Raw genomic sequence first — 138005 nt, 5'->3', positions numbered from 1 at the left:
TGTGTCTAGAGAGGGGCAGAGGTGAGGGAGCGGGAGCATGCACGTCCTCAAGCAGTTAGTAGAACGTTTGCAAACCCACCTGCTGTCTGTGAGCCTCTGTATGTTGCCTCAGTTTATCTCGGTGCTGAAAGCTGGTTGGTCGGTCAGACTTGCTGAACAGCTTGAGTGAATGATGAGTTCTGTACAGAACCTGCCAGGTGTGCAAGAAGTGCCATTTCAGCACTTCCCATGGTCATGGTGCTCACAAGGTCCCTGCAGTGCAGAAAGCAGAGGCAGCACTGCCAACATGGGTTTGGTGATGTCAGTGTGGCAGAGGTTAAAGCTGCCCGGTTGAAGCAGGTTGTGCACCGAGAATGCTGCAGTTCGTGTTTCTGCATCAAAGGATACTAACGAGTGTGTGTTTTGCAAAGGCACAGCTCGGCTGCACCCAACTATCTCAAGCATGTTGGGTTCCAGCCGTATCCCGAATTGGCTGGCGTTGCCAGAGGTGTTGTGATCACACCATTCCCTGAGCCCAGCTGCAGTAACGGGCCTGTGGCAGCTCTCCCCATGGTAATGGTGCCACTCTGATAAGATTGAAGAACTGTTTAAAAATTTGCTGTGCCCTAAATGTGGGCAAGATGAAATATTAGCTATAGGTAAACTGCATCAACACATGACTGAAAAGAAAACCAGTATTGTCTCTTAATCCATGCCTCTTCGGAACTTCCTCAGGTGGTGGTACTGGAGTGGGAGAAGTCATTTGTGTGCTACAGTTGTGCAGCACTGTAGCTGCAAGGGCCCCATGCTGGGGTAGAGCCGGAGTCTTTAAAGATGCTGTTTGGATAAATCTAAGAAAGCTGCCAGAGGAATGCTTGTTTCAATGAAACAAATGATGTTTCTTTCTCCTCCTTGTAGATGGATTGAATCTTCTGTGTTGAATGCCTCTGGATTTCCTATTGGATTTCACATCTGGAGAAATACTTGTGATTTAAGCCACTGTGGCAGACTGAATTGTGGATCCTGGGTTCCCAAGACTTTAGCTCTTGAGGAGAAGCCACTGCTCGATCACGTTAACCTGACATCTCAGCCACGATGGTGCTGTCACAAAGGCAACGAGATGAACTGTAAGGAATCAGTTTTTAAGTTCGTGTTGCATTTTCACTAAGCTTAAATTATTAGCATTTGTTTCCAAATAGATTTTAGAGTGGTTCTGTTCATATGCCCTTTAAGTACTGTGTGTTGTGGTTTGGATCTCTCTACTCTTTATTTTTGATAGAACTGCTGGTATTTGAAACTAGAATTGGGAAATGATGAAAATATAATTTCAAGATTACTGATGGCATAAAAAATGGATTCTTCAATTTGCAGTAAGCACATTGCAATATAAGCTGCAATCCATGAATTCTACATTTATCTTGAGTAAAGTCTGGCAATTTTTTGCTCTTTTACTTTGGAACGTAGACAAGGATCTGATCAGAATGCGCTATGTTGTGATGACAATCTTTCTTTGATTCCTTAAATTGTATTTAAAATGTTGCTTTGTAGAAATCGAGCGATAGCAGATTACCTCCGTTCCAATGGCTATGAGGAGGCATATTCGGTTTTTAAAAAGGAAGCTGAATTAGATGTGGTGAGTTCAAACAAGATTCTTCGTCTATATTTTAATGTACAAGTCTGTCAGTTTTATGGCACTTGAATCTGTTCTGAACCTGTGTGTCTACTACCTGCCTGTTAGCTCAGACAGTTTCAGAACTGGAGGTGATGAACTCACACAGCTTATTGCCTTGCCAGAAAAGGGAAAAGTAATTGTTGGGCGAGTTGACCATTTCTGAGCAAATGGTTTTATAACCAGATTTGAAATGGTCTGAGACTGTGCAGCTTTGGAGACTGACTTCAGTGGGAATCTTTAAGAAACAGGAAGACAAAACTGGATTACTTTCGTCCTCTGCTTTATCATACAGAGCCAATGTTGGAAGATTCTTTTGAGATTTGAGGTGGGTCAGGAGTTAAGTCATTGCCTTAGTCTGTTGTTGGGTCTCTTGGGTAACCAAGTAGTACGAGGGCAGGCTGAAACAGTTCACAGGAGTTCATCATCCAGTAAGGCCAGGTTGGATGGGGCTTGGAGCAGTTAGTGGAAGGTGTCCCCCACCATGGCAGGGGTGTAGAACAAAATGAGATTCTAGGTCCCTTCCAGCCCAAACCAGTCTGTGATTCTGTGATTGTGTGACCAGCTCTGGTAAGCAGCTCTGTTTGCTTAGACTGTACAGATGCCAATGACTCAGACCAGTCATTTCTTTCAACTTCATTCTGTTGATTTGCCTTTGTCACAGATGATTTGGTATAATTTTTAACTTTGCCACCTATTAGCATAGGAGGTGTGCATTTTATATGGCTACAGCTGGATTAAGTAATAAACTTCTGTGTGCTGGATAAATCCTCTGGATAAATCCTTGCCTTTTCATTACTACATATCTTGCATTGTTCTTTTTCCAAAATGCTTGGTTAAAATTTGACTTAATTTCTCCAATTTGCTACTAGTATTGAATAAATAAGTAGAAATGACAAATTGAAACACTATACTTATAATTGAAAATTCTAGTATCATTGCCCTATCTGCCTTATCTATCAACCTAATTTAGTCTCCTCTTCCCAAAGCTTAGGAAAGCAATCTAAATAGGTTAGATGGTCCTGAGGGAAAGAGAAAATGCAGTTGCTAAAAGTTTCATAAGAAAATCTGAATTGGAGTGGGCTATACTAAAATGGAAAAAGAAAGGTAAAGGCTGAAATTATTTGAGTAAATTGGAAGGATTGATGTGTATCTTTACAAAGAGATTTAATTTTTGTATGGATTATTCATGCAGATAACTCCAGCTTTTACAAGTGCCCTATAGTAGTAGATTACCATCTGTCTCTGACCAAGGTAGCCAGTCCTCAGAGCTTTTATCTTCCATGGAGTAAGCCATGGCATGGCTATTTTCTGATGTCTGTGTTATCTGCATCTAATTTAGGATTATTGTAGCATGAGACTGTAATCTTGTAATAGAAAGAAAATGCAGCATTTAGTTATACTTCTGTGTCTCTGATGTTTGTTCTTCTGTGTGCTTTTCTTCCTCTTTCTTTAAATGCTTCTCCTCAGAATGAAGAGTTAGATAAGAAGTATGCTGGACTTCTGGAAAAAAAATGGACATCTGTTATAAGATTACAAAAGAAGGTAAGTAGAGATCTGCTGGATGTACACATATAAAAAGCACAGAAAGCATTCAGCACTGAACGTGCATGTGCAGTCCTGAAGCTGGAGAGGCAGGAGGTGCCTTGAGGCAGTTGGTGAGTGGGGAGATGGAATTGCTGTGTGCAGAGGGTCAGGCTGGGTTAGAACGGAGGGAAAATCAGTGCTGCCCGTTGTCTTTGGCCATGGCCCTAGAGGGAAGGAGCCATTAGCTCCAGTGCATTCCAGTGGGGGATTGTGCTGCAAGTGGAGAGTACAAAACTCTTCTTAGTCATGCTTCAGTGGCTCAAGAGTGTATCAGTGGCTCAAGAGTGTATTAAAAGCAAAAAAACCCCTAAAATCAGTGTGTTAACAATGAAGTCCTATCCCTTGTGCAGGTTAATACAACGAGGATTTATTAGCCCTCCAGTGTTTCTGTTGTTGGTTAATGTGTGTGCTAGCTCCAGCAGGACACGGAATTCCTGCAGCAGTAGCATTCCCTTTTGTTAGCACGACCTTCTTTGGTAGTTTGGCACAATAGTAATTCAGATGTATTTGTACAGTGTGTGAGTGAAGGGAATTTTGTAGAACTTTTTTTTTCCTGTGAAAATATTTGGGAATTTGAAAATAATAAATGATTAATGATTAAATTATTAAGAATTAACTATAAATTATTAAAGAATAAACTATAAATGATTAATTTAGGTTTGATTTTTAAAACCAGTGCTACTGAATATTGGTAATCAGTTTTGGTCCATGCCTGTGAATTTAGGAGTCAGTTTTTACTTGGATTACTAATGCAAGAAGGTGAATTAGATCTTGTATAAAACTGGAGATGAAAGATCTCTTTAAAATTCATACACTTAGGTAATGGAATTAGAATCGAAGCTGAATGAAGCTAAGGAAGAATTTACATCAGGTGGACCTCTTGGTCAGAAACGAGACCCTAAGGAGTGGATTCCTCGTCCTCCAGAGAAGTATGCATTGAGTGGGCACAGGAGTCCTGTCACTCGAGTCATTTTCCATCCAGTTTTCAGTGTTATGGTCTCTGCTTCAGAGGATGCCACAATAAAGGTATGTGTGTGCTCCAGACAGTTGGCTGTGGAATAGGTGACATCAGTGCTTCAGGCTGGACATGTTGAACTGGTGGAAGGTTTGTTCTTCCTGGTTCTGCTCCAGCCTCTTGAGGGACAGATCTTTCCAATGTGATGCCGTGTGTAATCTACAGATTTTAGTTTTATGCTGGTCCATTTAATGTCTCGGAGTATTTTATTATCCTTTGGGTTGAGTTAAAAATAATGAAGCTGTGGATTTAGAGACATTTAACCTGTTTCTGCAGCAGACAGACAGGGTCAGCTGGAACAGTGACAGCTCCTAGTGTTCTGGATGTTATGGATGGCCCCAGTCAGTTTTGTTTTCCCTCTCTTAGGGGTACTCTGGATGAACTTCCTTATTCTTGAAGTCTAGCTGTGTAGCTCCATTTGACTATTGCCATCCCAATGATTGCAATCTATTGGGATAGTGGATTCTTTGTTGGGTGTTTTTTGATGCTTTGTTTTTTGTTTAGAATAGAATTTTAAATTAATTGTCCAATTTTGTGCTTGAGAGAGACACAATAAAATCTGTAGGAGCCAGTTTAGTTTTAAAAGCTTTGTGGTTAGATGATAGGAGACTGACTTAATTAGGATGTGAGAATGGGACTTCAAGCTGTCCTGCAGTTATTAACAGCAAACGTTTGTTTAACTTGAGCAGTTCTGTAATCTGTGAATGTCTGAATGTGTATCAAACTCTTCAGAGGGGTTTGGATTATCAGCCTTAACCCAAAGCATTCTGAGTATTCTCTGTGGTATGCAGAATATTTGCTGGTTGGTTCTGAAGCAAGCAGGTAAATTCTGGAGCCACAGTAAAGCTTGGGAAAGGTGAGTGCGATATTAAAGATGATCCTTTCCCTGTTATTGAAAGTGGGCTGTATTGCTGAAGTTAGGCAGCTGGCACAGAAATGGATGGAGGAAAATGGTCTGTACGAAGTGGATTTGTTCTGTCAAGTATTTTCTGAATTGATCTTCCTTCTTTAAGGGTATTGGGTGTCAAGACTTCCAGATACAACGAAACTTGTTCTCCTGCTGGGTTTATAATGCTTAAAGTTAGCTGAAAAGCAGTTTTCAAAATGCATGAATTCAGTTAATTTATAAGTAACAAAATCACATAAAAAGAAGTTTATTTTTCTCTGCTGTTAAGATTTTTAGGGCTGTCTGTCTCTTGCTCGATTAATTATTGAACAGGGTGCCAGACTGGCCTGCAGAGTGCAAATGTGAGGCTGGAGAATACAAAGAGTAATGGGCTGCTGCTAACAGTTTGTCTGTTCACTTGTCAGGTGTGGGATTATGAGACAGGAGACTTTGAGCGAACCCTGAAGGGGCACACAGACTCTGTGCAAGATATTTCCTTTGACCACACTGGCAAACTCTTGGCCTCCTGTTCTGCTGATATGACCATTAAGCTATGGGATTTCCAGGGCTTTGAGTGCATCAGAACTATGCATGGTAAGGTATAAAGGGATTGATTTAGCAGTCTGTAAAGTGAAGAGATTTTTTTTTTTTTTTAATCCAGGAAAACTGCTGATGTGGAAAGGGGTTATAGACCAGAGTATTTTCCAAAAGAAAAAGGGGGGACATAATTTGATGCTTTGAGTGCTCTGTAAATAGGGGATACATGTAGTGTTTATGGAATGAAATAGCATCTCAAATCTACTGTGCATGATGGTGTGGGAAGCATCCCTTAATGATACTGAAATAAAATGACAGTTAAAGGGATTTTAGCTTTAAATATTAAATGCTTGCAAGACAGTGAAACTGCCTTCAAATCAGTGAAGGATTCCTTCCTTCAGCCCTCTGTGTTCCTGATGCAGGGCTGCAGGAAGGGAGCAATCAGTGCCAGAGGAGCTGTGGCTGCTCCATGTGGGGTTTGGCTGCGTGTGCTTGATCACATGAAGGGGAACGTTCCCTTTGCACTGGGTTTGAAAGCCATAGGAAAAATGAGAAAGTGCAACAACCACAGCTATAAGATTCTAGTATTGACAGCAAATATTTTTTATAGTCTTTATGTAAAAGCTTTTTTTCTTGCTTTTAGTATCATCTTGCAGAAGCGGCGAGTAGGACTAGAGAATGTTTGAGACTTCAAAAAAATAAACTCCTACCCACAGATATGCATCAGTAAACAGAAAGCACCTTTAAGGATGCTCAGTGTCTGGACCATTGGGTTCTAAAAATATGGATGATTATTTCATAAAACCTCAAGTTCACATGTAAAGATTATTCCATAAAACATGCACTGCTGCTGTTGCTACTTGACCAAGATAAAAAAACTAGCAAGTCCTGTGTGCTCTGTGAAAACTCTGCCAGTGCCACTTAATAAAGGTTTTATTTTGTTTTTAGGTCATGATCATAACGTTTCTTCGGTAGCCATCATGCCCAACGGAGATCATATAGTTTCTGCCTCAAGGGATAAAACTATCAAAATGTGGGAAGTCCAGACAGGGTAAGTGCACTTGTGAGCAAACAGCACCAGAACAAAAGCGAGCAGAAACCACTGTGTGTAGAAATGGGACACAGGAATCTGAATGTCAGCAGGCACTATCTGAATTGAGAAATGATGTTGTGCCCTTTAGAGTAATTCACTGAAGAATTCTGCCTCAGTCATTAGGCAGAGGGGTTTAGATGTTAATACTGATTGATTAAAACTAACTGTTTTTGTCTTCCTGGAAGCTATGAGGGTAGATCTCTAGCTCATGACCAATTAGGAAAATAAATTCACTGGTTAACCATGAGTTTAAAGGGAGTATCTGCTACCTTTCTTGACACAGATTAAGGTGTCTCCTGATTTTTTTTTTTTGTCTTCTTGCTTGTTTAATTTGTCAGTTGTCTCTCTGATACCTAAGTGCCCTGTAAATCTCTACTTGTTCTTAAAATACCTATTTAATTCAAGTAGTCATGTCAGTTTCGTTTTCCCCCAAGTTTCCTGCTTTCTGCCTTAACAAGTTTTTGCTAGCTCTTAGCTATCACTGCTTTCTCAGGTCAGCGTCCTTTCCACAAACTGTTTATGGCATGGTCCCTCACCTGCCAGGATGAACATGTGTGCTCTAAAATATTTTATCTTAACCACTAAGAGTAGGTTAAGTGTCCTCAAATTTCCAAGCACGTGCAGTGGGTTATTGCAAAGGTGGTTGAGTCACGCTGTGGTTTTTTGTACAGTTACTGCGTGAAGACTTTCACGGGGCACAGAGAATGGGTGCGCATGGTGCGGCCCAACCAGGACGGCACCTTGATTGCCAGCTGTTCCAACGACCAGACGGTGCGCGTGTGGGTGGTAGCGACAAAGGAATGCAAAGCCGAGCTCCGAGAGCATGAGCATGTGGTAGAGTGCATTTCCTGGGCTCCCGAGAGCTCCTACTCCACCATATCAGAAGCGACAGGATCAGAGGTAACGTTACGTTCCTGGGCTGTTACACAAGCATGCATGGGGAGATCTTTGTCCGTGCTCTGTGTAGCACTGACAGCGACTGAGCTTGGGGCTCAAAGGGCCTGGCAGGTACAGCAGGTGTATGAGTACTTTTGTCTGAGTGTCTTGCTATGCAGTTAAGTCCCATCTTGGCTTCGCAGGATCCAGCTTTTGCGTTTATCAGTAGGACCTACCTTTGCTCTAGTGAAACAAGAACTGCGGAGAGATGCTGTTTAGGGACAGGTGAGAGTGGGACCACTGTCTTGTAGCAAAGAAATGTGTAAAGCAGCTTCTCTGGCACAATGTGAACATTATAAGGATGCTTAGCAATTGGAAGGTAGAGGGGAGAAGGAGCCAGTCAGGAATGCAGAATGAAGCTGTCTTGGATGCAGTGTTCACTGCGCTGGAGTCAAGCACCAACTGCTGCTGTGTTTTACTGTACAGCTACTGATGGGAGAAAGCATTCCTTAACTAAAATAAATCCAGATTGTGTGATCACAGGTACCTCTTCTAGTAAGCCTCAAGAAAGGCTTGCTAAAGGCCAGAATAAATTTCATTCTAAGGATGTTAAAGTGTAGAAGAAAGGAACTATAAATTAACTCCAGTTTCTAGTCAAACCCCCCACCCGGCATTGCTGTTTTGCTCTCTGCCTCCAAAGGACATGGACACCCCAGGGGAAAAGTAGCCACACTGAACATAGGGACTTGTCTAGTGATGGCTTTTACAGATTATTTCAGTCAAATTTTACTTGAATCATTAAAAGATCCTTCTAATCTTTCAATTATAAGTAATTAAAACGAAAATTCCGTGTGTCCCTTCCTGTGGCCGGGCGGGCTCTGCGGTGGTGCCTCCCCTGCCCCCTGCCGGTGGGATCGGGCACAGCCCGCACGGGAGCGCCTGGGGCAGGTGGGAGCTTGGCCAGCGGTCATGCCGTGCATGGGCACACGCAGAAATCACTTCAGAGTAGGAGGTTTTCAGAAATTCCTAACCCTGCTTCATTGCATTTTTTGAAGAATGTGAGCACAAAGGTATGTGTGAGCTGCATCCTCGTTAATCCTGAGATGTGGCACTTGAGCTGTCTACTGCTAGCAGAGGATGTCTTGCAGCAGGCAAGTGTTTATTCAGAGCGTTACTTGGCTTGTGGAATCAGCAGGACAAACAACCATTTCTTGTAACAGATTGTTTAATTCTCTTAGCATTAGTACCGATGCCTGTGACCCAGCTTTGTCAGTGTGGATTTACTCACTGTAAGCTATCGTATGATCTGATTTTGGTACTCGGCAATATCACTGGGAAGGGATCGGCTTTGTTTCTCCTCTACCCGCCTCAATCTTATGTATACCATAACTTTCTGTAGACTAAGAAGAGTGGCAAGCCTGGGCCTTTTCTGCTGTCTGGATCCAGAGACAAGACCATTAAGATGTGGGACATTAGCACTGGCATGTGCCTTATGACACTTGTAAGTCCATTGGTGTTTTTCTGGCAGTCATAGCTGCATATGTACAACCAGTTTTAATGGAATGCATTATCTTGCATGTCATGTTTTCAAGAGAAACCAGAGTCGTCATAATACAAATGCTAGAAATACAGTTTTAATTGCTTCTGTAGTTCAGATCTTGTTGTTGCTAAGAATTACTGAGAATCTCTACAACCATAGTGTGAATGCAGTACTGTGGTGTAGGTTCTGTAATGAGTAGCTTGGTTGGTTTACAGAAATGCTTGTAATGATCTGAATTTTGTCTTCTGTGAAATGTCATGTTGTTCCCTCGTGTGGGACTTCCCGTGGGCCATAGCCTGCTGTTCACAGCTCAGATTCTGGCTGGACTGGGTGGTGGTGCTGGGGGTGGAGAGCAGAATTGGTGCAGATCACATGAGGACTGCTGTTTGTTTGCCTTCAAGGACAGGAACTTGCATTGTTGGGAGAACTGATAGAGGTGTAATAATAGAAACTGGAGATAAGCTGTGAGTTCTGACGGGTTTCAGGAGCTCAAGGCTGTCCTTGCGGAGCCAGGCAGGGGTCCCTCAGTGTGCCATAGTGTGAGGTGTGGGATGCTCAGCTCACAGCCTGCACCTGCTCACTGATCTCTCCTTGTGCACAAGGTGGGCCATGATAACTGGGTACGTGGCGTCCTGTTCCATTCTGGGGGAAAGTTTATTTTGAGCTGTGCTGATGACAAGACTCTCCGTGTCTGGGACTTCAAGAACAAGCGATGCATGAAAACCCTCAACGCGCACGAACACTTTGTTACCTCTTTGGGTACGTATTGCTCCCTGTGCCAGAGCTGCTGCTTCCTCACCGGCTGCAGCTGAGCATCAGGCTGGCATTCAGGCTCTAGTGGCACCTTATGCTCTCTGTGTACAAGAAATGAACTAGAAGTTAACTCCAGTTTCTAGTCAAACCCCCCCACTCATGTGAGTTGTAGAGTTGGAGTGTGCTGGATTTTTCCACTTCTGCTGCCAGTGTTGCACATGGTTAAGGACATTAACTGACAGGGAGTTCTGGAACTTGTCACCAGAGGATGCAGGCATCTGGGAAGTGCTCTAGCGTCAGTGCTTGCCTAGCAAAAGGAAAACAAGAAGGGTGTGCACAACAGTCAGAAAAGAGTTACTTTGAATTCCTGGTAACACCAACCAGGAATGTCCAGATCTTGGGAGATGTTAGTTCCCCCCTGCTCTGGCAAGGCCAGAACAAACCAACCACTCCTTGTTCAGCAAGGCTGGGCTTTGCTCTGGAGTCTCCTCCATTGTTTTTGTTCTCTGTGTTCCTCTGGCAGTCTATTGCTCCTTCAGCAAAGCTGTGTGAGTTTGGAGCAAGGAGCCTGGAGTTGGCTTCTGGAGTTCCCTGACCAAACTGGCAGGGCTAATTAAAAGCAGGCTTTAGCTTCCCCCTGAAATGGCTGAGGAGAAACAGTGAGAGTTGAAGAACATCAGACCCGGAGCAGGGCCTGGTTAACCCCAGAATGGGCTACCTCAGTTACAGCTGGCTTTGCTGACCCCTCTTCCTACAGTGAGACTGATTCCTCTTGGTGGAACTTCCCCATCCTGTCTCTGAGCCAGCCCCAAATTGATTTGTATATGCCAAATATTTGGGGATCTCCTGAAGAACAGTACACGGTACATTTTTAAATACAGATTCACAGACTGTACTATCTATAGCAAAAAGTCGAGTTCCCTCATTCTTGGACACCTCTTATTAAATACATGAAGTTCTGTCTCCTGGTGGCATTGAAGGGTTTTATCTGTGTGAGATGTTTTGTAAGTCTTCCTGATTTCTTTTCCATAAAAGTTCCTTTATAGCTGAATTGAAGGTAGATTTTCATGCTCTACAATATTACAGCATGAGAGAATTTGGCTACAAAAGTACAGCCAGGAGCTTTGGAATTTAGCCTTTGAGCTGGTAGAATTGTTTTGAAAAAGCAGTGCCATTCAGTGAGAGTAGGAAATGCTGAAGTTCTGGGTTCATTGGTAACGTGAGCTTTTGTCTCCTGGCAGATTTCCACAAGACAGCCCCGTACGTGGTGACTGGGAGTGTAGATCAAACAGTAAAAGTGTGGGAGTGCCGCTGATGGAGTTCACAGTGACCCCTTTTCCTCTGGATGCACTCAGATACCATGGTTACCCATTGAGCTCTGTTTAAATAAATATTGTCCTTTCATGTAAATTATTCTGGATGTAGATTGAGCTTATTAAATGTTACACACAAAGTATTCATGCATGGTGAATCCAAATTGTATACTGTAAATTTACATACGTTGTCTAGAAGTACCATAGGTTTAAGAACATGGGCTGGCATTGGTCACATCAGACCTGAGAAGGCAGAAGTGGGATGATTGGAATAGGGCACTTAACTGAATAGTTGACAGTGTCGTTATGTCGGATAATTATACCTGTTTTTCTTTCTGCTGTCTGTTGGTGCCTGAATTGGTGACCTCATTTGGGAAAAGTTTTGTAGGGCTCTTTCAGAAATGTGTATCTATGTAACATCACTTAAGTGTGCTTAATAAATCTTCTCTAAGAATACTAGATAATAAGGCTGCAATTCAGAATCTTCTGAACCTTATATGTAATTAATGGAAATTAATTAAACTCTGGAATATTTGTCATGAAACATTTGCCAAATCAACAGAAAACACTTGTTTTGGCCTCCTATCACGCAAGGGTTGGTATATTTATAGAACTGACTGTAAACCTGAAATAAGACAACAAATCTTAGTCGCAGCTGATGTGATAAATGTATTTATTTTTTATTTGGTCATTCAATGGTTAAGCTGTGCTGTTAAACTAAGTTTAAATGGTTTTTTTGTTTGGTTTTTTTTATGCTAGACAAACTTCCAGGAGGAGTTGTCCGTCCCACTAGAGTTTAGTGATCCAGTTTCCAGTAGAGCTTCCTCTCCCAAATGACTGCCATGGTCCAACTTGCTGTTAGCTTTCCATGTTTGTTAGAGATGTGCAATTCCTATTACACAGCAGGATCAAAGGACACTTCCCTCATTCACTGGCAGGAAATTGGGGTATATAAAAGTTTCTTGGTTTCCTTAGTGCCTCCTTGGAAACCCTTTGACAATGAGGTGATCCTCACCTTGGCAATGTGGCTCCAATAAAAATGTCCTGGGGCTTGCAAGTGGAGAAGAACCTTGGGCTGCAGCATTGAAATGCTTTAAAGGAAGCACTAAGTATCTTGAGAATCAGCTGACAATGGCAGGTCAGATCCACACAGGCTTCTAAAAGAAAAATGCCATGAACAAAAACCCACACCCATCTGTGGGAATTATGCTAAACATTAAAACCAAACCCAAATCCTATCAGCAAAACCAGCCCAGCTCAGTTATTAGTATTTATGTTGTTTGGTGTACACAATTTTTAATTTGCATTTCCCTAAAGTTACATATTTTGATCTGAAATGAATGAAAATATTATAAATTAATATTTTAATCAGCATTTTTGTGACAGATTCCATTTCAGATAACCAAGAATTACAGTACTTATCAAACTAACCAGGTCTTTTTAAAAATCACCTTTAAAATTGACAATACAATGAAGTACCAGGCCGATGTTTTAACAGGTGAATTTATGCTTTATTTTACTCCTTTGGTTTAATCCATGGCTTTTAAAATGTCCCTTTTAAAGCTGAGAGTCCCTGACCAGCATAGGGTGGGCTGGAGGGTGAACACACTGCACTGGTGAGGGGGAAACTTCCACAGACACCCCAGAAGAACCTGTTTTTGTGTGGGAAGAGCTGGATTGGGGTGTGGGATCCTCTGGGAAGCGGTGGAGAAAGTGGGGTTCTGATGTGGGGGCTTTCAGAGCCAGTTTAAGATCCAGGCTAATCTCTTAAATCCAGTGGTTTCTGTCATTCTCGGTGTGTGTTGCTGCAGTTAAGCATGCACGAATAAAGTCTGTTTTGTTCGTTAGCTGCTTGGACTGGAAAAATTTGCTGCTTTTTGTCCTATTGGAGAATTCCAGATACACAAGTAGTGCATCTTAAATCCCTCCATGCATCTGCAACTGTAAAGTAATAACATCTGTTTAATTCCTGGTAGGACCTAGAAACTTTATTTAAGTCTAAAGTAAACCACCCTCATGTACATAACTGAAACCTGAATGAGAAATTAAAGGTACCTGTGATGTGGAAGTTGTCTACTGCATTTTTTCCCTGTAGCAAAGAACAGGACACCCGGCCCCAGTGCTGGCAGCAGCATCGCTGCTGTGTGAGACTCCACACTGCTGCTGTGCAGAGTGAGCCTTCTGGGGCAGCAGGGAATGATCTCAGGGATGGTCCCGACCGGACCAAAGCGGAAGCCCTGGTTGGAAGGGAGCCACACCACAGGTGTGGGAGTGAGGGGGACACTCTGGGACGTGCTGGGGAACTGTCCCCACTGTTTCTGTCAGCTCCTGCTGTGCCTTTGCTGTGATCAGAACTGCAACAATGAGGTTACTGGGTCAATAATGAACTAAACATATTGGAGGGGTCGAGAGGTTCACTGCTGCTTTGGCACTTCTGACTGAAACTGGCAGCACTTGCCAGGACCCGCCTCTGGCCTGTTAGCAGAGCCACTGCAGATCCCTGGGCTTAGCCTAGCCTGGGCCATGCCACACGGGCCAGAAAGTGCAACGTTTGTTGTGGTTTAGATAGAAGCTGGAAGTTGATGTTTTATACCATCTTGCACTTTAGAAGGTGAAGCAAACCCGTCCTGCTTTTGTGTGTGGTGTGACCAATGTGTGCCCGGGGCACTGAGGAAAGGAAAACAACCCCTGGTTGGTAGTGAGTGAGGACTGTGGGCATGTGGTCCCTGCCTCTCCTCTGCCTCTTCCTGTCCATGTGAACTGCCTGAGAAATCACTCTTAGACAGCTCCTGACTCCCCTGAGAGCTGTTTAAAAGGAAAAATACTTTGTTTTTGTAGACAGTGGTGGCTTGGTAATCCTTTAATGATTTGAATATTGCAAATGCTGAGTTGAGTGAAGGAAAAGCACCCTTGGAGTGAGCTGTTGTGTCCAGCTGTATATAACGTCCGTGTATTAAATCAATACTGAGAGTCCTGTAGCAAGAGCACATGCATAGAGGGGTGGGATGGACGGGGGGGAGCGGGGGGGGGGTCGCGTTGGATTTGCAAGTCACAACTGGCATTAACTGGCCTTTTTATCTTTCCACTGTGTCATGTAAGTAGCTGCTTTCCTGTCCTGCCTGTCCCTCAGGCTTCCCCGAGTTCATTCTGAAGAGAAGTTAGCAAAATCCTCATGCTTTAGAGTCGATCCTGACATCGACGTGAAGGCAAATGTCAGATGTTTGTTTGAGCGCTGTTAGAGGTTGCAATTGGAGAGAACAGTTCCCAGGCTGTAGGAGTTAACTGAAGCTATTGACACAATTAAAGCAAAATCGGTAAAGGAATGTATATAATACTGCTCTGTGTTTTACAGTAAGATTTGTTGCTCTCAGACTGTGTAAAACAAAATTTATTCATGTTTTCTGCATATTAAAAAAATCTTATTGTACCAATTGGTAAACTATTAAATGCATATAAAACTAGATGTGGTTTTGTTTCCTTGGATGCAAGAATTAAAACTATTTTGAAAAAAGCTATTGGTGTTTCACCCTCAGATTTTGCTCCCACCTGCTTTGCCCTTGCTCTGATTTTAATTTAACTTGTGCTCACCTGAGGCTGCAGGAAGTGGTTTTGAGGTGGTTCATGGCAGCTGGAGTAGTGAGAGGTTTTGTTGGTTGATCCGGTGCAATGAGGTGGTGCAGGAAATGCTCTGGTGGGCTAAGCTGGGCTCACGTGTGGGCAGGAGAGCCTTGTCCCTGTGCGTGGCACAAGCCTCCCCTGGTTGGGTTTGGTTGGATTTTTCCCTTGCGTTGACCTTCTCTTTACCGCAGCCCTGACAGGAGCTGCCTTTCACTGCTCCTCGCTCGGTGTTAAGAGCTGTTGAGGGTGGGGGTTGAGTGTGGCCATGAGTCCTCGGAGTAATTGCTCTTGGCTTTGAGGCAGCACAGGGGAAAGCTGAGGCACTGGGTGGTTCTGGCAACATCTGTTCTGGTATTAGGGTCTTGCGTGCTTTGGTTTGACTTTCCCCTGTGATTTGGCCCTAATTGCCTTGAGTACTGTTTAGAGATGGGTCGGTGGCCAGAACTGGAATGGGCACATCTTCGTAATGGAAGAGCATGGATGTGCCCTTGAGCTTGACGTGGGGAGAGAATGAAGGGGCACTCCTGCCAGCGGAGGTCTGTGGAAGCAGCTGGTAGGGTGGTACTTGGCAGCGGGAACAGACCTGGGATGGACATTTGGAGGAGACCCACTTGCATTTGGGAAAAAAACCTGAATCTGGGCTCTGCCAGGGCTATCCCAGCTGGGGTGATGGGGTGGCACAGAGGCAGTTTTTGGGGTGAGGGTTGAAAGGAAAGCCTCGTATGTCCACAAGCAGTGAGCTGCTCACCGGGAGTGCAAAGCAGGTTCAGGTGTGAGTTGCCAAGAACAGTACGGGCAATTGAATTTAATTTCCCCGTTAGCTCAGTGAGTTGTTGCTCATGCAGTAAGTGCTGCTCTGACAGCAGCTCTTTAGGTGTGAGCCTGGTTTGGACCAGCTGTTTCCAGTCCCAATACAGCACTGATGGGCACTGAAACATTTCTCAGTGGATGGGTTGAGTATGAGGTGACACATGCAGGGGTTTGGGTTGCAGGCTCTTTCACCTGGGTACACCATCCCCAAAGCTGTGCCCCTGCTCCCACCTCACCCCTGGGATGAGAGGGCAAAATGACTCCTCTCCCTGAGCACAAATGGATCCTGACAGCAGAGCTTGTGAGTTCTGGCCCTTCTGGGCTGGGGTTGTGACTCTGGTACTGGTTTATAGATTTTAAAGTGTCCAGGTCACCTGGTTCTGTTCTCTCCCCTTGCTTCTGCTCAAAGGAACAGGAGTGGTGGTTCCAGTGCTGCTACCAACACTTTGCACCAAACAGTAAAGAAACCAAAAAAGTACCTGCAAGAGTTTAAAAAGCTTTTAATGGACTGTAAGACACTAGTAAAAGAAAAATCTTGTAGGAAAGATGCACTGTAGTCATTTATTGATTGCTTTCCAGGAAATTCAGAATTTTTCAAATAGGAGCAAGTTCCTTCGCAGTGAAGACTCTGCTTTGTTGCCTCCAACACCTCAGAGGCTGCTCCCTCCTTCCCCCCTGCCCAGCCCCGAGTTACAAATACCTGTAAGGTCAGACAGGAAACCGAGGGTACAGAGCACAGGAACAGCACTTGGCTCCAAGGGTCAGTAAAAGCAGCAGCGCGGGTTAGCACGGGGCACGATCCATGACAGACAACGCGAGGGAGGGAGAGGCTGGGCGCCGGCAGCACGGGGCTGCAGCCAGCCCACTGTTCTTCTACAGCTTGATCTGCTTGGAAAACAGGACATTCAACTCTGTCGGCATCCCAGGGCCTGCAGCAGCCACATCTCACCTGCTTGAGGACAGTGACAACCCTACAGGATGTGCACGGGAGGGGAGGGGACAGGAGGATTTCTTTAGTGGCACTTGCCCTTCAGTACCGTCCATTGCCAGCAATGGCAGCTCCCAGCACCAGTCCCAAAACCAGTGTGCAAAAACGCCAGAGAAGAAGGTATTTGGCAGAGGTTTCGGTGCTGAGGGAACTTCGGTTTTTATTTAAATCCCCTCCCCAGAACCTGGTACTTTCTGGTTGTGATTCCGTCAGGTTCAGGGCCCTCAGCTCTGTGTCACAGCTGCTGTTGCAAATGACATCAGGTCTCTTATTTCTGAATCTTCCTCCCCCCCTCCCCCCCCAATAGGGCTGTGATTCCCTCCTCACTCCCCTTAGCTCAGCCCTCATTTGCTGCATTCCCACCTCTCTGAGGCACTGGGGTTTCCACTGCAATAGAAGTTTGTGCGCTTTTTTAAAGATCAAGCCCTCACTCTTTGGATACAGTATCCCAAGTTACTCAGCTGCAGGCAGAGCAGAGGTGGAACGGTGAATATCATATATATATCTATATATATATCTATATATATATCTATATATATCTATATCTTTACCTTGAAAATTAGAATGTGAATGTTACAAAACCCCACTGAATTGCCAAACTGCCAACCAAACATAGAAAAAAATGGTTAAAGGAATCCCATGGCTATATCCTGATGTAGAAAATGCTGTACATCCCCCCCTTCCACACGTCACAGGCTTCAGTCATCTGAGCGACACAAATATGGCTGTTCTTAGCACAGTCTTGAATAGCGACTAGGGGGAAATCAATCTTTTGGCTTGGAATCCACGTTTTACAAGAACGCGGAGCAGTGATGGGGCTGGTTCTGTACTGGTTTAGCAAAGCAGTGTCCTTAGTCAACATAAAAATGACCTGAGAAATGTTACATTCCTCCAGACAGTTCATTTGGAATTCATATGTACAAAGTAGAAATAACTGTTGCGCACACACACGACACAGACACACACACGGCAGGAGGGCCCCGCGCGCCAGGACGGGTCTGTGCTGCCTCCGGCCACTTCCCCTCGCATGGCAGACACAAGCTCAGGCAGACAGATTACATTGCTCAGATTAGTTCTTTGCATTGTGTATTAATTGTACCAGTGCAATAACATTGTCAAAAAGGAGGAGCTGCTCCAAGGGCGGCCAAGGCCCTGGGCCAGATTCAGAAAAGGGTGGTTTAAACTTTTTTTTTTTTTTTTTTAAAGCGAGGTACACGTTAAGCAGAGCTCTGTGTTAAGGGGATGGCAGCAGAAGGCATGCTCGGCTCAGCCTCTTTCTCCTCCACAGCTTTGTCCTCTGCTTCCACCTGTTCCCCACTTTTCATGCTTTCCTGGAGCTGCTGGCGTCGCTGCACCTCGGCTTTAAGGTTCTCCAAGTCTTTTTGGCTGAAGGGGAAAGCAGGGAGGGGAGCAGACATTAGACTGGCTGTGGGATTGGTGAAGCACCAGGACAAGGTTGTGTTCAACAGAGGGAACACTCCTTGCACCTCCCTCCCCCACAGCTCAGCCACACCCAGTTTGCTGGTTCGGTTTGAAAAAAGAGGCACCAGGATCTGCTCCCTCAGTGGGCTGGGGCAGAGCAGGGGTTCATCTCGATGATGTCCAGGCAGCCTCCAGCTGCTGCTGCTGCATTTTACCACCAGTGATTATTTACAGCCTTAGAACAACACAGTCTTGGCTCAGGTCATCTATTTCCACCATTATCCCAATCAAATTTTCAACTAGAAGTTTAAAAGACAATTCACAATAATTAAAAAAAATAAGAATCTTAAGAGTCCTGCTGTTTATAGTGGCTTGATGATGCTAACCAGGGCCTGAACTGGGATCTTGGCTAAAACAAACAAATGCTGGGGAGCTGGTTTCTGCTCTCTTGCAAACTAAGACAATACAGACTTGATTTCTAAAGGCATAACCAGAAGAATCACTGTACCTTAGTGGAATGAAGAGAATTCCATTGATAATGTTCAGCTGTTCCAGGACACTGGCCATACTGGGAGCTGTGAACTACATTGCAAGGGAAAAAAAGTTTTAGGAGTCAGAACCTAGAGAGGACTCAAGTGCTAAGCACGTCCATTTACCAACAGCTGAGAAAATTGAATAATTTACATTATCTACCTCCGTATATCCATAAGCTGGAAAGCATAATCTGGAGCTCCCCACCAGTCCCTAAGGGAGCCTCCTGCTGAATCCTGCAGGACTTCAGTTAAATACATCACAGTGCCAGTTCCAAAATGTGTTTTCTACCCTCCTTCAAGTATTGTAACAAGAGTAAATCCTTTAGGGCTGTTTTTATGGGTTTACTAGATTCAAGGTCCTTGTGCTCCCTTCATTGCCATGAACCCCTCAGGTCTGTTGCCAGTTCTGCACAGGGAGAAGGACACCCATGCACAGAGCACTGTCCCACTCTGTCCTCCCTGCAGCTGGAACCCTCTTTCCCAGTCTGCTGGGGTACAGCCTGGCAGGGAGAGCGCCCATTGCTCAGGCCGGGTGCTGTGCCAGGTGTGGAGGCAGGCAGGAGCAGCTGGGTTTGGCCCAGGAGGGCCAGTCATTCCTGCTCCATGTAAGGTAAGACAGCCCCTCTGCGCTCCCCACCCAGCCTCCCCAACTACAACATCCCTGGAAGGAGAACAAAGCACCTGGTAAAAGATGACAGCATTTCTGAGGATGAGGAAACTAAAGTTGTTCTGGGTTGAGCAACCTGCCCCCTGGCAGTGAGTCAGCAGCAGGGCAGGGTTGTGTGGAGGTGTGCCAGGCTCTCACCCCAGGAGCTGTCCCTGCACCCCACTGCTTCCCCAGGCACCCTGCAACGCTGTGCTCCATCCACACCGATGACACCACACTGTGTCTGAGCCACTGCCCTGGCAGGGGCTTCTGCCCAGGAAGGGTCTGACCTGGCATAACCGCTACCCTCTCCTGACAGTCCATGTCCCTCAGGAACAGCTGACACAACCTGCTGCTGGCACAGCACGCTCCCCGCTGCTCCGGGTTACCTTCAGCGGCATGATGTTGGCATTGGAGCCATTCTTGTAGATCTCGTTCATTGTGCGCTGCAGAGCGACCGCTTGCTGCGTCAGGTATTTCAAGTACTCGGAGCTCTCTTTGGTCTTTTCGTGGTGCTCACCGAGCTGATAGGAAATGGGAAAGAAAAAGGTTCACCACCACGAGTGAGAACAGGACCCAACCCAGGGCACACACCTGGGTGCTGCCAGCTCAGCATCCCCAGAGGAACTCGGTAGAATGGATTTTACCTGCCTTGGCATTCAAAAACCAATAAAAGAGCTCCTCTGGGAGCCTTATTATCAACATTTCACATTTTCATCAAGTGGGAGTGCATTTGCTGGGTGAGCAGCATTCCCTGCACTGGGCTCTTCCTCCAGGAGCAGCATTCCAGCATTCCCTGCAGTGGGCCATGCCTTCAGCCAGCTCAGCGGCACTGAGTCACTGCGTGCAGCCGCAGACATGCTCAGACAGCCCCGGGCTGGGGCAGGAGTTTCGCTGAGCAACAGCTGGGCTGCGAGCTCACTACCAAACCAGTTTGGAGCTGGTATTTAAAGACTAGTGGTGCAAAACATGGGGAGACCAGTTTTTTCCAAGCCCCACCAGAACATGGGGCCATGCCACGACAGAAGTGCTTGTCCAGCCATGGGTAGAGTATGGACACATTTGCAGGAAGCTGAACAAAGATTCCTGGCATGGTGGGCAGTTACTGCACAGAGCAGCAGTTTTGCCCTGGCCCTACAAGGACTCCCTGGCATCCCCTCAGAGCTGTTTATAGGAAAGGCCTCCCCAAGGCCCAGGCTGGGCACTGGGTTGCAGTGGAACTGCTCAGTTCTGGCCCCGCAGTGACAGCACACAAGTGCACAGCGTGGCCACTCATCACCTGGTTCTTGTAGATGGTGTAGCCTTCCTTCTCATGCTGCAGAGCCGACCGGAATTCTGCTTTGCTCTCGTACACTCGGGCAACCAAGTGGTGGCTGAGGGAAGGAAAAGGGCTGAGTCACTTCTCTGAAGAAGAAACATTTCTGTGCTGCAGCGAGTGTGACTGTGGCATCAGTGTTTGGGCTGAAAGTCTTAACATGACTGTGAAAGGAGACTGAATGCAGCACTCTGGGAGTTACTTCTTCCCAGCCCAGCTGAGAATTCAAATACTACACTTATTTGGGTTGGATTTTTGTTGGAATGCTGAGAAGTGACCAACAGAGGTAAAGACTGAACTGGGCATCTTTCCTCCTTCATCCAGGAAAGCTGAAGGCCACAGCAGTGAACCAAAGGGAGAGGCACATCCATGGGAATACCTCAGGGCTGGATTTATTAACTGGAGAGGAAGGCTGCAGCCCTAAGCCCTCAGGCAGAGCCAGGTGTGCGTCCCCTGGGCTCTCGCCAGCTGGGAGAACTGACTTGGCTTGGACTGTTGGTCTTGGCCCTTCTGGAATGAAAAAGAAATCGCTGGGTTTGGCAGAGTTTCTCTGTGGGAGGGGCTGGGTCTCTCCAAACATCGCAGTGCATTGGGGTGCTACTGAGCAACAGCAGAAGACTCTCTGCAGCCTGCACATTCATCAGCCACTGGAAAACAAGGCAGGCCCTTGCAGGTGTTTAATCAGGTTATTTGCACCCCGATGGAGAACAGATGGCTGCGATGTGGCAGCAAGAACTGGGAGTGGGCCATGCCTGGCTGACAGAGCCAGTTCTGCACTGAAGGACAGAGGGCTTCCAGCACTGCAGCAGTGGGCACTGGGAGCAGATCCTACTACAGGTGTCGCCAGTCCCAGCTCGCTTGGGAACACGCAGAAGCCACTTTAGGGTTTTTATTCAAATACAGGACTTTACAGCAAAGGAGAAAAGCGCATTAAATGATTCTCAAAGATCCCTCCCCGAGGGCTGGAACCATTAAACATGAATATTTAACATATTGTCCCTGGCTCCCAGTGTAATTCCCTTACAGGCTCTCCAACCTCTACTCCCCACATACATTTTTCTATTGAGAGTCCACAGGGACCAGGGTCATCTTGACAGACTTTCTGAGCAAGCAGCATCACAGTAGATCCCACAATTAACCTTAAGAACAAGGGATCGCCATCTTTTGAAATAACAAACTTGGATACTGCACCATGACCTTGGCTCTGGGACAAGATGAAATCTCCAGTTCACAAGACCAGAGCCTCTCATGTGAGTGCTCGATGACTGTGCTCGCTCTGACAGCAGTGACCCAGCCCAGCACCCCACCCTGCCTCACCTGAGTGCAACCTTCAAAGACTTGGAGCCATGGTACTTGGAACTGATGGCCAGCGCGTTCTCCAGGAACCGGAGGGACAGGTCATACTCCATGACCCCGTGGAGCACCAGGCCAATGTTGTTCTGTACAGAGAAGCCAAGCAGGCGTTGAGAAAGACACACTGACACTACAGTTCCTGCTCTGTGGACAGCGGGACCCCACAGGTGTGTCACTGCCGGGAGCGCTGCAGCCCTGGCGATGTCCCTGCAGCCCTGACCCATCACAGGGACCACCCCCGTGGGGGCTCGGCCCAAACACGCCAGGCACGAGGGAGGTAACGAACTCTCCAGTTCATGCAGTGCAGCAAGAACATAACAAATGAAGGAGTTTTCCTAAGGATTACGGGTGCTCAAACCCCACCTGCAGTACTCTAGCGCAGAGCTCAGCACGGAGGCTGACCCTCCCAGCTAAAAGGGTCAAACTCCTTTTTTCCTTCATCTGATGGCACCAACCAGTAACAACCCAGGGAGGAAAAGCACTGCCTGAGTGTTTGTTTTCAACAGCCATCATGTGGGCATCTAAAAGGCCAAGAGGTTTCTTAGAGATTAGGAATTTGAAGACTCTTGAACAGGTTACTTACATCTAAGAGTGCCATTTCTGGGTGATCCTCCCCAAATACCAACAGCATGAGGTAGCGTGCACGGTACAGCAGGTTCAGTGCTGTCGAGAGTTGGCTGTTTGCAAAGCAGTACAGAGCCAGGTGCATCTAGGACAAGAGAAAGGACTCAGCATTAATGTAAAGAAAACTAATCTCTCCGCTCCTTTCCTCAGCTGCACATGAATAAAGTCTTCCTTAATGGTTAAAGAAGGACTTCAGCCACTTTGAAAAGCCCAAGTCTGCTGGCTAATGAACAGCCCCACTGAGGTGTCCCAGAGGACACAGCAGTGAAGAAGCTGAGTGTTTTATTTCAGTTTCTCTTAAGACCCCTCACGGAATATTTCTAACCTGACTTGCATGTATATGTCATACTCTGGCTGTGTTTTGGGGAGGGGATTCTTTCCTCTTTTTGTTTTTGACATAAGCCCAGTTCCAAAGCCAAGAGAATTAATATATCTAAATAAAGATGCAGCCGACAAACACTAGAAACCTAGGCTAAGCAGGACAAATAGAGAGCATGCAGGACATTTACAGTGCACACACTCAGCTTTTCACTTTGCAGGATCATAAGAGATGATGGAGGATTCTGGAAAGAAAGCTGCAGAAGAGAGGAAAATGCAGCTGTTTTCCAGCTGCAGGCATGAACTAAGGCTCACAGACTGCAGCCAGACCCCTGAGGTGCTGCTGCTCCCCCAGCTCCCCATACTCACATATTCTTGGATGGTGTTGGGGTGTTCGATGCCCAGGACCCTCTCGCTCATTAGCACCGCTTTCTGCTGATTGCTTAAGGCCTGGAGAGAACAGAACCCAGAGCAAGTCACATCATGCTGTGAGCTTCAGCAAGCATGGGGAAGGAATCAGAGCACTGAGGAGACCCCCTCGGAGCCCCTGCTTACCTCTGAGTAATCTCCCATGATATAGTTGAGCCGAGCTAGCAGCCTCAGGCAGGCACAGATTTCTACATGCATAGCACCATACACATTGTTGAACAGGTTTAAGGCTTCATTGATGAGCTCGCAGCCCTCCTTCAAGAAACCTGAAAAGACAGTATATCCATATATATGTACAAAATACCCCCTAACACCGCTGGAGACAGGAAGCGAGACCAGCAGTGGGATGCACAGACACAGGTCACTGCCCTGGGGGAAGGACATCACTGCCCTGACCCATCCTTGCTCACTGCTGGTGGCTTTATGGCAGGAGTGTTCCAGATGGTCTTGGAGACCAGGATTCTCTACCAAACTGTGGGGGGAGAAGGGGTGTCACGGTACCCATGCCCCACCCTGCTCTTCCCATTATCAGTGATCACCCTGAGAGGCAGAGGCATGTGGGGTCTGTACCTTGCTGAACTTTTGCTTGCCCGCTCTGGAAGAAGTGGAAAGCATCAGAAGCTTTGGGGTTTACATGCTTCACTACAGGAAAGATGTTAAGAATATCCTCTTCTGTGAAAGTGGGCTTGTGCCTGTTGTCAAAGTTGTACTCCTTCAGCAGGATCTGGAGGGACCAAAAAGAGTGGAGGGCAGTTACCACTTCCATAGGCACTTGGCAAGAAAAGGGGCAAAATTCTAAACGTGGATTCACAGTCAAAACATCTCCTGTACCATGACCTGGGGCAGAACTCTGCAAGGTGGTCAGATGTAGGTGTGCACCACCACATGTACATGGCAAAATGGCACCGCAGTGCCAACACTGAACCCCTGACAGGAGAGCTCATCCTGTTGTTGTCCCACAGCCCACAGAGGAGCGAGAAGGCAGTGCAATTGTACTGAGGCTAGCTGCTCTTCCAAGGGACATGCCAGAAACTTTACCCTAAGAGGAAGCTGGATTAGAAATCCCTTTCTCAGAGCTGGGACCTGTATTCCAACATGAACACCACGAAGACCTTTTGGGGCTCACATTGTGCCTGCAAAACACATTGCACTTACTCTTCATGCTCCTCAGCACAGAACATGATGGCAAGGGAAGGAGGATGTGGATCTTACCTGGACTCCAGTTTTGAGGGAGATTTCACGGAGCAGGGTGATTTTCTGTAGATTATACACTTCAGCTGCTTGGTCAGCATTCTCACTGCAGAAAGCACACAGAAGCTTCAGCTCTCAGGGGAGTTTCTGCTCAAGGACATCGCTCCATTGTGGGTACCTGAGGCACAGGTCCCTGTACAGCCAGGTGCTAACTCAAACCAAAGACTAACACTGCAGAGTTTGCCCATGGTCTGTGAAAGCCTACAGAGCACAGCAGTGCTTTTACAGAAATCCTACATGTGTTCTCAAAGCCCACTGCAGCGTTTGGGCTGAACGCCTTCAGCTCTTGGTCAGGAGCGAGCAGTTCCTGACGTGAAGGGGTGATCACTGTCCAGCTACCAAAAGTTGGTTTATCCAACTAGCCATGGCTTTTCTCTTGGGCCACTTCATTGGTACCTCCAGTTGAGCACTCACAATGTGCCCCTTCTTTATTCCCCATCTCTGCTCATGTGCAGAAGCAGCGGTCCTTTTTTTTGGAACAGAACCTCCCTTCAGCCTAAATCATTGTTGATATAGACTATACTACTTTTGACTACGCTACTTCTGCTTCTCACCTTCTGGTCCCCTCTGTACCCTTAGGAAAGGTTTCCCTTCCTCCTCTGCTTCTCCTGGCTGCCTTTGCATCATAGGTTTCTCCCGATTCAAAATTTCACTTCCTACTCTTTGCCCAATTTCTTTCCATTAAAAATCTGTGTAAGTCCCTCAAGGGTACAAATTTTTTTCAAACAGGAAACAAATCAAAAAGGGGGGTCCTGTTAAAGAACAAGAGCTACAGAAATTTGGTGAGTCCAGGCAGAAGTTGGGGTCACCTGCTCCACTTACCATTCAAGACTGAAATCAAAATAGTTCTTTGCTTCTGAACAAATATTCTTCCATAGCTCCTGAGGGGTCATGCTGGCCCATGCAGTGTTATCAGCATTTCCAAGGTTCCTGTTTTTCCTTTTCTTATTCTTCTTCTTGGAGACCAGCTCATCAGCTGGAAGATGGGCAATGGGATTTGGGAAGGAGCTCAGAAAACAATTGAGGAAGTGGCTGATGGCGGCGGATAAACCTGACAGCTCCACACCCTACAGAGAGACAGCAGAGTGAGTCGGGAGAGACACCCACATCACACAGCACTGCTCCGACCCCGAGCCCCACACACATCCAGTCCTGCAGAAACAGGGAGATCTTCCACGAGGGGGACAGGAAGGCAGTGTTTCCAAATGGCACTAGCACAGATGGAGTTATGTCGATGTAGGATTAGGTGTATGCCTACACACAGACATGTGGAGTTACATTTCGGGCTGCTACCTGGGACAGAGAAAGCAGAGAGTGCAAAGATGATTTTGGCACTGGAACCAAGCCAGGTGTATTGCTGTGCTGTGTGTGAACAGGTACAAGGATATGTAGTGTTGAGCCAATTAAAAAGGCTTCTTAGAAGGGCAAAAGCAACACTGTTTAAGAGGAAAAGGTATTACAAGGAAAACAAGCTGGGATTTCACTTTTAAAAGCCTCCAACATAATGAGTGAGGATCTGGGGAGGAAAAGCATGAATGATTGCTCTCCGGGAAAGCTTTCTTCAAGTGGGAACTTGTTCTCCCTTACATACAGGCCTGTACCTATTTCAGTGCTAATGAGCTTGTACTTCTTGTTGCCACGCAACCCCCAGGAACTGCCTAATGGGAGGAGAACCCCGAACAGCTCTGTTTGTGGAAAAAAGTCATTAGGGAGGACACATGAGGCAAGAGGTCAGAGTGCAGGTCATACCTGAAGGTACGTCTTGAAGATGTGTTTGGCTGATCGAGTGATCAATTCGCTGATTCCAATTTTCTACCCAAAGGAATAAAGAACAGACTGAGTCCATTGGCAAGAAAATGGAAAAATACACTGGGCTTTTGAAATGGTCTTTTATCAAGATCTGCAGGACACACACTATTCTCCCTGCAGCACAGAACTGCAAAAGCGTTTGACAGCTCTCCTGGAGCCAGTGAGGAGCCCCTGGCACCTCTGTGCCTGGTGACCAAAAGCCACCAGTGCGGCTCAGCGCAGCTCCAACAGTGCTCCAGGGGCTGCTGCAGCTCAGCCCTTGTCTGCTGCTGGGCAGCCACACTCACACCACCTCAGAGTTTGATCCAAAGCCCAGCTGCATCTTAGAGACTTAAAAAATGCATGGCTGAAAATCCAACTGTGTTACTCACTGTTGCATTTGGAAATCCCTGAAGCAGTTCTCTACCTCAAAAGATACTCACAGTCCCTAACATTATGAAAGCCATTATGGATTTGAAAAAAAAACCTCCCCAGCCACCACTTACAGGCCCTTCTCCCTCCTCCCCTATTTTTGAAGCTATTTTTACACAGAGAGAACAACTGGCCAAGTGGGAATCTCCTCGGGACAAATGATGCCAGAGCAGTTTGAACTGTCTGATGTTAAGCCTGATACTTACAAAGATGTGATCCAGCTGTGCACGGCCAGAGGTCTTGGTGATGAAGTTGATCACTTTGCCCAGGTAACGCATGTTGATGCCCCTCTGGTGCATGGCCTCAGCCAAGGTCGCCCCATCCATTGGGAGCACCGTGTGATCCAGGCAGTCCTTGACCTGCAGGATATGTACAGACTTTGCTTACTGAGGACAAACACGAAGGAAATAACTTCCATTTAAAAACAAAATTTAAAAAACCACACCAGGAGGCAGCACAGGGGTTCCTTGATGCCACTGCAGACACCTCGTTACCGGGGGCTGAGGGTCGCCCTGAAGGCAGGCACTGACCCCAAACAAGACTCTTCTGGTGGGCAACACCTGCTCTACCACCAGGGACCATCATGGTACACAGGCAGGGGGACACCTGCAGTAGCCAGCCCAGGCTGGGCCAGGTCCTTGCCACTGGGGACAGTTTCGCTCTGTCTCAGCAGGGAAGGAGCAGCACTACATTCTCTTGAGGCAGAGGCAAAACAACTCCTACTTGTGCAAGTAGCAGGCTGACCCTTCTTTAGAGGCCTCACAGTCACTAACTAAACACATTTCCAATTAAAAGAGTACGTGGAGCTGTGCACACATAGCTGATAAGGAGAAATGGCACATGCACTTTGTGTTGCAGTGCTGATAAACAGTTTAATTCACGTCATGGAGTAACACCAGCTCCTCTCTGATATGCACAGGACTACCTCCTACAGCAGCTGCTCTTCAACCTGCTCTCACACAGGCCTGTGCAGTGTTTTGGGTTTATATACTGCAGTATCAACTATGTAATCAACAATCACCAAGCCCTTTTCTGACTCACTCCCCTCCTTTTTTATTTAAAGACTGAATAGCTGGTTCTGAAGGTTGTGCTGACTACAGAACTAGTGGATTTAGAGTGCAGAAGAAACTTTCCAACAAGGAAAACCCTTTCCTACACAAGACCAACAACTCCTGGACCTCTTGGAGTAGAGCTCATGAGTTCTCCCCCGCCAGTTCCAGTGCTTGGTCTGACAGCTGCATTAGCCATGAATTCAGCAAGTGTCCCAGGAAGGGACTGGGATTTCTGATCTGGCCAGGTGCATGGGTAACATCCAAAATGCTTAAGACTTACAGAGGGAGTTTCTAATGACTGCTATTAGTAAAAACAATTTCCCAGTTCACTTCAAATTATTAGTCATCGATTGAGTCATAGCCAGGGTCAGCTAAAACAATAAGCTGTGAAGGATGCCCAGGGCTAGGGAGGATGGCTTGTGTGGTTCTCTATTGTCCCAAACTCTTAGCAATAGCTTTAATTACCAGTGCCAAATTTTTTTTGTTGGATTTAGGTGAGAAAATTGTGCCCCGATGTAAGATGGGAAATGGAAAACCCCTTGTGCCCTTGCCCACGATGCTCGTGCTGTTCCCTGTGCTCCCCCACCGGTGCCAGAGCCTGCAGCTGCTCAGGCCAAGCTGGTGTCCCAGAGGTCACCAGTGCCACTGCTTGCACCACCAAGCTCTGAGGGCAACATCACTGCTGGCTCTCGGCTCCTCACCAAGCCTGGGATCTGGCACGACAGCAGGAACGCAGCAGCATCCTTCAGCAGCTGCTTCTGATCCTGCACCTCCTCTTTGCTCGACTCAGGGAAGCGAACTCCTGGGAGAGGAACAGAGAAAAAACGTCAACCGCAGCAACTCACAGAAACAAGTCCTCTACACAAAGTACATAGTAAGAGCAGGTAAGAAGTTAATAGTAATTGTCTGCCTGGAATTACAGATGCTTCAAAAACTTACCTCAAACTATACATGTTTTGATGGGAAGAGCATTGGCTGCTGTGTTCAGGCAGTGGCTGGGCTGTTCAAACTCAATGGTTTGGCCATTCCCCTGCAACATGCCTGCACACTGCCCCAGTATTCACCCCCAGAAACACTCTGGGAGCTTCTTCTCAATTTCCCAATAAAAATACTGCTCCGAGCCATGGAAACTCACGTGTGATGCCTGTGTCTGATGTGTGCATGTGAAAGGGCACCGTGACTGCTCACTGAAATGTTACTAAAACAAACCCAGCCCTTCACTGAGGGCCCAACATCAGTCATTCAACTACAGCTGTTATTTTTTGTGTAAACTACTACGTGAGGATCAAATTTGATTTTTTTCCTCCCTCTGCTTCTTTTCATGTGGTCTCACAGCTGGGATGCCGGAGAATCACAGGAAGATTCTTGGCAGCAACCTGCAGCCCTCCCTCGAGCGCGGTGGGAGACGCTCCCTGCCCACTCTTGGCAGCCCCAGCACTAAAATCCATTACTGCTTCCCTCTTCTGTATCTCTGTGCTTCACAGAGCCCTGCACCATGCCCAGCAAAAGAAAACCCAGCAACAGTCTTGGCTACAGAACACAGTTTTTCTCTGCAGCTGGCTGGACACAGCTCTGGGTACACGTACCTGGTGAGAAAATATCTGGGTTAAACCGAATATCAAATGATGTGTCACTAATGGAGCCTACAGCCTTGCAAGCATTTCGAATCACTTCTCTGCTTTTGGGATCCACTGGAGCAGGAAGAAAAACAGAATACAAATGAATGTGGAGTTCAGGAAATGACAGATCTAGCTATTAAATTAAGATAAAGTTTTGTTACTAAAAAGAGCAATGATAGCACATTCTGAAGAAATTACATTATAAAAACAATCAACTGTAAAGGAGAATGGCTGCAAAGTCTGAATAAGAGCATGCAAGATGACCCAAAAAGCCCCATGGACGTCCCCAACTCCAGGCACTCAGAAATCCAAGCCTGGGGTTCCCAAAGGTGCCTGTGCACTGCTCGCCTCCTGCCCAGCCCCACTCCCCTGCACTCCACGGGCCAGCCTGGCCAGGCTCTTGCTCCCAGGGAAGAGCTGAGGGGCTGGTGGCCTTGCTGGGCTCAGACACACCCACCCAGCCAGCCCCCGGGGGAGTCATTCATCAGGGTGTGAGCAGCTCTAACAAAGAGGCCAAGCAACACTCACAGGCAGCCAGTGCTTGCCCTGTTTAACCACCATCCATCACCCCAACCACCCCCAGCCTGGCGCTGCTCCCACCAGTGACAGCCCACCAGGCCTGCGCTGGGCTGGTGCTGAGGATGAAATACCTGTTCCCTCGTCAGACGCGATGGTCTCAGCGAGCTCCTTCACCTGATCAAGCCCAGTCACGCTATCGTCTATTTTGCCATCCTCTGACTCAGGCCTCTTGCTGTCTGCGGCACCATTCTCCGGAGAGGCACCATTTTCCAGTGCAATGGAGCTCTCCTGCTTGTTGGCTTTCTGCTGCATCAGCTGCAGCGCAGCCAGCTTCATGAATAAGAGATACCTGCAGCAGAGGGAAAGGGCAATTCAGCACAGCAGAATCCCAGAGGATCACCTCTGCTCTGCAGGGAAAAATCTCACCAAGTTAGCATTACAGACCCTACAGTTTCCCTGTGGAAAGGAAGGGTATACACCCTCTTCCCACGAGCTTTCCAAAAATCCAAGGAGTGCACATTATGGAAGGAAGCAAAACAGTGGGTTTTCATTACCCATCTCCCTGCAGCAATTGCTTCCCACAGGCAGCATCTGCAGCCAGCTCAGAAAGACTCGGTGCCAGATGCACGGGACCAGTCACACACAGCTCAGCAGCAGCTTGGCCAGGAGAGCTCAGCAGAGAGAGGCCCAGGCTCTGCCAGGCTCAGAGCAGCGCCCTGCAGCCACGGTCCTGCTGCTGGGCTGGGAGCTGTCCCAGAGCCCGAGGGCAGGGGCAGAGCTGAGGCGGCGCTGGCTGCAGCACGGGCTGCTCGGCAGGCAGGGCTCCTCCCTCAGCAGCAGGAGGGCTCATCCTCCCGGCAGGCAAAGCACAGGCTCTGGCCACCTGTGACAGCAGGGCAGCCCCGGCGGGAGCACCACACGACTGCAACGTGTCCCAGTCCTCCAGCTCCCACTGCCTCGACAGCACCAAGTGACCCAAACATCCCACCACAAATATGCCTACAGCAGTTCCCACAGGATTTTTTTCAGCCTCTAGAAACAAAGGCAACTTTCAGGACATCGGGAAAGCCTTAAAAAGAAGCATAAATTCTTCCCATTCCCTAGCCATCAAGTGGACAGGTTACCTGCAGGGAAAGAAGAACTTCTAAATGTTTGGACAGGAATCAACAAAACAGATCTGGAGACCAAAACACAAACCATCTCTTTCCCTGGCTCCCTGTCTGAATCCCTACTGTTCTCACCTCTTGTTAATTAAGTTCCTATAACTGCATTTACACAGCCAAGAAATGGGGCAATTAGCTGCTCACTTCTGGGAGCTCTGCTGGGCTGTTCCCAGGACAGTGCAGCAAGGTCCTGACTGGAACCATCACCAGCTGCGGGTGGAGGAAGGGGGGAGCTCTGCTCACCTGTGTTCTACAAAGGCATCAACAAGCTCTTGCCGGAGACAGCAAAGCTTGTGTCTGTGCTGCTTGGGGAACCCCATTTTCTTACATTCCTCTGGCATCTCCTCCCCTTCAACAGGCAGGAAGTTTAGATCTGGAGGGAAAGTGCGTAGCAGGTCCAGGATGTAGTGACGCCCATCATTGCCAATAATGCCTTTGCACTCCACCGAGGAGCACAGCTCCACCTCCTCATTCTTGTCGTTGAGAACTTTGTGCTTCTGGATCTTCAGCGGCCTGCTGGTCTTCTCCAGCAGCTCCAGGTACTTGGGGTGTGATACAACTGTCTTGCCAAAGTCTATTGACCCATAGATGACACTCTGTTCCTGCTCCCGCTCCAAGATGCCAGGAATAATAGACTGAGCCGTCACCCTGTAACCTCTGTAATCCACCACGACAGTCCCCAGCGTGTACAGCCCTTCCACATCCACAGCATTGTAGGTCCGCACACCATTGAGGTCATTGGTAGGAGCTACATAAGCAGCAACGTCTCCACCAAAGTCCTTGTAGTGGTCACGGACGTCAAAGCCCAGGCTGAAGAAAATGTTGTTCCAGATGAACATCTGCATCTTGGTCTCCTCGCTGGGATTGATGGCCATGACGTTGCCATCGATGACGGCCATAGCACCTCGTGTTGCTGCTGCAGTGAAGTCGCTGTGAACCTGGAGACACGTGGAGACAAAGCTGGGTCAGGATGGGCCCCCACGCTCCCAGCACCCTGCTCTCAAAGCTCCCTGCAAATTTTTCCTTTGCTCCTCTCCTCCTAATAGCCTTCCAGCATGCAGGAAGGTCCACTGACTTTTACTTCTGTGAGCCTGGCTAGTGGCTTGGATACAAGCCCCAGGAGCTGGAACACAGGCAGCAGAGAAGGGGCTGTGTGAGGAGCTCCCTGCATATCCCAAAGTTACCTTGAAAATGGCTCGTTCTCTCAGCAGCCTCTCAGGCAGGTTCTTGCGTGGCAGCTCCCGTGTCGTCTGCAGCTCCTCGTTCCAGTCTCTGGTCTGAAAGAGGGAGAGAAAGCCTTGTGGGATGCAACGCATTGTGTGGGAAGGGGCTGGCGAGGCAGAAATCCTGCTTCACTAGGCATTTTGGGAGAGAAGGGAGAGGAAGGGGCAAGAATTCAGGCTGCTGTGGAGCTCAGAGGAAGTGACTTAGCAGCAGGAACTAACACACCTCGAGAGTGGACTTTATTCAACAGCAGTTTGGGACAGATCTTGCATCAGCCCAGCCAGTGCAGGGCAGTGTCACTGAAGGGGCAGCACGGTGCAGGTGTCATTAGCCAGTGCTGTGGTCACACTGCAGGCATGTCCTGCCTACAGCCGGCCATTCTTGCCCTGGACCACTTTGTGCTACAAAGCTGCAGCTGAAGCATTTGGAACATTCTGCTCGGAGACACAAGAGCCATTCCAGGCTTGACTGGCACGAGGGAGCAGTCTGCCTCCTGCGCAGTGGCACTCTTCAGAGAAAGGACACGGAATTTATAAACATCCGAGCAGAAGCTGCTCCTCTCAGTTGTTTCTGTGCTCGTGGAGCTGCAGCCTGAGCAGCACAGGCCCTGTAGTCAAGGGCCCTGTGAAGAACAAGGACTCCTGCAAGTTTTCCCTTGATGAGCAAAAGCCTCCCACAAATACCAGAGATTACTTGTTGGAAGTTAGCTTGTTCTTGGCACAGCTGGCAGCAAGACCCTTGCCAGTGTTGTCAGGCAAAGCAAGACCAATACCTGTCCAGGTATGTGCTCCTCATAGCCCAGTCTAGAAGTGTAAGCATCCTCTGCCCGGACGCAGTCCATGGCGTGCTCTGCTTGCGGAGCCGTCCAGCTGTACACTTGGAAAGGAGTGGCTATCCTCTCAAAAGGGTGTCTCTGAACCCTAGTTTGGGAGAAACAACAATTACACACTTTCCAAAGGAAGAATCCTTTCTATTCCAAGAGAATTTTCCCTGTGCTTTCACACAGGTCCTCACAGGCCCTACAGTGGAAACCCAAGCACTGCCAAAGGGTCTCTCGTGTAATCTGCTCTCAGCAGGGGCTGGGGGCTCATCTGCAGTTACTTCTGGTCAAAGAAGCAATATAGTACAGTAATTTTTAAATGGCCAGATAGTCACAGTGGTGGCTGGAGGCCACTGCTAATTTCAGCCCTTGTCTAACGTCACTTTCATCTCCTTAATGAAGCAGGAGCAGAGCTCCCGAAAGCCACACAATGTACCTGTCAATCCACACCCTGCTGAGCCGAGGCAGTTCATTAAGTGACTCTGAAGAATGACAGGCTTTTGCACAGGACCCACTGTCCTGCAGCAGAACAAATGGTTCCTGCAGCAAGGACGGGAGAATCAAACAATGCCTTATTGTTGTGTTATTATTATAGGAGCTAGAGGAAATTACAGAATATTAACATGCACAGACATGTTTAGAATAACCAACCTCTCTCCACAGGAAGCCTACACAAAGCCCTCATGTGTTACTTTCACTGATATTTATGCTTCAGTCTCTTTTGCGGATTGGGGAGAAGTATGGACTGCTCAGGTTACCAGTGCAGCTGCAGCTCGTGGCCATGCTCCACGACAACTCTGCTGCCCAGGGAGCTGGGCAGTGCACCCACAGCATCCCTTTGCACAAACGTTGTAGCCCAGCTCCAGGCTCGCTCTCCCACTGTGCAAATTGTCCCACGTGTTCAGTCTGCAGCACAGACAGAACACCTGCATTCCAGGTAAGCCCCAGAACTGAGACTCCCATGGCAGCAGAATGCTGTCATATCCCCCCTTTGCTTCAGGCAGAACTGAAACAGTAAATCTACATGCTGTAAGCAAGAGTCACTGGGGAGCTACAGCCAAGAGGAATCATGCAGTGGATACTGGTTGGGACTCTGGGATTCCACTGGCCCCTGTCACTGCTGTGCTGAACAGAACAGACAGGCACAGCAGCTCTGACAGCTCCGTGCTGCTCAAGGAACTGGAGAGGAAGAAGCACCGCTACCGTTTCTTCTGCAGGGCAGAGAAGTTTTTTTTGAAGGTAGGGCTGATCTGGTTAAGTAGTTCCACCAAGGAATGACTGAGAAAACTGGGATTTGCAGGTTTGGGATTGAAGTTGTATGCAGTAGACCTGCAAGAGAAAAAAAAGAAAGTCACAAGCCATTGTGATACCTGAGACTTCCCACACCCTAGGAACATGACTGAGAGCTCTTCATACTGCACGGTATCAAAGGCTGCACCACGTGCCTTTGCCTGCAAAATGGGAGACCATGGGGCAAAGAGGCAGATGGGCAGCAAGGACACTATCCAGGCTCCCCGCATGGAACAGCCAGTAACCCTGTACCTGGCCCTGATGATTTTCTAATTTAGACCTTCTTCAGCATCCCCAGGATCAAGAGAGGCTTCTATTTTTATAGCTGGGAAGGACTCATTTCACAGAACTTCCCAAACACACCAAAGGTGCTTTTGCTTAACAGAGAACCCCCTCAGCACAGCCGCTCCAACAGGCACAGCCACAACAGCCTCTCTCAGTTACCATTAAAAAAAAAAAAAGAAATTATTTCTAGTCAAATCTGCACCCAGCTCAGGGAGTTCTGACAGGCTGTGCATTTGCTTTAGGGCAAAATGAGATAGTTGCAATAGTCAGGAAGGAATTTCCTCCCAACTCAAAATGCTCTAAGTAGCTGATGACATTATGGGATGTTTAAACTTTCCCTAAAGCATCAGGCATTTAGCCACTGCGGAGAAGTGGCACCAGGCATAACTGAACAGCCCAATCCAGTATAGCAGCTCCCACAACCCATGTGAGCAGCAAATTAAAATAGGCTGTTTCTGCCAAAGACAAAAAAAAAAAAGCTGCAACTGTTTGTTAGTGAGTTGTTTTCCAGTTGGCTGCTGCAGGGCAGGACAGGAAGAATCTCAGTTACTCACTGATTCAAGTAAAATCCCCGAGTGGAGGCAGTGATACTGACGTGCCGATCCTCCACCGTGATGACGTACAAATACATGAGGTCCCCGTGCATCTTCCGGTTACCGGGGGGAGGGTTCCAGCCACTCATTGTCAATACCTTTAGGCACTGCAAAGGCTACAGTAGAACACAACAGAAGCAACTCCCGTCAGCAGGAATTAATTTCTTTAAGTCATTCAACGTACACGCCAGATCCCTTTTACCTGCTGCCCTTGCTTGATTCCAGAAACAGAGCTTACAAACGCACCTGGTCTCCAGAGCACAGCTTCCTGAGCCCTCTGCAGTCCACTAGTTTGCCTTTCACACCGCAAGACATGGGTGAAAACAGACACCCTGGGCCTTTGGGCTGCACAGGGTATGGATTTCTTGCTGTACTTGTTTTCAAATGGCAGCTAAGGGCAATCTGTAGTGATCTGCAGATCCTGCCTCCAGGACTTTGCAGTGGAACGCTGCTTTCCCTTCTCTGCCACCCATCCCAGCAAGTCTGGCCCTTCCACACTCTGCAGATGTCCAGACTCCATGTCCAGTGTTTTGCACACCAGCCTCCTGGACTTTATTCTTTTGGCTATCCCAGCACTCGTTAAGCACCAAGCAGAGCAAATCCCAAAGTCCACTTCAACTCAGGTTTCAATCCCTGACCACCAGTTTGCTGTGAGGAATGTGCCAACAGCTGTTTCAATGACACAGGAGAACTCTACCTTCCAGTCTCTGTTCTGGGGCTGAAGGGCACACAGGGGCCTCTCTTTGCTACCTGGCAGGATATGTTCAGGAGGGGTGCAGTCAATTTGTTCCATTTCGGTACCTTTCTTCTTCCGTTTTCCACTGTCTAGAACAGACAGAGACATAAAGTCAGTTCTGAAAAGTGCAGCATTCCCTCCTCCAGTCAGCACTCAAGGAGGGATGCAGAAGTGCTCCAAGTGTTCTCTGCACTCCCAAATGACACGGGACAGCTGATACTGTGTGTTTAACTAAGCAAGGAGTGAGGGAATGAAACCCCTGACCACACCAGAGAAGTCTTTTTGACCCATACCTCCCAGGTCTCCTTCAGTGAAGACACTCAGGAAGGACAATGAGTTACAGTCCACACCATTGAAAGCATCTGATGGGTCGAGACTCTTCAGAAGGTCCCGAATGTGGCGCACGTGTATCCTGGCTTCTCGCACTGTGTATGGCTCTGATGAGCAAAAGGTGAGGAAAGAAACTGGAATTACACAGTTGCTCACCCCTTTGGTACACAGGTCTCAAAACAGAACCACAGGAAAGGGCTGACAGGTGGCCAAAATCACTCCCTAAGAAAACCCTCACTCATTCCCTCCCAAGTCTGAAGGAACTTGCCTTCCACCACTTTCAGCAGCGAGCCCTCCTGCAGCCCTTCAATTGTCTTCAGCTCAGCAAAGTTATCCAGGACGTTGCCATCCAGCTGCAGGGAGAAGCAGGTCCGATGGCAGGTATCCTCCCGGTCCATCAAAACTTGATGGATTTCTTGCACCATCTCTTGAGGAGAAACCTTAAGAAGGTAAGAACCCAGACAATTATCCTTTACCCTCCCCCATGTTCTTGCCAAACTTTGCCCCTCAGCTGCTGTATCAAGAGCCTCTCAGACCTCTCCAGGCTTGGAAAGGCAGACTCTACCTCCCTTTCCAGGAAGATCACTTCTGCTCCTGCTGGGAGGGCACTGTCACCTCTAGCAGGGTCAGCCCCCTGAGTTCCACCCCGCAGGGCTTGGCACCCAGAGATGTAACAGCCAGGCACTGCACCGAGCACGTGGCATGGGACAGAGGTGACAGAGGGCAGCGAAGGAATAGAAGGTGGCGGGGGAAACAGAGGGTTCTTCCTTAATCCATTGACACCACATTTGTGGTGAGGCCTTGAATGAGGCACATGGAAAACAGCCCATTTCCTCCTCCCTGTGTGGCGTGTCTGTGCCAGTGCCACACAGCCCAGCTGAGGCCGGAGCCGCCCTGGCTGGAACACTGGGGCTGCTCCCCCACCTCCCTGCTCTGCTCCAGCACTGCTGACACTGCTCCAAAACCTGGAGGACTCGGGGTAGTTTACATAAGCTGCTGTAAACAACACGGCCTGCTATTATTAGCCTATTAAAACTAACAGCCGGGGGGATTTTAAGGAGACAAAAAGCCAGTCTGAGACACAGCTACTTCCACAGGGGATGGGATTTTGCTGCACTCTCTCCTGGTCTTGGGGAGATCAGAACTTCCCACTGGGTTTAGATTCCAGATGCCTCTCTCCAAAATTAGAGATACTTCATTCAAATAGTTTTTGGTGAAGTATCAAGCTAAATGGGACCATGAACCAGGCCGGTCAGAGCCCATCCCGATCTGGTGGCACGTCACTGCCCATATGACATGAGGCAGAGCTCTCCATGCAGAGGGAAGTGGAGACTGCATCGTTCCCTTGGTCTTCAGGCCGGTGCTTGAGCTCCCTGAGCTGTGTTAGCACCTGTCACTGCACCAAACCCAGGCTGGCCTGCAGGAGCATCATGTCATAACTGCTGAGCAAGCAAGGGATTTTCCCTTCCTTAGTCAGGCCCAGAAATCATGTTTTCACAACACTTCTTTAAAACAGCCCAGAAGTGGGAAGGCCGTTTTCCCTGTGCTCCGCTCCACGCCCAAGCCCCTCTGACGGACAAAGAGCTACACCTCAGTGAGTTCTCCTTTCCCTTGCTCCACACCTGGGATCCAGAATGAAACACCCTCCCTATCCTTGCAATGCCCAGGCAGGCCTGGGCTAGGCAACCTCTTGCTCACATCTCTTCTTCCTTCGTTTCTCTCAAAGGCACTGGCCAGGCACTCTCTCTCCTGCACCCTCCACCCTTTGCTGCACCCTTCTCCACTTAGTCCTGGTCAGAAAGTAGACAGGTCAGGGAGCTGTGAGCAGCCTGAAGGTACTGTCCAGACTGTGGGGGCTAACAGGGGCCTTCCCAGGCACTGCCTCCTTCCCTGCTTGCCTGGCTGCACGGATCCGGCTCAAATACTTCCCACCACCTCTTTTCCCTTCCCCAGGTGGTGAGGGCAGGTACCTGCAGGGAAAAGGGCTCTATCCCTGGTGCACAGATCTTGACAGTAAATCCTGTATCCTGTATGACGATGACCTCCTGGTCATTCCCATCGTCTCCCGGGTCAGCCTCCTCATGGCCATTCTGCCTGGCATCCTTCTCGCCCTTGAGGCTGTCATGCAGGCCGCTGCCATTCATCAGTGCCACGCCAGACGGGTGCTCTGGGCAAGAAGAGAAGGGTTTAGACAGGGTCCTCTCCGAGGCACTGCAGAGGCTGGCTCGGACATCGGCCAGGGGCTAAAAGGCAGGAAGGGTTTTATTCTGCACTTGCTGTTTACTAGACAGAGGTGTGCCAGGCCCTTCCCCTTCTTTCCTCACAGCATTATTAAGGTGCTCTCGCTCGCCTGCAGTGTTTGCATCTTCCACAAACCATGTGCAGAGAGGGGAGGGAAGGAGAGCAGGAAGGATGGGTCAGTGTACACCACACTGAGCTGTCTTAAAAAGCCTCTTAATTAAAGAAAAAAAGGGTGTGTGGTGCTTTGCGGCCTGGAGGCAGCTGTAACCTCTGCACTGACAAGTTAAAGAGCAGAGAGGGAGAGGAGGCGAGCAGCTGCTGGCACCGCTGCATCACGTGGCAGCCCACTTACTCCACAGGCACACAAACAGCTCCCACACCCCTGCCCACATCTGGCCACCCTCTGCATTTCCAAATACTTTGCAGAGATCCCATGGTGCCAGGGCGAGGCTTTGCCTGAGCAATTTTATTAAAGAAAATGGTGACGACATTTTAAGTGCTCATTTAGACAGGTGCGTCACAGGGCTGGGAGCTCTCTGCACCTACCTCACCGATCCACAATGGTTTGTTTTCTTTTCCAATACAGTGGATAGTGTCAGAGAGCTGATAAGATCTAGGAAGCTGCCAGTCTCCTAGAGCAGCCTACATCCTCTGAACCAGGCTGGGGACCACACTAAAGAGGACTAAGGGGCTTCCAGGAGAAGTTGTAGAAAGAGTCGCTGATAGCAACTCTGGGAGGGGGCAGAGTACCCCTTGCCCCCAGCCCGCCAGGCTGGTGCCCCAGGGGCACCACACCGCCCCACACACCCGGGGCAGTGGGTGCTGGAGCACAGCAGGCATCAGGTCCCTCAGGCTGTGCTCCCAGCAGGGCTGGCCCAGCACGGCCGCATCCTCCGCTGGACCCCCAAGGTCACACGCAGCAGTTCCAGCTCCGTGCTCTCAGGCACCCACTTGCAGGCAGCACAGATGGAGCAGATGGGGCGCTCTCCCAGGCAGCAGAAACAGCCTTTCTGAAAGGCTGCACAGGCTCAGGACAGCTCCAAGTCAGGCTAATGCCTCCAGGCTGCAGCCCTGCAGCCATCTCCACCTGGCAGGTCTCTCTCCTCATCCTCACCTCCCAGCAAGGCACCAGTTCCCCACTTCAGGGGAAATGGCAGCTCAGCCTCTCTCACCTCACCGACTGGCACTGTGGCTTGAGGAGCTACAGCTGTCACAGCCAGTTCTTCCCCATCAGCCCCAACTCCTCCTGTAGCCCAAAGAAGTCATGCAGCCTTCACTTCACCATAATCCAGAACAGGGATGGCATCACCATATCCCCCTGCACACCTCTGGAGCACAGCATGAGGCTGCAGCAACAGGCTCTGCAAAAGCATCCCTGGAAGGTCATGCCCCTGGCTCCAGACTACAACTGCCAACAGCAAACCCTCAGAGATGACTGTCAGGGCTGACTTAGGACATCGTGAAAGGGCAGAAAATGCAACGAGAGCACACCCATTCTAAAAGGCAGGAGGTAGCAGAGCTACCTCATGCAGCCTCAGCTGCCTTCAGCAGCTCAGTGGCTGCTGCTCACGGTGCCTGTCACTGTGCATATGTCCCCAGCACTCGCTGCTCATTTCTTTGACAGATGAAGCCACGGGCGAGTCAGACAAGAGGCCTGGCCCTGGCTCCAGCAAGCTGCTGTCATGCTAGGAAGGAGGAAGAAAAGCTCCATGCAAGAGTGCCTCAAGAGATGTGGTTTCAGAAAAACCACACCATGCCCAAAGGGCTGGGGAGAGCCCCTCGTCACACCCTACAGCCAGCACAGCCATACTCCTGGACTGCCTGAACATGTGGGGATCTGGAGGGAGTGCAGACAAGCCACCACGGAAATGCTACACCTGGGGCTACTGGTACTGCAGACAGGATGACCTGCCAGGTGCCCGAGCCAGGCGTGGCCCAGCCCCTGCCCACCCAAGCAGGGCAGGATCACTGAACTTCTGTTCCTGCTGTGGCAGCCAGAAAGGAGGCAGAATTTGGCTGAAAGGAATACTGGCATTGCAACCCATGCACACGCCAGTCTGGAGCACAGCAAACACCTTCAGCAGCAAAGCAAAGCAAGACAGGAAAATCTGAATGCAGCAAGGGAAAGTCACCAATCAGGACCACACTTCTGCTTTTCACTGCTCAGTGGTGTCAGATCCACAAACTACCAAGTGTTTCAGAAATCAGAAGACTGTTCCTAGTCTGCAGAAATACAAGATGCTCACGCCTTCTTTCCCTTACTTGAATGAAGGCACAGCTCTGCACTTTGTGACAAGAGACACGTAGAGGCAACACCTTCATGCCTCCTTATTATGCCAGAGGATCCAGCTCCAACCAGCAGAGTGTTACGTTTAGAAACAGAAGTTAAGTCTAGACTGAGAAAGATCTGCTGTGCAGCAGGTTAACCCTCGGATGTGAGCCAGGCAAGGCTTTCCAGAGGGGTTCCGTAATGAACGGGTATGTTTGAAGGAAGCTGGCCAGGAGGCTGTGCTGCCTGCCGGGTGCTGACTCACCACATGTGCTCCCCGAGGGAAGCAGAGCTGCACCCACCTGCCTTAAAGTGGGTCACCGGTTCCTCCCACCCGCCGCAGCCTGACTGTGCCGCAGCCTCAGTAGTGCCAGTGCAGAGGGAGGCACATCATGGCGCACTCGTGGATTTCACAGGATTTCAGCCTACTCCAGATGGTAGGAGGAGGCACAGGAAGACCTTAGAGATACCTGCAGAGACCTCTCTCCTGTTCCTTGCTCTCACTTGAAGAGCTGTGTCTGGCTGCCGGCTCTCGCTGCCATGCGCTGCACCCCGGATGGCTCAGGGAAGGTGTCTGAGTCACAGGGAAGCAGTTCCACCCGCTCCGGGGGCAAACCCGGCCGCTCCTCCCGCTCACCGCCCTGCTCACTGCTGCAGACCGAGATCCCTGCCGGAGCACGTCGGCCTCGAGATGCACGTTTGTGGTCTCGACCCAAGGCTGTGACCTCTGGTCTCCCCTGTCATTCCAAGGGATGCGCCTGTGTCCCAGCAAGGACCCTCCTCCTGCACTCCACCTGCAGTTTGTACCCGCAGGTGTGGTGGAGGCTGCTGGGCTCTGGCCCGTGCTGGCTGGCGGCCGAGCTGTGACACGATGCTCTCATTGCTGCCCTGGGCACAGCGCGAGCAGTCCCTGCAGAGCAGAGCAGAGCAGGAGGCAGCCGGGCACTGCACCGGGGCCACGCTCGCCCGTCTGCGGTCACACCTGGCACAAAGGATCACACTGAGGATTAGGTTTCATCTCTGTGTCTCGACAAGGAGTTCACACGCCAAGGTGACAGGGCCTGCTTTAATCACGCTTCCTATTTACAGCCAGGCTGCAGTGGCAGGCACCTGGTGACCCTGAGTGCTCAGATCCCGGTGTGAGGGAGGGCACACACCTGAACCCGAAACCTGCTGGCTGCACACCATGATAGACAGCACAGATCCTGGGAACAGCTAGTTAATAACTAATTTATGTTCAAACAAATCTTCTAAACCAAAGTCAGACACAAATCCTTTTCGAAGATTATCAGATCAAGAAGTCAGCGACATTACGTTGCTGGCAGCTAGCCTGGTCTGCAGGGACTGCTCTGTCAGTGAGGAGTTTCCTTCCCTACTACTAGAAATTGTTAGAGGGACGAAACTAAAAATTAAACCCCCTACCTTTTCCAGCACCAACTTTTGGAATGCATTTCTTATTATCAGCTCCAGTGCCATTTTGAGGGGCCAATTTCTGCCTTTCCCTCCTCAAAGGTATTTCGAATTCCAAGCAGTGTAACACAGTTTCTGCAGTCCCCCAAGCAGCTGTAGCCTGAACACCTGCCACTGGTGTGCCAATGGGCACAGGGAAAGCAAACAGGTTGCTAAACCACAAACTAAGCCACAGGTCAGTCACACTACACATCCCCTCATGCCACCAGGTACACCACAGGACAGCATTTGAGACCAAAATTCAGCCACTGCACACAGATTGAACAAAAAATATAGTGAGAGGCAAAATTTGACCTCGTGATTAAAAAATAAACTGTTCCTCATATCCTCAAAGTCCTGGTGAGGACAAAAGCCTCTCTGAGTTACCATTTGGTATCCCCCAAGAAAAGCTGGTGTGGACACCAGCCGTGCTGTGCCAGTTTGTGGAGAAGTGGGGGAGGAGGAAAGCCAGATGCAGCCGAGTGTGGCCCCTCACAGCTGCACACTCCCACCCAAGCTGCTGCAAGCTGGGCTGGGCAGATGTGCTCCCATCCTTTACAAGGACCATGTTTGCAGTCACAAACAAAAGAGGGATTTGCCTTATGAATTGAGAAAAAGATAAGCAAAACGTCCTTAAGTTTGCTTTGCTGACATGGACAAGGCACAGACAGGTGCCTCTGTGGTACACACCCAGGTGGGATACCTCGCCACCTCCCTCCTCCTCTTTCTGCCGTGAAGTTAAAGTGTCACCTCTGCTCCCCTCCCCTCTCCTTTGTGCTGCCCCATCCCATGGGCACACACAGCCACCCACCCCCGTTAAGGGCATACAGTATTTTGGCTCCATGCAGCAGGACAGAGCCCTTGGGACTGAGCTGAGCACCTGGGAGAAGGAGCTTCTTTTTCCCCCTCTTCTTCTTCTGCTGCTGCTGCTTTGAGGGCAGAACCTGGGAATCAAGAGGGCAGCTTGACCTTCTGCTGGGGCAGGTGGTAGGCTCTGTCACAAAACCAGCACTTGTGTCCCGAGCCTTAGGTGACACCTCACCGGGGGGGACAGGCAGCACAACTGCACTTGGAGCCGGCAGGGTTTTCCCCGCACTTGCTGGCAGAGCAGAGGACAGCATCCCAGGCCTCCCTGGGGAAGGTGCAGGACCTCTGCACTCCAGCACACCGTCTGGAGCCACTGGGGTTGTGTCTAAGCGCACGGCCGCTCGCCCCTCGCCGTGGCCCTGGCCAGCGGAATGCGCTCCAGAGCCCGCGTTGCTGTCAGCTGCTGCCACGTGCTCCTCCCGGCGGCAGGATCTGTGGGCTAAGCCTCTGTCCTCAAGTTTCACACAGCTCTGGCAGGCCTCAAGTGACTGAGCATGATCAACCAGCCCTGCCGGCCTGTCCCCAAGGTCGGCTGGAAGGACAGTCACTGCATGGGATGCCTCTGTCCGCTGGAGCAGGCCAACTGTGCCAACGCCAGGGCTCAAACTGCTCTTATCACAAACTGTCACCATTCCTTCTTTGTCCTTGGTCTCAGATAGGTCTTGAATGTATTTGGTGCCCTTCTGCAGGTTTCCAGTCACCGCCTCACTGGGGATGATGTCTGGATACAGCCCAGCACACTGGGCAGCTTCTGGCATCTCCGAGAAGACAGTGCAGCTTGTGGGAGACTTTGGCAAGAGGGGCGACCTCTCGTCAGGTGAGCCAGAGCTGCGTGGCTGGAAGAGGAGATCGGTGACTTGCCTGCAGCAGTTTGCAAAAAGGCTGTTTCCCATGCCTGGCTCATGCAGCGTGGATCAGAGCAGTCAGCTGTGTTTCACACATACACGGAAGTCCCCACAAGGCACACTCCCACGCGCAGCCCGTGCCCTCCGCTGCCTTCTTGCAGTCAGATGCCTTCTCCAAAAAGAATGCCTACTTGGCCCCAGGATGGCAGGACACAAGAGGACCAGCAGCTGCCTCCGCACAGGATCCCACGTCCCGTGTGCTCACCAGAACTGAATGCTGGGCTTGCAGCAGCTCCCCCAGAACGTTGCCTGGAGACCTTCATCCACCGCACGCCTTCGCCCCTGTCCCCAGCTGCCACAACACCCGCCAGGCCTGGAGCAGCTCCTGCAGCTGCAGCTCTCCTCTCCTCTCCTCTCCTCTCCTGCCGTGCCGCAGCACAGCCGGGCTCTGACAGGTTCCCAGGCACTCACAGGGGGATGCTGGCTAGGGTTGGAGTGGTTATAAATAGCCCGATCTCGAGTGCCACACCAGTGCAGCCTGGGACGAGTGCTGTGCCAAACCTGAGCAAGTGAGATGCATTGAATTACAAGGCGAGGGCAGTTACTATGGCACGCCCAGGCCCAGCACAGCCATCCATACTAAGCAGGCGAGCACAAAGCATTCAGGCAGTGAACCAGTAAGTAGTTTCTAGACGAATTTTCTCTCTTCTCACGCTGCTCTGCCATATCAAACACAAACAAACCACAAAACCACACATACAATCCCCTAACACCTCTCCTCTCTCCATGCTACTTTAAGAAAATCACGGCAACTGAAGCAGTTTTATTATAGAACTGGAGCTTTCTCCAAGCACCAGGGGAGGCTGCAGCCAAATAGGGCATTGCTCACCTCCAGTGAGGCTGTGCCACAGCCACCTGCTCCTCACCCTCCATCAGCAGCATCATCCAGGCCTCAGAGCCCCTCTGCACACCTGTGTGCATCCCGTGCGCTGGCACGCATGCTGCTCCACTCTCAGCCACATGGGCCCTTTGGTGGTCCCTGTTTCGTGGGACACACACGAAGAGCCAGATCTTTCAAACATGATGTGATGCGTAAGAGCTGCAGCCTAAACAGACCAGCCTTGGACCTGCCTGGGAAAGCTTTCGTGAGCACTCAGCACGGCTTCATGGGCGGGAAGGGACACAACTCTGCACCAAGCAGAAGAAAATTACATGCTACATCCCTAGCACAAAAACATCAGAACCACAACAAAGTCAGGACCACACAGCTCATGTGGTCCCTGCTCAAGGCCAACACAGCACATGCAGAGACAGGGCAACCCCCTCTCCAACAGCAGCCCCAGTAAGGCCCAGGAGCAGCCCCTGGAGTCAGCCAGCCCCTTTCCAGGAGAAACTGAGAAACAGACCAGCAGCTCTCCACAGAAACCCTGGCCAGCTTCTGCTGTCCTTTTAAAGGGAAAAGGAATTGGAAGAGAAGTCTCTCCCACTCCAACTCATTTGAGCTCCTGTCCCAGTAAGCAAGGAACCCTCAGGACCACCACAGTCACTCCTCTGGCACAGGACAGGCCTTGGAGCCCCACGATCGGGTACCCCTCAGTCCCATGAGCCAGCACTTTCAGATCACGAGTATCATGTTTTTCTTGTGATTTGTGATTTTTGAAGGAGTTCACATGCACTGACAGCTTCAACTCTTCCTCCTTACCAAGAGACCTCTGGGAAGAGGAGAAATCTCTGAGAAGCACCTGGTCAGGTCTCATGAAGCTGAGCTGCACTTCTTCGACTCCAGCCAAAGCAAGCTCACAGCAGTGTGTACGTGTCAGCTCTAACCTGTGAAGGCTGGTGTCAGTACAACAAATGCAAATTTAATTTTAGCTGAATAATAAATGAAACTAAATTAATACTTTAATGAATCCAAATAAATTGACTAAATGAATAGGCATTAGCTCCAGAGATGGCCCTAATGAAAACATTTCTGCAGGATATCCCGTCGGGGAGGTGGGAGACGTGGAGTTGCCTCCCTCTGCCTCCTCTGAGGAAACCACAGCTTCCCAGGAACTTCCAGCACTTTAGGTACAACAAGGACTTCTTTTAATAAGTGAAACATTAGAGTTGCTCTACCGCCATCATCAAACTCAAATTGATTCTCAGACATCTGTGGGCAAAGGTACAAGCTCTGCATTTATTTCTCAGCAGCTTCACACCACTGGGACCGGCTCACAGAGAGAGCAGAGCATGGTGAAGCTGCAGTCTGCGGTGCTCTCGGCAGGGCCAAGCCCCAGGATATCCATGGGGTCTCACAGCTGCTGGCTCAAGCACTTACAGGTGCTTATATGCTTTGTGCTTTGCATCTGGCACCCTGAGTTACCCACCCTGCATTCTCCACATCTGGTAACTACATTTAAATTCATTTGTAAACTTTCTGTCTGGTCAAAACTTTTCAGGATCCTAGCCTTGAAGCTGACTGTCTGGGTGACCCTGCTACAATAACATGCAATTCAAACATCACAGAAATCAGGTGCTAAGAGTAGAACTAATGCAAAGTGCAAAGATCAGCACCAACAAAAACATTAATGGTGTCAGGAGAAGCATGTTTCTCAAATTTCAGGAGAACTGAAGGAAGGAATTGTATTTCAGACAGAAACCAAGAACCCGCCGATGATTCTCCAAATCTCTGTGCCTTACTCTTGCACATACCTTAGTTCCAGAAAGCTACTGGGACAGCAAGAGCAGAGAACTAACCTGTTGGTCTCTGGGGAGGGTTTGCAAGGGAGATCTGACAGCTGTGATGTCCTCAGCAGCTCCGGCTGCCTTCCTGTGCCCCGCGGCGCAGCTGTGCCCATCGGCCACAGCCGCCCTGGCCACCCCACGCCGGCTGCCCAGGCCACACACAGCTCTGGGGACATGGCTGGGTGCCTGCTCCTGCAAGAGTGTGCTGCCAGCAGCAGCCTGGGAAACCTGCCTGTCCCATAGGAACCCCTCTGCCAGGGACATGGAGTGATCCCACCCTACCTCGCACAGTGCCCTAACCTGAGCTGACCACAGCCCACCTCAGCCCCAGCCCAACCTGCAGCTGAGCTTCCAGGCTGTGGAGACTTCGCAGGCTCCAGGGACACCAACAGCAAAGACAGAGCACGCAGGACACTCAGCACGGCACAGCTTGCTAACAGCCAGGATCCACGTTACCATTCCCAGTCTCATCCAGCCCCAAGGGCAGGAGGGTGGCTAGTGGGGAACCTGGGAAGCAGGGCTGGTGTCAGGCTGATCTGACCCGCTGGAGCACTGGGCAAGATTAATGATCCTGCAGTTTTACATCTTTGGATGTAACTACATACAACTTCTCTGAGCCTGCAGCCTCTTCAACAGCTTGCAGTAGAGATTTTCTCTTTAAAGTGAAAGACAAACTAAGGAAATGCTTTTTATGAAAATATGTCGTTACTCCAATATCACTTATAGGGAACCTTGCTTCAGTGGTCCATTTCATGGGATTTTTCCCTTTAAACTGGTCAAGTGGCTGCTGAGCACCACAGCAGTTATTTCTTTAGCTGGAGGAAAGAACATGCACTTCTGCAAGCATAGATCTGCTTCCCCAACCAAAGAGGGAAGGTTTGTCCACTGTGCAAGTGCCTTTATGCCAGCCTGTCAGGAAAATAGCAGATAACTGCCCGTCCCAGACTCAATAACCTTAGAAAGGCAGAATGCAACAGAAAGCTCCACTGGCAAAGGGGCATGTGCGAGCTCTGCAATCAACCATGCATTAGCAAAAAGCTAATCCCGAGATAGCCTTGCTACTATGGCAAAAACCTGACCTACTGCCAAGAGTGACAGCCACTGCCACCACAGGAGTAACCACATGTTGGTTTTCATCTTTGGCACGCTGTCCAAGCACTGCCCCAAGGACTGTCATTGCTTCTCAAATGCAAATAAAAAAATGCATGAACTTCAGACCTGTAAAGCTTCTAGAAATAACTTTCCAGCACAACCAATGGAGCACAATGCAGGAAAGTAAAGCAAGTGCTGGGAAGCTGCGCCAGGAGAGGGGTGTGCTGCCAAGTTTAGTCATGTACAGACAATGAAGGTAAACACAGGACTCTGCAACACGGTGCTGGTTTTACCATGCACGAGGCAGTTCTGAGTCTGCAGGTGGATTTATCCCAGTGCATGTTCCTGACCTACTTACTTCCACTTTTCAGCTGGGAAACCCAGGAGCAAGGCTGCTCAGGCAGAGCAAGAGAGCTTCCAGTGGGAGCTCAGCTCTTACCCACTGACAGAACCGCCCCGAACATGATCCCCTCTGGTTCCCATCCCTCATCTGGCCATACAGATGCTGTGTTATCACACTCTTTTCCTCTTCTTAACCTTGTAGCAGTGATCAGACTTCTCTTGCACAACTTTTCTCCAACTGTCCCCCCACAAGCCTGTTAGAGCTGCATATTAAAACCCCGACTGACAGCAATTCAGCCCTTTCCAAAACACCGGCAAACCTCCAAGGTCGGGCAACAGATAGTGATAGCAGATTCCCAGATTAAGAATCAGCCTTCTGACCTTGTTGCTAACGCACAGCTACACTTGCCTCCACAGCAGTTTGCCATTAACACCTGCATTCTCCGCTGCTCTAACAGAAGATGTGGCTGAGTGCAGGGGTGGCTGGGGAGCTCAGGGACAGAGGGATTGAGCTAGGAAAAAACAGATCTGGGCAAGGCAAGGTTGAAAGGCATTTTATGGTTGCTAGAAGCACTGCTAAACTTGTATGTGGGAAACTTGTTCTAAGGCCATGAAGACTGTAGGAATAAAAATAATCCAAGAAACGCTGCACACAATGGCTCTCTCTGATCTCACACTAGCTGACAGGAAAGGTAACTTAACCCAAAACTGCACCCATCAGAAATCTTTATAGGAACCCCAACTGTCCATGCTTTTGTGTTTCTGCACTCAGGACAGAGTAGTCTCAACAGTTTCTAGCTGGGGGTAGAGAGCAGCAGCCATCAGCCCTCTCACCTGGCACAGAGCCCAGCACCCCAGCCTGGGTGCCTGGCACAGCTCAGGGGTGGGTTTCTGCAGCGAGGAGCCCACTCGCAGCCTGCCCATGGCTCCAGGTACTGACAGCTGCCTTCAGACACAGCCAGTGCCTACACGGGTGCTCTGCAGGCCACACACAGCGGTGGGAGCACCAGAGTGGGGCCCGACTGCCCCTGGCCCAGGAACCAGAGCTTGTGAGGCCGATGCCAAGGTGGCCAGGCTGATCCCGCTCCCGTGGAACCTGGCTCCCTGATGAGACCTTCCTCTGCTCCTCCCCAGATCCCACGTGAGCAATTGTGCACAACACATGAAGGATTTTTCCACCTTCCATCCTCCCTCAGCAATCAATTGTGGCCAGAGAGGCAGGGATTACACTTCATAACTTTTTAACCCAGTTGCTGGCACTGCAGGCGTGTTCTTGCTTCAAAATCCAGCACGTGGCTGAGAGGGGGAGACTATCAGCACTGAGTTTCCCACTCTTGAACTGCATCCAACCTGCTCCACTACCAAATGCCAGTGAACTTTGCTTTAGGTGACAAACTTCAAAAATCCACCTCGACACCATAAAATTGGGGGGGATGGAAGCGACATGTGGGTCAATCAGGGGATTTGTGTGCCTCAGGATGAAGATCAGCCACAAGGCACGCTGCTTCTACCCCTCTTGCTTGTACTTTAGAGATCACAAAAAAGCTGAGGCTGAGATGGGAGCTTAGGCTTTTAAGTTCTTTAAGATAGGAAGCATGAAACTGAGCAAAGCCGGGGCAGGTGGAAACATCTCAGGGTCGGTGCCGGCCCGGGAGCTGGCACTGAGAACAGTCAGGAGCTGCACCTTGTTCCTCGCTAAGCCACTCAGGTTCCGACACAGAGCAAGAACAGCCAGCAAATAACTAGTTAAAACCTGCAATTTCCATCCGAGATATCGAACAAGCCTCTGCCCTTCCTAGGAAAGCTCTTGCTCCTGAGTATTTTTTAACATGTCAGTGGCGCCCGCAGCCCAAACTTCCAGGAGGATCCAGCCGTCTGCTGCCCACCAGCCCCGGGACACCCATGTCCGTGCGTGGGCAGCAGCACGCGGTGCCCGGAACGAACTCCGCTCCCGCACTCCGGGCCGGGAGCGCCCGCCGCCGCCCACCCGCTCCCCGGAGCGGCCCCACGGCCCACGGGGACGGGGCCGCTCCCCGCGGGCCGAGCACGGGCGCTCCCGGCCCGGGCCCCCCCGCGGCCGCGCGGTGGAGCGGCCCCATGAAGGTGACCTTCACCGGGCCCGGGGCTCCCGCTCCGCCGGGACGGGCCCGCCCAGGCCTGGGGCGCAGCCTGACCCCGCGGCTCCCCTGGGCCCCAGCCCCGGCTCGGCCCTGCTGCGGCACGGGCGGGCACCCGAAATCGCGCGGCCCGGCCCCGCCACGGCCTCCGGCCTCGGCAGCCAGCGCAGCCTCGGCGCTGCGAGGAGCCTTCCCGAGGCGCGGCGGGGGCACCGGGCCCCAGCACGACTTCCCCGCAGGAACGGAGCCCCCCGGGCCGTGGGCGCGGGAGCCCGGCTCCGCGGCGAGGCGCGCCCGGGCCGCTCCGCCGGGCTGTCCCCGGGTGGGACGAGCCGTCCGAGTTGCCAGAACCGCCCCGGGTCCCCACCGCGGCCCCGGCCCCGCTCCCGCAGACCCCCGCGAGCTTTCCGGCAGGCCCCAAGAGCCCCGGCACCGGAGGGGGAGCGAGCGGTGGGTTTGCACCGCTGGGACGGGCACCCTCGGGACGGGCATCCCCGGCCCCGCACGGCCGGCCCGCGCTCCCGCCGCAGGGCCCAGCCCGGTCCCTTACCGGGGCGCTGCTGCGTCTCCGCGGGCCGGCTGGCGCGGGGTGCCGGCTGCTGCTGCTCGGCGCCCTGCGCGGCCGGCACGGCGGCCGGCGGCATCTCGCCCGCTCGGATGACCATGGGCCCGCCGAAGGACAGCGCCGTCCGCCCGCCCCACGTGGTGCGGCCCCGCCGCCGCTACGGCGCCCGCCAGGGCCCAACCCCCGCGCGCCGGCAGCGCCTTAAAGGGGCCGCGCCCGCCGCGCCGGGCCCGGCCCGCACGGCCCCCGCACGGCCCCGGGCGGTACGGCCCAGGGAGACCCCCAAGCCCCGGTGAAGGCCCCCGGCTGCCTGCGTCCTTCCCGGAGGCCGCAAGGTCACCGTGCAGCGCCGGGGGGCACCGGGCTGACGCCGTGTCCGGGGAGCCGCGCTGGCAGAGCCGGGAGCGGCCGGTGCCGGCCTCGGCTGCCCCGGAGCAGCGGGCCCGGGCCGGGGCCCGGCGGGGCGGGCGGACAGGGACACAGGCCCTGGGCGGGAGGGGGCGCAGGGCCTGCCCCGCACTGAGGCCCGGGCGTTCACGGAGCAGAAGAGAGCGCGGAAGGGTTCGGGTTGGAAGGGACCCCCCAGTTCTGCTCCCCCTGCCACGGGCAGGGACACTTCCCGCTAGTGCAGGTCGCTCCAGGCGCCGTTGTTACCGAAGTAGTTACATTTATTTAAAGAAGAGTCTCTGCAGCCGTGGGGGAAATGTTGGGAAAATGTTTAATTATAACAAACAGTGTTTGGTGATATGTAAGAACAAAAGAAAAAAAAAAAAAAACAACCCAAACCAAATAAACTTAATTTAAAAAGGATGTTCTTTAATGTTTGATCTTTGTAACTTTCAAGCCTAATCAACAAGAAGGGATATTTAATCCATGAAACAGATAGCAGCTAACAAGCAAGCTCTAAGTCGTGTCCATGAGTTAGAAAAAACATGATTCAGTGATCTAAGACCTGAGGGAGGAGGTTAACATAGCTTGGGAAGAAGGATGTATCACTAATAATGGACACAAAGAGTGCAGAATTTATGGGCCACAAGGACATTTGGCAGGACTCCCAGGATAAGGAATAACTAATAAAACCAGCTCAGTGACTGTGCTGAAATCAGCTCCAAATGGGTAAAAGGTAATTCTGGCGGGGGGGATCTGTGGCCATCAACCCACAGACCACTGATGCAAGAAACTAACCAACCCAAAAGAAGAGAAAGACTAATTAGCATGAGAAGTGAGAGTATCATTGACCAACAGAAGACAGAATACTAATTAATAAGAGAACTATGTAATTTCTAGCCAATGAACACTAATTCCATTGTTTGGTAAAATATGTAAATTGTTAAAAGTTTTGATAATTGCCATACATGTTAGGTGGAACAATCCCACACGTACCCAGTGCTGAATAATGTTGATTTTCTAACCAAACAAACTGATTGGAGAATTTATTTCCCATTTCTCGGTGTCACTGTCCAATCTGGCCTTGGGCACTGCCAGGGATCCAGGGGCAGCCACAGCTTCTCTGGGCAACCTGTGCCAGGGCCTCCCCACCCTCACAGGGAAGAATCTTCCCAATATCCCATCTAACTGTGCCCTCTGGCAGCGGGAAGCCATTCCCCCTTGTCCTGGTGCTCCAGATTCTGATAATGATCCCCCCCATCTACCTGCAGGCCCCCTGTAAGGACTGCAGGTCACTCTGAGGATTCCCCGGAGCTGTGGAAGAGCTCTGGGGGGGTGAGGTAGGAGCCAGTCCTGGGACGGAGGCAGAGATGCTTATGATTTGTGGCTGGAGGTCCTGAGCTCTGGGGTAGGACAGTACAACCCTCTGCAGATTTCAATCTCTTTATTAAGAAAAAGGCATATTACAACAGCTTCTAAAGTACAGCTCCATACTCTAGTCTCTGGGTGTTAACACATTTTGAAAAGCACTTGGTTAAAAAGCAAAGTCAACATGAATATCATCCTGGCAAATAATGGTGACGTAGCAAAATGAACATTCAAATAAAGCAGAGCAGTGTCAAACCTTTGGCATCTGTCCCTCTGCGGCGGCGCTCCCCAGCACGAGGCACAGGCGTTTATTGTTCTCACTGAGCTTCGCACACTCAGCCAAGGACAATATTTTTGCTCCAACAAAACCGCAGCTGCTCTGGGACCAGGGGAGCTGAGACCAGAAGTGCTGCCCTCCTCATCCCTCTGCCAGAGCCCTCCCAGGGGTCCCAGCACAGCTCTGGCCAGGCAGAGGTGATGTTCTCAGCCCACTGGGGTGACACTGACCTTGAAACATACAGACAGTGCTTGTCCCTGCAGGGCCAAGGGGCTGCAGCTCAGCGCCATACCCACAGCCCCTGGGCAGAAAGAGTTTGCTGCTTCAGACATGCAAAGATTTGAGGGATTCCCAGGGCCTGATAATCTAATCCCTGCGATAATTGCAACAACAGGAAAGGGGAGCTTTTTTGGAAGCTGCAAGATCACTGAAATCTATTGGGAAGAGCCAGGAGGCATAACCACACCCTGGCCAGGGAGGACCAGGCACCACTTGGGTGTGGGTTGGGTGCTCCTCTCTCACACCGGCAGCTTCGCTGCCCTGTTCCTGCCCGAAGGTGTGAGGAGAGAGAGGGTGAGATGAAGGGATCAGATGTGGTGGCAGTACGAGTGTCACCCTCCGTGTCCTCCTGCCCAGAGGCACCATCCCTTCACGGGGCTGGGACAGCAGCGTCCCTGCAGGGCCAGAGCTGGCAAGGAGGACACAAAGGCAGAAATGGGGGCCTGGGGAGCAAAGGGCAGCTCTGATGGCGAGGGGACACGGTGCTTTGATCCTTGTGCTTTAACAGGCCGCGGTGTCTGGTGGCTCCTCCACAGCCGCTGTGCTCATCGATCCTGAGCTCCTCCTGCTCACCCAGCCCGGCACTCCGGCACTGCTGATCTTATCTGCAGATCTCAGATGCCTGCATGAGGCAACCCACAGGCGTAAGGGAGTTCTCTCCCCTCCTGTTGCATTCCCTGTAGGACTTGGCAGCCAGGCGCCGACAGTGCAAGAGGGTGACAAGAACAGGCGTGCACCGAGGCGGCTGCGGCATCACTACAGCTAGACTGGCTCATCAGGGCTGCTGGGATGTGAGGGCTGGTGTTCTAGGAAAACAGCAGGGTGGTGTGGCTTCACTGGGGCAGCAGGAGCCAGTTCACAAGGCGGTGCACAAGGACTCCGAGAGGTTCACCTAAGCCCCAAAAATCAAAGTCCCTTGTTGTGCTGCTGATTTACCTTCCTGGTGTGGAGAGCTTGGGGAGAACTTGGGAAAAGCAGAGCAATCCCTTCACATTGCTGGCTCCAGCTGCTTCAGGCAGGATGTCTCGTGCTGTGTCACTGCCACCTCTCCTGGGCACCCAGGAAAGAGCACCCCTCAGTCCCTCCAGAGCACCCACCAGCTGGGCCATGAACCTGGCTTTGCTTGCCGTAAGGTGATTCACAGAAAGCTTGCCCCTGGGAAGCCAGCAGGGCCTGGCCCCAGTTCAAACTGTCTCAGCACACAGCCATGCAGCAGTGGGAGGGCTGGGAGCCTAGTGGGGATGGGAAGGACATGGCTGGGAGCATGTAGATTAGCCCCAGCAAACACATTCAGAAAATATGGCTTTTTAGTTAACAGGGTCAAGAAGAAGAACCTCCTGACCAATCTGCCCAGGGTTAAAGGAAGTCCAGGGGAGTGTGCACCCCATCGCCAGGACTGGCTCTGCTGCAGCGAGTGCAGCAGGTGCATCTTTCCCATCCACTGCTCACCCCACACCTGCTGCAAGGTGCATTTGAGACATCACTTTCTCAGACAGCATTAGGAAAAATAATAATAGTAATAGTAATATAATAATAATAATGAAAAGAGAGATTAGCAAACCAAACACATCAAATCCATAAGCCTCTGCAGAGCTACAGAGTGAAAGGGGGTGCAGAGGAGAGGAGCCCGGCTATTAGTCTGTAGACAGCTCTCAGCACGTGGGGGTTTACACACACAAGACGTTGTTTAACAACCGAGCGTTATTGCTATGCTTCCATTTCCAGTCTAATCATTAAGCTTTACAAGTCAACATCAAACACTGCCCGTTCCACACAGAGCACGTCGGTGTCGGCGGTTGCGCTCCTCAGCCCGTGCTTTCACGTGCACGGCGCAGGTCGAAGCTGTGTGCGCCCTTTGGACCCCTGAGGAGTGCAGAGCACAGACTGAATGCACCTACAGGTCCCTGTTACACCTTACAGGCTAAAGGCTAACTTACAGTGCGATGGGGGGAGTCTGTGAGAGCTCCCCACTCAAGGAGGGGAGGACAGGCCCTGCCTGGGCCCCAGTGGCTCTCAGGCTCCTGGTGGCTCCAGCAGCCTTCTCAGTAAAAAATAGGAATACTGTCTTTTCGATTTTTTTTTTTTGATCATTTTGATCTCTTTGATAATTTTATATAAATACAAAGATTAAAATAATTTATCTCATCATTATTTCTATTACAATCATACAGCGTTTTCCCTTCAAAACAAGTGCACGTATGTGTGTGTGTATATATATATATATATATATATGTAAGTGTATATATAGTATCTCTAGAGCTTCCCTCCCCCCCAAGAAAAGCAGCAGTGACTGAAGCAGGTACAGCACGGAGGAGCTGATCCTTCCTGCTCCAAGGCAAATGTGCCCAAGGAAAAGCGCAGGGCTCACCCTGACACCTCATTCCCAAGCACATTACATTGGCTTGAAGGGGGGAACTGGGGAGCTCCCTCTCCGTCCCTTTGGGAGCCCCCCTGGCTGCAGGCGCTCTGCCTGGCCGGCTGCGGGGCTCCAGACCTGCCCAGCACCGGGGAGCACCGCGGGGAGGGGGAGGCATGGGGGACTAGGAATGAGATCAACTCCTTGAGCAAGCTGCTAATTACTGGTGGAGAGGAAAGGACCCTGCAGCTCCGACAGGGTTGCTTCATTTACATACTAGGCACTACGGATGATGATTGCTAGGAAGGTATTTACACAGGAGAAGGATCATACCTCTCCCTCCACTTTTCAATGCTCCGGTCAGTCATAAACACCATGATCTCATGAAGGAGTTTGTAATAAAAATGCGACATACTGTGTCTATCGGGATTGTCTAGGAAGGATGGGAAACAGCCGTGCACACCACAGCTGCGGGAACAGCCAAGCACGCAGGGACAGGCATCGCCTCTTTCACCCTAACAGAGGAGAGACAAATCCGCAGCAGAACCTCTCAGAACCTGAGAGAAACAGCGATTTCCAGAGGCCAACAGACACTCCCGGAACTGCGCCGCTGAAGCCCTGGGGCTGCTCGTGCAACACCGGACAAAGTTCCCCTCGCTGCCCCCGTGGGTGAGTGACAGCAGGGCCCCAGCACACCCAGCTCAACCCAGAGCTGGGGCCTGGCAGAGCCTGCCTGGATCACTGTGCAGGGGGAACACGCGGGAAGCATTCTGCAGCCTTGCCGGGAGCTCAGGGCTTTTCTCCCTCATGCAGCTGTTCCCGGTGCTCAGAGCCCGGCGGGGCATTACCAGAGCCCCTCGTGCTGCCCTGCACCCACCGAACCTGCGCGGGCACCCTGGGCATGTGGGGCTCTGCAGCCACGGCCTGTGAGCACCTGCCCGGGCTCCCTGCAGCCTCCCACGGCGGTGACAGTCTGGGAGGACAGCTGGGGGCTTGTGGGGGCTCTGCGCTCCTGAGGCAGCAGCTCCAGATACTTCAGAGGCTTCAAAAATTTCCCATTAGAGCTTTCGTGCCCCAGGAGCTGCACACCTCAGCCAGACTTCAAGCCAGGCTGCTGCCTGAGAGTTGTGAGGGGGCCCTGCCCAGCGTGACTTTGCTGGGCTCTTTCCCAAACCCAGGGGTGTGTTAGGGACCATGGGAGCTGCTGGGGAGTCCCAACCCTCACGGGTGCCCTGGGAGAGCAGGAGGGGTCTTGGCCTGCAAAGCCTGACTGTCACACAACAGCAAAAAAAAGATACAAAGGCTGCTAAATTCTGCCCTGCTAGTGCAGCTTGTACACTTTGGGGTTCGTTTTTACCAAAGAGCTGGCTTGGCAACTGCTGTTGTGAATCTCATAAAAGCATTTTAATAGAGTATATAAATATTGAACTACAAAAATAGACAGCTCTGACTGCACGGGCACACTGAGGGTGAGTGCGGGCAGGCCAAGCCACACTAGTCTGTGAGGATGATGTCTTTCAAGAGGTTTCAAACTGAATTGGAAGAAAATAGGGTCTGATCTCACCCTGCAGCTCCCTCCTGCCCACGCAAGCCACGGAGGCAGCAAGGGTCCTGTGGGAGGCTGCTGCCCACCAGCCTGGCAGGCACTGGCTGCAGGCAGGGGCCGAGTCCCGGCTGGGCCACCCAGGGCTGGCAGCCCACATGCCAGGGTGAAACCGGCCCCTTGGCTTGCCCTGAGCAGCACAGGTCCGGCAGCACTGGAGCAGAGAGACCTTCGCCCTGCCTGGCCGCCAGAGCCCTCCCCTAATGGTGTCCTCTCCTAATGGTGTTTCACAACACCCAGGGAGTGGATTTTAAAGCTGACAGTTTGGTTGGAAATGGGCCAAGGCTGCCCCAGTGGGGCGAAGGCAGCTGTGTATGGCTGCTGTGCTGGGAAGGACGGGAGGTGATGGGGGAGGACCGGGGGGCTGCTCAGCCCTCAGCAGCAAACCCAGACCTGGCTGTGGATGTGACTGAGAACCAAAATGCTGGTGCCGAGGAGAGCCCTGTGCAGGGGGCACAGGGTGCTGCCCTGCTCCAGCAGCACATGGAGCCCGGCTGCAGCGGCCGAGGAGCCACAAGGTGTCCAGCAGGACTGCCAATCTCGGCTCTTGTCCAGCTGCCTTGTCTGAGTCCTGCGTGCAAACGTGACGAGGGGGAAATTCGTGTTGGAGACAGCCAAACCACTGCACAGGGGAGAGTGGGATAGGGCCTGGCCAGCACAGCAGCACTGTCCTTGTGGAAGGGGATCCCTCCGTCACCCACAGGATCGACCTTGTTCAGCTGCCTGTGTTCTGGAGAACCTTCCTGGTGATGTCCTGGGCCCTCTCCAGTGCCCGGTGCTGGTGATGGCCAGGGCTGAAGGCCTGGCTGAGCTCATCCCGCGGTGCCAAGCCCTGTGCTGCACAGCCTGCTGCTGCTGCACACCCACCTCCCAACACCCCGGGCCAGGGAAAGCAACCCGGCGCCCACTTTGAGGGCCACAGCAGCAGGAAAATCTCATTCCAGAAATGCTTCTTCTTTCCTTCTTTCTTTCCTTGGAAGCTCCGGACAGGCGCTCAGACGTGTCCCCTTCACAGCCCGGGTGCTGGATGCTCCCCTGTCCCGCAGCATTGCCGGCAACATCCCTGGCTCAAACCTTTCGGGCAGAGGGGTCCTCCCTGGCTGCCGGTGGGTGGGAGGTGCGTGCAGGGCTCCACTTTCGGTTGCCTCTTCCCCTCCAAGGGGATGGGGGAAAGAACCTCGGCCGGGGCCCGCCCCGGTGCCGCCGGGCTCAGGCCTTTCCGGCCGGTTCGGGCCGTGCCGTCCCCTCGCCGCCTACTCCTGGGCCCGGGGGGCACCGTGGGCACCGTGGGCACCGTGGGCACCGTGGGCACCGGACCCCTGCCTCTTGCTGGGCTCGCCCTTGGCCGACCTGGCCCTGGCCGCGGGCTCCTGCGGGGGCTGCCGGGGGGGCCTCTGCCCCCGGGGGCCCGCGGCGGCCGCGGCCGAGGCTCGGGGCGGCCCGGGGGGCTCCGGCGGCGGGCGCTGCGGGCCGTGCGGCCGCGCCGTGTACAGGAACAGCGCGGGGTCGGGCATGGCGTCGTGCTCCTCCTGCGCGGGGTCCCTGGGCCGGCCGCCGTCCCCGGGCGGGCGCCGGGCGGGCGCCCTGTGCCCGCGGCGCCGGGGCCGGCCCTCGGCCGGGGGCTGCTCGGGGGGCGGCCGCCCGCCTGCCCGGGGGCCCGGCAGCCGCTGGGCCGTGGCGTGCAGCTGCAGGGAGAGGTAGGCGGCCGCCTCCGTCTGCTTCTGCAGCTCGGTGTCGAGGATGGTGACGCGGTGGCTCCGACGCTTCAGCTCCTCCAAGAACCGGCGCTCCTTGCTGCGGAGGCTGGACCGCAGCGCAGCCACCAGAGTCTCCTTGTGCTGCAGCTCCTTGCGCAGCTCTAGGTTGTCCTTCTCCTTCTCCTGCAGCTGGGCCTCCATCGCCCGGCACTTCTCCTCCAGCTCGCGGTCCAGGACATCTGTGGGTCAAGGCACAGAGGGGTCAGGAGGGGGAGCAGGGGCTCAGCCCCACTGCTCCTGGCAGGTCCCCACGCGCTCCCAACGTGGACGTGGCTGCTGACCACTCCATGGTGCCAGCATGTCCCAGCAGTGCCATTGAGGCTGCTCGGGTGCTCCTTGAAGCTGGGATCCAAAACTGCCTGTGAGCTGCCCCAGCATGGGCTCACTGCCAGCGCGGGCACAGGAACCCCGGCACAGGCTGCCGGCTCGGTGCCATGTGTAACACCCAAATGCAGGGTGAAAGCAAAAGGCAGTTTCAGTGGAGGATGTTGTTGCCATGGAACCTACTGCCTCTACCTTGCTGCAGCTTAAAAATTTCCCTAGGTAACTAGTTTTTCACCCTGTAAGTGACTTTGAATGTGTGCAGAGGGTGTGGGGGAGCACATGGGCTGGGAGAGAAAAGGAAATGGTGCAGGGGAGCCATCAGCCCAGCTTTGGATGGACTTTTGGCATCAAGCCCCGGGACTCCAAAGCCTGGTTAGTGAGGACGGAGATGCTAATCCAAGATTATGGAGGAACTGGGCTGCGCTCAGCAGGGAAGGAGCTTCCATCCTGGGAGGGGGGAGCGGGTTCTGGGGAACACTATCCTGGGGCAGGATGGCCAGGCAGCTCAGGGAATTCGCAGCTTGGAGTTCTGGAGCCAAGCCTGGTGGGCAGCAGGAGGGCTGGGCTGGGGTCAGGAGTCCAGCCTGCTCCGGCACCCAGCCCTTGGCAGGGTGCAGGCTGGCACCTGCCTGCGCTCCCTGGCCTGCCCAGGCCTGCTCCCATCCTCTGCAATAATCTGCTTTTTATGATGTGATTGGCAGCCACTTACAGCCTCAGCTCCTCAGTGTTTCTGCAGCTTTATAATGAGGTCTTAGGGAGGCAGTTGCAGGCACTAATTATTGCATGAGTGGCATCAGAAGAGCAATCATTTGATGGCATCGTAAATGAGGTGCTGCCCCATAAACGTGGCAAAGTGATTGTGCAGCTCTAAAAGGCTGAAGGATGGGCAGGCACCATGGATGAGACTCGTTGCCCTGTGGCTGGTGACGCCCCGATGGCACCTGGTGCGTTGGGCACCAGGCCCTCTGCCAGCAAAGCCCCCTGGTGCAGAGAAGGGACCCCTGGCTCCATGGGAGGGGCTGGGAGTTCGAAATTCCCGGGAACCAGCCATGGCACTGCGTGAGGGTGCCAAGGGTGAGGACCCCGCTGGCCCCAGTGAGAGCAGCCCGCACCCACCCTGGGACCGGCTGCCCTGGCACTGAGCACACAGCACAGCCTCGGGCTTGGTGCCAGGGACCGTGCCCAGGCAGCACCAGGGAGGAGTTTCAGCTTCATCTCCGGGACCGAGGAGGGAAAGGAGCCAGGCTGCTCACAGAGCATCCTCTGCCGGCCGCGGGGTTCCCGGGCATCACCAGCATTTATGCGCTGCCAGCAGGCTGTGCACGCTGCCTTCCCAGTGCTACCCGCAGGCCCACTGCCCCCTCAGGCAAGGCCCATGTCCCCTCCCTGCAGCCCTGATGGGCCGCCTCTGGCCGCAGGCTCTTGGGGTGGCCTCCGCACACGCTCCCCCTTATCTCGTGCCCAAAGCTGTGCTCTTACCTTGCTGGCGGGCCTCCAGCTCTTTCATTTCCAGGTCATGGGTGAGCTCTGGAAGAGAAATCCAACAGCACTGAGGAGGAGCATCCCACCCGTTCTGTGCTCCCCATGTCTTCCCCTGCTCCCTTTGGGGCACTGGACATCACTGTGGCTGCAGTGCTATCTCTGCCCAGCCCACATGGGAGTGTGGCCATCTCGGAGCACCAGCCACAGGCTGAGCTAAAAATAGGCAATTCTGGCAATTTATATGTTATTAAGCAGCCTCATGGCTCTGCCCCTCTGACAATGCCTTTCCTTTTTCTAAGAGAGTTGCTGAACCATTTTCAGTGCTTTAAACCAGGACAAAGAGCAGAGCAATGGATTGAAAATAGACCAAAGTGTAAGCTGCCACCCAAAGCATTTCATAATTTACTGCTCCAGGCTGATCGCTGCCTCTGCACGTGACGCAAGTGGGGACGGCCTCATCCCAGCACGATGTGCCTGCAGAAGGATGCTGCCCTGCTCCAGGGCAACATGGAGCTTCCAAATCTCAGGGGCTGCAGCACCTGCCTGCCTGCTCAGCCCCAACATGCTACCTCCTCTCTGCTGCTCTTTGGCTGCTCGCTGTCTAGCCCCAGGCTACAGCACCAGCTCACAAAGGGCAGCTCAGGGACCTTCTGGAGGTCACTTTACCCTGCACTCTTACAGACAGTCCCTTTTGAATTAATTATCACAGCCCACCCAACCACTGAGAGCCCTGAACAGAGGAAGAAAGTGGCAGCAGCAGCATTCAGCTGTTTGGGGGCTATTTTTTCACTGAAAATGAGTTCAAAGGGTTAATCTTTGCCCTACATTTTTGTTTTAATCTGCTTTCATGTTGACTCTAATCCTCATCACTGCCATCCTCCTGAAACTGAACGCTTGGCTCAGCCTGCTCTGCCTGTCTGTCTTGGAAAACAAATCTGCAGTGAGAAGGCAGAAGTACCTGAGAACGTAATGCAGTTTCTGGAAAGCGTTCAGCACTCCTGACTGGCCCGGTGGGAATCAATGGCCATTGTGCTATTTTTCTGAAGCTAAAATAATAGGTTTGGAGTCTCAGATATATTTCAAATGAAATCCAAAGCAGTTGCCTATTTCCAAAGACGACATCCTGCCGAGCAGGTGCAGGGATGATGCACAGTCTGGGGTCCCAGTTTCTGTGCTGGAGCCAGGGGGCTGGTGGGGATCTGCTTCAGTACCATCCCCATGATCCCTGAGGGGCAGCTGAGAACCATCTCTGTGGGGAGGAGAGCCTTTCCCACAGGGATACCTCAGAGAGACCAAGGGGATAGTGAAAAAGTCAGAAACAGCAGCGGCAGGGCAGTAGGCAAGGCTCCACAGGGCCACAGTGGGGAAAAACTGATTTATCGATGCCACTCTCCTGCAAACAGCCCCCCAGACAATGACATTCAAATGCCAGATAACGACATTCAAATGTCCTTAAATACCCAGGGGTTGCCCCCATCACTGCTGGCAGAACCACACACCTCACCCAGGAGGAAAGGACCCCTTTAGTCAGACAGGGCTGTCCTTGAGTCACACTGGAAAGGGGAGATCACTGATAACCACCTGTGCAATGGGCTCATTTCAAGCCCCTGAGGACAGACCCCCCAAGCTTGATTTAGGCAGGAGAACCCCACTGTCTTGCCTGTCTGAAGAGGCATAGATTAAACTGTTAAAACAATGAAACAGAACAGCAAAAGCTCAGAAGGGATGGGGGAAAATTGCCAATTTATCAGTGCAGACATTTCTTTGTTTCCCAGGAATCTGGGAGAATGAGAGGCTGGAAGACAAGGAGTAATTAGCTATGGCTGAATTATTGATGAGAGCAGCAGCACAAGTTGGAATGAGTTCAGTGGTGGCAGAAGGCTGGAGAACTGTCACTCCTGCAGGGATGGCTCGAGGGGACCGTGACACTGCTGCAGCGGGGCTGTGGGTGGGGGGCTGGCAGCTGGACACCCCACAGCCACAGGCACAGCCAGGCAGGGCCCCGAGCCTCGCGCTGCAGCCTGGCACTCGCCTCCTCTGCGTCCTGCCGAGCACCAGCATGAGCACCCTGGGGTGCCAGCAGGAGCTTTCCTGCCCAAGGTGCTCCGTGAGCGGTCAGCTCCCACGCGTTGTGGCCACCCCAATGCTCACCTGAGCAGTGCTTCTGCAAGCGGAGGATCTCCAGGTGCAGGTCATGGAGCAGCTCCATCTGCTCCTTCTTCAGGAAAGCGATGTGCCGCTGCACGCTCTGGATCTGGTGCTCCAGGGACACGGTCTCCATCGCAACCAAATTCACAGTCCAGGCCTGTGGGGAGTGGAGATGGCTGGTGATGAAACGTGCAGCAGTGCGCTGGATCTGCAAGCCCCAGCCCCGGAGCCCTTGTGAGGGGCAGAGCCTGTGATGCAGGGTGGTGCCTGCTCTCCTCGATGCTGTGGGAAAAGCAGCCCTGCTCAGCTGATCCCCAGGGAATGGCCTCAGCCCTCTCACCTTCCTTCCGGCCCCAGAGGCGCTGGCTCCTGTCCTGCCTGCTCAGACACTGCACAGGCAGAAAATCCTGCTGCATGAACCCTGGCAACGTAACATCCATGTCTGTTCTGAAATTGGCCCTAGGAAATATTTTATCACTGAGTAGGATGCATCTGGGACAGGATTGCTCCCCGTTGTCCCCAGGTGGGACGATTTTAGCTCTCACTTGACAAGCTCCACATTACACAGCAGCAACTGCAGCAAGCGATCCAGCACATGAAAAATACAATATGCTCTGTCTAACCCGATCAGCACTGCGTGGCAAGGAGAGTCATTTCGTCTTCCAGGAGAAGAAACATCTTCCCTGGTAATTTGCCTGGCAGACAAGAGCTGCTGGCAGGTTGTGCCAGGCAGCGGAGCTGGGCTGGGGGTCCATCACCACATCATCAATGGCCTCGGCAAAGCAGCTGCAAAAGCCACCCACCTGTACTGCACAGGGAGATAAAAATAACCCTGAAAGAACCCTTCATCCCAGGAAATACCATTTTGCGGTGTGTGGAATCTGTCCTCGCTCCCCACACACAGCCCAGAAGGAGGGAAGCTGCAGCAAATTGAGGTAACCTGGAAGTGTTGGGTGAGTGGCTGGACTCAATGACCTGAGAGGTTTTTCCAGCTGAAATGATTTTATGGGGAGATGTTGTGCCACAGGCCTGAGGGATGGAGTGCATCATCCTGTCCCCAGGCAGCTGCTTCCCATATCTGACTCCAGTTTTCTTTCTACAGAAACTGCAGAACCAAACAAGCTCTGTGGCTCACTGTTCTAGAACCCCTGGCATGGTCACATAGAGCATTTTGCAACTCCTGCAACCAGAATGCATTTAAGCTCAATCCCACAGTAAGGGGTCTTGGCAGTGCCCCAAGGTCAAAGCTTAGTTCCTGCCAAAGGCTCTGCGGGTTTGTGACGACTCTACAGTCAGGTCTCCATGTTCCTGTATTTGATGAGATGGGGGGTGCAAGCTAGCTGGGGACAGCTGAGCACCCAACCTGCTGGTAAAGAAATGATCCAAAGTGCATTCTCCTGTAGCTGTCCTTATGGAAGGTGTCAAACCCAGCTGTGCCAGGGGGCTGGGGCTGGCCTAGCCATCCTCCTTGGAGGGCCGTATGTCCTGGTGCCAGTGCAAGAGTTATAGGAGTTACCTGGCATCTGCCAGAGACCAGGAATGCAAACCACACCATGGGTACACCCTCCTGCCAGCCCTGGCCATGGTGGGCTGAGCTTCTTGATGGGAGTTGTGGTACCTCATCTCAGGAAACATCAGAAAGTAGGTTGGCCAAAGCTCAGGGGACACGTAGTGCTATTTTCAAGCACTTTGTTCCGTCTAGTTGAAACGTCTTTAGTAGAAATGGCTGCAAATTTTCCATTGAACTTTCCCTTCTCCCCTTAAGTGGGAAATAACTTCTTTTTTTACCAATGAAAATGTTTTCCTTCAAAAATAAATAGCTGATAGATATCAAGCTGCAAAGAAAGTCAAAGGAAAAAAATCTGGAATTGAGATCTATTTGTTGTCTCTGATTTGGAAGCAAAGAGCCTTCATAATTTACCTGTGTATGCGGGAAAAAAAGTCTGTCTCCAGAACTGCAATGGGAAATCCATAGTGGGTTTGAATCAGCTTCGCCTGTCCAACATGACTTTCATGTTTTCCCTTGAGAAACAGCTCTCAGCTTGTGGCAGGAACATCTGAGGGCCCACATCAGGGAGCGAGCACCTTGTTTTGTTTAGCCGTGAACCTCCCACCAGTACTAAGGGCACGGAGGGAGGCAAGGGCAGGACATGGGGGCAGGACACAAAGGCAGACAGGGGAACGACACAAGAGGCAAGCAGGGCAGGAGCTGCCTTCATTGGAAATGAGGACAGTGCTGGAAACAGTCGTGCTGTTGCCCAAGAACAATGATGGGAAGAGCTCTCTGGGGATTCCAGGGACCCGAGGCTGCTGCTGTTCACCATTTGCAGCTCCAAGGGTGATGAGAGATCCATGTTGTGCCCTCTGCAGGTCTCACAGCTCTGCCTCACAGGTGATGATGCAAGAGCCAAAGCTGTCAAGGAAGCTGCAATCTCATCCTGAGGCTTCGGTAGCATCAGTGTTGGAGTGTCCCTAACTTGACCAGAGGGCAGCAGATAAGCATTTGCGTCACCAAGGCAGTGTCCACTCCAAAGGGGTTCAGAACCAAACTCAACAGCTGGTATCTTTCTTCCAGGCTTCTGAAGGCAAGTGGGATTGCAGCAGCATCCTGAGCCTTTAGTTTGATGTGTGCCTTCTGTCATTTCACACAGCTCGATCCTTGGGCAGTGTTGGGAGTTAATAAGGATTAGCTGCTGCTGCTGGCTGGTTTAACACTTACAGGGTCACACAGCTCCCAGCTGGTAACACCAAAACTCCCTGTGCCGAGGGCTTCACAACACCCACAGTGAACCATGGCAGGAACTTTCACCCTGTGCCACAGACACGAGAGCCAAAGCTTGGTGACTGGGGCTGTCCTTCCTCCTGCCCGGCTGGGTGAGTGTGGCTCCCAAAAGGATGGTTGTACTGCAGCAAGTAGGGACGGGCTTGGGTGCCCCCACTCCGATCCCTCCCTTGCTGCTGTAGCTGTTACTTCTCCTTTCCAGACTAGTTCTAAGATGCCAAGGCAGCTGGTGGTGGAAGCTGTCACACTGACCATGTACTCTGTGATTTTGACGAGTTATGTGTGAGGTTACAACTCTAGAAAACAATGTCATTCATAATAAAAGCCAAGAGTAAGTGATAGTCCTCTTTGGTTTGAAGGATGCTCTGTGCCTTTGTGCTTCCGAGAGTTGTCCATGTGCACACACAGCAGCAAAGGAGGCAGCAATCGGCTGAGCAGTGTGGCTTGCCCCTGTTCAAAGGTGACACCTACAGCCTGAGCTGGCCCCTGCTCCCTGAAGAGCTCTGGCTGAACGGTTCTCTCCAGCTTGGGAGACTGGACATCCACGGGGCTTTCCTCCACCACTGAGAGCTTTCCAGGCACAGGGTTCCCTTGCTGATCCTCCCAGATTTTGAGCACAGAACTGATGAGGCAGCACTGGGCTCAGCCCCCTCCAATTCCCCACATGGAGTGACCATGGGCATGGTCTTGACTGCTGAGCCTTCCTGTGTGCCTGCCTCTAAACCACATTTTTTTCCGCACTCCTTGTCATTTAACTATGCAACCATGGCCTTCGGGACAAGCATATTGGGACTCCTCATCTCAGCTGCTTCTTTCAAAGTACTGTTGGAAAACCCCAGTGAGATTTACAATTTCATCCCAATTTATCAAATTCGTATTTCACAAACCAAAATGACTGAAGCAGCTTCTTGGAGCAGCTACAATGACCAGTTCAGTTGCAAGTCTACCAAGAGCTGATTTCCTTTGCATAGACAGATTGGTTGAGAATTTGCTTCCAGGGCAAAACTCTATTAAGTCTGCTGTTCAATGTAAATCAGAATCCCAAAACTTTGACCCAAGAAAAACCCTCCATCCCAGTGATGCACCTGAAAGGGAGATGCAGTATTGCATATCCACGTACCTCTGTACACACACCGTCACACTGTGGTCTGGCCCTTATCTGTGTGATTATTATTCCCTATAAATGGCAAATTAGCTGGGACTCAGAGGGTATGAGGTTTGCAGGAACAGGTCGATAATTTGTCCTGCTGTGGTTGCCAGCAGCCCCTTCTCCATCACATTAAAACATATGCAGGAATAAACACTGATACACATTAGAAATCCATAGTGCTTGGTATTTACAGCTCGAAGAATATAAAGATAAACTTTGCAGCCATGCCACTAAGCCAGTGTATCTTTAAATGTAGGGAAATCAGGCAGCAGGAAGCTCAGAAACTTGCAGAAGGTCACAGAGGCAGTGGCAATGCCAGGAATAGAAACCAGAGGTGAAATCCCGGCCTTGGAAAAGTCACTGGGAAACCTTCCCTGATCTCAGCAGAGGCAGAATTACACTTGGAGTGCTGTTTGCTATTCATTATCTGTCAGTATCTATTTACAGATAAAACCAATACAGATGTTGATTATACATTATTGTGTTTTCGCGCAATTCTCTGAGCACAACCGCCTGAGGAACAGCCCCAGTGAGGCTTGTCAGGGGGCTGCGGATGCTGAAGGCAAGGCCGTGCTTTCTCCTCCCGGCTCCGAGGGAATTCACTATGGATCCAGCTCTGCTCCGGGAGCGGAACCGGGCCCGTCACCGCCGCTCCGGGCCAGTCCTCCTCCCCGGCGGGGGAACCCGCGGTGCCGCTCGCAGGCCGGGGGCTCGGGAGCGACACTGCCCGGTCCCGGCGCCGAGCTCCGCAGCGGCCGGCGCGGGCGGCAGAGCCCGGCAGGGCTCGGCGGGGCAGGGGGACAGACCGTCGGCGGGATGGGCACCGGCGCTGCGGCGGGGGCAGCGACAGCGCCGGCGGGGTCACGTACCGGGAGAAGCAACTTCTAGAACCGGCACAGCGGGGCTGCGGGCAACTTCTGCGGGGCCGCCCCGCAGCCCGGGGACCCCGCCCGCCCCGCAGCCCGGCCCCACGGCCCCGGCCCCGCGCCGCCGGCCCGCCCCGCCCCGCGGCCGGTCCCTTACCTGGGGTGAGCGGCGGGGCCCCAAGGGGCGCCCGCTGGGCGTCATGGGGCGGCGGGGCCGGGGCCGGGGCCGGGGCCGGGGCCGCGCCGGCTCCCGCGCTGCCCGCGCTGCCTGCGGCGGCCCCGCCTCGCCCGGCCCGGCCCCGCCGCCCGTAAACAGGCGGCAACGTGACCGGAACTGGGGAGCTCCGCCGGGGCGGGCGGCGGCGGGCGCGGGGACAGACCCCCGCGCCGGGGACTCTGCCCCGGGGCCGGGCCGCGGCCAGCCGCTGCCGGGGTGGCCGCATCGGGGCCGGGGCGCCGCTCCCCGCGACCCTCGCTGAAGCGGGGGCTCAGCTCCCCGGGACTCTCGGGGTCCCGCTCCCCTGGACCTTCGGTGCGGCCGGGGCTCCGCTCCCCGGGGACCCTCGTGGTCTCGCTCTCCCTCCCCGGGGACTCTCGGGTCGCCGCTCCCCGCCGCTCCCCGCCGCTGTCCGCGGTGCTGAAGCCGCAGCCCCGGGCGGCCCGAGCGGGGGGCTCTGGGTCTGTGGGGGAAGCAGCAGCGCTGTGCTCCTGCGGGGGTTGCAGTGTCACCGCCGCTCGGGGGTTTGCGAGGCAAATGCGGGCCGGTACCGGCTGCAGCCCGGAAACCAGTGGGTCAAACCAGCAAAGCTGTGGTCAGAGAGACGGTGAGAAGAATTTGTTTATTCAAGTGCTTACTGATTTTTCATGCCTTTTGTTTGTGGTACCCAGACCAGCTGGGGCCCCTCGTTCAAGGATGACTCAATCCTTTGCGCCTCTGTTCCAGCAGGGAGGCTGGGATGCGGTGGCCTGTTCCATGCTGCACGGCAGTGACGGCACAGGAGAATGGTAGCGTCCTCCCCGTCAGCTGACAGTCTGCTGATTCCCGTTCCCTTAAACCCAAATGTGCCCAGAGAGTGCAGTGTTCTTGCTCTGATGCTCACCTGAATTGTGCTGCCGTCTTCACATTAAAACTGCTGCAATCCTGCATATCCCATTGTACAACCACCACACAGAGGAGTTGTAGGGGAGCCCACAGAGTACGGCTTGTGGTATCATTCTGCCATCCCACATCCTTCCCTCCCCTTGAATGCTTCCAGGCTCTGAGTGAGTGTCTGTGCTCCACAGATCCACCGAGGGTGTGCTGTGGCCGACAGACTTGCCCTGTGCCTGCAGCAAAGTGCATGCTCCAGGTGTGATACAGAAAGTTTGTGACATCTCTGCACAATAATGGCAAGGACTGGACCCTCACCTGATGCACAGTGGTGGGGTCCAGCCTGGCCTGTTGTTTCTGGTAGCAGAGGAAGGCCGGGCTTGGTGTTATGGCTCATCTATGCAGACTAAGTTTAGTTCACACAAAGGGAGAAATCATTAAACCAGAAGAAAAGATTGGCAGTGTGGTCTGAAGGTCTCTACATGCACACACAAGAAGTTCATTTGCAGTAAGTTATTCAGAGAGATCTGCTTGCAGCCCCAGCCAGTGCAACCGAGAGCTACAGGGCCTCCCAATACTCACCCAGTCATGCCAACTCCTGCGTGGGCCTCCTCTCAACTTGTGTTCTCTGAAAAATAAGTTCTTCTTGAAATGAGAAGTTAAGAGGTGACAGATGCCTGTGTGAAGGGGGAGCGTGCAGCCTTTCTTGTTCAGAGCAGCGCTGTCTCATGTGGAGCCCCTCTCACCCATTTGTGACCCTCAGGTCAACGCTTGCCAAGGTGTCACTTGTCCCTCTCAGGGCAGTGTGCCATGTCTGGGGTGTGTGGATGTTTTTAATGTCTCTCTGTGTCTTCCCCTAACTCGTGTGCTAACTTGAATAGCAGTGAGCTACAGATGGGAGGTGGGGGGAGGAGAGAGGGCGAACGTCTGAGTGCATCATGTTTCACAGGGTTTGTACAATTTTCATTGATTTTCCACTGGATAAAAGACAAGCCTGCAAACAGTCAAGGTCAGGCACTCAGGGACAGAGAGCTGCTCTGTAAATGAGGTCATCGCTCTGGGATGCAGCCTGCCGAGCGGGACAGCAGCAGAGCGCAGAGCATCCTCTGCACCCAGCATGGCACAGGAAAATGTCGGCTGCCTCCACAGCGATCGCCTGGCAACCTGGGCTCACTCTGGTGCACTCAGGCTGCTCATGTTTCACATCACCAGTTTCACAATTAACTGGTTTCACTGGCAGCTTTTCTGAGCAGGACATGACCTGGCAGTCCCTTTGCTGATGCTTCCAGCCACTGTGATGTCCTGCACTGCAATTATGCTGCAACTCTTCCCCACTCCCTGCTTGCTCTGAGAGACAGGAGCTGCATCTCAAACAAGTCTGAGATTGCAACATAATGAGGCAAAAATGGCAGGAGTACCAGTTCAGGAAGAATTGGGGGGTCCCTGCTGCCGGCTCAGATGCGTGACTGAGCTCCAGAGGCTCTTGGGCAGAGGCAGGCAGCTCCTTGCCTGTTATACCCCATTTGGGAGACATATCAGTGCCATGTGCCTCAGTTAGAGCGCTGGCAGCCCCTGCTCATGGTGACCCTGGCGTGCAGCGGGGTGGCAGTGGGGACAGCAGACATGGGGAGACCCACCAAGTGCCTCATCTCCGGGTTCTACTGCAGCAACGGGGCTTTTCCCCTGGTCCGAGGCTGGTGGAGATTGCGGGGGTGCGGGATGTGGAATGTGGGGATGTGAGGATGTAGGGGTGAAGCGTGCGGGATGGGGAGACGCGGGATGAGAGATGCGGACACTGCGGATGGGGCTGCGGGCGGCAGCTCTTCCGAGCGGGGCTGGGCTCCGGCGCTGCCGCTGCTGCTGCTCCGTGCCGGCACTGACCTCTAGTGGCACCGGCACCGGCACCGGCAGCGGCAGCGGCACCGGTGTGCGCAGCGGTACCGACTGCGGTAAGGATACCGGTACCGGCACCAGCACCGGCATAGGCAGCACCCGTGCGGCCGTGCGTGTCTGTGTGTGTGTATATGTGTGTGTGCTTTTGTATGTGTGTGTGTGCTTTTGTATGTGTGTGTATGTGTGCTTGTGTGTGTGCTTGTGTGTATATGTGTGTCTGGACAGGGGTGTGCTTTTGTGTGTGTGTGTGCTTTTGTGTGTGTGTGGGGTGTGTGTATGTATATGTGCTTGCGTGTGTGTTTGTGTGCACGTGTGAGTGTGTGTCTGGGTAGGGGGGGTGTGTGGGTGGCACTGGAGCACGGCCCTGCCAGGCTGCGTTCCCAGCCCTGCCAGGCGGCATTCCCGCTGTGGCCGAGCTGGACACGCCGCACCCGGTGCTGGGCGGGCGGGACGCGGCTGAGGGAGGGCTGGGCAGGGCCAGGGCCGTGCTGCCCTGCTGCGGGGGGAAGGTGTGCTGTGCACCATGGCCTCGTTCTGCCCTCAGAGGTCGCCGAGTCTCGCTCTGACGCTCAGGTCTGGTTGATCCCGTCTTAGCCGAGATCCCCGTCCCGGGAGGGCAGGTGAGGACATCCCACACCGTGCCACAGTCAGTGGGCAGAGACAGGCCCCGAGCAGCACCTGGGGCTGCATCTGCCCACGCATCCCTCCTTCCTGGGGCTGCCAGAGGAGTGAGGGATGGAGCCTCTGCCTGCAGGTCTGGATGTGGCCAAGGGTCTGTGCTCGGTAAGACCAGATCCCTTCAGTGGTGACAGATTCCTGGACCAAACAGCCGATTCCCAATGGGAGCTGCATCCCATGTGCACTGGAGTTAATCTGAATTCTGTGCCATTCCAGGGTGGCTACGGGAGTGCTTTGAGACCAGAGCTTTCCTCCCCCACCCCCGAGTTAACTATTAGGGGGATTTTTGCATTTAATTTTAAAATGAGTTTAACTTTGCCTCAGATATTATTTTTCAACCTAATTGTAGTGTATGTGTGTCTTCTAATTGCTTTGAAGAACCTAATAAGAAGCTCCTTAAAGTCTAAAGACTAAAAGCTGGAGGGTTTTAATAAATTTCACATTAGCTTAATATTTCCACTGGGATTGGAAAATATCTACTCATAGGGATATTTGTTTGAGCTAAGCAATGCAACTTGTTCCTCTGCATTAGTGTTTATGTGATATGTGAACAGTCCAATTTTTAATTTTTCTCATGGTTTTAAAACTTTTTTTCAATGAAAGTTGCTTTTTTTTTTTTAAATCTCCCAGGTCTGTAAAAATTGTTGTGCTGAAGCAGGAGTGGGTCAGCTCCTGGGCTCCAGGGGGAGGAGGCCGAGTTTTGGCCTCTTCCATGCCCCCTCCTTGGCCCCTCTCTCATCCCACAAGTCCATCCCATCACTGCTTCCCTGCCCGTGACCTCCTGCAGCAGGTGCAGGGGCTGGAGAGAAGCTAAGGCTGGGGTGAGTGCCAGTGAAGGGTCAGCCACGCTCTGCTCAGGGCAGTGTGAGTGGTGGGAGCAGCGGCACCAGCTCGGCTGTCCCCGTGAGCTCTCTGTCCTTTCACTGCGGCTGTCAGGCTCTGCGGAGCGGGGCCTCTCTGAGCCCGCCGCTGCCTGACCATCCAATACAATGTACCAGGGATTTCCTGGCCACCGTTTCAGCAGACACACCCAGCTGAGGGCCAAGCTGCTGGGCTGCCGTGGGGGGGATCCCATCTGCCAGCTGCCCACCTGGCACGTGGACAGGTTCTCTCTGGGCAGGTTGTTCTTTCCAGCCTTCAGCCCATAACTTGTAGGAGATGAGAGCTCCTCTGGAGGGCAGGTCACTGCCCAGATTTGGGAGATCCTTGTCTGAATTCCCCAGCCTCTCCAGCTAGCATGGCTAAGCAACCTCTGCTCCCCAGCTGCGAGGAAGCACCAAAGCCCTTCAGATGTGTTTGCACCCAACAACAGCAGGACTTCAGAATTACCAATAATAGGAATTTACTCGAGTAATTAATGCTATTTGCTTTTAAAAAGTTGTTGGATTGTGGATGCAGAACTTGGGTTTGCTGAGCTGTGAAATTAAGTTCTCAAAGATCAGAGAAGTGAGAATTTAGGGCCAGAACACCACTTTTTGAAAAGAGCTTTCAGTGTGGTCTAAAGCTCCTTGAAGTAACACCGGGCTGCACGTCTGGTTTGCTTCCTGTGCCCCCTGCAGTGCCCAGGGGCTCTGGGAGGGAAGCTCCGGCTCAGGCAGGTTTTACTGTGAATTTATAGGAGAACAGTTCTGCCAGGTGGGTTGGGTGGATGCTCTTAGAGCGAGCAAGGACCGTGACAGAACCGGGGGGGGGGGGGTGTCCAGCCCCCAGACTGTGCAGGTGTGGCCTCCACTTCACCTCTGTGCACTTGTGAGGGATTGGGTGAGTGGGGGCCTTGGGGGGGCCAGGATGTCAGGGCCCCGTTTCGGGGTTCCTTTCCCCCGGTGGCTGTTCCCGAGGCACTTTGGGATGCTCCCCGCGGACTCGCTCGAAGTGTTTAAAAGGCTGGAAAACGCGCATTTCCCCGGAGCCCGGGATGGGATCCAGCTGGTTGGTGGGAGACTCGGGGTCCGCGGAGGGGTACCGGGGGCGTTGTGTGCCCCTCGGGGCTGCCCCGGTGGGGGCATTGCATAACGCTTTACATAAGCGGGCAGAGCGGTGCGGCCCCCCCGCACCTGCCCGGGCCAGGCCCCCGCCGGGTCCCCCCGGGCGCCGGAGGGGGCGGGAGCGCAGAACCGGCGCAGCCGCCCCAGCCCCGCGGCCGCAGCCGAGGAGCCGCCGCCGGCTCCGAGCGGGGTCTGCGGCCCCCCCGCCCGGCGGGACCCCCGGGATGGCCTCGGGCAAGGCGGCGGGGGAGCGGCGGTGGGAGCTGGTGCGCTGGTGAGTGCGGCAGGTCCGGGGGGTCCCGGCTTTCTCGGGAAGGGGGACCCGAGCGGGAGACCGGCAGAGGCTCGGCTTGCGAGGGGGTCTGGACTCTGGCGTGGGGGATGGTCCCAGCCCGGGAGAGGAGGACAATCCGGGCTGGGGGACCCCGGGTAGGGCTGAGGGGACACGGGAGCTCGCCCTGGATCCGGGACGCTGCGGGGCGCTCCGAGGGGCGCTCCGAGGTCCGGGCTGGAGCGGGGGTTCCGGCTGGGGGCTCCCGGCGGGGCGGCTGCTCCAGCCAGGGGGACACACGGGGGTGCAGGAAGGGGGCGGGTCCGTGCTGGGAGGGGGCATCGCTGGCAGAGGTGGAAGAGTCGGATCCCCAAGACTTTTTGCGCTTGGGAAAGGGTCCTGCCCGCTTAGGAGGAAGCGTGGGAGCGGCAGCGTGCCGGGGATGCCGGGGTCCCCTCACTCCGGGGGAGTCCCCGCGGCACGCGTGGAGTGCTGAGGCTTCTCCGATCTGTGGCGTGCGGGGACGGGGCTTGGAAGAGGCCACTGTCTGTGCCCGGAGTAGCCGGGACGGGCTGACATTGGGAACAAGCTTTGTCTGTCTTCTTTTATGTTGAATTGTGCAGTTTGTGACGTCCGAAGCTTGTGACTTTTGAGCAGGGCGCTGCGGCGATGCCAGGCTGGGGCTGGATGACTCCGTGGGGATGCAGATGGAAGCGCTGGGACGGGGCCCGGGCTGGCCCTGGCAGCCCCTGGGCAGGAGCAGAGCCCGAGCCAGGCCGGTGCTGGGTGCCAGAGCCCCAGCTGTGGGAGGGAACCCCACAAACCCGGGCAAGTAGGCAGAGTGGGAGTCACTGAAGCTTTTTCGTTTCCTCTTTCCCTCCCTTTCCCCCCTTCCTTGCAGCCAAGGACACTTTTTTCCCTCACATACTTAGACCCAAACTGTTATAGCTTGGCCTGAACAGCTTGGCCTGGCTGTTCTGTGTCCCCACTGGCTCACTCCCCACTTCCCAAGCGTCATGCTGGCTTCCCTGCCTCTGCTCTGTGCAGGGTTATCGTATACCAGAGCTGCAGGGAGCATTGGCATTGCACCATGCTTGGTTACTTTTAACTAGAAAATTGGCAGGTCACTCTGTGCTGGGGATGCTCAGGGAGCCTTTCAGGTTTCCTTTAGCTGCAGGGGGAAGTCACAGTTCCTGCACCGCCACTGCCCCCAGCTCCACAGGACCCCACCGTGCTGTGCTGGGCTGAGTGGGTTCTGGCAGGTGGCAAAGCCCAGCAGCAGCAAGCGGGGAGCTCATGGCACTGTGGTACATGCCCTTGGCCCCATCCAGGCAGTGTGGGCAGACCCCTGCAGTTCATGTTGAGAATGAACCTCCTGGAGCATCCATATGCAGAGGAAGGGACATGAGCTCTCCCCAGCCGTGGCTGAGGTTCATGGATGCTGCAGCTGTGTGTGCGTGTGTCTTCAGTACCACAGGGGCTTTAACTTATTAATTACTTGCTGATGAAATTTCATGTTCAGAAGAGTGTGTGTGAAGTGCAGCTGGCTGCTGGGATGGAAGCAGGCAGCAGGATTTTGTTCCAAAAGATGGAAACAACTGCAGTTACCAGAAATTTGCTCACTTAACAGGGAACCCATACTCTTCTAATCAAATTCATAACCATCAATTCACTTGAATATTACTTGAGAAGCCTCAACCTCTGGCCTGACATTTGAAGTGATGCTAGAAAGGCATTAGCTTGGCCTTGGAGCCACTGATAGCCTGAGGACAGGGCTGAGATGGGGGTGGGGGGGTGTTGGGGGCAGGCTGTACTCCAAGATGCTGGTGCTGAGCAGGGGCTGCTGTACCTGTGTCCCCTGGGGCTTTACAGGGGAATGTCCTGTGCTGCTTTGGAAACGTTTGTTCTTTGCTTTCCTTCACATGGTGCTTACGGGTGCCCGTGGGTCTGGTCTGAGGGCCCTGCGTGGGCCGGGGGCTGTACGGGGGCTGCAGCTGGCAGTAGCCCCACAGGTACCCATCCGGAGGGTGCAGGGACTGTCTCTGGGGGTCGATCTCAAGGGATGCCCTGTCCCAGGCATGGCCGTGTGCCCGTGGGCTCAGCGGCTGGTGAGCACTGAGGGACGGGGGTGGCACAGGGATGCAGGCAGATGGGCTGTAAAGTAATTTTCTGCTCCCACCGAGGAACGTGGTGGTGTAGGATGTGCGGCTCTGAGCGGCACTGCCGAGCCAGCCGCTGCCTGCATCCTGCTGCTCCCTCCCCGCAATCCAGTGCTGATGAATATTTCAGTCTCTCTTGATGTTATTTTTAGGTACGTGCGAGAAGGCCGCTTTCGCATTGAGGAGAGGACGCTGACGGCTTTCCAGTGGCTCTACTCGCCCCACCAGCACCGCATCGTCAGCCGTGCAGACCTGGGCTCCCCCAGCAGGTAAGGGGGGCTGCTGGGCGCAGGGCTGGGGACTGTGGGCAGCACTGGCACATCCCCTGCTGCTTGCTCTTTCACAAGCCCTCATGATTTTGACACAGGCCTCCTGAGCCCTAGCCTGTCTGGGAGCTCTGTGATACATGAACATTTTGGGCTTTGCTTTAAAATAAAGTTCCAGGCACAGTGGTTGCACCAGGGGCTGCAAACACCACATTAAATGCTGTTTAGTTTAAAGCAGTGGAAAGGACAAATTACCACCTGCCTGCCCAAACTTTTCTGGTAATCCCCCCCGTGCTTTTGGTTGAGGATCTGCTTTATGTGTGCAGCACACTTGAGATTTACTTAAAAACCAGATGGGAGCCAGGGGCTGTGTTTCCCCCAGCCATCAGTGATCATTGGAAAATATCTGTTCTGATCCCCCGATTTTGTTCGGTGCTTAAACTCTCCCCTTGGGAGCCACATCCCAGGCATGTGCCGGGGCTCTCCCTGCTGATGCATATGCATTGCTGTCAGTTCCCATCCCGTGTTTGATGATAAAACACCATTAACATGAAAGCCCCGTGGGCCTCCAGACACACAGAGCGCAGCATCTGTTCCCCGGCCTGCGAAGAGCTCTGGAACATGCTGGGTCCCTGAGTGGCTGTGACACTAAAAGCTTTTCCCTCTCCATTTCAGGAGCAGTTTTGCTCCAAGAGCCCTTAAAGTCCCGAAGTATTTACCTGCCTGGAATTGCATAGATGAGAACAGTGGGAGGGTGGCTGCAGAGGAAGGGGGTGCCCAAAAGACTTGGATTTCCAGGGACAGGAAGGGCTGTGGGTACTCTTCATGCAGGGCAAGCAGGATGGGGATGGAGGGAGGTGACATTCACACCTGGAAGAGACTTCTAGGAGTGTGAGGGAGGTGCCAGCTGTTCTCAGCAGGAGCCATGGCATACATGCTTACTGCTGCCATCTGCTTCCTGCGATAGGAATTCCTCTGCCTGCCGCTGGAGAGGCTTTCCAGAAACTGGAATGACTGTGCTGTTTATTGATTTTAACTAATTTTTGCAAATTGCTTTCAGAGGTTGTGTTAGCCTCACCCCTGATGCACATGCTTCATTTGGCACATGCAGCTGAAATGCGTGTAACATCATTTATAATTAATGTTAAGTGCTGTTGGGGTTAATTTCACTAGATTAATTTGATTTCCCGAGGGGGTAATTTCACTGGGTTCGTTTGATTTTCCAGAGGGAAAGTTACCTGGAAGTTTCCCCCTGGGAAGTTACCTGGAGCCGTCTGGAGAGTCTGTGGGACACCAGCGGCCAGTTATGAGCAGTGTCTGTATCTCTCTTATTGGGATGAAATGTTTGTCTCCCAAGGCAGCCCAAGTGCAAACTCTGGGCAAGAGCAGCCGCGGGGCGCTGCTGAGGGCCGGGCCGCTGCTCCAGCTCCTGCTCGGTGGGACGGGAATGAGGAGAGAGCCACGGCGAGGGCGTGTTACCGCCTTTAGGCCCCTGCAGGCAGGGCACGGCTGCGGGCAGGGCAGGGCGGCAGGAGCCCCCGGGGCCGCGGGACCGGTGCGCACCGCCCCGCACCTCCCCGCACAGCCCCGCACCTCCCCGCACCTCCCCGCACCTCTTCGCACAGCCCCGCACCGCCCCGCACCTCCCCGCACCGCCCCGCACCTCCCCGCACCGCCCCGCACCTCTTCGCACAGCCTCGCACCTCCCCGCACCTCTTCGCACAGCCCCGCACCTCCCCGCACCGCCCCGCACCTCCCCGCACAGCCCCGCACCTCCCCGCACAGCCTCGCACCTCCCCGCACCGCCCCGCACCGCCCCGCACCTCCCCGCACCGCCCCGCACCGCTCTCCACCTCCTCGCACCGCCCCGCACGGCTCCGCACTTTCCCACTCCGCCCCGCACCGCCCCGCACCGCCCCGCGCGGGGCCGGCTCCGCCACCGCGGCGGGATCCGCAGGCGGCGAGCGGCGGGCACGGCGCGGGGCTGCGGGCTCCATCCTCGGTACGTACGTGCTCCTGGCTGGGGAGCCCCGCGGGGACTCGGCCGAGCGCGGGCGGACCCGCAGCGGAGGCGCCTCCACGGCTCTCGGCTCCTCCGTCTGCGCTCGGAGCCGCGGTGCCGGGCCAGGGGCTTGGGGCCGGGACCGGGAACCGGGGGCTGTACGGGGCTTAGGGCTAGGGACCCGTGGACCGGGACCCGTGTATGGGAGGACGGTGAAGAGGTCTCCAGCACCGCTCTTAAATATTGACCATTCAAGGAGGCGATTTCCAGCAGTCCGTGCGGGGCTCTGCCTGCTGTTCCCGGGGGTCGGGGTGGTGGGTCCCGGTGGGATGCGAGGGGCTTTGTCCTGCTTGTCCCTCCTTGGCTGGGGAGCCCCAGGTGTTTGCACAGAAAAGGGACATCTGAGCCTGCCCCACGCCAGTCTACTGGGGTGATCCTCCCCACCACTGTCCCTGTGCGAGGCTGCAGCTCATCCCTGACAGGGAAGCAGCGCAATGTCTGCTCACCAGGCTGAGCCTTTCCCTTCATCCTGCTCGTTCCCACAGGCAGAGCACCGGTGTGCCTGGTGTGGAGCTCCACAGAGCCTGTGAGGGCTGTGTGAGATGTCGCCTGCATCCCTGGCGAATGCAGGGTGTGAGATGGATCCTGCCAGGTTCTGCCGTTTTCTGCACGCTCTAGGCTCTGCTGTTTTGTTTAAGACTGCTTGTTGTTTTAGTAGCAGAAGAGACATAATACCTGTCCACAAGGCACGATTTATTGAGGGTTGGAATCATGCCAAAGAGTTTAAATTCAGATCCAACACGCAGTGTGATTGCAGGCAGCAGGCTCGCGCTCGCACACACCACGTTTCACAGATACTGCGTTCTCTCTCTGCTGCTGGTTCTTCCCACTAGGGATGATAACCATAGCAGCAAAAATGTCTTTTTCTTTGCTTGCTTGTTTGTTTTATCATCCTTCCTTCCCTTCATCCCTAAGCATATCTGTATGGTAGCAGGGTGCTGAGGGCTGCTCAAAGAGGCCCTCTGCTGCTGCTGCCTGTTGTGTACCTGGTCAGATGCTCTGGTGGTTGTTAGCTGCTGCTGTGGAAATAGGAACAGGACTTCAGCAGCAACAGGAGGAGAGACATTTTTTCCAGGAGCTAAAAACAGCTCGTTGTCCACAGACAGTTTTGCAGTTTTGTGGGGGTAGATGAATCCCTGCTTGGAGTTAACATCTGCCTCCAAGTTGGATGCCAGAAAGACTGTTTCTTCACTGATTTGATTTTAGCCCGGCTCTTGCAAAACCCGCCCAAAATGGTTGAAAAATACAGGTGATGCTGGCAAGAGGTAGCAAGATTTGGAAAAGCTCAAGTCCAAGCCCTGTGTGCCTTGTTTGCAGCATTCAGAAGGTCCATGCACAGGTTTGGCTTCAAACCTGAGCCCTGAGGTCTGACCTTGTGCCAGCGCAGCTCAGCCTTGGGCGGCCACCGATTCCCTGTCTGCTGCTGAGGCCGGGCTGCAGGGCAAGGGGTCTGGGAGGAACCAGGGGAAGGGGCAAGGACACCTGCTGGGTCAGCGAGCCCAGCACCCTGCTGCTGCGGGCATCACAGAATCACAGAACCACAGAATGGTTTGGGTTGGAGGGACTGTAAAGGTCATCCAGTTCCAAAGCCCCTCCTATGGACAGGGACACCTTCCACTAGACTTTACCATCTTGTGTAACATCTTCACAAATGTTCTGAGCCTCAGTTAGGGGCTGGGGATTTTTTTTGGTTCCTTTATTTCAGTTATTAGGAAACTGTTCCAGAGATTGATTGTATTGAAGATTAGAAACATCCTAATTTCCAGCCAAAGCATGTTCAGGTCTCTCTCATTCCCATGCTTTCATCCCGCCCCCACATTTTCCCAGCCCTGGTTTTTCAGTTTAAGCTGTTCTTTTTCTGTCTCTCCACAATTTCTTCATTGGCTGCAGTCGCCCCCCGCCGTGTGTTTGTTGTGTGAATTGGGCCAAGCGCTCTCCAGTTCCTGGCGCAGCTGCCAGTGCCAGCCTGCCACTGGGAACAGGTTTCTGTGGGAGGTTTGCCCCAGTGCATCCTCCCTCCACCAGCCCCTGCATTGCCTGGGCAAACGGGCGATGAGCTCCTGCTTGTCCATGCAGCGGGGACTGGGAACCGCGGTGTGGGATGTGCAGTGGATGAGCAGGTAGCCATGGTGACAGTGCCCAGGGACCTGGTGCTGGCATGGCAGCTGCTCGCCTGCCTGCAGCAGGGATGTCACCAGGCAGAGAGGGGAGCACGGTGGGGGCAGAGATGCCTGCCCTGTCTCTGGAGCATCCTGTGCAAGGCACCCACGTGGGCACTGTATGGATGCACAGAGCAACCTTCCTGCTGGATCCTGGGGAGGCAGAGTGCATGTGGATGTGAGCCTCTGCTGCTTTCCTGAAGCATCCTCCCTCAGGCTCCACTTGCATGGGAAGGGGGTGGTTGGAAAAGGTGGAGAAAACAGGCACAGAAAATCTGTGTGCTTGAACAGGCTTTTCCTAGAGAGAGCCTCTTCGGGGAATTTCATGCCCTTGCTAGCAAGGTAGGTCTCTAAAATGTGTGGACTTGAGAAGACAAGCAATTCTGTACCTTAAATTCATAGTTGGCTGAGAAGAATTCAGTGAGCCTGGAAGCCCATGTGATGAGTTTCTGCATACAGGGCTGTGATGAGACATGATCTGTGCTCCCTGCAGCAAAGAGCTGGTTCATGTGATGGTGGGAGACCAGTGGGGCTTTGGGGGACACAGGCACCTGGCCAGCACGGGGGCCAGGCTGTCAGCCAGCACCTGTTGGTTTCCTGGGTTTCTCTCCTCTGCGCTGTGGTCTCCAGGGCGTGGGGACCTCCTCTGTGCTGGGTGCTTCCTGGGCTGTTGGGAAAGCTGGTGCTGCCAAATCTGGGTGTAAGTATCCCTCTGTACCACTACCTGAGAGGTGATGTTTTGCAGGTCGTGTGGTGGCTTCCTCCAGGATCTGTTTTTCAGCCATTTCCACAGAAATGAGCTGGAGTGATCAGAGCACTTTGGACATAGGGATGAGTCCATGAGCCATCAGTGGTTCCTCGACAACGTGGAAGAGGAGCTGCAGCGTGGTTTGCAGCTTGAGCTGTGCATGGCCTTGGTCTTGGGAAGGTCTCTGTCACTGCTGTCCTTTGTCTGAAGCTCTCCTCTTGGGTGACACAGCCTCCCCTCCCCAGCGTGGTGGCTGAGGGAGCCCTCTCAGTCCTTCTGGCCTGAGGCTGTTGAGCAGTAAAGAGCCACCCCTGAGAGCAAGCTGGGGTTTGTGGGAAGCTGCATTTAAGACATCGAGTTTCTCTCTTCACTTCAGCAGTACCATAAAGGGGAGAAAACAGTGTTTAAAATATTCCACGAACTGAGTCAGAGGTAATTTGGACACTGTTTTCCTTTGCTCTGTAGGTCAAGCTGATGATGTGCACGGCATGTTCTTCCTGCCAGGACAAAATCTAATATTTCTGTGCCCACAACCTTCTTTAGAATCATAATAGGAAGCTGAATGCCCTCAGAGTGCCGCAGGCAATATTAAAGCACTAATGATGCAATCAGTCTCTTACCCCAGTAAGAAAGGGAAGAATTATGCTGCCCTTGCTGGGCACAATCCTGCTCTGAGGTGTCACCAGCAGTGCGGCTGCTCTGTTCCCAGTAGCAGGGGCTGCTCACCAGGTTGGGTCGGAGCAATGGGATCCTGGTTCTGGCTGAGGCCCCTGGGAGATGTTAATTTAGACTGGTGCAGATGGTACTGAGGAGTCGTCCTCCCCCAGGGTGTTGTTCCCTAATTTTGGCTGCTCAGTTATGATTTGCCTGTGCCTGCTCTGGAAAGAGGAGGGTTTTTTTTCCCTTTTGTTTTTGAGCCTGTGTGAAATACTTCGGAGGGAAGAGGGGAAGTGAGAAAATGTCATTGCAGAGACTATTTCTGGAGGCACTCCCTTGCGGGTGAGATGGTGCTGGGCAGGCGTGGTGTGGTACCCGGGAGCGAGGGCGGCTGGTGGCCTCGGGGCAGCTGGTGTTGGTCCTTGGTGTATTTTTAACCTTTGCCTGGCTCAAATGCAGTTTGTCACCTGTATCTGTGGTGGCTGGTGTGGCCCTGGGGGGCTGCCAGATGTGTGGGGATGGGGAGCAGGAAGAACTCCACTTCCACCACTGCCAGCCACGGGTATCCCCAGGTGCTGGTGCAGGGTGAGGTGGGCTTGTGTGGGGGCTGCCCCGCACGCTCCTGGGCAGCAGGAAATGGAGATGTTTCCCTATGGCCATCCCAGGGTCCTGCCCTCTTGTGCTCTGAAATCCTGGGGCATGTGTGGGGCTACCCTGTGCTTTAGCACGGACAGGACATGAGGAAGAGCTGCGGGAGTGGTTATGACCTACTGACTGGGGTGACCACCCAGCAAAGGGCAGTCAGGTCCTGCTGTGCTGTGCGTGTCCCCATCACCCTTCCTGCTTCCGTGTCACCTTCGGCAGCTGCGAGTTCATGCAGGGCCGAAGCAGCAGAACAAGATGCAGTAGATGGTGCTGCAAGGGGAAAGGTCCAAAGCTGGCCATTTCTCTGGGGTCTCCAAGTTTTTCCTGACATAGTACCAGCTAAGGCCAGTGCTTCCCACAGCCACTATCCCTCCCTGTCCCACAGCTCTGCAGGCAGGGCTGTGCAGGAGCAGCCGCACTGGGTCTCATTCCAAATGTGCAGCAGAGCCTGGCCATACCTGAAGCTTTTATTTTCAGACATGTTAATTGTGAGCAGCTCAGCAGAGCTGGGCAGAAATCAGCTGGGAGGAGTGTAAGGAAGACATGGCCTGGGGGAAGATGAAGCGAGAAGATAACGTCACACTGCTGTTGATGCAGAGCTTTGACATGGATCGTGCAGGCCAGAACAAATGTGCTCCAAGCAAATGTCTGCTCCAGATATTTTGTAGCACCTGAATTATGGCTTCAAAGCCTGGAGCATGTGGGGTTTTTTTTTAAATAATGTCCTTAAGAGCTCTAAAATTCAAAGAATTTCCATCGTTTCATCCCTTTAAGGCTGTGGGCAGAAAAGTAGGAGTTGAAATAGCTGGATTTCAGTCCAAGTTTTTTCCCTGGAGTTGGGTGATTTCTGTCTCCAGCTCCCTATACCCTCTCTCCCCCCACCTCTTTCTTTCATGCATCAGACAGAATTAAAATGTCTCTCAATTTAAAGCTTTTGGGTGCTTGGATGAGAACTCTGGGCTAGAGCTGCCTCTGACCCAGGAGCCAGCACTGCCTAGAGTGCCAGGGCGAGGAGATGCTGTGCATCTGCAGCAGGCGTTGGCTTGGATCCCTGGGGTAGGAGGTGAGTGTTCTGTAGCCAATCTGGTCGGACCTTGGCAGTCAGAGGCTTTTTCTGGCCTTTGAACTGCAGTGGCTCTGGGACGGGGGCTCCTGGAGCCCGTGGACACGGCAAAGGACGCGTGGCTGGGCAGCTCCTCCCGTCCTGGCTGCGGCGCACGGCTCCGCTCTGGTGTCGCGCTGTGGCCCCAGCACAGCACAGCTCCTCCTGCCTCCCCACTGCCGAGAGGTGCTCGGCGTTCCCACCCTTCCTCCTCACTTGGACCGGCAGAAGTGATCCCCTGGTGTAGCCCACCTCTGAGCGGGTGCAGGTGGGTGCAGGTGGTTGGTTTGGGGAGGTGAAAGGTGTGAGGGTACCTGGGCACCAGGCGCAGCCCCTGGGCACCACACTCAGCCTCTGGGCACCGTGCCCACTCCTGCAACCGGGCTCACCTCCCCACGGCTCTGCTGTGCCCTACAATGCCCAAAGCATGGTGCACGGAACAGCATCTGCTTTCTTGGCATTTGTGATGGATGGGAGCTCATACCCAGCTAGAGGTCAGCATTTCCATTTCCATGGGATTTCTGAAGTCTGGCTGTTAAAGGACGGGGGCGTTTGGGTGGTGGTCAGGCTGCAGATGCATTACAGAGCTGCTGGGGAACCAGAGGATGGAAAACCCGTGTGCCACAGGCAAGCTGCATGGGAGCTAGTGTGAGATGCCTTGCTGGGCTCTGGGATGGTGGGATCTGTTTGCCATGAAAGATGAAGTGATGGGGTTTTTGCTTGCTGAGGGTTGATGCCTTTAGTGGGATGTCCCCTGAGGGGCACTGGAGGGGTGGGTGGAGGTTCCCCTACCAGGGGGCCAGCCTGGTGCTGTGGCTGCAGCGCTACCATTTCGGGGACAGAGAAGAAGAAGCAGAGCACCACGCTGCCACCAGTGACCCTCGGGATCGGGCCTTAGTGGCTGGGCAGCCGCAGGCCACGATGTTTGTGGGCGACACCGTGTCCATGGCTCAGCCCCGCTGCCCATGCGGCACTGCCGGTGGTCCTGCCATTAGGAGAAATACGATATTTGCAGCGTGAGGTTGCGAAAAGCCTGTGGCCACGAAAAGAAAAGGAAATGACTTTTTTAGTGGTGTTTGCGTGCACGCGTGTGCATGCGCTGCTGCGCCGGGGGCGGCTGACCGGGAGCTGCTGGGGTCCCCCCGCCCCGGCACAGCGCCCGACGCCGGCAGGAAGCGCCGCCGTGGCCGTCCCCACACGGCTGCCGCTGTCTCACCGCCGCTGCCCCCTGGCAGCCCCGAGCCACCAACATGTTCCAGAGGAAGCGCAGCGTCTCCTTCGGCGGCTACGGCTGGTGGGTGCCTTCCCCTTCCCTCCCTCCCTCGCTGCCGTGTGAGGAGCTTTCCTTCCCTCCGCGGCTCAGAGCCGGAATCACCCGCGCTGTGGCGCGGTGCCCTCCCGGCAGAGCCCTTCCCACCGTGCCAGCCGCAGCATGCGCGTGTCGGGAACGACCTTCTTGCCCCTGTGCCCGCAGGAAGCCTGGCACAACTTCAGCCCAGCGAAACCTCGTGAGCCCCGCAGGTGATGGGCAGCGAGGGGACCTCCCTGGGGGCTCCTGGTGGGCTCCTGTGGGCACATTACCTGCGAGAGTGTCTGTCCCTGCCCCTTTCTATCGCTGCTGAGGCCCTGCTGCCTGCTCCTCTTGCACTCAGACAGCGATGCTTACAGCCACCTTTGGCACCTTGGGGTGCAGCAAGCTCCCTCCTGGTCCAGGGCAGGTTCCCAGCACCACTGGCACCTCCATGAGTCACCCCTGCTTTGTCCTCAGCAGAGCACCACGGCTGCTGCCTGCACCCCGAGTTCAGCGGGACTGTTTGCTCCTGTCCCTTTCCTCTGACAGGTGTTAATCTATAGGGAAACAGCTTAAGAAAACGACACCGTTCTCCCTCTGCCCTCCCCTCAGGTCTCCTCCCCGAGGTGTTTTATACCTGTTCCAAGTCTGTGCTGTAGGGCTGTGATGCTGTGCTGGTGTTGGGTGTTTGGGGCCGAAGGTTGCTCTGCCCCCTCCTCGTTCCACAGTGGCTGTGGGGGCTGGGACTGGACAATGGCAGCCCCCGGGCTTTGAGGGGAATGTGGTGCTGTGGACTTGGAGCTGCTTGAGACTGGCTGGGGGAAATGCTGAGTAACTGTGAGGGCTGTAGGAGGGCAGCTGGCGTGCCGAGGCTTTCGGCAGGGTCCCCTGGGATGGAGCGCACGCCTCGCTGAAGCCAAGAGAGCTGCCTTGGCTGGATTGCGTTCTCTTTACATAGAAAGGGGAAGGGAGCACGTGGATAGACTTCTGTACAAATAAGTTTTATGATATGTGGGCTCATTTTGTGGTGGCCAAACGGCAGCTCTAGGACAGGTCTGCCCCACAGTCGCAGTTGTGAGCAGTGGCACTGGGGCCCTGACTGCCCGGGGGCATCCCAGGGGCTTCCCGCTGCGGTGGAGCAGAGCCGTGACCCTCCTTGGCAGGGGCACTCAGGGCCAGCTGGGCTTTGCTCTGCTTTTTTCTTGCTGTGCTTTGGCAGTTGCAGGGGAAAGAAAACCACGAGCCGGAGAGTCACTCAGGAAAATGGGGGCTGCACTGGCTGGGGGGGCTGTGCCGGCTGCTGGTGGCTCTGCTGGCTTTTGGGGGGCTGTGCCACCGTTGCAGCTGGGGCTGGGGGAACAAGACATGGGCTTTAGACACCGTGTCAGTATCTGCACGGTGAGAGCTGCGGGGGGAGCCCCGTTCTCCGTGAGCTGTGGGGGTTGCTCCCCAGGGGTCCGTGCACTTTCCCCGGGTCCCTGGGGAAGACGCTGCCTGGAAAGCCCTGCGCGCTGCCAGGAGAGCCTGCCCTGGGCGTTTACTGCAAAAGAAGGGACCTGCCACAGCCCCGTACCTGCACCTGCATTTTCTCACGGTCCCGGCCGACCCACCCTTCCTGTGGGGCTGCGTGTGAGGTGCCTGGGCACACCCAGCCGCCTCCTGCTGTGGCTGCACTCGCTATTTCCAGCCTCTGCTGGGCTGGAAATTGCTATTATTTCCCTCTCTACCAGCTGCATCTGCTGCCAGCGAGGTCCCGGAGCAGTGTGTTCACCTTGGGGGGCAGATGTGGTGCCCCCAGTTTGGCTGTGGGGATGCACATGGTGAGTGCTGCCCCCGGAGCTGGTGCTGCCCAGGGCCGGAGAGCCCCAGGGCTGTGGGGTGTTTCATTTTGCCTTCTCCGGAGCGGAGCAGAGCAGGGCAGGGCCGACAAACGGCTCTCATAGTCACACTGCAACTGCGGTTTCCCAAACATGGGAGTTTCTTTCCTGTGTGGTTTTTTTCGTTTGTTTCTTTTTTCCCCCTTCTCACTCTTAAGAGGCCAAATAACAACAACTGTTTTTTCTTCCCGTGGTTCTGGATGGAGCCACGTGTACAGCCTCTACTCAGGGACAGGTCCCTCGGGAGCTGCCCCAGCCACCCATTGTCCCTGAGCTGCTTTGCCTCTGTCACTGAGTTTGGAAACAACTCTGCTCCCCAGCATGCTCTGATGTTCAACGTCATTTAATGATCAACAAGGTCTGGGCAGGCTTGTAAGGTATTAAGTCACAATAGCAGGTGCCCTAGGTTTATTTTTAGGAGCAGCAGTGGGCTGACTCTCTAGAGCAGAGCATGGAAGCTGATGTTTGAGGAAATGCCTGGAACAGAGCTCCCCTGGCCATGGGGTTCTATGAGTGTGATGTTGCTGCAAGAGCGGGACCCTGGGGAAGGTAATGGTGCCTCTGCCTCAGTGCCTGCCAGGCTCAGCCCGTGGCACGGAGCGCAGGGGCCCGGCCCCGCTGCACCGCCCGCGGGTGCAGCCACCCCGTGCCAGCAGAGCCCAGCCGGGGAGTGGAGAAGGTAAAGCTGCAAGTGGGGGGGAAGCTGTACTTCTGTGGCCATGCCGTGTCCTCTGCGATCACAGTGCAAAACAAGAGGGCGTTGGGGGTATTATTCTGCTGTTTGGTCTTTTTTTGAGATGTGAAATTGATTCCATGTGGCAGATAACAGAGCATTTTCTGCCAAAAGATATTGTTTTGCATTTTGAGACATTACTATGATTTTCATTAATTAATATTAATATGACTGTAACCACAATGATTCTGAGGAGATGAACACTCATTATCAGTGCCAGGGAAATGAGTGAAGCAACTGGGGCTGCCGGTCCCACATGAGCCAGCTGGGGCTGGGAGCGACGGGACTGCTCTGTGTTTTGTCTGCCTGGGGCCGGGTTGCATTTGTAGGGTTTGATGGGATCTTCCCAGCACATCAGGGCTGACACAGGTCCATTATCTGTAAATGTTTTGTGGAAGCTGTGCTTTGGAGAGAGCTGGGACACAGGTGATGCCCTCCTCTCCTGCCCAGCTCACCTCTGGCATTCCAGACTGGGAGGCAGCAGTTCTGCTCTGGTCACTACCAGGAAAGAACTAGGGGGATTTTTTCTTACTTGCTGCCAGGCTTCATTTTGGGTTAAATCTTGATTGATTTTGTTTTCCGATGAAGTCTTTCTGTGGTGATTGTTGTGTCAGCTGGAGCGCTGGCACCTCCAGAGGATATACTGAGGTCGTGTTTGGCAGCAGCCCCCAGTACCCAACCCCCTGCCAGCTACATCTGGAGCCCCTGCAGTAACACCCTCCTCTGCTCTCTCCCCAGGATCGACAAGACAATGCTGGCTAGCCTGAAGATCAAGTGAGTACCTGGCTCTTCTCTCATGTAGTGATTTGCCGTGGGCTGCATGGTGCTGGGAGCTGGCTCTGTGTGGGGAGGATGCTTTCCTGGGAGCTGGGCTCCAGCTGGTGCAGTGGAGTGCAGCCATGTCCACCCACTGCAGGACGTGCGTTTGTGCGTGTCCCACAGTCTGTTCTCCTGAAAGCCTCAAGTGAATCAGGCACTGGGAGATCACAACAAACACGGTGACGCGCTCGCTGTGAGATCAGGGGGCTGAGGTGTGCATGGGGCAACTCACAGGGCACCAGCTCTGCCTTGGGGGTAACGGGGGTGAGAATCAGCAGGCCAGGCTGGCGCTGAGATTCTGTGTGTAAATCCAGTGAAGTCTGGAGGTTTTGTATTTTGTTTGTCAGTCTTGCAGTCTGGAGAGGTGGTGAGTGTCAGTGGGACAGTGGGTGCCTGTGACCCAGCTCCTCTCCTGTGCTGCTGAGGGGCCCTGGGCACTGCTCTGGAAGGGGTGAAGATGCTACTGGGGCCCCGGAGGGTCTGTGGACTGGCAGTGTTGCTCGGTGGGTCCATCTTGGATTTGCCACAGACTTGCTGGACACTGCTGGGTGGTGTGGGTTGTGTGGCTCTGGCAAGGTGGTTGCTGGGCCACGTCCCATGCTGTGATGGAGCGAGTTGTGTGAGGACACCACCCCTGCTGGGATATGTCCTTGGCTGATGGGGAAGAGAAGGTGGTGAAGGTCTGTCAGTGGTGGCACCGATGCTCTCTTGCTCCCCCAGCACTCGTGGCTGTCTGGGACCTGCCTCCTGTTCCCACCAGCTTTGTCCTCCTGGCTGGACATCCTGGGTACTGATCTCTTCTCTCCCACTGTGGTGCGTCCTCCCCTCTCCTGCATCCCAGATAAGCTCCCCGGGTCGGGGGTTCCCCATTGTGAGCACACAGCTCCAGCACCATCAGCTACCCCCTGTGCTGATACAGAAATACTCTGGCCAGGCCTTCCCTGGGCTCCAGGCAGTGCACAGGGTGATGGCTCTTTCGGTTTCCCTCTATAATCGCTGTGCAAATTATTCATTAATGGAAAAGTATCCGGAAAGCCTGGGGGAGCTGCTGCCTGGACGAGCCGGCAAATGCCCGCTGTAAGTGGCACAGCACAATCGCCGGTGCTACGCTCATTGCTCAGGTTGTGCTGAACTAATGAGAAGTTTAAATCAATGTTTACCACTTTGGGGAGCGGAGGGAATTCTCTGCAGACTTTCCTTTTCCCGTGAAGCCGAGAAGGACTGAGCTGCTCCTTGTATTCTGCCTACACTGTGCTCTGATGTTTTTCTAAGGCTGGTGCAGCAGCAGTCCCCTGCACCCTCCTCTCTCCCCCGTGCCAGGCAACTAACGCCGTGCTTGGAGTGCCGTGCCAGTGCTGTGGGCACGCTGCCGTGCTCCTGCCTGGGTAGGGTGAGGGTCTGGGGCCACGTTTCCCCATCTCTCTCTCTCTCCCCCTCCTGCACTGGCCAGAGGAGGGAGTTTCCTTGGAGCTTTTGATGAACATCCACTGCTGTTTGCAGCTAATGCTTCCCACAGCCCTGTGGTGCTTCTGGTCTGTGGGTAGGCTGCTTCATTAAGTGGTTCTATAATTGGGGCTCAGCCAGACCCACGTTTCGTGTTTGTAAAAGCTTTTAAAATTATAAAAATACGACAAACCCAAACTTTTGGGGTTTTAGCGCCCTCTTGTTACTGCTGCAGCTTCTGAGTGTCCTGGTTTAACCCGCGGCACAGAGGCACCAGGCACTGGAAGCTTTCTTTCCCTGTGTAAGTTATTACCGAAAATCTGAGCTGCTCTCCGCATGTCCTGGAGCACCTCAGGGAGCCTCGTGCTGCTGCAGACATCAGCTCTGACTTGCAGAACCCTGGCAGGGGAGCAGCAGCACACGGTGGTGGATGTGGCCCCTCAGAGCTGGCGTTTGGAGGGATGGAGCGTGGCAGTGGGAGGGCTGAGTGATGCAGGGCAGTCCCTGCCTGTCCTCCCCGGGGATAAACTCGCCCACACAGGGTCAGGATAAACTCACCCACGCAGGTGGCACTGGGGCATCAAAGCAGTTTTCCCTCTCCCTGTCTCTCCTTTTTCTTCTTCAGTTCGGGTTTCATTAGTTCCTATGGTAACCACGAATGTGTCTGAGGGACTGGAGAGCATGAGGAGGCACTGCAGAGTGGGAGTATTGGGAGACGTGATGGGTGGGGAGCCCTGGCATCACGGGCAGGGCTCAGCTGACCCCTCTGGTGACAGGTGCTGGCAAAGGTGCGAGGGCTGCAGGTGGGCAGGAAGGGTGTTGCACAGGACTCGAGCATTCCTGGGCAGCTGCTGTCAAACAGCCACACTTGCTGCTCGGCCTCTGTGAAGGCCCAGGAAGCTCTGGCGAGTTTGGGAAGACCTGAGCCAGATGGCAGCTGAGCCGCTTCCCAAGTGGGAAGGTCAGCCTGGAGGAAAACATCGGCCTGCAAAAGGTCTTTGCATGTCAAACGGCAGTTCTGGCCGGGTGAGCCAGCAACCTGGGTTTATCTGCCTCTCACAGCCCAGCAAACACAGGGGTCCCCAAGAAAACAGGCAGAGACACCCTTGAGCCCCCTTGGCCTTGTGAAGTCCTTGTACTGGGGATGCTGGAGGTGGAAAAGTGGGATGGGGACTTTCCTCTCATGAGGATGAATTCATGGGGCCCTTCCTCCTCCTCTCTGGAACAAACTGGTAGGGTGGTGTCCCACGGGGGGTTCACCAGCCCTTTACCTACTGACAGCTCCTCAGCCTTTGTGCTCTGGTTATTTGCTCATTGGTATTGATGGGGTGTACTGAGAAACCACAGAATATTAAACAACAACAACAAAAAAACCAGTAAAAAAAGCTCCTCCTTTAGGCAGAGTCACCTCTTCTTTTAGCCTTATGAAGCAGAAATAGCACCAAAATTATCGTGTCTCTGTGGAATGGAGGAGCCATGTACAGCAATTACTGGGAGTCAGTGTGTGTGCAGCCAGAACTCACATGAAAGAGCATGTGATGCTCCTCTGCCGATGGCAGCAGGAGGATGAAGGTGGGAAAAGATGAAAGATTTACTCGACCTTTGTAAAAAGAGCTGTGTCCAGGCTTGAGGCTCTTTAATATTTGATGGGCTGGAGCTGAGTTAATGGGAAGATGTGGGAATGATTTAGTGTCTTGGAGATGGCTGCACTGACTATTGCACTATCCTTGGAGGTTTGTGCTTGGGTTCTGTGAGGACAAGGTCTGTCAAGCAGATTGCATCTAAGTAAATTCCTTTGACTTATTAGCACTTCATAAATGGATAATTGCATGCAAATGTATGTTTTGCAATTATATTTAGCCAGAGAAGCACATGCAAAGGAAATGCTGTCAAAACTACTGCAAAGCAGCCAGCTGCAGCGCACAGGGAGGCTTCCCATCTCCCGTGCCTTGGAACTGCTCCTCTCCATAGCTGCCAAGCCTGGAGCCTGCCCAGTGTAACCCCAGCAATGACCCCCACCAGCCAACATGCCTGGGATAGTTATCCCGATTCTGGAGCCTGGCAGAACCCCTGGCAGTGACCCCTTTCCACCAGTATGCCTGGGGATGGTTATTCTGGCTCTGGTGCAGAAATGACTGGGAAGGACTGAGTGTGCAGGGCCAGGGTGCAAGGAATGCCCTGGACTTGCAGAAAACTTTAAATTCAGTTAAAACCAGTGCTGGGCTGGAGGGTCAGAGTGAGGCCAGGCTGAGTCTCTCAGTGGGTCAGTGCTGGATGGGTGTAGTTGTGCACCCAGCGGTGCAGGGCCATGGCAGGTCAGAGAGTCATGGCTGGGCATGGCATGCCAGGCAAAATGAGTCCTTGTGTTGGCAGCGGGTCTTGTGCTGGGTTCCTGCTGGGACGAAGCCCCTTGCAGTGCCAGGGAACTGCAGGTGTGTGCCCAGGGATGGTGACAGGTCCCTGTTGCTGCCGCGGGTGGTGGCTGCTGCCGTCCCTGCTCGCCATCAGCTGCTTGAGTTGCCTGCCAGGATGGTGGCAGGGCCGTGGTCTGTCCTTCCCCAGCCAGCCCGAGGACTGGTGGGAGATTTACAAAATCCAGCCTGTCCCAACGTCTCCCTGCTATCTCTGGCAAGCAGGCAGGAGTGCTTCCCTCTTCGTGGAAGGGCAGTTATCGCCCTGGCCGCCTGCCCACACCCAGCCCTGCACCCACACAGCATCCTCCCAGCACGTCTCACAGCCTGCCTGGGACAGAGGAAGCTTTCACAGGAGGAGGAAGGTGCTGTCAGCTCTGAGGACTTGGAGTGTTTCAGCCATTTAATCTGGTAAGCCTCAGCTATATAAGATTTCAGAGTGGGGGAATGGGTACTGGCACAGCTCCGCTCACGCTCCCCCTCAGTAGTTGACTCTATGCTTTCCTCTTAGTGGCCTGCTGTAGATATTTGGGTTTATGTGAGGGTTTATTCCTGCAGAAAGCCCGGCCATGGAGCGGAAGAGGTGGGCTGGGACCTGGCGGTGACGTTGGAGGTGGCACAGCGGCGCGTCCTCGTGAGTGCCGCCCCGTCCATGTGTTAAAATGTTGTTGTTGCTGTCAGACAGCCTTCCCCTATTTAAAGCTAGATTATCCACAATTACATCTGCCCAGAGGACTGAGCAGCCCCACGTGGGTCTATTTTTAGCTCTGTCTCAGAACTAATAAACTGTGCTGGTTTTTCCTCCTGCCATATTTATAGCCTGTCAGGCTGGGGGCTGTTTGCAGTCGGAGGGCGGTTGTTCGGAGAACAGCCACCTTCTGAGAGCAAATATTGTCGTGATGGGTGGAGGGAGCCATGATGGCTGCGGTGATGGAGGCACCATCTGCCTGTGGGTTCGCTCGCTGTCTGCAGGAGTCACAGGGATCACCCAGTCAGGGTCTGGAGGGACTCTTGCCCCACTCGGCGTGACTGCTGGCTTCCCCTCGGCCCTGGCCATGTGCCCACTGGCCTCCCCTCGGCCGTGGACATGTGCCCACTCGCCGCCAAGGTGGGTGTGATTTGGGGACCATGAGCAGCCCCATCTCTGCCAAGCCAAGGAGCCCGGAGCAGGGTAGGCAGTGCCGGCGTGGCAGTGTGGGCATTCTGCCAAAGCCTGTGGTTTGTTCCTGATGATAATTTTGTTAATTACTGTACCGCTCCCGCCGGCTGTTGCCTTTCCTGCGAGCTGGCAGGGTCCTGGCCTCCTGCTGCCGGCCGGCGCCGGCAAGCCCCACGGTCTGGCAGGGATGGGCAGCCACTGGCACCCAGCGGCATTCCCGTGCCATGGGAAGGCTCGATGCTAGCAGGGCCATGGTCCTAGACTGGAAATGGCTCTCTCCATCTCTGCTATTTTATTTCCACTGGGGCTTGTGATGCTGGGTTTGCACTCAGTGGCCCATACAATATCCAAGGAACTCACATCTTCCAAAGCCTGTTGTGAAAACATGGCTCATCTCAGGCTCCCGCCCGGAAGAGACGTGAAGAGGCTTGACAGGTAGTTGAATAGGTCAGAGCTATATTTTGAGTCTCTGTGAAGTCTCAAAGGTCAGTCCTTTCAGGCACTGTCCTGCCTCGATCCTCTCATGGTACTGGTGTCACACCAGGGACCACAACAGCTCCTTTCTCCTACAAGCAGTATAGTGTTAATCCTTTCCAGTTCAGAATGCAGAGTCTGCTTTCTAAAGCCCTGACAAGCTGATCTGGGTCTCTTGTTCCTGATCATTGATGAGGTTGCACAGTGTGTGGTGATTTGAAGAGGAAGATGGTGGATCTGCAACTAAAAGCTGCTTCATTTTCCATCTTTTGTTATTTGGAGCAAGAGGCAAGTTAAAAGCTGTAGAGCAAGAGAAACCTCTGGATGTGATTGACTTCAGCACGTTCCCTGTAGTATGGATGTGTCAGAGATAATACCTGTGTTTTAGCTCCACAAATTATATGTCTTTTAATGCTTTCACATCAAACAAGGTGTGTGAGGGAGGTGGGTAATTGAGACGGTGTCATCTCCGGGAGAGCAGCTGGGGCCCAGGCGCTGCTGCTCTGCTGCCACCCCCTGTGGCACCGGGACCTGTTCCATGACCCCCTCGCTGCCCACCGCCGATGAGCGCAGCCCTGGGGCAGTGGTCCCTCGGGGGTTTCTGGCGGTAGAAGGTGCTCCATCTGCGGTGGGCTGGGTGTGCCACTGCAGCAGCGGGGGCTCAGGGGAGGGAGCGACAGTGGAGCCACCGGGGAGGGGGCTTAGAGAGGCCCAGGCACGCGCTCCACTTGGCTGAGCTCCTCTGCACATGGGATTAGCGCTTCTCTGGAGCAGGAGCAGCCCTCTGGAGCCAGCTGTGTGTCCAGCATTGCCACCAGGACCTGCCTTTGCAGCCACCAGCTCTCCTGCTTGCTCTGCGCAGGCGAGGAGCTGCTCCCAGCCTGGGGCAGCCCACCCGTGCTGGAGCCCTGCGCAGCACCCACCTGCCCCTCAGTGCCACGGCCCCTGGGGCTGGGTTAGCAAAATGCGAGCCTGGGTTTTGGCTGGGCAGTGTGGGACTGCTGCCGCTGTGCTGCATCCAGTGCTGTCACTGAGTGCTTTGGGATGTTTATTCTGAGACTCGCTGCTGCAGAGGTGGGGCTGCAGTGGTGCCTTTCCCCAGCAGTGGGGCTTGGAGACACGGGTCAGCATCTCCTGCAGCTGCTGGCCCTGCACCTCTCCTGGCATCCCCCTGCCCATGGCCACTAAGAACCTGTGCAGGGTGAGGGGCAGCTCTCCCTGGAACACTGGGCTCAGCAAGCAGTACCTTCTGAGCCTCCTGCCCAGGCACACCCTGCTCCTCCCCGCCTCTGCCTAGGGTCACCCCCTTCTCCCACATCCCTTGCAGCATCCTCAGGAAGGGCATTGCTCCATTGAGGTTAAAGTTTGGGCCTAATCCTGAGCTTCCCAGCTGGATTCCAGTAGTGATTGATTGGCATAATGGCTTCAGGGATGGCCTTTGCTCTATATGGGCAGTGGAGGAAGGACCAGGGGCTGAGCAGGGTGCTGGTGGTGGTGGAAGCGTTGGGTAAGTGACACATGTTAGTGGCTGTACATTCCAAATCTGGCTTTATTAGTGATGTTACTGATGAATGGTGACATTTAGCTCACTGATTTGCTAGTGAAATTCAGAGAATCTGTTCATGCTGTAAAGACTAATTTCCTCTGTTGATTTGATCTAATTTAATTGGATGCTGAAATCTTGGAGCTCATCTCTTCAGGAGGCCTGTGTTCACAGGGAGAAATACCCCAAATTATCAGGAATACAATTTCCATGTAATTGTGCTGCTGTCGTGGCCACAACTACCTTGTTCTGTGTCAGCCGTGCTGCGGCTGATGCTGCCCCCAATGCCACCACACAGCCACGCTGCTGGGCAGGGAGAGCCCAAAGGTGACTCACTTGGGCTGCCAATGACAGCATCGTGTTTGGCTCATAGCCAGATGGCACACAATGGATGGGAGAGGTGTGCAAGAGACTCCTTGTACCCAGGGCTTGCTTTGTTCCTTGATAAATGAGTCTTGGAAAACCACTCTCTATTCATGTGTTGATTGCATGGTCAGCATTCCAGGCTCCTGTCACTGATGCTCTTGTGGTGGCCACCGCTCCTTGGTGGCTTTCTTGAAGTTCTTGGCCTGGCTACGGCTCAGGCCTTACCTCCTTTGGAGCTGGTCTGGTTGAGTGTGTCTGTCATGTGTGGTGCTTGGCATCACCTGCACACGCTGCAGCCACGGGCCATTTCACTGGGATGCTCCACAGGCCGTGTGCCCTCGAGCAGGGGCAGCCTGGGCTGCACAGGGAGGAGCTGCTTCCAGCACCTTCCTTAGCTGTGCTCCTCAGCATCCTCTCTGCCCAGGGGAGGGTGACAAGACCCACCTGACCTCAGCTTCTTTCTGCAGTGAGAGTTCTTTCGTTTTTGTTCTTTCATTGTGGCTTTGACCACTGTCCCTGCATATTGCTGGGGAGGGCTGGAAACTGTGCTGGGGAGATGGACCATCACAGGCCCTGCTTGGCCACAGGCAGAAGGTCGATGCTTGGCTGCACTTATCACAGGGATGGGCTCTGGACAGGGCAAGCCCGCAGCCTGTGTGCTCCTGCTTGAGCTCAGCAGGTAAATTGCTCTTTTCTTGCACTTCAACCCTGTTGCTCTGTACCAGAGCCACAGTGCCGGGGCACAGGGAGCCCTCAGGGCTGGGGCACTGCTGTGCTGGGGGAGCCTTGACAGCATGTGGGGTGGGAGCTGGGGAGCTGGGGCTGCCCCATGCCTTGGCACACATTGATCCAGTCTCTCAGCACTGACGTGGTGTCGGGGTGGCTGGTGGTGTGTCACACCCGTCTCGCACCATTTCTGGGGAGATAATCTCACTGTGCTCTGTCTCCTATTGCCTGCATGGAATAGCTGGCTCTGTGCTTTCCTGGGATTTCCTTCATGTCTTTCTAACTGAAGCCATAAAATAAATTTCTAATCAGATTACTTGGGGCTGGATGTAATGTAATCTAAAGCCCTATTTCTTGTGATACTTCTCTAAAAGTGGATGCCCTCTTATCCTCTTCCTGCAGCACCAATTGAAATACTGTAATCGCTTTCTCCCTGGTTTGCAAGCTCCCAAATCCGTTTCTGCCATGCCAGGGAAATTGGGATGTGACTGCTCCTTTGCAGGGAAACAGTTACTATTTTTGGGTTTCGGGCCGTGTTGCATTGTCTCCTTTTGTTCCTCTCTGGCTCCCAGTTCCCGGTGCTGGCACAGCTGCCCCATCCCAGCTCTCCCTCCTGGGCAGTGCAGATGCCTGTGCTCAGGTGGGAAGCAGTGCCCAGAGGGCAGTGGTGAAGGGTCCCAAGGTGGTGGGGACGGGCCCCGGGTGGATCTCTGGGCTCCCCGTCAGCTGCTGCAGCCCCGGCACGGTGCCGCAGGGATGGGCTGGCCGTTCCTCCAGCCCGGCTGTGGCAAATGCCTGGCATAGCTCGTGTATTTCTGGCGCTGTCCCTCATGAGTGAGGGAACCAGAAATATCTCCTGCCTTGGGAGGCACTGAGGGTGACAGGGACATGTCCTGCACTGCCTGATGCGGCAGCACCACGGCTCTGGCCGGAGAGGCCCTGAGTCACTGGAGCTGGGCTCAGCTGTGCTTGCAGCTCAGGTGTGAGCATGGGGTTGGGTCCTCTGCAGGTGGAAAGGCCTGAGGTGGAAAGGTGGCTGAGGAAGATTGATGGGCTCTCACCCGTGGGGGGTTTCATCCCATTGCAGCATCAATACAAAAGCCAAAGTTACTACATAAATTAATGGATTCATAATAATATTAATAGTGTCATTTATTCATGGCAGTTTCAGCACTCCTAGGGATAAAGGCTTAGTCTTGTCCCAGTCTGGTGTTTTCAGATCCTCTTTCTTAGCAGAGTGTCCAGACGGCCTCCAGGTGATGTATTGATCACAGCGTGTAATTGTCCTGACCTGTCGTGTGCTCCCTCCAGCCCCTCGGGCTTCCTAGTTCCTTGCCAGCTGCTTTCTCTGAAGCAAAAATGTCAGGGCATTTTTCAAGAGATATTTATTTCTTCATAAAACAGGGGCAGCTGCTTACCCTGGAGGTAATTTAGTCACTGAAGGGGTGATAGTGAGGTTTTAAAGGAAGGATGGAGACTTGGAGTCTCGAACTGCAGCGTTCTGTCTTAGGAGATGCCCTTTGGGACATCTGGAGAGCTTCTGGGGGTGCTGACCCTGACAGTGCATCCCTATTGCAAACATTCACGAAGGTGATGGGTGCTTTGGTGGCATCACTGCAAGAACAGGAGGTTGGATGGAGCTGGAGGGGGCACAGCATGGGGAAAACAGGCAGGGGCAGGAGCTTTCAGATGCACCAGCCCTGCCACCTTGTTTGCCTCCCTAGGCATCCCTGTCATCCTGCCCCGGTCCATCCTGAAGCAGATACCAGACAGCAGAACCTAAGAAATACAGGGCAGGTTCTGCAGGGCCCGTCACAGCCACAGGTGATGTCCTGTGGAGCAGGAGGTCCTGGTTTCTTTTAGCTGTGTGAGGATCCAGCCCTCCTAGGAGAACCCGTAGCCCGCCAGCCCCTCACCATCTATTATCTTGCCCTCAGCCTATAAATTACAAATCAGTTGCAATGAGTCCAGAAGCAGTTACTTCCATTGTGGGCTGGGCCATGTTTGGGTGGAGAGGGAACCTGACTGAGTTTCTGCTCAAAGTGTTGGTTTATTTCCAAATAGGAGAGAATTGAACATCTTTAAAAATCAATACAAAGCCGCTTCGGCATAAACCAAGAGGAGATTAATACTTAACTTGTCTGGAAAAGGGGAGGGGAGATGTGGAAAATGTCTCCAGAGAAGGAGACTCAATGAAATTCGAATCTGCCTGTTTAATGCGAGAGGTAAAAGATTTAAAATTAACTCCCCTCCCCCTCCATTAACTGGAAACTACTGAGGTGCTGGAGAATTAGTGTAATTTGGCACAGAAACAGGATCTAATTTCTTTCTCTTTCTCCTTTTTTGTTTGTTTGTTTGTTTGTTTGTTTCCTATGCCTGAGAAATTTGCCAGACTCATAGCTTCAGCTTGAAGGAAAGCAGACAGGTATTTTCTGCAGGAGGAGCTCTGTTGATCCACCAAAAACTTTATTGAAAGGCTTGGCAGTGCAGGTAGCACCCAGGTTTTGCAGGATTAGTTCCTCTTACCCACTTACATTCACTCACTACCATTCAGAGTTTGGCATCATCTGATGTTTTGAGGAGGCACAAATGCATTTCAGTATTTTTGGAGAATGAGTTGGGCTTTTTCCTGTGGGGAAGTGGGTACCTCGACACTTGTCTGCTGGAATTGCTGCTGCCTCAGTCTCCCCAGGGACCTCGAGATCTGGCGAAATACAAAAATACTGATCTTGGGTTTAAGTTTGGGTCTTGACTCTCTGGAGTGATCCATGTGCACGGTGTAGGTCGGGATGGGTGCTGTGGTGACACCGAAACGCTGTCTGGTTCATCTGGGGTGAATTCATGTGGTGTGTTGACAAAAGTAACATCACGCCTGGTTTTATCTGACTTACAGTAGGATACAGAAAGAGATTACAGCAATGATAGGGGTTTTGTTGTTGTTGAATTTAAAGAATCCATCTGATTAGAGATTCTGCTGAAACATTTAGATAGAGAAGGCCAGAACTGAGGTTATGTTGATTTCCTTAAGGATGGTAGACAAGAGGGTGACAGGCAGGGGAAGTGGGTGAAGCAGGAGGGTGACAGGCAGGACGAGGCTGCAGGAGCGGCTGTTCCCTGCCAGATGTGGTCTGTGGCCTCTGCAAGCTGTTTCTCCTGAGCAAACACATTTATTACAGACTTTGCCAGGGGAGCCCCATGCATTGTTAATGATTGACTGCTCCAGCCGGGGGTTTCCAGGCAGCTCTTGTTCCATGCTGGGCTCTTGCTCTGTGGCTGGGGAGCAGGGGGCGTTTCTCTCCATCTTTCCCTGGGAGTTGCTCAGGTCCCACTTGAGTGCACGGTGCATGTGGTTGCCTGCAGCCTGTGTGTGCCCCCCAGCAGATTCCTGTTTGTGGCAGGGTCCCCCCAAAACCCTGACCTGGCTGTGACACTTTGTGGAGCAGCTGCTCCAGGGGCCCTGCAACCCACTGCCAGAGGGGTTCTGCCCTCCCTGCTCTAAGGTCAGGCTGGTTAAACCCACCCAGGGCAGTGGGCTTGACCAGATGCAGGAGGGTTGTTTTGACTGTTCCTAATGCCTACAGGGATACAGAGAACCAGTAGGCTGTGGGCAGGTGCCAGTGTCCTGTGCTGGGTGGATGTTCTCATATATGTTCCCACACCTGCAGGCAGCATGGATGGTGCTTTCATCCCTCGGACTAGGAAGTTGCTCAAAGTGCTGTAGCTTGTCCTGTGTCTAATTCCTGTGAAAATTAAACTGGCAGAGGAGAAAGGTGAGATAAGGGGGGCACAGGGACCTGGGTGTTTTATCACCACGGCAACAAGGATTTCCAGGGAAAGGTGCTGAGGTGAGAAGTAGATAATTTACAGTTTACTTAATAAAAAAAAGTACTCTTATTTCCTGGAGGGAGCTGTGTGTCAGCTCCCGGTGTGAGGGACAGGCTCGAGGCCTCGTGCTGTCCCGCTGCTGCAGCCTGGGCTCAGGGGGGAGGGATGCTCGGGCCTGGCAGAGGGATGGCAGGGCCAGGCTGGGACCAGCTGGGAGGTCCCGCGGGGGTTTGCTGCGGGAAGGAGCCGGTCTGTGGGGCAGGAGCGAGTCCTCCCTCTGCGGGGTTGAAGGGTCTGTGCTGGCACTTCGCCCCTTAAGGAGCCCGGGCCGTGGCTGCCGGGAAAGCCTCCGTACCGGGGTGACCCGGGCGCTCTGCCGCGGACAGTCGGGTCCCCGGGGCCTTGACGTGCTCAGAGCCCCGCCCGCCCGCAGAGCCGGCCCGGGGGTGTTCGGGGGTCTGCGGACACACCCACGCCTCCCCGGCCGGAGGGGAAGGGGGGCAGAGCTGCCGCCATTCCGCGGCCGCTCCCGCGGGACTCCGTTACCGGCCCCGCGCTCGTTACCGGCCCCGCGCTCGTTACCGGCGGCGCGGGGAGCGCGCGGGGCGCGCGCGGGGCGGTGCGGGGCGGGGGCGGTCGCGGCCGTGGACGCGCCGCCGCCCCCGCCGGTGCCGGCGCTCCGTGGCGGCGGCAGCGGCGATGTCCCGGGCGGGCGGCAGGACGCGGTCCCGGCGCGCAGGGGTGCGGGCGGCCGTGGTGCTGATCGGGCTCCTGCACCGCTCCCGGCAGAGCAGCGAGAGAAGGTGACGCCGCGGGGAGCCGGGTAGCGCTCGGTACCGTCGGCTGGGCAGAGCCCGGGGGCTGCGGGGGGGACTCGGGGCCAGCGGCGGGAGCGGCGGATGGAATTACTGGGCGGCGGGTGCCGGCGGCGGTACCGGAAGCTGGAAAATAGGCACCGGGATAATCGTGACCCGCTCGCGGTGCGCGCTGTGTGCCGGCAGCGGTACCGGGGACCAGGCAGCAGGCACCGGCATAACCGTGACCCGCTTGCGCTGAGCGCTGTGCGCTGGCAGCGCTGCCGGGAGCCGGGCACCGGAGTGACCGCGACCGCTCAGAGCGCGTGTCGGTGCCCGTGTGTGCAGGGGCCGCGCTCCCCGGGCCAGGTGAGCCCCGACGCCGCGGCTGCTGCAGAGCCGGCGGGACCAGCGCGATTCTCAGGGCCCCCTCGGGCTCCCGTGCAGGCAGAACCGCTGTAACTTGGCTCCGCAGCTTTGTCTGCGCCGGGAACAGCTGACAAATGGTTTCATCTTTCATTGCCGAAACCACGGGCTGTACTTCGTGTTCAACTTTGTGCCGTAGGAGATGGCCTGTTTGCAGTGCTGTGCGAGCTGGCATCTGCTCCGCGGGCGCCGCTCCCCCCGCTCCGCACAGGAGTTGCTCTTGGCTTCAGAGGTTGACCCCGCGCTGATCTATGCGGGCTGCCCCGGGCAGGGAGTTTTCTCCTCCAGAACTCTGCTGCTCTGGCAACTTCGGTGTTAAAAATATTCAGAAATATGCATCCGAACCTCACAGTGTGTGTACCTCTGGTTCAAGGTGGAAGGAATATGGGCACTGCTGCAGACTGAGGGGTTTTTTGTTTCTTTTTTCTTGGTTCAGGTTGTGACTTTGTACCAAACTCAAATGAATGAAGAATTGGTTATTTGGAATCTTTATTGTAAAATATTCTCCCACTCCCTAATCTGTAAGCATGAAAAAATCAGAGTGAGGTGACTGAGAATGAAGCTTTTTGTCCACCACCAGTTGTGGATTGTGGGTTTGTACCCCATTTTTCGGTGCTGCTGGCATAGGGACTTTGCCTTGGACAGCTGGTGCCATTGAGAGCAGGATTTCAGTGATGCGCTAAAGACTGAACACTGGCGTTCCTGGGGAGTTCATATGTCACCGTTGTTGTTTTGGGATATTTTCTTCTCCCTTGCTGGGGTATTAGGTAGATCATCAAAGTAGAACAGTTGGAAAAACCAGCCCCCAGGTCCCGAATGAGTAACGGATGCTCACCTGAGCTGAGCCATGGCTGGGTGCCCTGTACCACACTCCCTGGCTGGAATGCCGGGTGTGGGGTCTGAACTGGGGCTCCCAGGTGGGCTTGGCTGTTCCTGCCCCTGCTGTTGCTCCTTGGATTTTGTCTTGTTTAGCCCAGGCCCATTCCAGCCATAGCTCTGCCCTTGGACCATGAGCTTCAGACACTGGCTAGCAAGTGTTGGAGGGGCTGGCTGGCTGGGGGGGGTGACCTGAAGTCTCTTCTCCTGCTTTCACCTGTGGTAGAGGACCCCCCATGTGTGGGAACTATCCAAGTGCAGAGGGATGCTGGTGGGGGCCCAGGTGATCCTCGGGATGTTGTACCCACTGAAACTCATTGGCCAATCCTGCATTTGCCTCAAGGGCAGGGAGTGCTTTACTAGTCACACCAAGCAAGACTTTGCCAAAGAGTTTTCTTTCCCCCAGGTACCGGGTTTCTATAAGTGAGCCCAGCATGACACTGGAGTGCTTAGAAAAAAACTGGCTCTGAACTTGCACAGGAATCTGCCCCGTGATGTGTGAGTCTGGTTTTATTTTTTTCCCCAGCATCTTGTTGTGCACAAAACGTCTCAGTGTGCCTCTTGCTGCGGGGTTTACTGAGTACAACAAGAGTCACACAGACAGCTCAAGGGGAGAACAAGACCCTGAGGAGGTTTTTTTCTGTCTGCCGTGGACTGAGGAGCCTCCATGGGAGTGATTGCAAGAATTCAAGCAGTGCTTTACGGTGGTTGTTTCATCTTATGCAAGCTGCCAGGGCCATCAAAGTGACATAATCTGCAGGAAAAGGAAGGGACTGCTAGCGGCATCGTCAAAAGGGACTCTGTTCCTCCACCTGCTCCTATTTGCTTTTTTCCCTCCTACATTCGGTCTTTGTTCTGCATTTGCAATTGAATTTTGCTTCCATGAGCCATATGCAAGCCTGGCAAGATCAGTGGCAGCTGCAGAGTCTGTGGTGGCCCATGTCCCTTCCTTGTTAGCAACGCAGCAAAGTGCAGTGCAACACAGCAGGCTCCCTTGCAGAGCTGGGTGATGCTTACCTGCCCCTCCACCTGCAGCCTTCTCACCTGTGCCTCCCCTGCGCACCTGAGCTGGAGGGGAGGAGCGGGGAGGCCTGGGGGGTGGCTGCTGCTGGGGGCTCCTCCTTGCTCCTGTTTTGCTCTGAAAGCCTGGCATTTGGAGCTGTATTTCTATCTAAATGAATTTTCCTGAATGTCCCACATGCAAGTGAGGTGATGTGGTGGTGGCTCTCCTCTCACAGGGGAGAGCTGGTGGGTGGGTGCGTGCCTTGGTGTGGGGCACCTCTCCACTCACAGCCTCCCCTTGCCCTTTGGCATCAGTCCCATGGCCTTTGGGGATGCAGGTTTCTGGGAGCTGTTCTCTGCAATTTGCAAATTACTGAATCAGCTCAGAAACGGCTGCCCGAGGCTCCTGGCTCGGGTTTGGCAGGAATAGGATCAGACAAGCCTTCTGGTCTGAAAATGTCTGCAAGTGCCTTGGCTGATTTACCCAGATCTGCAGGAAATTACCACTTTCTCTGTTCCTGCAAGGGAGAGCAGGCAGCACATTTTGTAAAAGATAAAAACTTCTTCTCACCATTACTTGCATATTGAGCCTCACTGTCCCGGCCTGGCCCAGTGGAAAGCCCTTGGCCAGTTGGAAAGATTCCAGCATCTGTAGAGGTGTAGGCAAAGCAGGAGTCAGCTTCTCGCTGGCCTCCCCTCCCCAGGCAGGATGGGCAATGTGTGGCACAGCAGGGACCCCACGGCCAGCGCAGGCAGCTGGGATCCTGCCTGCTCAAGTGCGGGACGCTCTGAACTGTTCAACAATGGTTATTCCCTGTTCAGAGGGGCAATTAGAGCCAGCCCCACTGGCAGTTAAATGTCACCTTGCTCTGAGCAGGGCTGCGGTCCCGCTCCGAGGACAGTGCGCCGGGGACGCTGTGTGTGTGCAGGTGCAGGCTGGCAGTTTGCAAATACGTAATTTATTGCAAGAAATGTAGATGAGAAAATGCTGCACTTTCTTTTTTGCTGTCTCAGGCAATGTGAGATGTGAGAAGGGTAACATTGCTGGGTAGGGCTAGGCTGAGCCAGGACATAACAAGGTAAATCAGTTTTTAGGGAAGATGTTCCATGGCAGGGGCTCTGCCCAGGGGTCTGGAAGCTCTGCAGTGTTGAATACCTGGGCTGGACCCCACGTCTGGGGGGGATTCTGGAGCCCCACGGCTGTCTGACATCAGTGGGAGCCTGCAGCAGTGCGTGTCCTCTGCTGATGTCCTCCCTGGGATGAGTGATGATGCAGCGAGATCTTGCTTGCCTGGCATCCTGGGATTGGGTGGAGAGCTGCTCAAAGTCAGGGCAAGGTGCTTCATTCAGGCACTCACTGCAGATTTCCAGGTGTAAACTCACAGCAAGGTACCCTTGTCTGTGTTGCAAAAAACCCACACTTTTGGTTGAGGTTTTTTTTTGCAACTTGTGAGCAGCTGCCAAGGGCTCCTGGCCACTGCTGCTCTGCCTGGTGTGTCAGCAGGTGCTTGTGTCCCTGGAGCCAGCGGTCAGACCCAGCTGTGTGGGGGATGGAGAGGAGCCCCCCCAGAGGGAGGACGAGCAGCCTGTGCCCCGCTCCCACCACCCGCCATGGCCAGGGCTGAGCCCGGGCAGGGGGAGGATGGAAAGTGATATGGAAGCACAGTCCCCTCTGAAAACTTACGAGACTGGGCATGGCATATTAAATAAACTAAAAAGGAAGCAGCTGGCAAGGTGATGCCCATCACGGATAAAAAATGATGAGTCCAAAAATAGAGGCTGTTAATTTACAGGAGAGTCATTGCTGACCTTCTCAGGGATGCAGCATCTGACAGGCAGAACTTGTTGCTGCAGGAGTTTGGTGCCTCCTTAGGCCAGGTTTGATCTGTGGAGTTAAGCACAGGCATATGGGTAACCTGGGATGCTCCTATCTCATTTGCACATGGTGACAGATGTAGAGCCAACCATGTGTTGTGGAGCACTTCACCGTTTCAGGTAATATGTTGACATCTCCCCTCCCCAGCTGTGATTTATCTGAATGTACTGTGTTGACTTAGAGCCTGTCTGGGAAATAAATCAGATGGAGAAAATGAGGAGGTGCGATGCATTAGGGGTTTTTCATTAGGCTTTGGGTTGAGAGAGCATGAGAGAAGTGTGCATTCGGAGTCAGGGTCCAGATGGGAACAATCGGGGGGTCCATGCAGCCTTGGCTCTGTGCTGAACAGGACTTTTTAATCAGAATTTCAGTATGTTGGTGGGGTTTACCGAATGCAGGATATATATTTGAAGGTGCTTTAGGATTGTGATCAGGGACGCTTTAAAGAGAAAGACCTCACCTGCCCTTGCTGCGTTGGGAGCTCACCAGTGCCCATGTACCCAAAATGGGGGGAAAAAAATCCCTATTTTCTCCTCCTTTGGAAGGAGCCAGGAGAGCAGCCCTTACTTGGTGGGCTCTGCCTCCCTGGGAGCTGGCAACAGGTGCCCCCGAGCACAGTCCCAGGAGGGGGCTGGGATGGCAGGGGTGATCTCAGTCTCCATTCAGAAACGCTGCAGTCGGCCCTGCCATAACCACATTAAGGTATTTCCTTAATTACATTTACTAAGTATGCAGGATTCTAATTCTCTCTTTTCCTTCTCTCTTAATTTGCCTAATGAGAAAAACAACAAAATAAAATTACAAAGCTGATGCCCGTGTTTCCTTCTGGAGAGGCTGGTGTCTGGCCGCGCAGCTCCGGAGGATGCTCTGGCCCATTCTGTGCGCTGGTGCCTGGCTGTAGCCGTGGCCAGGGTGGGCACACAGGCATTAGGGGCAGACAGACCCCCCTGGCACCTGCCAGGTGCCCCCTCAGGGAGCGAACACAGCACTGGGACCTTTGGTTACGTTGTTGGTGCTGGAGCTGCGTGACTCCTGTGGTGCCAGGGAGAGGCGAGTGCGTGGGGAGCTGCCCAGCATCCCCAGTGCCCATCCTCGCTGGTGTGGGCACTGCCACCTCTGCTGTGCTTTAGACTCTGCAGAGACTTGTACCCTCAGTGTCAGCTGGGGACTGGGTCACGGTGTTGGGCTGCTGTGAGCCCCCGCAGGCTCTGGGGTCGCTTCAGGGGAATCCCTGAGGGCTGCACCCCAGTGCACAGACAAAGATGTGCTAATCTGCCTCATGGTTCATTTATCATCCCTTGAGGGTCATCAGTTTGGGAAATGGGCCGCTGGCCCTTGACCCCAGCGCTGATGGCGAACTGAATCATTGGCGTCTGTGGCTGGACTTCAACATAACAGATTCCCAACGCAGAGACCCGTTCCAAGCAGTCGTTGGGGATGGGCTTGTTTTGCTCTCCCGGAACTGCAGGAGCAGTTCCAGCAGTTTGGCCCCAAAGAAGCAGCCAGCATGTGACAGAGGAACATGTTGTTAAGTTGGGTGATTTTATAATACTTAGAATATGATGCTATGGCAACCCACTACAAATCCCAGATCAAATCAAATTATTTGTGCGCATCCCTGTAACTTTAATCTTTTCAAAGTCGTATCTGTTTTATGCCTTTGAGGCCACTGTGCAGCTGAGTGCAATCAGGCAGAGCTCAGGGTTCAAAGCAAGGAGAGCAGAGGATGAGTAGTTTGCTCCAGATCAGGCTGTGCTTTAGTGTCCTAGAAAGTCAAAGAGCAAACAAGGAAAATCTGTCATCCTCGGCATTTTTGAGCAGTAGAGACATGGTGAGGTTGTGGAGAGCAGAGAGGGAAGGAGCTTGATAAACAGTATGGGTGGGCAGGACAGGAATTCTGCTATTGCCCCACATTGCTCCAATTCATTTCTTGCATTGAAAAACTGGAAGATACCAGGAGCTCAAATGAGGTGTAACAATGTAAATTTAACCTTGCTCTGATATGAAAAAGAGAGAAGATTTATTTTGGTTTAATGTAATGTGAAATGTCAGTTCTTGGTCTGGATTAATTTTTGGACACAATGCAATGGGCATTTCCCCCAGTGCCTCTGACTACGTCCATGTTGCTGGCACAGCCCAGGTGGTGCCGTGCCTCCCCTGGCTGTGAGTGGGATGATGCTGCTGGTCCCACTTTGCCTTCCCAGCCTCCCTGCTGCCCCCCCGCTGTCTCCTTGGTGCCTCCCACTTCATCCCCTCAGCATCTCCATGGCGCAGGTCCTGCTGAGGAGGGGCTGCAGGCACCGAGCTTTCCCGTGACCGGCAAGTGATTGTCACCTGCTGTCACAAATACTGGGGCTTGGGAGGAGGGGGCAGCGTGGGTGGGAGAGCAGGGCCTGGGGTGGTGGGGCTGTGGTGAGGGCAGGTGTTTCCAGAGGTCAGTGTGCCCCTTCTAGCAGGAGCTGTGTTCTGGAGAGGGCCCCGGCGGCATCGGTGCCCGTTGCCTGCACGCTGCGCTGTGTGGAGCCATCCCGGGGCGCGCTGCCATGGGAACCAAACCTCGTTACGGCGAGATAAACAGTTGGACATTTTGGCCCGGTTTCTGCAGGACTAACCTGGCAGGGACAAGAGGAAACTAAATTAAATCTCAGATTTTCTGACTCCCGGAGGAGCATCTGGCAGTGCTGCTGCGTGACGGCATGGCTGCCTGCCCAGGAACCGCCGGGCGAGAGGGATGGGAATTTTGTTCAGTGGAGGGCTGAGGCCGTACTTTTCCAAAGCTTAGGGGACTTTTGTGGGGGGCTGTCTTGGCAGCTCCGTGGTACAGGGGCTGCTTTCTGCTTTCCTGGGGCCCTGCATCTTCATGATGGCTCTTGGTACTTCTAAATCCAGTGCCTGTGCCAGGTGCTGTGTTGGCAAAGGGGCCCTCGGCTGGGTCACTCCAGACCCATGCTGGGGTGTCCCTGGGTGTTCCCGAGCCTCCTTTGCTGCCAGAAGGCTGCTCAGCCGCAGGTCCTGCTCTGGTGAGGAGGATGCCAGAGGGAGGGCACCCATGGGGATGGGCTGTCATAGGAACCCAGCTCTGCTGTCCTTGCAGCACCAACACCACACATGAGGACTAGCAGCCCACACTGGGCACGGGCTCCTCTGATGACTTTTATCACCTTCTCACACTGTCGGTTGGGTTTTTTCTCAGATTCCAGATATTACTGTACAGGCAGCTGCACGGCACGGCTTTGCCAAGGGAGATAACCCTCATCTCCTGCCTCGTGTGCTGGCTCGGGCGGGGGGAGCTGACATGCCTGTGTTTGGTTTTCCAGGAAGCAGGAGCTGCTGAACAGCACGGATGTGACCGTCCCGGAGCGGCCCCTGTCACCCCCCCTCACGGCCCCGCCGACCATGAAGGTGAGTGTGCGGGCACTGGGCCGGGCCAAGGGCCCGGGTTTGGAAAGCCAAGTTGGTGGGAGCGGCACTTCCAACACAGCGGCTGCACGGATCAGGGCTGTTCCCACAGGAGCAGCAGGAGGTGGTTTCTGGAATTCAGCTGGCAGCCTGTTCCAACGCCATCCATCTCTCCATCCGTGGTGGCGGGGCCTGCGTGCCGGCGGCCTGTCCCGCTCTGGCACTCACATTATGCAATCACGAGCAGTGATGCCAAGCAGGGTGCTGAGTCCCGGTGCTGCTTTCCTTCCAGTAACCCTCCCCCAGCACCGTGGTGGCTCTGTGTTAGCATGAGGCAGACACCGTGTCCCTGGCAGGTGGGCACTGATGCAGGGGCCGACCTACTGTTCCCTCATGCCAGGGAAACTTGGCCACTGCCAGGCTGTGCCAGGCATGGGCAATTCCAGAGGTATCAAACGAAACTAAATCCATGCATCTTCCGAGCTGAAATTTGCCTGTGAGCCTCTGGATTTGTTTGTGTTTCCTTGTTTGGAGGTTCCCAGTGGCCCCACTGCCACTTTGATATTGCTGCCATCGGCTTGGGACAGGTAGAGGCTGGGATGTATCTGCTGACATTGAAGAGATGAACTTCAAGCTGCCTGGGACAGGGGATGTCAGGGATCAGGCATGGGCATTGGAACAGACACGGGAGCAAGTCCCTGGCCTGTGCTTCGTCAGAGCTGTGCAGGTGTTCTGGCCAAGGGAGGCGTGTCCTGCCTCCCCCTGGCACTGCTGGGACAGGAAGGCCCTCTTGGTGCTCGTGCCCATTCTGCAGCTCCTGAGCCAGCAGCTTGGGTTGTCCTGAGCATGACTCCAAGAGGATTTACAATTGGGATTTGTTCAGCTTCTTTGGAAGGGCTGTGGCTTTTTTGTGCATACAGATTTCCAGCTGGAGAGGGATTTTCTATCTCCTGCCCAGCACCCAGTTTCTGCTGCAGCTCTCTTAGGAGAGTGCCCACCTGAGGGGCACAGTGCACCCCACTGCAGGGGCATGAGTCCTGCCATGGGGCTGGACATCCTGTCGTGAGGCTTTACATCTTGCCCGCGAAGCTGTGCATCCCAGCAGGCACCTGCCTGTCCCCTGCAAACCCTCACCTGCTTCCTGCCCAACCTGTTCCGGACACTTTGCCTCCCAGGGGAGCCACCCCTTGAAATAACAAGACAGCTGTCCTGCTGTGCCTCTGGCTTGAGGAAACATTGACCAAGGGAGGTGTGGGGCTGGGCAGGGATGGCTGGGCTGGTGCTCAGCTGCTCTTGGTGGGTGCCTGTGAGGAGGTCTGGCTGTGTGGCTGATGCAGGTGGGGAGTGATGCCAAGGAAGTAATGGATTTCTTCTGGGGCTTGCTGGTGAGTGCTGTGACATGTGGGGAAGAGTGCTGGGGAGGGGCGCTGGCACAGCTCTGCTTGCTGCCCTCCATTTGTGGCAGCTCCCGCCTGGTGCAGGGTTTTCTTTCTGGTCACTTCCTTTGTAAACCTCTGAAGCAGGCACTTACTGGCCATGCTGAAACTTCTCCAAGTGCTCCCTGTCCATGGAGACCGGCCACCAAACACACTGCCCAGGACAAGGTTTGTCCTGCAGAGATGGCAGGGCAGTGCTGCTCGCTCTGGGTTGCCTTTGGTGGAGTACCCTGATGCAGATGCCAGTGCAAGTTTGGCTTGGAGCAAAAGCCTGAGCACCCATGAAGTGACTGTCACCCCTCTTGCTGGCCGTGCCCTTGGTGGGTGACACGACTTTCTGCCAGTGCCACGAACGTGTACATTATACACATACTGTAATTACCAGAATGTTTGTGGCCCAGTAAAGCTGTCTCTGAGTGTGCACATCCCTCTGAAGGGCTCAGGCTGCTGCATGCTTTGTTCAGTACGTGTGGGCATTTTCTGTGGGACTCGCTGTATCAGGTGGGTCCCATGCCATGGTGGGGTCAGGTCTTGGCTCTGGCTGCTGGTAGAGCAGGACCTGAAACTATCCAAGAACATTTGTATCTGGAGATAAACAGAATCCAAACCAATCTCAAACTGAGGAAAAGACTTTTTAATGAGTGTCCAGCTGTGGGCATAGAGCTGTCTGAGCCTCGGGTTCTTTTTGACTCCTGCAGGGGTGGTGGGTAAGGACCAGGCGTAGTCTAAAGCTGGAAACACAGCCAGGGCTGTGTCCAAGCCACAGCTGCCCCACCTGTGCTGGCAGCCGTAGACTGCTCGTGCTGTAAATCCGACCTTTGAACACCACAGGTATTAAAGGAAAAAAAATCTCTCTCAGATTTTCCTTTGTCCTTTGATTTTCATTTCTTCATCCCCTCCTCTGTTTTTTTCCTCTATTTTTTTGTGTTTTGAGAAATTCAGTCTTGTTCTAAGAGCTCACTAAAAATCATCCCCCGTGCCCTTCCCCTTGTTACCATGACCCCTTTTTTTGCCCCAAATCACGCATGTCTCTCCCGCAAGCCGTTTCCGACAGGCGGTAGGATGGGAGCTGCTGATCCCGCTTTTCACTCTCCACCCGGGCTGGCAGCATCTGCCGTGGCCCAGCCGCTCCTCGGTGTGCGCTGGGAGCTGCGGCTGGAGCAAACCTGGGCTAGAGGAAAGGAGGGCTGGGAGAAGGGACGGGGCGGGTGTGCCACGCCTCCAGAAAAGCCACTTACTGGGAGTGCCGCATTTACAGCCGTAGTTTGGCTGGGTAATTTATTTGTGTGTACCTGACAGCAGGAAAAGCTGGGAGAGGGATCAGGACTGTCCAGCAAGTCCAGCTTCTGCGGGTGCTGTGCTAAAGGGAGCAGCTTCAGAGCAGCTCCACGGAGCACAGGCTGCCACCAGGACCGGGGCTCTGCCGGGCAGCGCAGGTAGATCAGGGTGGGAACACGGTTACCTGGAGTTCCCGTCGCCGAGGGAGAGCGATCAGCGTGGTCTTGGCAGCTCTCCCGCTGAGGTGATGGTGGCCTGTGCCCGCTCTGGTGGGGGTCTTGTCCCTGAGCCCTCTCACTCTGTGTCGCCGAGGGTGCAGGGCCCCTGTGTGCGCGATGGCTGCAGGTCCTGTCCCCGGCACGGGCTGGGCAGGGCGCCCTGGCCCTTGAGCCAGGCAGCAGAAACAGGGTTTCTAATTGGAGCAGCTCAGTAATCTCTTCAGTTCCTTTGGCAAGTGGGGATTAACCCTGCGCTGGGCAGTCCAGCACCACTGGCAGCAGCTTCAGCAATGCTGCTGTGGTTAAGAAAAGAAATTACTCAAGATCCCTGATCAAACTCCACACAACGCTGGGCATTTGTGGGGGTCGAGGGCTTCTGGCAAGGAGAGCTGCAGCAGTGATGCTGAGCTCCGAGTTGGGCTGGATGGCAGCTCCTGGTGTCACAGCTGCCTGCTCATATTCAGGGAGCAGGACAAGTGCTCCAGGGTGGGGGTCCAGTGTCCCTGCCATGATGTGGCTTGGACTGGCTTGCCTTGTGTCTGCTTTTATCGAACAGGAGATTTCCTTCTTTTCTTTTCAGTCGGCAGAATTCTTCGAAATGCTGGAAAAAATGCAGGTGAGCAGCAGTGTGCATGCCAGTAACGCGGGATGTTTCCCCCAGCAGAGCCCCTGAGGGCAGAGGCCCCACAGCACCTCCTTTGTTACTGTGCTGGGAGGCCTGTCCCAGGAACAGACCCCACCTTCCAGCCGCTTGGGTTGGAGTGACCTCCCTGTAGCAAAATACCCTGGTGTTGGTGGACCGACCCCCTGTGTTGGTGAAAGCATGTACATAATTTGATGCATTCATTTTGTTCCAAACAGGCACCAAAACTGGAAGAACAGAAGTCTGGAAGCCAAAAACACAAGGTTGGTTGATTTTTGTTTCTTGAGGGGATCTCTTCAAGTGTCCCACCCTCATCTCAGAGGTTTAATGTGATCGTCACAGTCACTCAAAGGGCTGGAAAGGATTTAGATCTAAAAACAAGGCACTGATTGAATTGCAGAGATGGGAGCATGGTGCCTGTAAATCCCTAATCCAGCTTTATGTCCAGACTGGTGCATTTCAGCTTCCAGCTGTGCAAAAGGGTTGGGGTTTGCCACGGTACTGGGAAGTTGCACCAATAGAGGAACTCCCTTTAGGCAGGACTTAGCCTGCATTGATGCCTTCCTGCAAGGGACCAGCAGGTGTTGGAGGCACTCCCTGGGTTGGGTGTACAGGGCTGGGGTGTTAAGGGACAGCTGGTGGGGAACAGATGGTCATAGATGGTGTTTTGGTTCCTTTTTCCAGGAAGACTACATCCCATACCCCAGCATCGATGAGGTGGGTGCCCTGAACTCCCCTGAACACCCTCCGGTGAACACGTTTCCAAAATTGCTGATGGCGGGGGAATTGGTGGAGATTCTGAGAGGAGCTGCATAAAGCATGTTTCCCCTCCCTACCTTTGTGGTTTTCGGCTTTTCCTCAGTACCATGTGCCCTCTTATGTGACAGAAGTTTTAGAGAGGGGCTGGACTCATCCTCCCCGGCACCAGGGCTGGGGTCTGCTGCAGTAGGGAGGGCAAATTATGGGGCAATGAGCTCTGCATCCCACATCCACACCCCTGTCCTGCCTGACCCCTCATGGCACATGTCTCTGCAGATCCTAGAGAAGGGTAGCCCATACCCGCTGATCATCCTGCCCCAGTTTGGGGGGTACTGGATAGAAGACCCAGAAAACCTTGGCACGCCCACCTCATCTGACAGCAGCATCTGCGAAGAGGAGGAGGAAAACCTCAGCCCCAGCACCTACGGCTACAAGCTGGAGTGCAAGGGAGAGGCCAGAGCCTACCGCAAGCATTTCCTGGGGAAGGTGGGTTCCTCCGCCCCAGGGGGCTCAAAGTTGCACACCCTTGCCCAAGAAAAACTCTCCAATTGTGAGCGAAGTGGGCAAATTTTACAATTTCCCTCTTTGCAAGGAATGGAGGCGCTGGTGGGTTCCCAGTGTAGCAGTGAAGGCCACACGTGCAGCCTTTGCCCCAGTCCCACAGCCACAGGTCTCCTGTGACACCGGTGGGGACATCGGCTCTGAGCCTTCTGTCCCTGGGGACCCAGGGCTCATGCGAGGCATGGGGGCCTGCGTGGCAGCCCCTGCCCTCTTGCTCACAGCCCCGTAATCCTCTTTGGCCCTCTGAACACACCGAGACCTGGGTGCTAAAGTCCATGGGCAGAGGGTTTACAGCCCTGGTCCTGGCAAGGGAGTGCAAGTGTGTGAGTAATGGGAGGGTGTTGGGGTGGCAGGTGAGTGTCCAGGCAGTGTCCTTGCCATCGGCAAGTGGCTTCCCGGCTGCTAATGTGCTGTTTTCTATTTTTAGGATCATTTAAATTTTTACTGTACAGCCAGCAGCCTTGGAAATCTGATCCTTTCTGTTAAATGTGAGGAGACAGATGGCACAGAATATTTAAGGATTATACTCAGGTATGGAAGAAAAAAAGCTTTGTTTAACAAAATATTCTCTCTTTGGGAGTCCCTGGTTCTGTTTCTACAGCAAGTGCTCAAGCTGGACTGGCAGCACGTGGAGGGGGTCTGGGTGGGATGGGAGGCAGTGGCAGCATCCTTGTGTTTCTGTGCTGGGACTGCCTAAACCTGATAATGAATGTGAGACTTTGATCTGTTGCTAAACCCGCTGGAACTGAATGTAAACCTCTGCGTGTTTAATCCTCCCTGGGATAACACCAGTCACTTCTCTCGCCATCCCTCCATAAGCTGACAGGACCCAGCATGTCTGAACCATTGTGTCATCTCCCTCCAAACTATGAATATTTTAAGAGCTGCAGAGATGAGAAGACAAATCGAGCCTTTGCTCGCTAACCAGGCCCAACAAATGCAGCACAACAGTGTTTCCCAACAGAGGGTGCCTCTTTGCTGTAGACACTCTCTGACGTCTGTCTGCTCGTTGTTGTTTCTTTGCTAGGTCCAAAGTGAAGACATTGCATGAAAGGATTCCATTGGCAGGATTCAGCAAACTCCCAAGCATCCCCCAGATTGCAAAGGTGAATTGCCTGGCTTGGCTGGAACACATGCAGCAAAGCCTGTGCCAGTGCACATCAGGCAGTGTTGGGAAGTGTTGGGTGGTGTCAGAATGTGTTGGGCAGTGTTTGGCAGTGCTGGGTGGCGTTGGGCATCACTGGGATGTGTAGTGCAGCATTGGACAGTGTTGGGCAGCAGTTTCAATTTTACAATGAGTGCCTGGGCTCTCAGGTCAAGGGGCACTTAGATGGTGCTGTGTGCTGGCCCTGCTGTTGGTTCCCTGCTGATCCCAGGCAGGGAGAGAAAATGGCACTCATTTGACATGGAGAGACCTGGGACTTGGCTTGCTGCATCCTCAGTCGGGTGCCAGCCCGGCCATGGGGCATCCCAATGAGAGGATGCGAAGTGGGAGCTCCTGCAATCGGACGCTGTATTTGGCTTCTTTATAAGACATTCACAGCCTGAAGTTTTGGCCAAGGACCTGGCACTGACTGCTCTTTCCCCTTGCCCACAGGCCTTCTGTGACGATGCCTCCGGGCTAAAGTTTAACCCGGTTCTCTACCCCAAGGTGAGGTAACCTGCCCAAGTTGGTTGTGTGTTCTGCAACGATGCTGAGAACCACACCCAGGGCCACTGTTGAAAACTTTTAGCCTAATTATGTGGAAATTTGGCTTCTTTCCCCCTTCCGCTCCCTTGGTGCTGCCCAGTTGTTGTTGCACCCTGCTGCAGCTCCGGTGGGCTCTCCTCACCCCTCACCATGGATCTTTTGGCCATCACATTTTGAACTACCAGATGAAACAATTGGCATTTTGCTTTCCTGCAGGCATCCCAGATGATAGTGTCTTATGATGAACATGAGGTCAACAACACGTTCAAGTTTGGTGTGATCTATCAGAAGTTCAGGCAGGTGAGTTGTCCCCATGCTGCTTTCATGGAGCATGTCCCTGTGCACCAGAGATCCACGTTCATGAGCACAGACTCAACTCTGATGTTAATTTTGCCATGTGCAGCACCTCATGTCACTGGGTGTCCTCACTGACTGTGTTTCTCATTGCTCAGATGTTTTCCCCACTCATTAAAAAATGATATGACTGAAAAATCTCAGTATGGAAATCAGCCCACAAGCTGCTGTAGGGAAAAGCGGATGTGAAAATGGATTTTAGCAGGCGTGGTATTTTAATCAGATATATGTTTAGACAGCAAAACAGCTACGTTTGTCTGGAGGGACTGTGGGCTCTGAAGACAGGCACTTGCTGAAAATGCTGTCATTAGCCGGGGACTCCGGATGGGGAGTGCAGAGCTCAGCCTCAGAACTCACTGAGAATTATTCTGACAGGCACTTTAATTATCTTACATATTGCATTTTGGGTTGGATTGAGTGACTCATGCAAGGCCGTAATTAGGGTCTCATTGTTTTGAAATACAGAAAGCAGGGGATGATTAGGGCTTGGATTTTCCAATAGAGGATTCACTTCTGATTTGGTATTTCCTGGATAATATCCTTAGGCCCTTGCTGGGGCTCAGAAGTGGCTCTCAGCAGCTTTACCCTGGGCTGTCCTGCGGGCTGAGCGGGCTGTGACAGCCCATGGATGGTGCTGGTGGCGGGTGTGGTGGTGCCAGCTGGGGAACAGAGGTGGGGAGCAGAGGTGGGGAGCAGCCTGAGGCTGTGCAGGACACCATGGAACAAGGTGCTGGTCAGACCCCAGGGACTCCATGGATGGAGCTGGGGGTGGCAGGGGATTGGACAGGCAGGGAAAATTGGGGCTGTCAGCAGATGCACCCTGTGTTTTGCAGACCCAAGAGGAGGAGCTGTTTGGCAATAATGAAGAGAGCACTGCCTTCAAGAACTTCCTAAGTTTTCTGGGAGACACCATAACTCTCCAGGACTTCAAAGGGTAAGTTAGATAAAAAGGATGATTTTACAAATACATTAACAAGAGACCATGTCATATGTAAAAATATCTACGTGCGAGAACAGAAGTCATCTCGCTCATGAGCGGGATGTGCAGAGCAGAAGCAAATATAGCTTTGGCTTGTTTTTCAAGGCTGGGGGAGTTAAAAAAAAAAAAGCAGAGCTGCCAAGAGAGAAAAACTTCTTTTTCTGCAGATTTGAGGTTGTGATAAAATCTGGCTATATTCAGCCATAGATGGAAGGAAGTCTGTGGAAATGTGCTGTGCCCGGTGTCGTGGCTCAGCCGCGGGTGCCTCCGGGGTGGTCGCTGCAGTGGCCACAGTGTGGGGGGAGACCCCCACTGCTGGTGAGGGACGATGAGGCCATGGCCAGTGCCCACGGCTGTGGTCAGCCCTGGCTGACCAGCTCTGCTTTATGTGCACCCTATATTTCAGGCTGGTGGCAGCAATAGTTGGTTACAACACATGACGCATGGTTTGTTCTTTCCCATTTGCTTGCTTCTAGATAAGGATAAATGAACTGGGCTGTTCTATCAGCCTGTCCCCTGACAGCTGCTGGTGCTCTCTGTGAAGCTTTCAATTAATATCTCTTCGTTTCTCTCCGCCTTTCCCTTGATCTCCAGTTTTCGAGGAGGCCTGGATGTCAGCCATGGGCAGACGGGAGCGGAGTCTGTGTACACGGTGTTCAGGGACAGGGAGATAATGTTTCATGTCTCTACAAAGCTGCCTTTTACTGAAGGAGACACACAACAAGTAAGAGAGATGAAGTTGCTTGCACAGAAGGGTCTGAGTGGGGATGCACTGACACTGCCCTGCCTGATGCCATGGGCACTGCCAAGTCCTGGCACCGTGGGAAGTGGCTGCTTGGCTCCCCAGCCTGGGACTGACGCTTGCTGCAGGAGCAGAACTGCCTGGTTTTACTGACCAGTGTTCTCCCTTTCCGCTTAGCTCCAGAGGAAGAGGCACATTGGCAATGACATTGTGGCAATTATCTTCCAAGAGGAGAACACACCATTTGTCCCTGACATGATTGCCTCCAACTTCCTGCATGCCTACATTGTGGTGCAGGTGGAAAACCCCGAGGCAGATAATACGGCGTACAAGGTGAGGGCAGCCCCAATGTGCACGTACCCATTTTTGCTTCAGCATCTTTTGACAAGGGCATGGAGTGACAGGACAAGGGGGAATGACTTCCCACCAGGAAGGGTTAGATTAGAGATTAGGAGGAAGTTCTTCCCTGTGAGGGTGGTGAGGCCCTGGCACAGGTTGCCCAGAGAAGCTGTGGCTGCCCCTGGGTCCCTGGAAGTGTTCAAGGCCAGGTTGGGCAGGGCTTGGAGCAGTCTGGGATAGTGGGAGGTGTCCCTGCCTATGGCAAGAGTGGTGTGACTGAATGACCCTTAATGTCCCATCCAACCCAAACCATTCCGTAATTTGACGATCCCAGACCGAGGTCTGGAGGCAGCTGCCCAGCACCCACCCTGTGCTCAGTGATGCAGTCAGTGTTAGGCCTCGTGGGGACTCGTATCTGAGTGCTGAACACACACACGTGCGCACACAGGTGTATTACGTGTGCACTGTTACACACCTTGTGTGCATACAGACATCAGTGCATAAAGTACATGTTTGTATAACAGCTCATTTGTTAATGAGTTTTGGTGGTCCTCAGTGTTTGAATGTGCCTTGGAACAGTTCACGCCTGTCTGATGTATCACCTGGGTAGCATAAACCCTGTTATCCTGCTGCACCCGTGGGAATAACGTGTCTCTTGACTCCTCAGGTATCAGTCACAGCCCGGGAAGACGTTCCCTCCTTTGGCCCACCCCTGCCGAGCCCGCCGGTGTTCCAGAAGGTAGGAGCTGAAGAGGGAGGCATGTTCCAAGCTGTAAAAAAAGTAGATGTGCATGTCCGAGATGTTTCCAAGCACACCAGCTTGGGGAAAACAGGACTTCTGGGATTGATCTGCATTGATTTTGGTTTCCAATGAGGCCCCTGGTGTTTATGGTAGGGTGAGTGGCCATACACCACTGCATGGTATTACTTGTGCCAGGCGGCAGCAGTGGCTCTGGTGCTGAGGCACCTGTGTTGGTGCAGGAGGGCGCCTCAAACCCATCTGGGGTTTTCCACCAATGCTTCCACACCTGTAGGGGCTGCCGGGTGCTGTGAGCTTGGGTTTTGGATTGGTACAGCTGTGGTACCAGAGATACAGAGAGTCTTACAAAAATGGTGTGTTTTCCACCTTGGTTGTCTCCCTGCAGAGCCCTGAGTTCCGGGAGTTCCTGCTGACCAAGCTCATCAATGCCGAGAACGCCTGCTGCAAGTCCGACAAGTTTGCGAAGCTGGAGGTAACGCTGCCCACGTGTCCCTGCCTGGAGCAGCGGCAGGTTTGGGGAGCTCTCCTATTCCTCCTCAAAGCCACCTTTCCCTGTTGAACTGGGTCAGTGCTGGCAGGGACGAGAGAGCATGGTGACCACGGGGCAAGCACTGCCCTCGAGGATGGATGAGCTGGCTGTCACGTGGACCGGTGCCACTGCTCCTCCCTTGGAGCCCCTGGCTGAGTGCCTTGTTTCTCCTGCAGGACCGGACACGGGCAGCCTTGTTGGACAACCTTCATGATGAGCTCCATGGGCACACACAGACCATGCTGGGGCTGGGGCCCGAGGAGGACAAGCTGGAGAATGGGGGTCATGGAGGCTTTCTGGAGTCTTTCAAGGTAAAGCCCTGCCCTTGCCAACAGCAGAGCTAAAATGCACCTGGGGCTGGCAAGGAACATGTTGGGGGACAAGAGGAGTCCCCTGAGGGTAGGGTGGCAAGAGGAGGTGGGGGCTGCTGCCACCACTGCCTGCTCAGCCTGCGACTGTACTGGGACAGCTCCTGCAGTTATTTCAGGCACGGTTATTCCTATAGCATGGAGAAGTGAGCACTGGTGGATGAGTCACCTCATCCTGTACCTGGAGGATGGGGCCATGGAGGAGGGGTGCACAGCTCCCCAGGCCCCGCTGCAGAAGCTCAGATGTGTCCTGTTCCAGTGTGAGACGTGTAGGAATGGAACTGCTGTGCAGTCAGTCATACATCACAGCATTCACGTCAGGGTCTCGACAATGAGGTTAAACAGTCACGTTTTGGCACACTTTGTGTGTGCCAGGAGACAGACTGTGCTCTCTTGGCATTGCAGGCAGTGCTGGGGTGGGAGGTGAGGCCCGTGGTCGGTGTGAGGCTGCGCCTGCCCGGACGCCTGGGGCCCGCGCTGCTGGGCTGCCTGCTGGCTTACGTCCTGCACCGTGTGCTGTCGGAGTGACCGGGGGGACAGACGGTAAAGGAGGGCTGGAAGGGCTGAGACCTGGTCCCCACGGTATCTTTTTGCCTGCTGCCTTGCACCTGCGACCCGGCCTACAGACCCAGCCCCTTGGCCAGGTGACCGGGGGACCAGTTCTCAGAGGCGAGCAGAGCTCAGTTCTGCTGGGCTCTGAGTGAGTGACAAACAAAGGCACCTCTCTCTGAGAGGTGGGCTGGGGTGTTGGGGAACCTTGCAGAGTTCCACAGCCCAGGGCAGGAGCCTGCAGAGTGTGAGTGCCTGTGGGTGCTGCTTTGCAGCAAAGCAACTGGTCACTTTTACCTACGAACAACGTCAAATTGTGTATGAATTGCTGCTGACCCCAATAAATCCAGTCTGATGGACTCTTGCTTGATGTTTGTTATTGGATGGGCAGGAGGGGCTGTTGGGGCTGTGGTCTTCAGCACTGGAGGCTTGGTGAGAGCTCAGGGCTGCAGCTTCCTCTTACCCTGGTGTGGGTCCACCTGTGGCTCCATGACCCCGCAGCCAGCAGCAAACAGCCTGTATGCTGCAGATGCAGTGCTGGCACCTCCAGGAATTTGACCTGCCATGACTCATTTACTCTTTAGCCTGGGCTGGGATTCAGGGGCTGTAGGAGCAGCAGCCATGGCTGAGGGAATAGCTGAGAAGAGAATGGGGAATGTAGCTGATGTGAGGAGTGAGAGAAGGAGGCTGCTTGACAGGGAGAAAGGAAGATTGAAGGGAGCAAGGAGAGTCCGCGCCTGTCGTGGGGCCAGTGCTGCACAGCTCACCTCCAGTCCCTTCCAGAAGTGGATTGACCAAACCAGAAGCAGCAGTTCAGGCTAAATGTATTCTCAAGCAGTAGTTTGCTGAAGAACAGAAGCACTTTTATGTGGCTGTGAAGCCTCCAGCTCAGGGGCTGTTTCGGGGCAGGCTGGAGAGGTGCAGGAGAGGTGCAAGAAAGGCAGGAGGCTCCACATGATCTGTCCTCCCTGAGTCCAGGGAGAATTATGGAAGGTGTGCCATGTCTTATGGCGTGGCTGTGGTCCCCACTCCTGCCGAGGGGTCTGTGAGGTTGGCCAGGGAGGAGGCAGGGCTTGGGGCTCGTGTCTGTATCTCCTGGTCCTGTAGCTGTAGTCCTCGATATCACAGACCAGTGGGGGGAAAATCTGATCCTGTGGTGGCTGTGGGGCTCCCCAAGGACAGCCCATGCTCAGCTACACCTGCCAGGGCTGATGTCACCAGTCATGCTGTTATTGGGGTGTGCTTGCTCTTGGGGAGGCATAGGCAGGTTGCTCTCCCATGTGCCTGGGAAAGACCTGAAGCTGGGGAGAAGTTCTGGGGACAGCACCCCGCGGGGTGGTGATGACCTGCTGTCCCCTGTCCCCTCTGCCACAGAGAGCCATCCGGGTGCGCAGCCACTCCATGGAGACGATGGTGGGCAGCCAGAAGAAGCACCACGGCAGTGGCATCCCAGGCAGCCTCAGTGGGGGCATTGCACACAACAGTGGCGAGGTGACCAAGACCACCTTCTCGGTGAGCATGTCCACATGTCCCTCTGTCCCACTGTCCCTCTGTCCCACTGTTCCTTCCTGTGCCCACCCCTCTACAGCCCGGTGGGGCACTGTGTTCCACTGATGCAGCCTGGCTGTCCCCTGCATGGGGAGCAAGGGTAAGGGCGAGGTGGAGACTTGAGCAGGCTGTGAGTTTGGGTGCTTTGTTCAAGCTGGGCTCGTTTTGTGGAAGAACCGAAAACAAGCTTCCTGGGGTTTTGGCCCCAAAATAAAAGGAGATAGAAAAGAAGTTCTGGCATTATGTGGTTTTCAGATGCGCAGGCAGCACAGTTCCTTGCGGGATGTTTAGCATCTGAACTCCCAGGAGAGAGCTGTGCTCTCGAACCCAGATTGTTCTCTGTTTTCAGCCCCCTGTCCCAGCTGCTGCTGCCAAGAACCAGTCCAGGAGCCCCATCAAGCGCCGGTCAGGGCTGTTCCCTCGCCTGCACACGACATCGGAGAGCCAGGCCGAGAGCAGGACAAGGTGGTAAGTTTGTCATCAAAGTGGTGGTACCCGTAGAGCATCTGCCTCTCGCACAGTTTATATTTGGTGTTAGGTAGTACAGTTTGACCATCCTTTTAAGACTCTTGTATAACTCATGCAACCGGTCTCTTTGTGCCCTCAGCGACAGTGTTTCTGGAGCCCAGAAGACACCAGATTTGGGACATTCTTCCCAAGAGATGAAATCTGAAACCTCATCCAACCCCAGCTCCCCTGAAATATGCCCCAACAAAGACAGGTGAGCCAGAAGGAGCCTGTCCTCCTTCCACCACAGCTCAACAGGCATCAAGGAAACAAAACCATATCTAAATTGTACTGTACATAAGTTTGATAGTAAGGGAGAAAAGAGTCTGGTGATTCATGAGCACAGCTACTTTTTGGTCTTTACAAAGAAGAGCAAAAAGCAGCGTTTGACCGAGGTTGCCCACATCCCCAGGGCATAGAAGGCTGCTGTGCCTGTTCCTCCCTGCCAAGGTGAAGTCAGCTGGATCTAGGGCTCCCTGCTGGGGCACCCACCCAGTGCCTTATCCCACGCCTTTGGAAGTGGTCATGTACTGCAGCACCCCAAAAGGTTCATTCCTACGGCAGCACTTTGCGCCGGGGGTGTGCAGGAGGGTCTGTCCCGCTGTCACAGTCCAAGGGACACAGTTCCCTGGTGACAGCCACGCGCCCTTCCTTCCGTTCCGCCTCTCCCTAGGCCTTTTATCAAGCTGAAAGAGAACGGGCGGTCGAACATCTCCCGTTCCTCCTCCAGCACCAGCAGCTTCAGCAGCACAGCGGGGGAGAGCGAGACCCTGGAGGAGTACGACAGCGTGGTAGGCACCGAACGCTCCCCGCGGGACATTCCACACGCCCCTCAGCTCCCTGCTGCCTCCGGACCCCTGGGCTCTGTGGGGGGAAGTGCCCACCAGCCCCCAGGTGCCTCCTCACTGCTGACAGGGAGAGGCTTAAGCCCATCTCTGGGTGTGGGGAGGAGGAGGGTTGGAGTGCCTGGTGGGACACGGAGGTGTTGTGGCTGCCCCATCCCTGGAGGTGTCTAAGGCCAGGTTGGACAGGGCTTGGAGCAGCCTGGTCTAGTGGAAGGCATCACTGCCCATGGCAGGGAGGGTCTGGTTAGGTGGTCTTTAAGGTCTGTTCCAACCCAAACCATTCTGTGATTCTGTGACACCCCAGCGAGCCTTGGGATGCCCTGGGCACTGCTCGGTCTGCCCAGGCCAGTAGGGTGCTCCGTCAGGACAAGCTCTCCTACCAGCAACTGGTGGTAGGGCTCCAGTGGGCACGGGTGCAGTGGGGCATCAGCAGGGCGTGGGGGAAGACCTGACTGCAGGAAAGGCCATGTCCTGTCTCTGTGAGCAGGGAAGCCAGCCCTCCACCGCGTCGCCGTTCAAGCAGGACGTGTTTGTCTACAGTGCTTCGCCCGGCAGTGAGAGCCCCAGCGTGGGGGCCACGGCCACCCCTGTCATCATGAGCAGGAGCCCCACAGGTGGGTGGCAGGCAGACTGGCAGAGGGCACCGGCTCTACCTTCACTCCTGGAGCCACCCGAAGCCCCTGGGTTCCTGTAACGGTGGGTTGGAATGGGGTCTGTGGCTCTGGGATGGAGGAGCCCCCTCCCAGCCTTGTCCAGGTCCCAGGGTGAAGCAGCAGCTGTGCTCGCCCTGGCGGGACAGGCACCCGCGGGGTGCGGGGCAGCCCCATCCTGACAGGGCTGCTCTGGAGGGATGGCCCCATGTGCTGTAGTTCTATACTTCCATGGGGAATTTGTTTCCTTTCTCAATTAGAGCGCAGAGGTGGCTCTTGCTGTGGCTTTGTTCCCTCTGTCTCCCCTGACAGGCATGTGCAGTAGTTGTGGAAACTCTGTCTCCAGAGGCCGAGCCATGACTCACAATTATTTAATCAACAAGCAGCTTCCCGTGGTCTTGGCTCCATTCCTCTCCTGCCAACCCGCTCACCAACTCCATCCATTTCAGTCGGATGATTTGCACAGTGAGGTGCAATTCAAAAGGGCAAAACAGGCAAGAAAAGCTCTTTGCTGGTGCATCCTGTGGTGATGGTGCAGTGAGATGGGGATGGCCGCAGCCACTCCTCTCCCACAAATCCCCATGGCTCTGATTCCTTGAGCCACAGAGAGCCTGCCACAAGGCACCACCATCCACGTGGAAACACACTGTCAGCTGAGGAGCTGTTTTTGAAACAGCCAGGAAGCACAAACAGACCCAAACGGCTCTGTAACTGGGAATGTTGCTGGCAAAGTGGGACCATGGAGTGCAGGCAGGCTTTTTGTCTCTCAGCACCCCACAGGCCCTCCTCCTTATTTCATTAGTGATTTTCTGAACCCTTAAACCAACCCCTTTTAATGCTTGAAGTGTTTGTTTTGTATTTTTCCTGCCAAGAACATAAAAATCCACCCATACATTATATGGATCAGTCATTCCTTGTAGCCTTTTCAGTGGCATTTCCAGGAGAAAGACTGTGAAATGTAATTAAGCCTCAATTTGTTCCATTGCAAACACTTAATGTACAGCTTTTGCCAAACATTCAGCCAAGGCAGACTAAACATTGGTAGCACTCCTGACAGTCTATTAAAGTGCCTAGCTGGGTGAGTGCAGCCGGCACTACAGCAAATATTTTTGTTCACAGTTTATTATTTTTGTTCTTTGTTTGTCCTTCCCTCCAGCAGATCTAAAGAACAGAAACTCTCCAAGGTCCAACCTGAAGTTTCGCTTCGACAAGCTCAGCCATGGCAGCTCCAGCATGGTAGGTGCCACGGCTCTTGCTGGTGGGTTGCTGTGCAGCCGTGCCTGGCGTGGGGGGTCTGGGCTCTAGGGGTGGCTCTGAGGACCATGAGGGAGAGAAGGGAAGGGATTTTGTGACTTCTTGCCCCTTTGTTTGCAACCCACTCCATGTTCTGTTCTTCCACATAGAGCCACTAGCAGGAGGAAGTCATGAACTTGTCACAGGTGAGTGTTGGTATGTTTTGTTTTGTGCAAAAAGGCTGTTTGGGGGCCAGCTGTGTTCAGCCAACCGCAGCTGCTCACACTGCTTGTTACTGCTTATGGGATCCATACTGCACCTTAGAGCATCGTAAACACTGCTGTAGGTGAGGGAGGGAAAGGGCAGGGGTAAATGACAGGTCTGCACCCACCAGTGCTGCTGCGTAGCTTTACCTGTTCCTTTCTGGAGCACCATACTCCTGCACCTGCTCCCAGGGTGAGGGGCCCCTGCCCAGCAGGTTGCATTTTCCCCAGTTAATCTTTGTCAAACACTGGTGCCCATCTCCAGGTTTACTGCGTTGTGCTCTGGGCACAGGGGTGGAAAGGCAGTGCAGGCCCTTACCCATTCCAAAAACCCAAGGGGAGACGGAAGATTCAGGAGGTGGATTTCATGGGCAGAGGTGAAGGGAACTCAGTGGGATTTGCCTGGGTTCCTTCTGTTCCGTGAAATTAAGGGTGTCATTAGGAAGATCCAAGCTGAGCAGAAGAGCCCACAGAACTTGAAATGAGAGAAATTTACATTTCTGAAAGCACGGATCTCAAAAAGCTGGGATTTTCACCTCATCACTGAGTTTCCTTCTCCCACCCTGGCCTGGTGCTTTGGGGAAGGGCACTGCTGTGGCTTCAGTTCCCTCCCTGGGACAGGTGCTTCATAGCATATTCTCCTTCCACTCTCCTGACACTTTTATCCTTTTCTTCTTTGCAGAGAATTCTTGTTTTGACAAAGGGAAAAATCTTCAACACCCCATGGGACCACGCACGCCCCAGCCGTGGGCAGCGAGGTGCCCTCACCTGCCGGCTGCCCGCTACACCGGAAAAGAGCTCTCACCTTGCTACAGTCCTGTCCTGACAGGGACCAGCCACCTTCTCACCTGGTGTCCCCCTGTCCAGCACACACCCTGCGCCCCTGCTCTGTGTGCAGGGGGGGACGTGTCTCTGACTGTGCTGCACACACCAGGGTCATGTCCCCTTGTGGTGCTGTGCTGGGTCACCCTGTGGTTGCCCACACGTGCTGCAGCTGGTGGGCACCGTACATTCCCCCCATCCCTGGGTTGCCTGCCAGCTCTGTTTGGGCAGAGGGGCAGCAGGAGAGACCCCTGCACAGTTTAGGTCCCTCCATGCTTTATTTGCAGTTATCAGTGGGGAAACAGGGGTTTATGTTTGTTTTCTGAAGGGTGGGGGGTCAGGCCAAAGTTAGGTGTTAGTGGCTCTGGGGCAGTTTGCCCTCCACCTTCGTTTGCTGTTGCTCTTCTCTGGGGGCAGTGGGGCAAAACCTCCCCGGGGGGGTCCTGGGCAGCTCTCCCTGGAGTGGGGTCTGCAGTGTCTCTCCAGCCATCCCCCAGCTCCTACCCACACCCCAAAACTCTTGGGGCAGAGGCAGCCCCTTACTCCAAACTTGTTCAGTTTCTTGCACAAGAGGCAGGTCAGTGACTTGGCCCAGGGGGTGGAGCTGGGGACCGCAGCCAGCTCATCCTCCCTTGGCAGCTTCCCTGCTTTGTCCCTGCCTGACACTGAGCACAGGCCTGGGAAAGGCGACCCAAAGCTAAAGCTGTGGTGTATCACAGCTTTAGTTTTTCTGAGTACTAGGACTGGAACTAGAGGGGATTTACCCGGTGGGCTCTGCTTTGCCCTATGGCTTGAATCACCAGGCAAGCAAATGCATAAAACTCCAGTGATTTGGGAGGCATTAGGCTGCTCCAGCCCTTGCAGAGTCTGTCCTGCTGCTTTTGAGCAAGCTCTTGTTATTCTGAAAGGATTATAGATTCTGCAAGGTAACTTTTCCATAATGCCCTTTCCCAGAAAATACCTCTCTCAACATGCCAAGAAATCCTTTTGCTCTTTTATGGAACTTTGTGTGAAGTTCCCTGAAGCCTGTCCACAAATTTCACATTGCTCATAGATTTCCCTTACCCATTTTCTGGAAGACAGGCTGTGATGCTGCAGAGATATTCCCCCTGCCCACCCCCCCCAGCCTGTGACCTTTGGAAACCCTCATGAAATCAGGTTCTCAGTCTCAAGTGAACACAGTTCTTCGAGTTTGTGATTCCTACTGAAAACAGGACTTTGAGTGCCAAAGTCACCTTCACACAGCGGGTGCTCCAAGAGGCACAAAGTACCTGACAGCCTGTTTCGGCAGGTGGGTGCAGAACTGTGCTCCTGGAGCAGCCCTGGGCAGCCGCCGTGGCTGTGGCTGCTCCTGCTCCCCTCTCTCTGGGGCAAGTGCTTATAGGATTCAACCATCACCTCCCTTTCTCCCTGTCATCTCCCCAGGCCAGAGACGAGCCAAGCCAAGCAGAACTTGCTCTGCTCACCTTGGTCCTGCAGGGAGGTGCTCTCCGAGAGCCTTACAATCTGGTTCACATAGGTGCTCCGCTCGTGCTGTAATTAATCCATGTGGAAAGGCTGTAGCTCTGATGGGAGGGGAACCAGGTTAAATAAGGAGAACACATTGTGAAAAGGCAGGGAACGGTTTCACTGGCCCTAAGTGCTGTGTAGGACTAGTAAATACCAATAACTCCCATGGGGACAATCCCTCCTGCTCCCAGCCAGTTGCATTTCAATAGAGTTTAAGCCTTGAGTTTCCTTTGGAAGAGGAGCCTGCAGTGTGCTCAGCCCAGCCTGTAGCTGTAGGTGTCTCAGGATCACACAGTTTGCTGTTCAGCACTTGTCTGATGATGCTTCAGTAGCACTTTCAAACCCACCCCCAATCCTCCTCTTAGAAGCTTTGGTCTGATTTCCTGAGGCTGCACGGTGAAACGCTGACTGGTGCAATGACTTGCTCCCAGGGTCTGCTCTGGGTTTGCTTTTTCCTCTGAGAAGTCACTCGGTTCTGTAGATGTTGTCATTCCCGTGGGTGTTGATCTCCGTGAGATCTTTCAGCAGACGATGCAGTGGCTACTGTCAGCTGGTTTGCCATTTTTGGTTGTTTTGTTGCTTTTTTTTTCACTTGAAACTGTGACTTTCCTTTTTTGACCTAGATTGATTTGGGAATTATTCAAATGGGACTAACAGAGCAGTGTGAAGCCTCAGGGAGAGTTGCAGTGCGCTGGACTTGTCTCTCCTGCGCCAGCCCGCTGGAGCGGCTGTGGGGCCGGGACCCCCTCGGGTCTGGCACGAGGTTTGGCTTCTGGGGGACAAATCCAGCAGCACTCACTCCTCACCAAAGGCCTAAAACCTGCTGTACATCCTTACCAGCAGCTGCGGTTTGGGTGCCCCGGTCCCGGCCGGGCTCCAGCGCCGCCCCTGCTGCCCCGCAGCTGCCGGTGCTGGCCCGCGCCTCCCATCCCGCAGGGTCCCGATTGTCCCGTGCCGGTTCTGGGACTGAGCAGTGCTTGTGGTACAGCCCGGGCACTTCTGCACTTCCAGCAGTGGGTGAAGGTGTTCCTGTATATATTTTGCAAAGTGTTTTGTGCTTATAAGTGACACTTACACATTTATACATACATAAAAGGGAGATATATATGGATATATATATATATATAACATATATATATTTATATATATAAAAGAAAGGATCCTTAACTGACACTAGAATTATTGGGCAGTGCATTTTCCTTTCTGATTCCGCTGTTCCCATACACACAACTTCTGCCATACTCAGAAGTGACATTGCAGAGGGAGCAGAAGGGGCTCAGAAACGCCTTGGGGAGATGATGGGGAAGCCCCCGCTGTGTGGGAAGGTCTCTCTTGCAAGGGGCTGCTCCCCTTCCTGCCAGGGTTTCGGTCCCCCACTTGTTCCTGCTGCACCCCAGCTGCCCCTTGGCTCAGACCAGCCCATGGGCTTGGTGAGAGGCAGTGGCAGGTCGGGTGCAGGTCCACATCTCCAGCACTGGTGCCGCTGGCTCTGAGTCGTCGTGCAGAGCGGACTGGGACCCTTTCCCCTCCACCAGCATCCCCTCCACCAGCATCCCCTCCATCAGGGGCTGGTGTGCAGCTGCCAAGGGCTGGCAGTGAGCTGCTGCTCTGGCTGGGCTTCCATTCAGGAAAGCACTTGGCACGTACTTGCATCTTCTTGAAACCCCACAGAGCCAAGCACAGGGTGGTTACACCTAAGCACAACACAGAAGTGCTTTTTTCTGAGGGAAGCAGGGGATCCTAAGCACAAGCTCAGTTTCTTTCCAGCGTTTTGAGGGTCTTCAGGAATGGCAGGTCAGGGGCCAAGAGATGTTGCTGCCACAAATGGGCTGTGCCTGGGGCTGGGATCTCTTGGCTGCGGGAGGTGCTCAGTGCCGGCACCACTCCCAAAGCCAGGGCAGAGCCCGGCCCCTCTGCAGGTCCCACCTGCGCTCTCGCTGCTCCGCTGACGCTCCAGCCCCTGCCCCCAGCCCCCAGCATGCTTTCATCGTGTTCAATGAATGTAGCACTGCGTATGTCCTGCAAAGGGAAATGCTGGATTTATATCAGAGAATGTGAAGAGAGTTTATAGAGTGAAAATAAATCTTGAAGAAATGTATCTGACAAAGTTTATTTTTGATGTAGAGAGGCGGTGCTTTGTAGTTTCTGGTGACCTATGTCTGTTGTAAATAATGTATATTTAATTTATTGCTATGGTAGCAGATTGTTATGTATAAAACTAAAGGTTCACAAATGTATATTTTGTTGCTTAAATGTGTCTTTGCAAAATTCACAATAAATAACATATTTTGTGTCCATATATGTACTCTCTGTGTGTGGCCATGTAGTGACAGCTTTAGAGGAGCTTTTTGGGAACATTCCTTTGAAAACCAGGTGAGGGGCATGGAACCAGGCTGAGCCATGGCAGTGGGAGCCTGGGAGAGCTCACATGAAGTCAAACTCTGCGGCAGTGGAAGCAGAGGAATATTGGAGCACAGTTCCATCAACAATTCCTTCTGTCCACACCAGCTGACCTTCCCTCAGGCCATCAGGCTCCGGCATCGCCACTGCCTCTGGACATCCCGGGTAAGCTAACAAGGAAACTGGGTTTTTATCTCTCCAGCTCCTCAGTTCCAGCTTTCCACAGCCTTCAGAGCAGAGTCCCTGGCTGATTCTGCCAGCGAATTGCAGGTGTGACCAGAGCCAGAACTGAGGACTCAGGGGTGCTGCCCAGTGCTCACCTGCCAGTGGTCAGGAGGATGACTTTGCTGTCTGAGCACCTTCTCTGTCTCCTGCAGGGATGCTCACTGTGCCACGGACTGCTCATCCTGATCCCACAGTAATTTGATCATTCAGTCACAGGAGCATCTGCAGACGTGAAGACACTGACCCCAATTAAAAATGGTTGGAGGTTCTAAGGCTGTTCCAAATCATCTTCGGAGCTTATCAGATCTGGCAGGGCAGCATGGGGCAGCTATTAGAGAAGATGATAAGACCTTGTCTGTCTCTTTAATGAAAGTCTGGAGGTACCAGATAATCATGCTGAATAGTGCTTAGTGGAAAACCTCCTGAATGAAATTAATCAAGTAATCAAGTTATTTTCTAGGCACAGTAGGAAAGTAGAAGGAAGAATGAAATCACAGAATACTTTGGGTTAGGAGGGAAGTTTAAAGATCACCTATTCACCCCCTGATAGGGCAGGGACATCTTCCACTAGACTCGGGTGCTCAAAGCTGCATCCAGTCTGGCCTTGAACACTTCCAGGGATGCAGCTCTGCAAAGCTACTGGTCTGGACCCAGCTTTGACAATGGCTCTGTGTGGCTTACCCAAGCAAGGCATCAACTGATAAAAACCAGGTTTGGTCTTAGTATTTGAAATTGGACTTAGGGACAAGAAAATCCAACTTGGTTTTGGCTTTGGTTTTGTTTTTTTTTTAGGCCTGCAAGCGCTTGATACAATATAAAAAAACTATTCAGAGTAGATGTTTACTGCAGTTATTTGTGGTTGGATGCAGCGTAGTCTTCAAGGATGAGGTGAGTGTTCCATGGCACAGCCAGGATGCTGCAACCCCACAGCAGTCTCAGACTGAAAATCTCTGGGAAAGGCTCAGGATGACTCAGAGAAGAAAAACAACTATCCCCGATCACATACTTTAATCATGGCCTTGTGAATTTATTTGACATGAGGTTTTGATATTTATAGCCAGACGTATGCTTTACTTTTTTTTATAATAGTGGATGTTTATTTCTCTAACCCACTATATCCCATCTCAGAAACTGCACGAATTTATGACAAAGTGAGGCTGATGTACTTTCTTTGTAAAATTAGAAGGGTTTGGCACCTGTGGGTGTCTCGAGCACACAACTCAGTGTTCTGTTGAGCTACTGAAAATGTAAATCCTTCAGTGTTTAATTTCAATAGTGACTGAGTCTCCACGTGGGTGGGGGAAGAATTTTCCAGTTTCACTCCTCAGAGCTGCTGAGCTCAGAGGTTTCCTCTTTTGTACAGAAGGTGGCACTGGAAATACAGGAATGAAGTGTAATCATCTGCTTGCCTTTACAAACAGGCTTGTGTCTGGGTAACACCTTGTTAGAACACCTGGCAACAGGAGTGCTCCCTCTCTCGCAGTCCATGAGGTCCCGTTCTGCCTCTTGCTGTGGGCTGATTTACCAGGTGACGCAGTTACCGCAGAACACACCTAAAATGTCTGAGCCCCACAGATGAAATGGGGTCTGATCTGAATTGTCAGGATAGTGAGACACAGTCCTTAACACTGAGAGCTGACCAGCGCTGTCTCCTTTCCGAGGAGCGAGCTGCTGGGTGCACTCGTGTCCCTGGCCAAGCCACCAAGAGCCGTCTCCTCACTGTGCAGGTCCCTCGATGCGCGATCGTCTCAGCCCCTCCGGCGAAAGTGCGGGACCTGAGTCCAGCTCACCAGTAGCAGGAGGAAGGGCTCTTTCGGCTGATCTGAGCTCTGTGGGCAGCAGGAGAGATGCAAAGGGGTTGAACGGGACGTGCTTCGCTGGACGCGGCCCCGGAGCCCCGGGATGTGTCGGCTCCGCGCGGGACCGCAGAGCGGCGGCATCGCCTCGGCGGAGACACAAACCCGAGCCTACGGAGCACCGGCGCTGAAGGTAACCTAAAAATAAACAAACAGTCGTAGGAGCTTAGAGCTTACAAGCTTGACTAAATGGGAAAAAAATCTTTCTTTCTTTGCAATGTCGGAGATGCTGCGGGAGACCTCAGATTCATGTCCCACAGTAGCTGCTGCTTAGGGCTGGAGCAGCTGCTGCAAAAGGCGTTTGTGTTCATAGTGCCACCAATGTTTCCTTTACAACTTTGCCAAATGCTGCCATTTTAAAGAGCTGCTACAGGAAATTCTTCCTTTACCCTCAAGGCCACTTCCCCTCTGTTACCTGAAGTCAGAAGCTGGCTGAAATTTGGAGCGTAGGAATGGCCACCTCGGGACACTCTAATCACGCCTCCACTTGTCCGACAGGGACCGCGATGCTTTGCTTTGCTCTGCTGCTTTGTCTGAATTTTGGGTGCAGAAGTAGGGACTGGGCTGTATCTGCTGTGCTCTATTGTCTCTCTGCTTGCTTTCATTGAAGCTTTCCTAGAGGAATTATTTGTTCAACAAATTAAATGTGTTGGGAATAGCACACGATTGTTCACAATTCTCTGTCATGTACCACTGACACCAGTGGGGATTTCTGCCACATCACTGGCACACTGCTGGGGCTGAAGAAAGCACTCTGGGAGGTGGTTCTGCTGCTGAAGACACGACCACATTCATTGAAAAGCAGAATTAATTTGTTGGGTTTTGTTTGCATGGATTTTGCAGGAGTAAAATCCCACTTATTTTCCATTTCTGTGCCATGAAAAGTGTATTGATTTTCCTTCACTTCTGATTGTTCACATTACTGGATTGCTTTTAAATAGTTGACAGAGATCATTCATTTTCCAGCTCCAACGTATTTTACAGCCCGTTCCCTGTTTTATTTGTGTGTGCTTTGGGGGAGTTCCACAGTTATACATCATACTGATCACCTTCTGCAAACTGCAGCCCTGGCAGGAGGGAGGAAACTGGGGAGTTTTTGCTCCTTCCTGCCTTCTCCCTAGCAGCTTCAGCACCTGTGTTTCACCTTCCTGACTTAGAAGTCGGAGCTGAGGCTCAAAAAACCTCTGAGCCAAAGATCAGAATAGGCCCAAGAAATGACATGGCCACAGAAAAATCAGTAGTGTTGCAAGAGGTGCTAGTTAGTGACAGGAGAGTAAGAGGGTTGGTGTTTGTCGTCACAGGAATGTGAGGATGAGCTCACCAGGAGAGTGGGAAGCATCCTTCCAACCCAACACACAAAGGAAATGAGGGAACCTCTGGGCATTTCAGGGCAGAATCCACCGGGCTTTGAAGTGCTGCCTCAGCCCAACACACATCTCTTTACCCTTTCCCCTGAGCTGTGTCACCTCTCCAGGCTGAGCCCTTTGGGAGAAAGAACTGTATTTGTTAGTACAGTACCTAAAGCAATAGGGTCCTGATTTCACAGAGACCCACAGGGCGACAGTGCTAACAATGATAATTAATTATTCATTTATCACTTCACTCTCGGTGAATAATCTCCAATAATGTATAATTTGCTGCTTCAGTGAATTCTCTGATAGTAAACGGAGCTGGTAAAATAAAGTTATGGGAGTTAAAACCTCAGGCAAAAGGAGTGAGAAAATGGTCAAGACTCAAAAAAAAAAAAAAAAAAAAAAAAGAAACGTTTGTGCATAATCATTTGCCCAGATCTAGTCATGTCCTGGATAAACACATGGAAGGCAGATAGAGACACATTGTTCACCCTCTTACCCAGCTCTTGTTAGAGAGTCAGAGATCACTGTACGATACCAAACAGAAGCCTGTGTTCTGTGGCCAGAGGATGATCCAGGAGACCATTTTTTCCTTCTTTAACCTCATTCTGGGGTGAAAGAAGTGCAGTAAGGGAAAGCTGCTTGCCACTGAAGCAATTAAGTGGGGAATTAAGTATTCATAAGGCCCAAATGATTGGGGCATCCAGACTACAGGTCAAAACCAAGCCTGCCCTGGAGAGTCAGGGAAAGCTGCCTCCAGTGCTGCTCTGGGTGAGTTTGCATAGTTTGTGACAGTTAAATGACACTGACTTCCCCATTTGCCTTTTCCCTTCCCATGGCCACTGACCGCTTGACCCACAGGGCTGTGCCCATCCACACCACGTGCATTTATTGCAAAGCTGTTTGTGACAAAGGCAGATTCCAGCACGAGGAGCTGTGTCAGGCCATGGTGTTGTTACGGGAAACTGCTGAAACCTTGTCTGTTCTCACATGGAAATCTCTTTCAGAAGCAGATTCCACTGTTGTATTTTAGTCTGTGGTGCCTGCTCACATTATCCCTTGCTGACATACAGTGATGATGCATATGTTGGATCTCACAATGCTGAGAGAATTAACGCTTCAGAAGTGTTTACATCCCCCATTATTGACGTTCTGTCAGTAGCAGTGTGCTAATATTCTCTGCAGAGAAATGAAAGGCACTGACAAAAATCACTGAACTTCTCATCTAATTCTCCAGGTAAGAAATGGCATTTCTGTATGTGAACAGCACTGTTTGGTGACACAAATCCTTACCTGTTTCCCCTTTGAGTTACAGGATATTTGTTCAGTTTTTCTTTTTTTTTTGGACAACTTTCTGAAGCATCACCTGGCATATTTTATTTACTCATATACTCTCTTATATACTCTCTTAAAGCTACTTCCACAGAAGTATTAAAGCATTTAACTTCCATTTATACATTCATAAGTGAGTGACTAAAGTCCTGTTGATGGATGGTGGGATGAACAGCTAGAGCTCTCCTGTGCACTGAAAGATGGGCATTTTCAGAGACAAAACAGAGTCTAACATCCCAAAGCTATAAGGAATTCAGATATCTCATGTTTTGGACAGCTGGTTTGAATGTAAAAATCCAGGAAGGGATTTACTCATTTTCTCATTAAGCCACCTGATCCCAATGTCTGTGTGAGATGCTTTCAGTGAGGGACACGGGTGTTTGCCAGTGCTAATCAAAACAGTGCAGGCTTGGGAATGCCACACTGGCAGCTGTGGCTGAGCAGCAGGGCAGCCATCCTGAGCTGGCACTCCCGAGCAGAGCATCCCCACCTGGGAACACACCTTCCTCTGCAAGGCCAGCCTGGCCCCACGAGCGGGTCAGGGCAGGAGCTGCAGCTTGGGAACTCTCCTTCCCCTTGTGCTGGCACCAGCTGATGCTCCGAGATTCACAGTACCTGATCCAGACTTCCACAGTCCTGGAGCATCCCCAGCCTGCAGCCCCAGTGTTGCTCACTGCTGAGTAAACGCTAAACTTCCATCTTATAGGCATGTCCTGAGACTTAATTAATGCTTCTGAAGTATTTTAAAGCCCTCAGATGGCAAGCAGGCTAAAATAGTGCCAGTCCCTGAGGAGCCTCCCCCTTCAGGGAGGAATCTGAGTGTTTTATTTAATGAGCAGCAGTGTCTGAGGACTGTCTTGACTGATTATTTTTGAGGCAAAGCAGCAACACATTCACACGATGCTGCTGAATTTCAAATAGACTCCAGTTTATCGTGGAAATACAGCACTGGAGCAAGTACTTCCTTTTGCACTCCTACAGCCAGCCTGGCCTGAGACTCTCCCTCCAGGAACTGCCCTACAGGGGCAGAAAAGGCACCCATGCAAACTACTGCACCCTGAACAAGCTGGGGAGGTCCTACCTCTTCTCCCTCAGGGAAAAATGTATGGAGCCAGGTGATTCACCTTTTCTGCAGGAAAAGGTCTTGCTCACCTTTTCAGTATCTCCAAGTTAGACAGCATTGGCTGCATTGGGCAGCACCTCTTCTAACACCCTGGGAGTGCTGGGCAGCTCAGCAATGCTGGTAAACAACTTTATGATAATGCAGATTATGTAAATGTACCAGTTTTCCTATCATTTCTTGTGCTACCCATGGGAACAAGTATCTTCTGGTGTGTGAGCGGGCTGCAGCATTCAACCTGCTGCCTTTTAAAAAAGTGTTTTACAGGACCAGAACTGTCTTCAGAGGTGCTTTCCCCTGATACCTGAACTAGTGGCTGTGAACACGACGTGCACCGTGTGAAGCCAAATAACCCTCCAGGAATTCTTTCTATTAAAATAATTGCTAGGGCAGAGGAGTACTGCAAACAGCTGTGGTTCATCCCATAAACATATTCCCCCTCCTTTTGTAGCCTCAGCCTCCAACTGATGCCAGAGCCTGTCAGCTGCAGGAACAGTGGAACATATTTCCTTTGCAGAAATGAAACGATTACTGTTGAATAAATCTGTTGTGCACAGACCTGAACTCCCCAGTGCGTGCTGCATATGCAAAAGGGAAAAGTGACAGTGTTTCACCCTGGAATGAGCTGAAGGGACAGTTCATCTGCCGAACATGCTGGCTGTGGAGCCGCCGTGTGTCAGCAGCCTAGCAACACTGAGAGTGATGAAAAAAATCCCCCGAAATCAGTCCAGCACTGAATGGCATCATCTTGCCATGCAGTGCCCTTGCTCTGGCAGGGAAGCAGCTGTGCCATGTCATGGGGAGGTGCCGAGAGGAGGTTCCCTGCAAGCCCAGCATCCTCCTTCTGACAGCCTGAGGGACTGGTGGCAAAGGGCTGAGGTGGGGAGGACAGGAGGGTGGGGGGCTCTGCGACCAGGGGGTCTCAATGCCCCTGGGCTGGGGCAATGGGCGCTTCTGGGCTGTTGTTTGCTCTTACAGCAACCCAGGCAAGAGATGTGTCCCTGGCTCCACCGATCTCCTGAGGTGGCTGCCTGGACTGGAGGGGGAGATGAGATGGACCAGAGCAAACCCCACTCTGCAGCTGTGAGGGGACATGAAGGAAAAATCACAGAGGTCACTGCAACCTATATGTGCCCCAGTTTCATGGGCTTGGTATCGCCTGACAAAGTCAAACCCTCTGACAGGCCCATTTATTTCTGTAAATCACATCTGAGTGGAGGAGATGAGCAATGGACACGGTCACTGATGACCCTGAGGTACTGGTGAGCTGTCACCAGCCCTTCCTGTCACAGTGGTGTTTCTCCTGCCTGGCCTGCAGGAAGGTGAGGGCTCTGCAGGGAGTGGGAGCAGTGCTCGCCCAGCCCCACGATCGCCTGTCAGGTTGCTCAAACAGTCTGCACTGTATTTGCAAAATATTGTTAATCAAGAGACACAGTTCAAGGCATTTGACTGGCATATCCCGTTAAGTGGTAGCAAACACGCTGTAAAACCACTGTGCTGAGGCCACCTTCCTAATGAATGCAAAGTGGAAGCAATCAATCAGGGCCGGAGCGCAGCCAGCGCTGGCACCGCCTCTGCAAATGCAAATTGAATGAACAATAATGAGTGTTATCTAATTAGTCCACACAGCTGCAGTGTTACAGCCCTGGATAGGACACACCTTGTTAAATTTCATGGTATATATCCCAGAGTGTCTGAGAAAATGATGGAGGTTTGCCACGTGCACACCTTGCACAGCACAGACGGGTATTTTCTTAGTGATAAATGCATTATCCTCAGCAGGTGAGCTCTGGATTGAGTGGTGCAAGGATCTCCTAAAAAGCCAGCTAGTTAATGGGCAAATTAGCCAGCACAGTGCAGATTTTTGGTGTGTGGGTGCTTTGGCCAGGATGGTCAAGAGACTGGGAATGGGACCTTGCTGTCGAAGGGTCAGTTCTCAGCTGGGCGAGGACAGGGAAGAACTTTGTGGCATGGTGTTGTGGAAGCTGTCGAGCAGGTCATGTCCATGGCTGGGTTTTTGGAGCTGGCAGTTTTAAGCAGGGGATTTCAGTCCTCTGCCAGCCACAGATGTCTGTCTTTGCAAGCAAACCTTTGCAAATGCGTCTCCCTCACCCTAAATCACAGGTGGGAGTGCTGCCCATGCAGCAGCAACACCTGCTCCCTGTGGAGCTGCTCTGTGTTAGAATCAGCTCTGCGTTTGTCTGGCTTCCACTTCACCTGCTCGGGGACTGGAAACCTATTTGGCAGCCGTTCTTAGCACCAAGAGGAAGGACACCTGGGGCCAGATTTTTCCATGAGACACTTTTATTCAAATCCACATCCGGAATTTGGTGAAAGAAATATTTCAGGCAATTCTTGTGCCTTTGTTGCTTTTATGTTCAGCAGTATTTGTTCCTCCTGTAGGATCCCTGGTCACACTGCAGGGGATGGTGGGATGGTGTTTAAAAATTGATGCTTTAGCAGCTTATGGTTTTAATACAATTTAAATTATGCACATTTTTATTGGACTCATAGGTTCATCAGCAGTTAGTCTCTCCCAGCTGCACAGGAGGGTGTTCAGCAGCTCTGTATTGATTTCTGCCTCAGCCTCTGAATTTTAGTGACTGGCTGCATCTTAGTGCCTTGGCAAGGTAAACAACTCCACAGGCCCTTATTCGAGAGCTGCTGGTTAGCAGCCATAAATG

General features: G+C 53.2%; 4 protein-coding genes and 1 long non-coding RNA gene across 15 annotated transcripts in view; 2 read left to right on the top strand and 3 right to left on the bottom strand.

Annotated features, from left to right (window-relative positions):
- The window catches only part of PAFAH1B1 (platelet activating factor acetylhydrolase 1b regulatory subunit 1), a 28726-nt gene extending 14017 nt beyond the window's left edge, over positions 1–14709 (top strand). For both annotated transcript variants that reach the window (XM_048324827.1, XM_048324828.1), the window contains exons 2-11: positions 898–1106; positions 1528–1612; positions 3119–3193; positions 4055–4261; positions 5562–5730; positions 6622–6724; positions 7438–7666; positions 9042–9143; positions 9785–9941; positions 11177–14709. In XM_048324827.1, the coding sequence (XP_048180784.1) occupies positions 1075–1106; positions 1528–1612; positions 3119–3193; positions 4055–4261; positions 5562–5730; positions 6622–6724; positions 7438–7666; positions 9042–9143; positions 9785–9941; positions 11177–11250 (1233 nt within the window). In that variant the 5' untranslated portion in view covers positions 898–1074 and the 3' untranslated portion in view covers positions 11251–14709. The remainder of the gene's footprint in view (positions 1–897; positions 1107–1527; positions 1613–3118; positions 3194–4054; positions 4262–5561; positions 5731–6621; positions 6725–7437; positions 7667–9041; positions 9144–9784; positions 9942–11176) is intronic.
- Positions 14710–16159: 1450 nt separating this feature from the next.
- On the bottom strand, positions 16160–51059 carry CLUH (clustered mitochondria homolog). Of its 3 annotated transcripts, none has more exons than XM_048324825.1 (26): positions 50906–51059; positions 38377–38573; positions 36675–36846; positions 36370–36513; positions 36038–36165; positions 35302–35456; positions 34376–34501; positions 33125–33272; positions 32313–32405; positions 31372–32066; positions 30097–30314; positions 29414–29518; positions 28529–28629; positions 26982–27134; positions 26305–26367; positions 25378–25622; positions 24517–24601; positions 23875–24028; positions 23431–23570; positions 23245–23325; positions 22517–22642; positions 21898–22019; positions 20545–20638; positions 19655–19789; positions 18595–18668; positions 16160–18050 (listed from the first exon to the last, which is right to left on the bottom strand). In XM_048324825.1, the coding sequence occupies exons 1-26, from the start codon at positions 51018–51020 to the stop codon at positions 17882–17884; spliced, it is 4038 nt and encodes a 1345-aa protein (XP_048180782.1). In that variant the 5' UTR covers positions 51021–51059; the 3' UTR covers positions 16160–17881. The 3 variants fall into 3 exon arrangements, with proteins under 3 accessions (XP_048180782.1, XP_048180783.1, XP_048180781.1); XM_048324826.1 differs by lacking the exon at positions 50906–51059 and adding an exon at positions 45780–45849; XM_048324824.1 differs by lacking the exon at positions 50906–51059 and adding an exon at positions 43246–44158.
- A 7384-nt stretch (positions 51060–58443) lies between these two features.
- Positions 58444–67919, bottom strand: CCDC92B (coiled-coil domain containing 92B). Its single transcript, XM_048325030.1, has 4 exons — positions 67857–67919; positions 62905–63058; positions 60751–60798; positions 58444–59126 (listed from the first exon to the last, which is right to left on the bottom strand). Exons 1-4 carry the CDS (start codon positions 67899–67901, stop codon positions 58444–58446), a joined length of 930 nt encoding a protein of 309 aa, XP_048180987.1. The 5' UTR covers positions 67902–67919.
- Positions 67920–70682: 2763 nt separating this feature from the next.
- Positions 70683–129335, top strand: RAP1GAP2 (RAP1 GTPase activating protein 2). 8 transcript variants are annotated; one of them, XM_048324331.1, is made up of 26 exons: positions 70683–70738; positions 75928–76044; positions 88054–88089; positions 108373–108457; positions 111967–112002; positions 112248–112292; positions 112714–112746; positions 113065–113274; positions 113777–113880; positions 114377–114455; positions 114947–115000; positions 115256–115339; positions 116227–116327; positions 116967–117096; positions 117292–117447; positions 118121–118192; positions 118599–118685; positions 118919–119053; positions 121034–121171; positions 121557–121675; positions 121815–121928; positions 122388–122505; positions 123047–123173; positions 124366–124445; positions 124613–124648; positions 125388–129335. In XM_048324331.1, the coding sequence occupies exons 3-25, from the start codon at positions 88067–88069 to the stop codon at positions 124619–124621; spliced, it is 2139 nt and encodes a 712-aa protein (XP_048180288.1). In that variant the 5' UTR covers positions 70683–70738; positions 75928–76044; positions 88054–88066; the 3' UTR covers positions 124622–124648; positions 125388–129335. The 8 variants fall into 8 exon arrangements, with proteins under 8 accessions (XP_048180288.1, XP_048180285.1, XP_048180282.1 ...); XM_048324328.1 differs by lacking the exon at positions 70683–70738 and adding an exon at positions 73499–73619 and having other exon boundaries at positions 122445–122505; XM_048324325.1 differs by lacking the exon at positions 70683–70738 and adding an exon at positions 73499–73619.
- LOC125336138 lies at positions 107059–111556 on the bottom strand. The gene is made up of 2 exons (XR_007207678.1): positions 111353–111556; positions 107059–107667 (listed from the first exon to the last, which is right to left on the bottom strand). It is a non-coding gene; the product is annotated as an uncharacterized LOC125336138 (long non-coding RNA).
- Positions 129336–138005: the final 8670 nt, after the last annotated feature.

The sequence above is a fragment of the Corvus hawaiiensis genome, chromosome 20 (genome assembly GCF_020740725.1).
Source record: "Corvus hawaiiensis isolate bCorHaw1 chromosome 20, bCorHaw1.pri.cur, whole genome shotgun sequence".
Classification (NCBI taxonomy): Eukaryota; Metazoa; Chordata; class Aves; order Passeriformes; family Corvidae; genus Corvus; species Corvus hawaiiensis.
This window is presented reverse-complemented; position numbering and strand designations above follow the sequence as displayed.

What these genes read in the sequence shown, in the direction of transcription:
- CCDC92B (XM_048325030.1), bottom strand. Translation starts at nt 67,901, where the DNA reads ATGACGCCCAGCGGGCGCCCCTTGGGGCCCCGCCGCTCACCCCAG. An exon ending in CTTGCAGAAGCACTGCTCAG is followed by an intron (nt 60,799 to 62,904) that starts GTGAGCATTGGG and finishes TTTCTCTTCCAG; the next exon opens with AGCTCACCCATGACCTGGAA. An exon ending in GCTGGAGGCCCGCCAGCAAG is followed by an intron (nt 59,127 to 60,750) that starts GTAAGAGCACAG and finishes CTTGACCCACAG; the next exon opens with ATGTCCTGGACCGCGAGCTG.
- RAP1GAP2 (XM_048324325.1), top strand. Translation starts at nt 73,570, where the DNA reads ATGGCCTCGGGCAAGGCGGCGGGGGAGCGGCGGTGGGAGCTGGTGCGC. An exon ending in CGGCCCCGCCGACCATGAAG is followed by an intron (nt 108,458 to 111,966) that starts GTGAGTGTGCGG and finishes TTTTCTTTTCAG; the next exon opens with TCGGCAGAATTCTTCGAAAT. An exon ending in ACAAGTTTGCGAAGCTGGAG is followed by an intron (nt 118,686 to 118,918) that starts GTAACGCTGCCC and finishes TTTCTCCTGCAG; the next exon opens with GACCGGACACGGGCAGCCTT.
- CLUH (XM_048324824.1), bottom strand. Translation starts at nt 44,125, where the DNA reads ATGGGAAACAGCCTTTTTGCAAACTGCTGCAGGCAAGTCACCGATCTC. An exon ending in CGTGCCAGATCCCAGGCTTG is followed by an intron (nt 27,135 to 28,528) that starts GTGAGGAGCCGA and finishes CATATCCTGCAG; the next exon opens with GTCAAGGACTGCCTGGATCA. An exon ending in TTTGATTTCAGTCTTGAATG is followed by an intron (nt 24,602 to 25,377) that starts GTAAGTGGAGCA and finishes TGCTTTCTGCAG; the next exon opens with TGAGAATGCTGACCAAGCAG.